General features: G+C 49.6%; 5 protein-coding genes and 1 pseudogene across 8 annotated transcripts in view; 3 read left to right on the top strand and 3 right to left on the bottom strand.

Moving 5' to 3' along the window:
• Gas6 (growth arrest specific 6) overlaps nt 1-8735 on the top strand; it is a 30999-nt gene extending 22264 nt beyond the window's left edge. Inside the window, exons 11-15 of the mRNA XM_036209463.1 lie at nt 2543-2707; nt 4017-4185; nt 5910-6082; nt 7339-7567; nt 8198-8735. Of these exons, the coding sequence (XP_036065356.1) occupies nt 2543-2707; nt 4017-4185; nt 5910-6082; nt 7339-7567; nt 8198-8352 (891 nt within the window). The 3' untranslated portion in view covers nt 8353-8735. The remainder of the gene's footprint in view (nt 1-2542; nt 2708-4016; nt 4186-5909; nt 6083-7338; nt 7568-8197) is intronic.
• Nucleotides 8736-12173: 3438 nt separating this feature from the next.
• Nucleotides 12174-43753, bottom strand: Tmem255b (transmembrane protein 255B). Its single transcript, XM_036166437.1, has 9 exons — nt 43526-43753; nt 37323-37465; nt 34375-34437; nt 27476-27565; nt 23828-23908; nt 22932-23017; nt 18476-18635; nt 17506-17649; nt 12174-13364 (listed from the first exon to the last, which is right to left on the bottom strand). The coding sequence occupies exons 1-9, from the start codon at nt 43578-43580 to the stop codon at nt 13197-13199; spliced, it is 990 nt and encodes a 329-aa protein (XP_036022330.1). The 5' UTR covers nt 43581-43753; the 3' UTR covers nt 12174-13196.
• Nucleotides 43754-62032: 18279 nt separating this feature from the next.
• On the bottom strand, nt 62033-72888 carry Grk1 (G protein-coupled receptor kinase 1). The gene is made up of 7 exons (XM_036166856.1): nt 72190-72888; nt 70760-70887; nt 69288-69445; nt 68828-68911; nt 65256-65380; nt 64003-64204; nt 62033-62365 (listed from the first exon to the last, which is right to left on the bottom strand). Exons 1-7 carry the CDS (start codon nt 72886-72888, stop codon nt 62067-62069), a joined length of 1695 nt encoding a protein of 564 aa, XP_036022749.1. The 3' UTR covers nt 62033-62066.
• Nucleotides 72889-77039: 4151 nt separating this feature from the next.
• LOC118597625 lies at nt 77040-77762 on the top strand (annotated as a pseudogene).
• Nucleotides 77763-81675: 3913 nt separating this feature from the next.
• Atp4b (ATPase H+/K+ transporting subunit beta) lies at nt 81676-90345 on the top strand. The gene is made up of 7 exons (XM_036209287.1): nt 81676-81806; nt 85069-85197; nt 87052-87165; nt 87280-87479; nt 88406-88462; nt 89613-89723; nt 90184-90345. The coding sequence occupies exons 1-7, from the start codon at nt 81695-81697 to the stop codon at nt 90343-90345; spliced, it is 885 nt and encodes a 294-aa protein (XP_036065180.1). The 5' UTR covers nt 81676-81694.
• An 8592-nt stretch (nt 90346-98937) lies between these two features.
• Nucleotides 98938-142653, bottom strand: Tfdp1 (transcription factor Dp-1). Of its 4 annotated transcripts, none has more exons than XM_036166353.1 (12): nt 142598-142653; nt 141706-141780; nt 121768-121834; nt 113195-113301; nt 108617-108738; nt 107473-107638; nt 107106-107249; nt 106471-106539; nt 105062-105213; nt 104539-104705; nt 103651-103729; nt 98938-100231 (listed from the first exon to the last, which is right to left on the bottom strand). In XM_036166353.1, the coding sequence occupies exons 2-12, from the start codon at nt 141715-141717 to the stop codon at nt 100084-100086; spliced, it is 1233 nt and encodes a 410-aa protein (XP_036022246.1). In that variant the 5' UTR covers nt 141718-141780; nt 142598-142653; the 3' UTR covers nt 98938-100083. The 4 variants fall into 4 exon arrangements, with proteins under 4 accessions (XP_036022246.1, XP_036022245.1, XP_036022248.1 ...); XM_036166352.1 differs by having other exon boundaries at nt 142484-142607; XM_036166355.1 differs by lacking the exon at nt 121768-121834.
• Between the last annotated feature and the right edge of the window lie 314 nt (nt 142654-142967).

Here is a 142967-nt window from a genome sequence, read left to right as displayed (position 1 = left end):
GGTAGAAAAACAGAAAGACATGGTTTTTCCCCTTGCAGTGAAGACAAAATGAAAAATCCATGTTCTGCTTTGAAGACAGACATGGACCCCTGCCATCTCTCCAGCTACAGACGACTGTCTGTCCTTCTTCCTGGCTCTGAGCAGTCAGAGTGTCTGTAGCAGAACAGGGGAGGGTTTAAGGAAAGAAGAAGCCTTGGGAGAGGGTACCCTCTACACAGCCGCGGGGGCAAGCCTGGACTAGGACCCAGGCGGGACTGCTGGCTGGGAGCAGTGACTATGACTTGGTACTGTCTAGGTGGCAGCTTACGTACCCTGAACTCACAGCTCAGTAAGAGAGCATCCCAGGAGGCCAAGTTCTGCCCCTCAGTGTTCTCTGCGCAGTCGTTCATAACTCTGCTCTTCTGACAGATGCAGGAAGACACTAAGTGTGCCTCCACATCAGCTAAAAAGGATACTGATGTTCTGGAAGACAGGGAACCGTATATCTAATATACATTCCTACACAGGCTTCAGGGCGTTCCTATGTGCCAAGTTTCTGAGGAATTTGCTTGATCATTCAACCTCACTCCACCCTAGACAGTAAATTAACTGTTAGGGGGTTAGAAAATTTCGGAACATGTCTGTTCTTCCAACTACAGCACCAGCCTAGGGAAAGCTCACCGGCTGATGGGATACTTCAGGGCTGGGGATGAGCGAAGTAAGCGGGCATTAGGACCTGGAGCCCCTTGTGAGTAGCAGAGAGATTGTATAGGTTGAAGAGGCAAGGGTTCGCATGGGCCACAGAGGTGGGGTGGTTGTGGGGTCTTTTTTAGGCTGCAGAGGCAGGAAGTTGAGTAGACACCCCAATGGGAGACCTAGAGTGAAGTGATGTTCAGGCCTAGGCTGCACTGAGGAAATATTGGGTTTCTTCTGTAGAAACCTGGAAGCCAGTGAAGGAAGTAATGGCTTCTTCTCCCATCCCCCTTGGACCATTTTGGGAACCTAGCCACAGTTAGCTGTGCTGGCCAGCTGGGCTGCCAGGTCCCCAGACAGGCTGGGCTCAGTCCTGGATGTCAGACCACCTGACGATTCAGTAGTGGACGAGTTCATCACCCACTCAGTCCCTTCTCACACAGAGGAGATCACACCTTTAGCGAATGCATTTTTGTATGCCCAGCCCAGCGTCTGCCACTGTGGCCACTTTGGGCATAGCCGAAAGTGTGTCACCCACTTCGGGGATGAGTGTCTTCCAGAGTGGGGGTCTGCTATGAGAGGTGGTTTCATGGATTCCAGAGTCAGCTGTGGTACTGCTGGACAGAAACTCATCATCTGCATGACACTGGGTAAGGGACATCCAGGAGCTGCATTTTCTGCTCCTGGTCCTCTAGAGCCTAGACAGCAGAAGACCCATTGTGATATCAGATGAGATCTGCCCAGGGCTTGCAACACTGATGTAGGTCATACAAGCCCACGCTGATAACCCTCCCGCCCACAGTAACCATACTTGCTGGGGTCAGAACTGAGAGACTGAACTTGTTTAACTGTAGAACTTTAGCTTGTTAACAAATCTATACAGAAGCCAAGGTCATGCCACCCTTCACAGTACAGTCTGTGGTACAGGGCCCGGGGCCTGGGGTGCAGCTGTCGGCTCTACAGAGCTCCCCTGGGCTGTTATATGACACTGTGTTTGTGTCACATGTGAGAAGAGTTGAAACATGGAGCTCACGTTAGGCTTCAGTTTGGCTCTGAGCCAGCATTTGGCTGGATTCAGATTCCGCCCTGTAGCCTGGAAGTTCCTCACACAGACATGCAAGCCACTGAGGGCAGCACTCCATGCCAGTTCATTGCCCAGGGTCTCAGGCCAGAAGAACATCTGAGGATACGCGAACAGATGTCATCTCACCTTACCCAAGACAACGTGCTACGCTTGTCCTAGAGCAGGCACCATAGATGGCCAGGCTGCAGTTTCTCCAGAGGCCTGTGCCACATCAGACATGGCTCTCTAGTTCTTTTAAACTGGAATAAGCCATCAGTAAGACGACCTTTCTGTGACTGACTTCTGGAGTACACTAGGTGGTGTTCTGTTTTGATTTTAATCCCAAATGTGTGGGAGAGGCTAGCCCTCTTGACATGAACCCTGACCTGTGAACTCACACGAGGAGCCACAGTAGTGACTCTGAGCAAGGAAGGGTGTAGGGAGAACCCACAGAGGTGAGAGTGAGCATGGGCACAGGTGGTATGGGTGTGGTCTTGTGAGGTCAGACTCTTCCTGGACCAGATAAACTTGGGTGTTGTTTCCCCTGAGGTCTGATGTCCTTGGCCCAGGTGACATGGGCATGGACTCATGGGTCAAGCTCCTAAACACAGGTGCCATGGCATGCCCCCACTGAGGTCAGGTGTCTCTGGCCCAGGTGACATGGGTGTAGTCTCGTAAGTAGGGCCGTTAGACACAACTAACATGGCATGTCTATCCTGAGGTGTGGTGCAGTTGTCCCAGGTGATGCATTGTGGGGGCCCTCCGGAAATGACCATCTACTTGCCCTCCCTGCCTGACCCCCTTCAGATCTCTGTGGAGGAGCTAGAACGCAACCTTGTAATCAAGGTCAACAAAGATGCTGTGATGAAGATTGCCGTCGCTGGTGAGCTGTTCCAGCTGGAGAGAGGCCTGTATCACCTGAATCTCACCGTCGGTGGCATTCCCTTCAAGGAGCATGACCTCATCCAGCCCGTAAGTCCAGCCCTGACCATGGAGGAGAATGCAGCAGGCTCAGGCTTAGCTGTATGCCTTGAGGGGTTAGCCCTCTACTGAGCCCATCTTACAACTCGAGGGGCCCCAGGCTGGCAGCTAGTCACTGTACATAATAACTAGCCATTTCCACTCATGATTCTTGTTTAAGTGTTCCTCTGACTTGAGGACAAAAAAAAGTCTATTTTGCAGTAAAGATAAAACACCTCATTTCTTTTAACAAAAAGAAAAAACTTTTTGGACGTGTCTCAAGAACATCTTGGGTTGTTAGCCATACCTAGATTTCCTGTGGGCGAAGTTCTAAATGGGAGGCTTTGGATCACTTTTCAAAGTCCTATTTTTTTTTTCTGTCCTATGCCACACCTGGCCTTTGTACCTCATCTGCCTCTAGCCCAGTACTCAGAACCCTTGTTTTGGGGATGGCAACATCTACCACAGATGGAAAACTTGTTTGGTAGGTGATTGACCCAGTCACCACAATTCAGGAGAGTCCCAAGGGGATGATAACATCCAACACACCATTGCAGATCCTCAACACATAAGATGAGGGTGACCCGATTGGATTATGTCACAGCCTTGCACACAGTGTATGGTCATGAGGTGACCCGATTGGATTATGTAACAGCCTTGCACACAGTGTGTGGTCATGAGGGTGACCCGATTGGATTATGTCACAGCCTTGCACACAGTGTGTGGTCATGAGGTGACCCGATTGGATTATATAACAGCCTTGCACACAGTGTGTGGTCACGAGGTGACCCGATTGGATTATATAACAGCCTTGCACACAGTGTGTGGTCACGAGGGTGACCTGACTAGATTATAAAACAGCTTTGCACATAGTAAGGTGACCTGATTTAATTATATAACAGTCTGCACACAGTGTATGGGCAAGCTGGGACTGGCATCCCTGGCCTGGTTTTTCAGCTTTGCTTTGTAGGCCCGAGGCAGAAGAAAGCACAGCACAGTAAAACACCTGACCTGAGCAGTCAGGGGTCAAGTACCTGTCCCTGCACCCACAATGAGGAGACCCAGCAGACAGAGCAGGTGGCTGCCTCACTGACACATGTGTTCTCATCCTGCATGGATAGAGGTGTCCTGAAATGCTTTGAAAAGTGAAGAGTTTGTTTGTGAAGGAAAAAAAACTCCCTATATTGTTTGTACACTATAGATTTACATACACACAAGCCAGAGGGCCCTGCCAGCAGGTTAAATGGTGCCAGACTCATGACCTCTCCTGCCATTATGGTGTCCTGGCTCAAGAAGCCACTGGAGTTATGTGTTTTTCCAGATTAACCCTCGCCTGGACGGGTGCATGAGGAGCTGGAACTGGCTGAATGGGGAAGACAGCGCCATCCAGGAAACAGTAAAGGCAAATACAAAAATGCAGTGCTTCTCTGTGACCGAGAGGGGCTCCTTCTTCCCTGGGAATGCATTCGCCTTCTACAGCCTCAACTACAGTAAGTGGGTGTCGCCCTACCTGGAGTAGGACCATCTGTGTGGGACTTCCAGGTAGCTATATGCTAAAGTGTGAGCATCCATCTGAATGATTCCTACCTCAGTGACAAGCTGGGGCAGGGCTCGGCAGGGAAGGCAAGGCCCAGCTCCCAGGACAACTCATTGGACATCATATAGAGTTAGCCATGGTCCATTGGCTAGAAAACGGTAGAATGGGCAGGCCTGTGGGGAGGGGGCTAGCTGGAAGCAAATCTAGACGGTCAATATTGGACATGTCTGAAAACACGTGACAGTTTTCAGAAGCTTACCAGGCCTTCACTGGCCAGTGACTTCATGAGGCTTAGCAATCAGAGGCGATTTAGAGATGGAAAGAACATGAATTCAGGAAGTCTGTGTCACCCTTGGAAGGGGCCCTGTAGCAGGTCCTCAGGCCCGTATGGAGAGAAAGCAGGAGGGGGCCTGGCAAAAGTGTGTTCTGCTTCTCAAAAAACGTGATCGGGGATGGAGGATGCATGAGATCTGCATCTCTTTGGTTCATGGACATGCCAGTGCTGGAACCTAGAGTCACCAGTCCCCTGGGGATGTCCCAGGGGACAGAAGGGTGGACACTCAGGTCCTTTAAAGCAGAACCCATAACTTCTTAAACTATAACAGGCATTGAGGGTCATTTTGGGGCCCTTCAATCTCAAGTTCTGAGAAAGAGTAAAGACATCTGAGAGTCACCATGCTGAGGAAACCTGGCACACAGGCAAGGTCTGGTGTCTTTGCTGGGCACCTGCCAGCTAAGGTACACTTGGTGTTTTTATTATCTTTTACAATCTATGTTCCTATACTCAATGAACTTGAGAATTCACCACTGTAGATGTCATCTAGGAGAGGGTAGAGGACTTCATTTGACCGATGGTGGGTGGGGAGGGAAGAACAGGCCAGCTCCAGAGCCTCCCACACACCATAGAGAGCAGGGAGGCTGACCCAGTGTGTGCCAACCTTGATTCACTCATAGCAGCTCTCTCTAGTCTGTGCCGTTCATGAGGGGCAGATTTAAATATCAAGACTGATGGTTTCTTCTGGCCTCCCAGTTAGGGAGGGACTCCCCTCTGGTGAGGAATACAAGCTGTTTACCCTGGAAGAAACAGACTCCACCTGTCCACTTTAGTGCATAACCTTAGATACAGATGACAGGAAGTGTCACCTAGCTGCATCTTAGACACAAGGCCCCCGTGTGTATGGTGTGGGAATGAGTTCATGCCACCCAGAGCACAGACACACATAGGGCTTGCTGGAGCGGGTGTCTCACAACATCTGTTTGCGGGCATGGGCTCGTAAGTTCCTGCCAACATGTAAGCGTTGGTGTCGCCTGGAGCTTCAGAGGTGCTTTGTGAACTCTGCAGGGGGAGATGTGAAAGCAGGGCAGTGGATGGCCCTTGGGGCTGGCCTTGTGGCTCCCCGAGTAGGTCTTTGTTACCTGGAGGGCACCAGCCATCCCCCCGCGCCCAAGCGTCGATAGTCTGGACTCTGGAGATCTTCTCACTCTCTTCCTGCATGCTGGCTGTTGAGGTCTTAGAGGTCTGGCCATGGTGCATACATCCCCCGCTCGCCTTTTCACCAAGAGGCCCCTCCCGGGGTGTGCAGAGCGCTGTTCCTTGTGGCACTCCAGTCTGAGTTGCTACTCACTGTCGCCTCTCGGCCCCTTGTATGGCCTCATAATGTGCCGCTTTCATTGCAGCCCGAACATCACTGGATGTCGGCACGGAGACCACCTGGGAAGTACAAGTTGTGGCTCGGATTCGCCCTGCCACGGACACGGGGGTGCTGCTCGCACTGGTGGGTGACAACCATGTCGTCCCCCTCTCTGTGGCCCTGGTCGACTACCACTCTACAAAGAAGCTCAAGAAACAGGTAGAATTGAATGGCACACAGAAGCAGCTAGATATGGGGCCGGCTTTGACGAGGCTACCCTGTTTGACCCCCACCCTTCCCCTTCAAGGAAAAGTCCTGAGGCTCTGCCCACGCTCTGGGCTATTGACTTGTTGAACCTTTCCCTGCCCTGGAGACTCCTTCCCAGACCCGGATCTCTCCCCCGGTCTGCGTACACAGAGCTAGGTGGTGCTCTCCGGCTCTGGTGCCATGGCTACAGTACCAACACACAGGCAGGACCGGGAAGCCACACTACTGCTGGTCCAGGGGGCTGGTGGTGCAGCCAGGGTCTGCATCCTCCATGGAAGCTACTGCTGGACCAGGGTGTAGGGTGTCCCACACATGGAGCAGCGGACAGGGACAGTTCCAGACCCACTAACCTCACCCTCAACTCTGATAACTTATGCTCATGGTGGGTGAGGCCCTGGGTTCCACTGTCCTTCAGGCAGAGCCCTCCCTCACTGAAGACTCTGCTGCCTCCCACTGGTCTCTTCTAGAACATGAAGCTACTGAAAGGAAGTCTGTCTTCCTCTCTCATGTCCCAAAGCAAAATGTGGGTCAAACAGGAGGGTTTCTATCCCCCACCTGCCCAGGCCATAGAGCCATGCTGGCTACTTACACTGACTAGTCATAATTAGCATCATATCCACACTACATACCACCAAGGGGACCATACCTCATGCTGCTGGGCATCTTGACCCACCCCTAGCATATGATGAACCACCAAAGCCTACTGGCCGAGAGAGGCCAGAGTGTACTCTCTCCCATGCTGGAACCACAACTACAGATGTGGCCTTTCACACCCTTTTGAGAAGTCAGCTCGGGCTGGGTGACCCAAGTCCCCACAGTTTCCCAGGGACTTTAAAAGGTTTTATGTGTACGTATACTATGTGCCTGTGGAGACCAGGAGAGAGCCGCAAATCTCCTGGAACTGGAGTTAGAGATGGTTGTGAGCTATATGGATGCTGGGGAGAAAATCCAAGGAAGTACACTCTTAACCACAGAGGCATCCCCCTCTATCACCTCTCAGTTGCTCCCCGCTTTACATGCAAAGAAACTGAACCCCTGGATAGGAAAGTACCAGGGTTCCTAGACATCCTCGTTCCCAGGGTTACCATACACCCAAGGGGCTAGTGTTGAGGTGGCCAGCCTATGAAGACCAGAGGTTAGTAGGACAGAAAGGGGGTGTAGCTCCTATGCTTCTGCATCTCCTGAACACTGTACTGCGTCCCCTGCAGCTGGTGGTCCTGGCCGTGGAGGACGTTGCCCTGGCATTGATGGAGATCAAAGTGTGCGACAGCCAGGAACACATAGTCACCGTCTCCCTTCGGGACGGTGAGGCCACCCTGGAAGTGGACGGTACCAAGGGCCAGAGTGAAGTGAGTGCTGCCCAGCTGCAGGAGAGACTAGACACACTAGAGCACCATCTGCAAGGCACTGTGCTCACCTTTGTTGGAGGCCTGCCAGGTAGGAGCACTCTGTCTAGCCCCCATGGTGGGCATCACCTGAACCAGAATGGCCGACGATAATGACAGAGATGGGGTTCCAGTTATGGGAGATAAAAATGCAGGCGGACTTAGTCACTGGCTTCTGTGCTGGGGTTGGAGTAAGGGCCATTAGTAGTACAGTCCTTTCTCTGGGTCACCCATTGGGAAGTGTTGTCTGGGAGCACAGAAGCCCAAACACAGAGGGGGGATTAGCAGGTGCTACAAGAGTCAGGTACCTTTGACTGCCAGGGTCAGCCAGCTTCCACAGGCCTAGGCCTGGAACACGGGTAGGGTAGGAGCTATGGAGAGCCCGAGTCCTTTTAGCAGACAGACTTTTTTTTTTAACCAATAAGGCTTCAAATGAAGTAAGGGCCCGTAGTCCCTGAAGCATGGGAACTCATAAGGCAGAGAGATCATACGCATGCCTAGGTGGTTGAGGGGTAAAGATGCATTGTACCTGTACAGATCTGTATCCCCATGGGATGGTACCCTGAAGAGCAAACGCCCTGCAGAGAGAATGCAGTCAGGGCTGGCCATACGCAACAGAGAGGGCGGTAAGCAGTGCTCCCGGGCTTTAGCTGTGCTCAGTGTTTGGTCTCCTACTGCTCAGATGTTCCAGTAACTTCTGCACCGGTCACGGCATTCTACCGTGGATGCATGACCCTGGAGGTAAACCAGAAGACCCTGGACCTGGACGAGGCCTCCTACAAGCACAGTGACATCACCTCACACTCCTGCCCCCCTGTGGAACACGCCACTCTCTAGATCAAGCTGCTCTAGCACCCATGCACAAGAGGCCTTTGCACCTTCCTGCAGACAAAGGGGAGCAGAGGTATGGACACCCAGCACTGGCTCCTCTTGAGCACGTCCTCCAACACTGGAGTGGGTGGGCTGCCCTCAGGGCTGTTTTTTCTTGAGATATTTCCTTGCCTTGTAACATATCTGTACATAATGGGACTGGTTTCAGGTCAGCGGCTGCTCATAGAGCCCCTTGACCTGGTGGGAGCTGGCTGGCGAGGGTTGGGCTAGAGGGCCGGCAATTTGCAGCTGTGTGGATTTGAAGAAAATAATTCTGTTATTTTTATTACCACATGCTTCTTTCTGATTCTGAACTATGGAAAATAAAATATTTACAGAAACCTTTTTAACCCTGGGTTGGTCTCTGTCTGTCCTGGAGGTGTCTCAGAACCGAGCTGCCTTCAGGGTAAACGGGCTTTGAGGCCCTTATGACACAGGCCCACAGCTGGATGGGCCTTTTCTGGGACCCCTGTGTCCTAGGCCAGGCAGCTGTGGACTACCCCAGGAGCCTCTCCTCACAAGAATGGTAGCAAGGGCTGGAGCCTATTTATTCTGCAAAGGCACAGTCCTATGGGGCTCTGCCATCAGCCCCACACATAGAACCCTTCTTAAAACTCCCCTGGCACCCAGTATGAGTGTTGGTACCTGTACATAGTCTCTAATCTCTCCCCCTACTGGCCATTTGCCTCTCTTGGCTGCCTCTGTTCCGTTTAAAAGAAAAGGTAGTTGGGGATTTAGCTCAGTGGTAGAGTGCTTGCCTAGCAAACGCAAGGCCCTGGGTTTGATCCTCAGCTCCAAAAAAAGAAAAAAAGAAAAAAAGGTCTGGTTTTCTGTTTCAAAGCTACGAGCAGAGCTGAGGGAGCCGCACCCTCCCTGGGCAGCAGGAGACACAAGAAACAGCAGTTTGCTCAGTGTCTCCAGGCTGCCATTTGTTAATAAGGGAAGAAGTTGGGAGCCACTGATTTGAACCCCAGCATCCTGGAAACTCTGGTGAAGACAGAACAGGGACAGCACTGTTGAGCACAGCTCCGACAAGGTATGGAGTACAGTCCTGCCCAGGATTCCTCGCTGCCTCTGTCCTCAGGAGCCTCAGAAGCCCACAGCCTCCCAGAGGCCGGATATGTCTTCAGCTGGTGAGGCAGCATCCCTAGACCTTCAGTGGTTTTTCCTTGTGTTGGAGGCAACTCTGGAATGTTCTCATGGAATGTTCCCAGGAGTGCCCTCCAACCAGCCCCAATTCTCTCCAGAAGGTCATGAGGCCAAGAACAGAGTAGGATAAATGCTGGTTTGGAGCTCAACCACACAGACGGGGGGGGGGGGGGGGGGGGCACATATTCGGCATTCCTTATCTGCCTTAGGGAGGCAACACCACTGTGTGGGAAGAACACAGACACCTCTCTCTCTTCCCTGAGGTTGCATCTGCAGCCTTGGCTGGCACCAAGCCTCGTACCATCTCCTGCCAAACAAAACAAGGCATCTGCCAGCTGCCTACCATGGGCTCCTTGCTCCCCTGGGTCCAGGTGGCCAAACTAGAGAGCACCAAGGGAAGCACCAGGAGCCTTTGGAGGGATCGTGCGGACTGTTGGGAGGAAGAAGTGGGATGGGTTGTACGGTCTTTATCGTCTGAGTTGATTGCAAAATTCCTTTTCTGGGGAAGGACTTTACCCTTTCTTTTTCATTGTCATTGAGTCCTTGAGGCTGTTCCTTGAGCCTGGGTCCCTCGCATGCATTCAGAATTGGCAGCGTCCCACCCTCCCTCTTGCAGACACATACTCTGGTAAAGAAATGTGTCTCCAGATTTTTCCAAATGAACCTAGGGCAAAGTCACCTTTTAGAAACCACTGTTTCAGGGCAGGAGACCCTTTCACTGTATTTCTCAACACAAAGCCTGCAGATCATGCATTTAAACATAAAGGAATGCTGTGTGCTCTGACTGAAGGTATTAGAGACACCCAGGATCGCAGGGTCCCTGTCCAGAACAGACCATGACTTCCTACATACCTGACAGGTAGAGTGACCACCGGAGAGAGAAGCAAGGAGATGACCCAAGCAGGCCCAATAGAGCATCCTCTGCTGATCAACAAGGATGTGCACATAGAGGCGTATCTGTGGACCCATGCCATCCATTACCAAGCTATTGATACTGGGTCTTGTGAAGTAGAGCCCTAAGGGCTCTGTGACCCATAGAGGAGAGGGTGCAAGTGGAACCCTGACTCAGGCAAGCTGATCTGGTAAAGCAGAAGAGCTTAGCTCAGTGTCTCTCACCAGTGGGGCATGGCCTACCACATACATGAGCCATACACACTCATGCGAGTCATCAGCTGGTACCATACCACAGATTCAGGACAACCCCATCTCCCATCAATCCAAAAGCAGATGCAAGTGACAGATTCAGTGACAAAATGGGTGGCCAAGAGCAAATCTCACCAACCAGAGCAGAAACCAAGCATAGAGCAGACATTTAGGTGACATTCCAAGAGGCAAGGCCGTCAAGGGCTGGGCCAAAAGCCACTGAGCATTCAGGCTCCAGCTGGCTTCCCAGCCTTGTCCACACAAAGGCAAGGGCACTCAAGAGCATCTGCCCACACTATAGATTAATTAGAGTGACTTGTGGGGGCAGTCTGGAGACTAGGGTACCTAACCTTACATTCTCCAGCTGAGACGAGAAAGACATTTTTGTGGCAATTAGCAAAACCATTGACTTTGGTGTGCAATGTTTCTCAATAATTCTTGGCTCCAACGGGCATGGGGCTTTATACCCAGACATGTGGTTCTGTTGGTCTTCAGAGACCTGGGGGCCAGCTTCAGGAAGTTCAGAAGTTGAGCCCATTGGGCACAGGACTATTGAATGCAAAACTGGGGTGCTGTGGGGTTGGGGATTTAGCTCAGTGGTAGAGCGCTTGCCTAGCAAGATCAAGGCCCTGGGTTCAGTCCTCTGCTCTGGAAAAAAAACTGGGGTGCTGTATTACTATGTAATATCAAAGTAAATAGGGAAGTGTGGAACCCTGTACCAAAGAGGCTCCAGTGCCAAGGAAACCCTCCTCCCAGCAGCCTCTAGAACTTGGCCCTTCTCTGTGCTGTCATTACATGGATGAGGTGTTCTTTGGCCCAGTCCTGTTTAAAAAAGGAAAAAAAAAAAAAAAAAGCAGCCCACTACGTGGCTCCTTGCATCTCTGTGCCTCTGGTCATCCTTGTCATCCTGAACCTCACCCAAGTGACAGAAATCTTGTCATTGCTGTGCAGGATGCTTCTTCCACAGCCAGCATGGTGGTATGTCCAAGCCCCTTGTGAGAGCTGCTTGATTTTGCACACTGGGTAGATGCAAGGCAGGGACCAGAGCCAACTTGCCCCTGACCCCATCAAGGAGCAGTGCCCAAGGCCCCCTCCAAATAGAGAGAGGATTTTTGCCCTGTTACCTCCAGGTTCAATTATAAGGAGCCGGTCACAATTGCCTCTGAAACTGGGGTCCTAAGAGGTGTTAAAAGTTCTAGTATATACATTGGTGTAAATATAAATAGGCAGAATATTGTTTGATATTGGTCCAAGGTGATAGAGAGGCTGAGGCCAAGCTCCTGGATGTTGTAGGGAAGCAAGACTGTGCTAGATCCAAGGTCAGTCAGCATCAAATAGAAACCAAGAGCCAGGCAGTGGTGGTGCACGCCTTTAATCCCAGCACTCGGGAGGCAGAGCCAGGCGGATCTCTGTGAGTTCAAGGCCAGCCTGGGCTACCAAGTGAGATCCAGGAAAGGCGCAAAGCTACACAGAGAAAGCCTGTCTCGGAAAAAAAAAAAAAAATAGAAACCAAGATGCTTTCTCAATAAAGTGAAGAGTGCACAGTGACCAGTCCTTAGAAACCGGTGGCTATCTCAGCCCTTCAGGGATCGGTGAGCAGCTGCAGCACATCTTCTCCACGAGCAGACCTGTCACCTTCCTACACGGACCTGTGTTGTGGGCCTTTGTGGGAAACCCTGTTTAGAAAACCTCTCTAGCCCGCCCTGGTGAGATCTACTGGACAGAGTGGCCTTGACCAGCAGGGGGCGCAGGAGCTGCATCTCCACTGGTCCTCCATCCCCATCTGCTAGTTCTGAACCTCACAGAGAGGGGGAGAAAGGCCCCAGTGTCCACGCAACAGCTAATTAATGAATGAACCAGTGGCCACAAATCAACAGAGCACCACAGGGAAAAATAAGTGTGAGATCTGAAGTCCACCGAAAGATGGATCTTACACAGAGGCAGAACTCAAAGGCCTCCAGAAGTAGCATTAGGTGTCTGCTCAAAGCTTGTTTTCCTTCAAATCAGAAAAGCAGAGCTCAGGGGTTCAGTCTGTTCCTTCTTGGGGACATGCTCAGAGAAGTGGATTGGTCTGTTCCTTCTCGGGGACATGCTCATAGAAGCCTGTCAACCTGCAATGCATTTCCTGAAGGAACAATCTTCACCAAAAGAGATGCCCGGCTCCCTTGATAACAGCAATTGATAGCCAAGGAGACTAGAAATGAGGCAGCTTGAGTGGCAGCAGGTGCAGAGAAGCCCTTCTGGACGATGAGCCTGGGGTCTAGTAGGATTTGCTGCTGTCTTTGTGTGGGGGAGGGGTACAGCAGAGGTGCCATTGGGTCAGCCAGCCGGCTCTGCTTCCGCCTCTGGTCCTGGCCTGTGCTGGCGGAGGCTGTGTCCAAGAGAAGTGCACATCTTCGAGATACTTTCTGAACCCTCTACGAGGCTGGCTACAGAAGCAGGCTTCCTATAGATGGCTTTATTATTTTTATTTCTGGCAACCCCCAAACCAAGTTACTTTTTAATCTACTATCTCCGTGTCAGGGTGCATAGGGGGGAGGCTTCTCCCCCGGGAGGAAGTAGGTTGGTGTGCAGAGTGAAGGAGCATTAGGAGAATGCCCATGGCTGCAGTTGCACTGGGAGAGAGACTCTGTGTCCTCAGGCCGAGAGAGGTCAGCAGAGGACGAGGCCGGCAGGGCACTGGAGGGCTGCAATTAAACAGAGAGGCGTCCTTGATCAGCAGGTGGGGGACTCAGCTACACCATCCAGAATATCTGCCAGTATCGCCTCGGCCCAGCACCTTACCAGACCAGGAGCCACCAGCTCACCAGGACCCCCAGGAAGCCTCCCAGGCCTAGGAACAGCTAAGAGAGGTCAAGTGTCGGCCTGTCTGGTGCCTGGGTGACACAAAGTTGACTTCTAAAGCTGCCAGGGACCCCCAGGGAAGCTTTCCCAAGCTCCAGACTTCCTGGCCTGCTTAGCCCTGTCAACTTTCACCAGCACTGACTAGAAGAGGCAGGGACAGCCTAGAGCCAGATCCTTAGCACTCACTGGAGAGAGCAAGATCATTAACATTCCCAACACAGCATGGTGGTTAATAGGTCAGTGACCAAATGTGGTCAGCCATAGTCTAGAAGTTTAAGGAAGGCATTTTTCAGAGGCAGTTAACATTTAAATAACTCCCTACTGTTGGAGAGTCTGGTCCAATCAGTTGCAGACCTTAAGAAAAAAAGGCAGCGACCCTCAAGGAGAAAGGAATCCTGCCTGAGTGTGACCATGGGCTACAGTTCCAACAGTATTTCCCTGGTCCTGGGCATGGTGGACCAGCCTCGAATACACTCATGAGAACCAGTCACTAAACAAGTCTCTCTCCCATGTATATACACCTTTTGGTATTGTGTCTCTGAGGAACCTCAACAGACACCCCCAAAATCAAGGGTGAGTTCATGTGAGAGGAGAAATTTGGGGGACAGCATGGATCTGAAGTAAATCTTTCTGTCTTTTTATTTTTCTTTTCCCCTCTTAAGTACTAGAAGTTTGAAACTTAAAATTGGTATTTAAAAAAAAATAAAGCAAATTCTGAAGTGATATTTTAAAAGTGACTCCTGTGTGATTCAACTGCTAGCTCGGGAATTTTCTCTTGTTTCTCTTTCCAATCTGTGTGTGCATCCTTCTGACCACAGGGGCCAGTGCATGTCTAAAGATCATCCTTTTAGGTCTACCAGGATGGGCTTCTCACCCTGTCCATTCTGCTCTTTTCTGAAAAAAGAAAAAAAAAAAGCAGATACATAAGCCATGAAGCAAGCCCTTAGGAACCAGAGAGCAAGCTCCTAAGAACCACAGGATAAACCACCAGAAACCATAGGATAAGCCACCAAGAACCACAGGATAAACCACCAAGAACCACAGGATAAACCACCAAGAACCACAGGATAAACCACCAGGAACCACAGGATAAACCACCAGGAACCACAGGATAAACCACCAAGAACCACAGGATAAACCACCAGGAACCACAGGAAAAAACACCAGAGACCACAGGAGAAACCACCAAGAATCATAGATCAGGCCATCAGGAGCCATGGAACAAGCCGCTAGGAAACTTGGGTGAAACTGCCTCCCTAAACAAGGCCTCGTGAAGGCAGGCCCTGCCCACATGGAGAGGACCACCCCGGCAATACCATTCAGGCTAAACTCAAGTGTCACACTGGGCAAACTGCTGGGTGTTGGGACAGGCCCCTCGAAAGGTTTCCTTTTGACTAACTCCACAAAACACCCCCACACAGCCACCTCACTCCCTCCTATTATTCAGGGATGTTTGCTGGCTGCTAATGACTTCAACAGGACACTTAGAGTATCTCCTTCCGTCTGTTGACCAGTGGAGACGGCATCCATTCTGTTGTTCTTAGGAAGCACACGGGCTCATCCGATATGCCTGTTCCACAGAAATCTGATTACTAAGCATATGTGGCAATTATACTCCCACACATGCCGCTGTGATAGCTGCTCAGTCCAGAGCACAGGGCCCCCAGGCCTCCTCTGGGAGGAAGGGAGGCATCCACTCTCTGCAACAGAGGTCCCAGAAGGTAGGAGAAGAAAAGAGTACCCATGGGACTTGGCAGGTCATCTTCCAGGTTCCCAAAGTGTGTCCATGGTGAAAGACCGCCTCTTGTATACCACCACAAGGGGCATTTGTCCTTTCCCATGTGGAACAGGGATGAGCACTTCATGGGGAGCCTCACACTCTTCGAGAGCAGGCTGGTAGGCCCTCCACAGCAGTTCCTTCTTCCTCAGGCCAGGCCTTCAAGACAGAGGGGTAGGCAGGCACCAGGGCTGGCCCAAACACTCTAGACATCAGGCAGGAAGAAATGGAACCCCACATCATCATCATCATCCTCCTCTGTGGAGCATCACGTGTTCTGAAAGAAGACAGCCTGTGCTCTGGAGTCCTGTTCTTGGCATCTATGTGATTTAGTGGCTCTGTGTGTCCAAAGGCAGCCAGGCTAGCTAAGGGAGCCCCATTGAGTCTATCCAGAGACAGCCCTAAGTGTCTCACATGAGGATCTGACAAAAGACCAGGAGAGCAGAGTGGGTCCCAGGATGAGCCATGGCCTGAGATGAGCGTGGTTCCTTGTATGGAGACCAGGGAGATCCTTCTTGAGGCCAACGCAGGACGTTCCATGGAAAGGCAGAGGCCGTGGAGCTGCAGCTGCTCCTGCTGATGGCCTTGAACCATCTTACTTCCCGACCCTAGACATAGTTGCTTCCAGAGAGCGCAGATGGTCCTGAGGCAGGCTTTACCCATGGGGTCTTTCGTTCCTTGATTTAGGGTGTCTGTGACTCCAGTGGGTGAGAGCCCAGTTCCCTTTGGGAAGTCCCACTAGCACAGCCTGGGGTGCCATACTGAGGGTCCAGACCCACTCCCCAACACTGCAGTGGACCACGGCAGCATCCTTCCTCCAGACCCAAAGGCCCCAAGAAATCCAGGGATTACGGCCCTAGCTAGCTCCTTTTGCAGAGAAGCAGAGGAAGTTGCAGTACAGAGAAAAGGGACCTTGAGTGGGTAGGTACAATGACCTCACCTTTCTGAGTCCAGGGCACCAGTGAGCCCCAGAAAATGGAAGGAAGCTGTACTTTTGTACCTAGACACTTGGGTGCCCATGCCTTCTTCCAGCTGTACATGCTATCAGCCCCCACACGTCACAAATGTGGAACCCAGATGATCAAAAGACTGCTCCCACCTGGACACTATGCTGGGCCGCCAGTCAAGATGGTCAGAGCTTGACACTCAAGCTCTGCCCCCAAACAGTCTGTTGGCTTGGCAAGGCCTCACTTTCCTTTTGTGTGACTCACTAGGTGCAGGTCTCCTGGGGGTGGGGGAGTACCTGAGGACAGGTGACTTCAAAACAAATGACTTCACTCCATTCACCAGGCCCCACAGGTCAAAGAAACTCATTTCAGCAGAGTGTGATGACAGAGAGATACTCAACACCGCTCTGTGAGTCTCACAACTGCTTCTGTTAGTGCCGTAAGACAAGCCATTGAGCACCCAGGCCGCATGAGCAGGCATCACCCCATCTAGAAAGGTTTGTCTAGACCTGTTCTCAATCTCCCCGCAGGAGACACTGGACAACGTCTACAGATGGTTTGGTTGCCGTGACTGGGGGTTTCTGCACAGGTAGGTAGAGGACAGGGCCTGCCTGACACCTCACAGTGCTAAGAAGCAAGCCAGGAGAACCACACGTCCACAGTGCAAAGTCCAAGTCCATATCATTGGACAGCCAGGGCCCTTTCATTCATGACCACCAGAGCTTCAGAGGACATAAACAAGCCAAGCGTGGAACAGAGGCAAAGCCCTGTTCAAACAAGATCTTATCCCAGACCTCCTCCCCTGATGGCCTCAAGGTCCACAGCACAGGACACGTGAGCCTTACAGGGTTGGTAGCTTTGTAGATAAATTTCAGTGGATGTTGGCATGCACCTGGCTCCACTTAGAACACTCTTGTGTCGTGTAAGAGTTCAGAACCCAGGCAGCCAGTGGCATCCTCAGTTCCCCTGCCTGTGTAAGGCCAGTTCATGCTAAGCTAGACAGTATATAAAGCAGCTAAAAACAGTATCTGAAATAAATGGTTCTTCCAGTAGGAAGAACACTCTCATGGCTTACTAGGGCCATGAGCAGCAATGCACCTTGAAAATGATATGGCCCACCCCATAATGATCCCAGGCCCCATCATCTAGATCAAAGCACATCCTTCTCAACTCACAGCCATACCCTGTCTACTAAGGAGCCCACAGAAACAACCACTGACTCCACAGCATGCCCAACCCCAGAAGGTAACACTTGCCTACCTGAAGTGGCAAAGGGTAGGAGGAACAAGTTGGCACAGTCATAGATGGAGGGCACAAGCCAGTGTAGGCGAGGATCTGCTGGGCAGGGTTGTAGAGGATCTGAGGTGGTGGAGATGGGCCATAGGCCAGCTGAGACAGAGGGACCTGTGAGGAAAGAGGAGGTGAGTATCCAACCCAAGACACCCTCAAACCCATTCAAGGCGGTACTACAGCGTGGTCCTCTGGGGAGCCCTAAGCCAAGCCACAAAAAAGGCCAACCCTCTCTTTATGACTTCACAGAAAGTTTATGGTCTCTGGGTTGGAGTCACCACCTGGAGCTGCCACCTGAAGAGGTAGCCTACTAGAGCCCAAGAACTAGACTGTGGGAATTCAGGTCCTGAGGAGACATTCCTAAAACTCCCTGGCAACCAGAAACCTGAGAAAAAACAGCTAAGCAGCAACTCTGGGCTGCAACAAACAGGCTGAGCACAAGAAGAACTGCCCTTGTTCTGCAGCCCTGTGAATCTGGAAGAACCCCTAAAAGGTTTGCCATGGACCCCCAAAAGGACACAAGGACAATTCTACACAGTGATGATAGGGTAGCAGGCCAGAGCTTAAGGGCAGGTTCAGCAGGGCTGGCTCAGCAGGAAGTAGGCATGGGTGAATTTCAGTTCTCTCATCCAGCTTGTTCAAATGAGGTCCAAGCCTGCACAGAACCATTACCAGCCCAGGCAATCATGAACCTCACAGTTGACAGAGTAGCTTTGCAGGTGAGTTCCATTCTTAGATGACAACAAGCTCTGCCTGCCTAAGAGAATGGGAGAAGATTCAACCAGAGGTGATCAAGTGCTGTTTCCAGAGCAACTGATTGGTAACCCTAGTTACCATCTGACATGCAAATCACTGGAGAGTTTAGGTCTATTGTCAAGGGAGCCACTGAGCTCTGGACTATGACCACCTGGCTGGAAACACGTAGGATGATACTACTCACCATGTCCTTGAAGGCTCCTAGGACTGCGGCTGTGATAATGCCAAGGCACAGGCCCAGGACATTCAGCACTGTGGACACCCAGAGCAGCCGGTACAGGTGGATCACATCCTGGCAGCTCCGTACACCCACAAATTCATAGTAGATAGGCGAGGGCTCTGTGCTATAAGAGGGAGAACAAAGTCACTGCCCTCATTGCTAGAACGTGGCCAGGTTACCCCCAAGAATTAGATCTGTGGTTAGATGGCCACCATCGAGTGCCAGATCCATGGCCAGTACACCAACCTATGCATAGGAACTGTTGTCAGGCAACAGCCCAGGACATCATGCCATGGTTGGGGGACCATTCTGTGAGTTAAAGCTGTGTCTAGTCAATGAGCCCTCATAGCTTAGAGCCACAGTCATGAACATCACCCCTGGGGCAGTACGGGCTGGTGGGTAGTTAGTAAAGGAACCATGTAAGCTCTCAGCTTCCAAACCAGAGAAGCCCAGCAGACTTTGGGCCACTCTCTTGAAGAGAAAGAATAGAGTGGGTCTTTAGGCAGCCTTACCACTGACCCTAAGCCTAACCATAATCCCCAACGATAATCTTAAAGCTAGAAGTAGTCTTGACCCCCCCAAAAAAACAACCCAAACCCCCAAATCATATATAACTCTAGTCATAAAAATAGCTATAACAAAACACTTTCCCTGAAGAAAAGCTAACCCCCAACAACAAGGCTAAGACAGCTCTAGAGACAGTCATGGCTATAAAAACAACACAGACCCCAAACTTACCCAATCAAATGTCCAACCAAATGATTATCCATAGCCTTAAAACTACAATTCCAAACACAACCTAAACCCAAAGCCTAAATATATCACTACACTTAATCCTAAGTCTTTCAGGTCCCCATTCCAAACCAAAACTTAACCCTAACCCTGGTCCTAAGACCAACACCAAATCTAAACCAAACCACAGTCCTACCCATATCCAAATTCTACCATTAAACCAATCCCTAAACTTAAGCATAAACTGGCCCTAGTCTCTAACCCAAGCCCTATCTCAAGTCAAAATCCTAACACTAACCCCAAACCCCTAGCATTAACATTAACCCTAACCCCAGCTCAACATCACCCCTAACCTTTCACATGACCTACACCCTCAAACCAAGCACAACCACAAGGCTGTGGTCTTAACTGTAATTGCAAGCATATCCAACCCTAAGCTAGCCCCAATTCTAGATTTAACTTTGAATCTAACTTTAACCATAGACCTAAGACTAAATTCAACTCAATACCAACACCAAACATAACCAAACACCAGCCCTAGTCATAGCCTTATCCTTAGCATTAGCCATAATCTGAATGTCCAACCACATGCTAACCCTCCAATAACTAGCCTTCTAATAACCCTAAACCAAAGTCCAATCCTAATTCTAACACTGAACCAAATTCCAACACTAATCCTGACTACAACACCAATAACAACCTAAACCAAGCCATAGTCCTGGGTCTGAGCCTTAAGTCTAACCCCAGACCTAGCTGTAAACCTAAGCTTAACCTTAACATTTACTGTATCTTAATAAACAGTAAACAATTCTCTAACAACCACCCTAACTCTTAAACATAGCTCTAATACTAACCCTCAAACTCCAATACTAGCCCTAACCCTAAACCCCAACCAGAGAGTCATTCCTAACCCTAACTCCACACCAAGCCTACATCTAACATAACCTTAAACTAAACCTAACCCTCATCACACCCAGGATCCCAACACCACCCCAAGCTAAATCTATGCTAGCGTTGCCCTAATAATAACCCCTAACCCTACAATTAAGCTTAAATTCAATGTCAAACCTAACACCAACCCTAAACAAGAATTCAGAAACCAACACAATTCTAAAGCTAATCCCAAAGCCAATCCTAATCCTAAACCATAACTGTGACCATAGCTATAGATAACTACTAGCCAAAGCCAGCCCCAGACCTAAACCTAGGGCAGGTCCTGGGCCTATCCCTTAAACAAACTTCAACCTTAACTCTAGCCCCAAAATTATAACTAGCCCTTCTAGGCCCTGATGTCTACCCCTAACCTTAACCCTAACACCAAACACATTGTCACCCCAACATTAATCCTAAACCTCAACTCCAATATCAACCCTAAACTTTCATAGAACCCTAAGGTCCCAAACCAAGTATGACCACAGTCTTAATTACAAGCATAACCACAACCCTGTAACCAACCCTAACCCATATCCTAGCCCTAAAACTGACTCTAACCCTTGCCCTAGCCCTAAACTTAGCATAGCCATAACCCTAACCCTAAGGCCAAACGCCAATGCCATCTAACTCTAGGATTAACCTAAACCAAAAACTAACCATAGCTCTAAATCACAACCTGAACACCAAACCACAGTTTTAACCTAGTCTTAGCACTACACTGAGCACTCTGTTGTTTTTCAAGACACTGTGTAGCCCTGGCTGTCCTAGAACTATCTCTGTAGACCAATATGGCCTTGAACTCAGGGATCCACTTGCCTCTTCCTCCCTAGTGCAGGGATTAAAGGCATGCACTACCATGCCCATCTTGAATTTAACTTTAATCAAAAACCTAATCCTAACTCAAATACCAACACCAATTCTCTATTTAAACTAGCCCTGGCCCAAGGCCTAGTACTAACCCTAATCCTAACCTAAACACTAACCCTAACTGTAACCATAACCCAACCACAAATTTAACCCTAAACTTGAACCTCAACTTCAAAACAGAACAGCAGCCCTAAGCCTACCTGTATTTCGAACCAAATGCTAACACTTCACCTTACTATAGCCCCAACCCTAATGTAACACTATAGCCAGCAAAAACCCTAAATAATCATCTAATCATAACCCCAACACAGGCCCTAACCGCAGCCATTGAACTAGCCCTACCATTAACTCTAACTAACACTCTAACATCTGTGTCAACCTTACCCTAACACAAAGCCTGCCCTAGCTCGAGCCTTAACATTACTGCACCCAAACCCTCACCTAGAGCCAGCTCTAACCCTAACTAGACCCCAATAATTGTCATAACTAACTCCAAACCCAAAACGAATGACCCTAACCTGAACCCTAGAAATGACCCTGGTCCAAACCCTGACTAAACACAACCCAAAGGACAACAACCACCCTAAACCTAACCACAATGGTAACTCTAGAATAATCCTAACTGACCCCATCCTAGCCCTGGCCTTTGACATATACCCCAACGCCAACACTAACTTAAACCAGCCTAACCCAATCTCTAAACATCAAATGCAAACCCAACACTAAACATAATTCCACCCCCCCAAAAAAGAAACTTAGCTCTTGCCTTAGTGCTAACCATGACATAAACCCTAAACCATGATCCTAACCCTAATGTTAGCCTTAGCCATACCCTAACTCTAACCGTAATACCAAACCCAACTCCACTACCAGCCAGAATTCTACTTCCAGCCCTAACTCTAACTGTACCTCCAACTCCATCACTTTAACTCTCACCTCACAGATCTAGAAAGTCAGTTAAAGGGGACCATTTAAACAATGACACTTCTAATCACCAAGACATCATTCAGACATGGACACTCTACAAGAAGCACACTAGAGTGGTCCTGGCCACCACTGAAGAGCAGCAGAGGGTAATCAGGCCTGGCATAAAGCACCAAGGTTCCTCCAGAGCCCTGGGGAGATGTTTCCAGTGGGAAGGAAATGCATGTGAGGTGTGGCAAAGGCCTGGAGCCCCATAGATAGACCCTGAGAAGCAGGCTACACCAGAATCCCTGGGGCTCCCGGTGCCTGGGGCCTCTGGCTCCTCTAATGCACTTATTTTCTTATCTCCTCCCACCCAGGTGAAAACTTCTCAAACAAGTTAGAGACCTCTCAGCTTCTCTGGGGATTCATTTGGTGGGACTAGCCAGGGAGGCTCCAGCAGGCTCACCGTGGGGTGGAAAGTGGACAGAGGATGTCCCAACTTACTACACCCTGGGCCCTTAATGACCAGAGCTAGCATGGTGGCTGAGCTACCTTCCATGCCAGAATAAGCAAGCATTTTGTGTTCTCATTTTCCATGTATATGGTAACAGGAAGCTGCAGGTGGATCTCAACCCCAAGAGGGAGCAGAGCAAAACTGAGATGTGTTGGTGGCTCACTGGTGGCCAGCTGCCTCAAGGTATGCGACAAACAAGGGCCAGGCCACGTTTAAGTACTTCCACATTCTGTGTGTGCTCTTGGGTGGAGACCCAACCACTCTGAGAATCCACTTTTCCACTGCTGAAACTACATCCAGAGGAAGAAACAGAACATGCAAGTAGATATAGGGAGAGAGAAATGGGGGTCTCTCTTATGGACAGATATCTGTGCAAGGTTTTGCTTCTGTGCATATGAGTATGTGTGTGTGTGTTTACATGCTGAGTATGTTTACATGTGTGTGCACAGACTCCTGATGCAGCCTTACCTCCCACAAGCATACAGGTCACAGCAGTAACATGTGTTGCTCCTCACTTTCAGCTGGCACCTTCCACTCAGAGAGTAGCAGGTGACCTGGGGTAGAGACAGGCAGGTTCATACTTTATCCTACACAGACAGCAGGCAGCCTAGGTCTAAGACCTTCCCCATCCAAGAGCAGGGCTGCATTACCAGGACCCTCCCTGATTCATGGCAGGGTGGGGTGGGGCGTGGTTGGGCAGGGCAGGACACAGGATAGGATTAGATGGGGCAGGACAGGGCGGAGCAGGACAAGATGGGGCTGGACAGGACAGCACTAGGTAGATCAGAGCAGGCCTGGGTGAGGCAGGGCTGTCAGAATCCCCACCCACATCCCCCAACCATCTATTGTTGACATCTTTTTTCTGGAATGTCCAGCGCATGCATTTTCAACCTTCTACAGGTCTGGAATCCCCACAGCACTGGTGTAGACAGCCCAACTGAGCCATGTGTCAGTGCCCACCTGGGCCGGTCTCATAGGTTAGCTGCTGTGCATGCTTGTTCTTCCTGGCATCTCATTCAGCTTAAGAGTGAGGTCACACTACAGCTGTCCCCAGCCCAGGGAGAGCCAGAGAGTCCCTTGAACACTGCACATGTGTGATCCCAGTGTTTCATGGCAGTGATTAAGTCAGTGAAAATGCTCATTGGAATGCTAATTGACCACACAGAACTGGACAGATGAATCCTAACACTGTGTCAAAGAGGAAAGGGTGCAGCTGTGATTCCAAAGAGAGTGCCAGCATGCATTGAACTGTCACGGATAGCTCCTGGCTTTCAATGCCTTGATATGCACACAGCAGGAAGCCATTTTAACCAGACCCAGAAGACTTGGGGGATATGGAAGCCACGCGGGCCAAAGGGGCTCACCTCTGTCTGATAGACATCATATAAGTACCCAGTCCCACTGGGGTAGAACTGGCACCTTCCTGCGCTGAGAGGTCTTGGTTCCTAGAGAAATAAATGTAAAAGGGATGGACTGGTCATCCCCAACCAGGAGTGGTCATTTCAGGCTTGCCTTCCATGGACTGGAGCAGGACCAAGGCCACACACTATTGCCTGCCATAGCAATTGTGTGTGTAGCCCAGAAGGCTGTAGAGGGGAGAATTACAGACACCCTCCATCTACCTGCTGGGCACACACATCAGCACAGGGACAAGGGGAATGCTGCTGAACGGGACAAGGGGTGGTCTACATCTCACCAGGGGCACTTGGCTTCTCTCTCCCTAAAAGAAAACTGGGTTTCTTCTACTAGGAAGGGAATAAAAGATTTGGGACTGATTCACTCGTCCATCCAAATCACCCATCTATTCACTTAGGCATCGATCATCCATCCATCCTTCCTTTCATATGTCATGCCCCACTGCTTGACATAAGCTCATCCATTCCCAGCTCACCACGTCCCCACTCTGTGTCTCCAACATTCATGGATCCAACACAGCATTGAATCATAAGGAAGCCAAGGTAAGCTAGAGCTGTAGGTGAGCGCAGCAGGGCAGAGCAACAAGGAGGCAATTTCTACAACTGCTAAGGCAGAAGACAGCTGGGGCCTGGGACTTAAAGTGCCACAAAGCCATATAACCCATAAATGCTTCTTCAGGTTCATTTCTCTGTATCAATGGCACTACTCCTGACCTAAGTGGGGTCTAGAAACCATGAGTAATTCTGGCAGCAAAGAGTCATTCACGAGTGGCAGGCAGTAGCTACGGTGGGGCATAACAGCTGTGTGCCAGGCTGGGTGTGGACAGATTCAGACTGGAGGCAGACCTATTGGCCCCAGGTGATACATGAAGGAAGCAGGTGTGACAGGGGTGACAGGTGAAGACAGGTGGCTGCAGTTGGGACTGGAGAGCTGGCTTCAGGGTTCTCAGACTTACATGGCCTTCATCACAATATGGCAAGACTCAGATCCTTCCCCAGTGGACTTTCCAGGGAGAGATAGATGATGGTGTGAAGTGGAATGGAGTCTTCACACTGTCTTCCCAAGTGGTGGCAGCTTAGCGTGTATTCGCAGGATACCAGTGGCCTCCGAAGCGGACCCCAATGAGTCACCAACAGTCTGGCTACCCACCCCACAGAACTGTAACCGACCACAGGACACCAGGGGTCTAGACTTTAGGGTGACTAGATGATACTGTGCATCAGGGCCCAGCCAGTGCTGCTCGTGTGGACCCTGCTGGACTCTCAATTATAATGACCACTCCTCAGAGGTCCTGTCCTATCTGCACACAAAGGCAGGTACACAGGGATGGGTACAAACAGATGGGCATGCTCAGGCGGTTGCATGCAGCAGGTACACGGACAGATATGCAGACAGACAGACTACCTTCTAGACTCTTCTTATCAGTAAAGCAAGGAAGGGTAAATAGAGTCCTTTCACACCTATGGCTGCAGCCAGGAGACTTCCCTTACCTGGAGACAGAAGTCTTTGGAAGGTGACTTCTCCCAGACAGGCGCTGAAGAGCTGAGAGGACATGGGACTGAGGAAACCTTACCCTACACAGGGACCGAATCTCAAGGCAGGACTGGCACATTCTTTTGGGAGCACTGTAGTCTATATGCCTGTCCAGGGAAGGCAAGGGCCAGATGCCTGAACACCAAACTGCAGGTGCTGGGGGAGTTACATACTCCTGTACATACACACATACAGAGGTGTACAAACGTGCAAATGCACATGCACAGAATTCCTACCTGGTTGGTACATACCAAGCCATCATTATCATCATGTCCCTTACACCTCATATCATGCCATGCACATTATATGAGCCCATCACACCATATGATGCTACTCATCACCACCTGTGTCACAACACATTGTACCACACCACATTGTGTCATAGTACATATCATTCAGATCACAGCCTACCATGTTGCCACTCCACATCACAGCATGTTTATATCACATGACATCATGCTGTCACCTCCTCCTTCATCACAGTCTATTTATTCTCTCACACCATAGTCTGTACCACATCACATCATGTTCTACTGTGCCTTTTATATTGTGCCATATTATTCATGCTACAGCACACATCACAGCAGAGCATGTCATATGACATACTTGTGGGGCGTTTACCCATCAACCCCACAGCTCCCCAGAGTTTTCTTGAGTGTGAGCAGCAGGAAATATTAGATAGAAGGATTTATATTGTGGAGATAAACAGATAGAAAATAAAGGATAGCCTCGAGAGGGCCGGGAACCTATTCCAACGGGCCCTGACTGTCTCTGTATTTATAGAGATGCCAAGGGGTGGAGCAAATGACCTCCCCCACAGCACAGCCAAGTGCAAACCATCTCAGACACCTGCACTCAGGCCCGTGGTCCTAATCATCCTCTATGGGGACCTGCTGGGTAAAGCCACGAGAAACCTGAAAACGGCTCCCACACATACTCTATGTACTTATTCCTTAATTTGCTCTCCTGCATTCGGCAGGGAGCCTGGTGGCTCATCATTTGCCTATGGCACCTGGGAACCTGCCTGACCCCATAGCTGCTAAACAGGCGAGAAAGCACACCTGTTCCCTGTGGGGGCAAAGTTCAGATTAGCTACAGTTCAAACAGATACAAGCAGTGCTCCCTTCCATGGTCCCTAACTGTGCCACCAGCAGGACTCTACATCCTCTTAAAGTCCGTTTCCTATAGATAAAAAGGTTTTTCATATATGTAGTCCCACGTTAGCAACAATCTTCAAAGAGAGAACATGGAAGTGTAAGCACACGCAAGAGCAAAGTCCGAGATTTCACAGTGCATTTGGCTTTAAGTGTGGTGAGTGCACTGTGGACAGTCACCTGGACACAGAGCTCCAGAACCAAGGGGCTGGAGACAAGAGTTCCCTAGTGGTTGGGGAGGATTGGGTGGGGGCAGAGGGTGACTGAAATAATGAGGGATGTTTGCGTCTGCTGTGTGATGCATATGTTTGTACCTGTTGTATGTTTGTGTCTGCTGTGTGTGTGTGCACACACACATGTGCATGCACACCTACTGGGTGTGGTTGTTTATGCTTACTGTATATGGTTGTATTTGTGCCTTCTGTGTGGTAGTGTTTATGTCTGCTGTGTGTGGCATGTGTGTGTGTGCATATGTGTGCACGCACGCCTACTAAGTGTGGTTGTTTATGGTTACTGTATATGGTTGTGTGTATTTGTGTCTGCTGTATATGGAGTGTGTTTGTGCCTGCTGGATATGGTGTGTGTTTGTGCCTTCTGTGTGGTAGTGTTTATGTCTTCTGTGTGTGGCATGTGTGTTTGTGCCTGCTTGTGTGGTGGGTATTTGTATTTGCTGTGTGTGGTTGTATTTGTGCCTTCTGTGTGTGGTATGTGTTTGTGTGTGTGTGACCTGTGGGAGGCAGAGGATTTGAGTTGCTGGAGCCAGACTCCAGAAAAGGAAGGACAACCATGGCAGCTGAGCTGAAGCTCGTGTGAAGATGTCGGAGTCGGGCTCTGTAACTGAAATTTTGTTTCCCACATGGGCATTGAGCCCTAGAGATAGACTGTGCACCAGTCAAAGGCAGTACTCACAATGTGCCGTGCTGCGAACACACCATCCACTATGGCACAGCAGAATGCTGCCACAACACCAAAACTGATGAACACGATGGCCGCCACCAGCTAGGAAGAGAAGATAGAGGAGTGTGGGGTCTCAACCTCAAAACAGCCTTGGACACAATCAGAGTTCTAGCGGACGTTTGTGGCACCCTGGCCAGACCAACACCACTTTACTTCCACCCACCAGTGACTCAGCCACATACTCACCCACTGGTCCACTCTGTGGGTTCCATTGACACAGGGGCAACCACTGCATGAGGTATACTCTCTGCCCTCACCTCTGCACGCCCAACTGCACTGTGTCCCATTTTCAGACACATGAGTACTTGCCCTGGGCTTCCAACAACTAGATTCATTCTGGCCACTGGTGACCGAGTGCCTGTCCATGGTACTTAAACTGTCTGCTGTAGATTCCATATATATAAATATACAATATATACAAGTGTATGGGTTCACAAAGGGGTGTTTCTGTAGGATAAATTCCTTGAACATACCTGGTACTTGGACATGCAACGTATTTAGGTTCTTTGCACTTTAAAATTTTAATAAGGAATGCTACACTGTCCTATAAACACACTTAGCCATAGAATGTCCACTTCCTCGAGTCCAGAATGACATTAAATTGGTGCTAAAAAAGATATTTGCCTCAATTTACATTTCTCTGACCATGAGGCTGAAAACCTCCTTATAGTTGTTGACCACATTTATCTTCAGTTTTTCTTGTGACACAGTTCCAGATTAACCAAACAAACAGGAAAACGAACTCGGAAGATTCCTGGACCCAGGTGTGGTAGTGCACTCATAACCCCAGTGCTCAGGAGGATGAGGCAGAAGGGTCGTGAGTTCAAGGCCTCCACTACTCAGTGAGATCCTATCTCATAAGAAATCAACCTGCATTTTATTTCATCCTGGGTATTTTTTTTGTTTATTTATTTATTTATTTATTTATTTATTTATTTATTTGGTTGGTTGGTTGGTTGGTTGGTTGGTTGGTTGGTTTGGTTTTTCGAGACAAAGTTTCTTTGTGTAGTTTTGGAGCCTGTCCTGAAACTCCCTTTGTAGACCAGGCTGGCCTCAAACTCACAGAGATCCACCTGGCTCTGCCTCCCGAGTGCATGACCAACACAACTCCACACAAACAGTCTGTCACTTCCACATCCTCCATCCATGTGAATTACACACTCGTGAAGCTCCCTTTCCATCCTCCACACTGCCACCCACCCAGTCACAGCCATCAGTCACATGGTTTCACAGCCAACCCTGCCAGCTGGGGACACAAAATACACCTCACAGGGACAACTTGGAGCCTATCCTAATGAGAACATGTCATCCTGAAGCCTCTGGGGCTACCATGTCACCCTTGACCAATGCTGGCTGCTCTCCACAGTTCTTGCCAACCAACCAGGTGAGGCTATCCCAACCAGCACTCTGTCCTCTTCATCCTCCACGTCTCCAGTCATCCCAGAACCTGAGGGCAGGTTCATGGTAGCAGGATGAAGTGTCAGCGTCAAAGAGACTAAGCTTGAGTACTAGACAAGAGAGGCAAGCGGGCAGCGCACCACAGGGCTGAGGGCAGGTGGGTTACCCACACACCGGGGATGGAAGCACCGCCCTCTGATGAACAAGGACCACCAGACAGTTAGGTGTTGGGTCTCTAACCCCATCAGTCCCCACCACAGGCATGGTCACCCTGCAGCACTGGAACTGTGGTGGGAGCTGTTCCAGGTGCTGAAAAAAGTGACTGAGCAAAGGCTGCCAGCTTTCTGAAGTAAGGTCTGGAGAACCCAGCCCTTCCAAAAACAGAGCCACCACTGGGCACCCCTGTGTCTCATGGACAGGAAGCCAGCATTTCTGTTCTGGCCATCGTGATGCCTGGCCATCCCCCAGCCATCTGAAACAGAGTGACCACACAGCGGTGATGACTGAGCTGGGTCCAAGTCAAAGTGCACACAAGAGAAAAAGACAGCCCGAGTTCCCCTCCCCTGAGCCCAGGGGCATGTGTGAAGAAACAGAAAGTAAAGAAACCCTCCAGTGTGCCAGTTCGAGAGAGAGAGAGAGAGAGAGAGAGAGAGAGAGAGAGAAACAGAAACAGAGGGAAAGAGAGAGAAAGAGAGAGAAAGAGAGGAAGAGAGAGAAGAACAGAAAACACAAAGAAAGAGACAGAAAGACAAGGAGAGAGAGGGAAAGAAAGGAAAAGAGAGGGAGGGGAGGGGAAGGAGGGGAGGGAGAGGGAGGGAGAGAGATGGAGGGGGAGGGAGAAAGAGGGAGAAAGAGGGAGAGAGAGAGGGAGAGAGGGAGAGAGGGAGTGAGGGAGAGAGAGAGAGAGAGAGAGAGAGAGAGAGAGAGAGAGAGACTGGCTGCAGACCATCTTGACAGCATGCAGCTCCTTCCTCAGCCCCTGTGAGGAAGAAGGAAGGGCCTGTGACCCACAGCTCCAGTGTGGCCCTAAAAGGTTCAGGAAGGACATGCAGGCCACACCTGCCTCAAGAGGGGGAACGGAGGTACCACCGACAGGGGAGAGACCCAGTTGCTGCACTTCCTGTGACAAATTGCCACAAGAATTTCCTGTTTCAGAGTGATGGTGCTGTACCTCCCAGTCACAGAAGTGTCATCTTGAGTCAGTTGGATGCTGAGAACCACTGAGTGAAGGGAACGCAGGAAGGGAGGGGATGGTGCTCAGAGGAGGCTCAGCAGGCGCGGAAGCCCTCTCCAGGGAATGCTGCTTGTTCTCCCTCCCTCTGAGTCTGTCTTTGGTTTCCACTGGAGATTGTCATGATAATAGGCAGAGATAATGGTGAAATCATTTCTAATTAGATTCCACCCTCAGAGTGGACATAGTGGAGCAAGGACAAATGTAGTGAGTGTCTGGGACTTGCCTCAGCCTCCCACGGGAAGCACAGAAGGAACCAGAGATGAGGTCTGAACTGGCTGAGAGGTGATGGGTATACCTGGGGTATTGCGCCAGTCTGCTCTTACATATGCTTACATTTTTTTCTACAGCACAATTTTAAAATAGAGAGAAACCAAAAGAAAATTGTTTTGCACAGATAAACATAGCTATCCTCTCTTTGGCTGAAACTGCCCGCCTGCTGCCCTTCCTTGGAACAACCTAAATGCCTGCCCCCCTGGAGATACAAAACAGTGGCCCCCATTTCTGAATGCTCACTGCCCTAGACAGCACGGAAGTCCAGAGTGGCTCAGTTCCCTAGTACTACAGCACTTATGGTGGGCTCAGATGTAAGGTATCCAATACCATTTTTTAATTTCCTTAGTAGGCTTCCTACAGGCCCATGGCCTATTCAGTCTCAGGTTCTCAGACAGTTGATCAGTGTCAGGTATAGACTCTATCTCATGGAGTGGACTTTAAATTTTTTTAACAATTGGTTACCCCCATGACATGTGTGTCACTATTACACCAGTATATCTCACAGGCAGATCACTGTTGCAGGTCACAGGGTTTATCGCTAGGTGGTACCAATGATTACTTTCCTCATCCAGGACCATGCAGAGGACGTTCTAGCACCATGAAGGCCAGTCAGCAGGGGTGAAGCTTCCAGATGTGCACAAGTAAGGAACCCAATCATAAATGTGTGTTCTATTGAAATGTGTGCTTGTCATACAAGGGCAGAAGCAAGAGTATGCAGGAGCCACACACAGCTCATCAGGAGAATCTAAGGATGCAGGGACCAACTCCACTTGTCCACTGGGGGACCTACCTGCTGCCCTCACCACTACATCATCTCTGAGTCTTTACACTCAAACTGCCAGGCCCAGAGGAGCCACGGCCAGGGTTTCTGGACTCCACCAGGAGAGGTGACACAATCTTGCAGACACAATCCCAAGGGATCCCCTGAAAAGCTGTCAGAAACAAAAGTGAGCTCTATGCCTTGCAGGCTGGGAATGAACTTAGCAAAAGCCACACAGTACCCTTTAATGAATAAAACTAGAAATAAAGTTAATAAAAACAAAACTCATACTCAGAAAACCAAAAGCATTTGTGAAAGAAGTTTTAAAAAAAAAAACTTGCCAGTCAAATGGGGAACAGTTGTATTCCTGGGATTGAGCCCTCTGCCTTCTGCCTTAGTACCGCACATTTAGCACGGTCCCTACCAGAGATCTTACTGTGGAGGTTCAACATATGATAATTACAAGGGATCTCGCTTAAGCCAAACAACCTGGAAATGCACAACAAAACTGGAAGACTCATATCCTGATTGCAGAGAGTATGGCAAAGTTGAAGAAAACAAAATGGTGTGGCTCATAGGCAGACCCATAGACCAGTGGGGCAGAACTGAGAGCCACATATTTATGGTCAGACAGTTGACATAGGCACCAGGCTCATTTGATGGAGAAAGAACAGATTCCAATCTCTTTGCACCACATCCAAGCTATCAGCCCAGCTAGGTCCTACACATCTTGCACAAGAGCCAAGCCAGATAGCTAGCTCTCAGCCCTCAAAGAAACTTGTCTTTGCAACAGATGGACAACTGGTCAAAATGCAGAGAACAAGAGGTCATGAGGTTACCGGCCCTAATTGATATTTCTACAGCACAACTCCTGTGCCTAAGGCTCAGAGATCATGGGAGAGGGAGCAGATAGATTGTAAGAGCCAGAGGGCCAGGAAAGCTACTGAGAGACAGTGTTTCCTCAAAATGACAGGGGAGCTTCACCCATGGTACCACAATAATGTGGCTGCTTAGACAAGACCCAAAAAAGTATACCAACTTATTCTTACAGCAATAATCCACAACAGTTCACCAACAAATAGAGTCTATAGTCCCCTGTACTACACATGGCTATTAATACTCTATGAACTTGGACAATCATCATCTAAATGCCTACTATTGTGTTTGTCTGAATAAGAATGGCCTCCCCTATGCTCATATATTTGAACGCTCAGTCTGCAGTTGGTAAAACTACTTGGGAAGGATTAGAGGTGTGACCTTGTTGGAGGTGGTGTGTCACTGAAAGTGAACTTTCAGGTTTCAAGATTCCACACCACCCCCAGTCAGCTCTACCACCATCACTACCACCACCACCACCGGGTGTTTGAGGATCAGATGTAAGCTCTCAGCTACTTCTCCAGCACCATGTCTTCCTGGGTCTGCTGCCATGCACCCCACCATGATGATCATGGACTCAATCTTTGAAACTGTAAGCAAGGCACCAAATAGCAGTGGCCATGTCAGAGGAGCTGCAGTCAGGAATGGAGCTCATGGAGTACAGCTCACCAGAAGCAAAGCTATGATGGGTGCAGCCTGGAGAGGCTTTGCTCCAGGAATGGTCTCCAGAATGCCCCTTGCTTCTCCGACTTGCTGCTGTCCTGTTCCTACTGGCAAGGTGTGATTGCTATGTGAGAGAATCCCACTGTATCAAGTATAGTATGATTATTTTATGGGAAAATCCCACAGCTCACTGGGCCTTTTTTTTTTTTTTTTTTTTTTTTTTTGTAGAGCAGAGGATCGAACCCAGGGCCTTGCACTTGCTAGGTAAGTGCTCTACCACTGAGCTAACTGAGCTAAATCCCCAACCCCAAACATGATTTTTATAGAGCAATGACACTTAGATCAATGATTTAAAGATACAGGTGGTTAGTGCAGTTAGTAAAGATGATTAGGGAAATGGTCTAGGTTATTCTGCCAATTGTTCCAATAAGAGATACAAGAAAAATAAAAATAAGCCTAGAAGTCACCTTCCTTTTTTCCTAGACGTAAGACTTGCTGAGCATAGAAAATAAGAACAAGGAAGTTTCATGTATTATAGACCCATGAATTCTGCCTGTGGAAAAACAGGAAGATGATCCAAGAAAGCAATTATGTCCCTACACCCAAGGTTAGGTCTGAGTTCCTTGGCCATGTATCTTACAGAATTAATCACTGGCTTCAGTATACACCTTCAAAAACAAAGTTATGAAAGAAAATCAGATGACTCTATTGTGTGTAAAGTAAAGACAGATGGTTAGCTAGACCACTTGAGTAAAGTTTTGTAGAGCAGAAATAGGACAGGAATCTGCTACAACGAAACCACAGACCGCTGCCTGCCAGTGCAAAGGAACTGGCCGAGATAGACACGGCTTGCTTAAAACGATGCTAATCGATAATAAAAGGATCATTGCTTGGGGGTGAAGATGTTATGGTTGGAGAAATAATACAAAGGAAAATGATTAACTACTGTGGGCTTTTAAGAAAAACATGTAGCATATGATCACAATTCAATTTCTTCCTTGTAAAGATTTTACTTTGTTTCAGGGAAACATGTAATGTGTGGTTGTGATGTAATTTCTTGCATGGAAGTTTTTGTCTTAAGTGGTATAATAGGGATAAGAGAAAAATGAAGAGACATGAGGAGAAAGAGAAAAATAAAATGAAGAATTAAGCTTTGCCCCCCCCAGGTAAGTCTGTGTTTAATAGCCCAGGCTCCACCACCTCAGGTAAGTCTGTGTGTTTAATAGCCCAGGCTCCACCATCTCAGGTAAGTCTGTGTGTTTAATAGCCCAGGCTCCACCATCTCCTCTCCAGGTTCTTCTACCTGCTGAAGCTTAACTTCAGCAGCCAAGTTAATGTTTTCTTCTGTAAGTTGCCTTAGTTACGGTGTCTTTTCACAGGATAGAACAGTAATTTTGTTTCTAAGATCTGACCCCCGCATCCCTTGCTCTGGTTTTCTCTCTGCTTCCCTGTGTTCCTCAGTGGGGTATGCTCATTTAGAGCAAGCTGTGGCGTAGCACCACCTAGGCCCTGAGTCTTGGGTTGTATAGTATATGGAATCCAGGGGTTTCGGATGAATGTGGAGAGGAAACCCCAGCCATAACTGAAGCATCCTGTATTGAAGGACCAACACTCCCACAACCCCATGTTGAAAGAGACGTTTCTTACCATTTGCCTTCTGTTCTCCACCAGGTGGATGCCAATGATTCCTAAGAAGGACCCAAAGCCCAGCTGAGGTGAAAGGAAGAACGAGAAAGAGACGTTTGGTTAGCATCATCCTGCCCATCACAGTTAACAATGTCCCTGAGCGGGCGTGATAGCTTGGCATGTGAAGGCACTTGCTTGCAAGCCTGATGACCTGAGTTCAATCCCCAAGACCCACGTGACAGAAGGCAAAGGACCAATCCTCTGACCTCCACACATGTACCGTAGCATACATTCCACCCTCCCAAGCTAAGTAAATATAAATTTTAAATATTTACTAATTCCCCTTAATTTACTAATAACCCCTTAAATGTTTTTTGTCCACTTGGGTATGTTAACTTATAGCCTATATCCTAGCACTTGGGAAGCTGAGGCAGGAGAATGGCCAACTTTAGGTAACAAATGACAATGTCTTAATTAAAATTAAATACTTTGTCAGGAAAAGAGTGTGGCCACTTCCACTGTAGGAAGCACCACATGACATGGAGTGGCTTTCCCTAGAAAGGGACAGCACACCCACCAAAGCCTGCTTGGTGGGACAGACGGAAGCTGATATTTCCATGAGATCAGTCCAACTTTTGGTCATCTTTTGGTCATCTTGGTACACCTTTGTAGGGATCTCACGCTGAGCTTCTGACACTCTCTCCCCAGCCAGCCCAGGAAAGGTGGAGAGGAATTTGGCAGCTTGGACACCTATGGTGTTTCAGCAGAAGAGTTGTTAAGACCAAGACCCTGCCCACACCCTGTCTTCAGATTGGGTGTGGAGAAAGGCAGGATGGAGGTTTGGAGTCCAGGAGCTCTCCTAGACAGAGGCACAGTTGGGTGTTAGGGTCATATGCTTACACCTGTCCTCATCTTAAAGCTGGGGCATCGGGGGCTGGAGAGATGGCTCAGAGGTTAAGAGCACTGACTGCTCTTCTAGAGGTCCTGAGTTCAATTCCCAGCAACCGCATGGTGGCTCACAACTATCTGTAATGAGATCTGGTACCCTCTTCTGGCCTGCAGTCATACATGCTGTATACATAATAAATAAATAAATATCTTAAAAAAAAAAAAAAAGCTAGGGCATGAGGCCCAAGTTCCAGCCATGCTCTGTACACACTGCTCTGAGCCTGTAATGTTCTGAGGAGTCAGTTGCTAGCCCAGGAGGCCTTGCCCATCTAGTCTCTGAAGAATGGTATCTCTCCAAGTACTGAGCTTCTGAAGGCCACACTCCTTGCCCACAGTTCACAAATGTCAGACTTATACTAAATTTAATATCTTTGGATGTGAATTTTTGCCAAAAGGATTTTTTTTTCGTTCTCAGGCTGTTCTTCCCCTGAGGTGGCCGGTACCCCTCAGCTTTGCTGTATGGAGTGTCTCTCTGACCTTCTACTCAAATTTCTCTAATTTCATTACTGTCTCCATGACAATAAAAAGTCGGAGACAAAGCTAATTCTGGTTAACATAGTGTTAGTTCATCTCCCAGGAAAACATCTCCTTGTGTATTACCCTCAGAAATACTGTTATGTTGGAATGTAGTCGTGTGGCGATTAGCTTTATCGGCTTGTCACAACCTAAAGACACCTGGGGAAAGAGTCTCAGTGAAGGGTTGTCTACATCGGGCTGATGTGGTCGTTGTCTTTAGGAGACTGACTTAAGATAGCTAATGTGGGAAGACTCAGCCCACTGAGGGCAGCACTATTCCCTAGGAAGGAGGTCCTGAACTATGAGAACGGAGGAAGCAAGCTGAACGTAAACAAGCAATCATCATGTGCTTATTTCTCTCTGCTCTTGGCTGTGAATGTGATACGACCAGCTGCTTCATGCTCCTGTTACTGTGACCTCCCAGAGACAATGGACTATAACCTGAAATTGTGAGCTAAAAATAAACCCTTTCTCCCTAAGTTGTATTTTGCCAGGGTGTTTTCTCACAGCAACAAAGAATGAAAACTAGGACTTCCTGGGGTGAAAATCTCAACAAATATAGCTGGAGGAAAATGACCAACTACCACACAAAGGCAATCTTCATATTTTTCAGAGTGTGAGATGCTGCACCTTCATATCCTCTAGCTCCTGAATTTCAGGACTCCCTCTTTGCCCAGGGAGTGTGGCAGAAGAAGCTTATGTAAGGCTAGCATCTCTGGAATGCACTTCATACAATGTTACAGGAACACTTTTCCTGCACAGACACTTTTTACAGAGTCACCTGTGGATTACACCCAGGTAGATAACATGACTCACAAGGTGTGTAAATACAGAGCAATCTAAACATAAAATAGACAGTAAATCATGTTTAGATCCTGAGGGCGGAGAGACCTGCCTTGCTGACATCACTGATCCTGTCACTGGATTCATTTGCCCTTTTGTGGGAAGTGAGAAGTTGGCACACTTCTTGTTCTCATGGTGGCATCATGAACAACAGCTTCAATCTGTGACCTCCTCACAGGGCTCTCAAAACCACAAGCCCATCTTCCAGGAATTAGGCTGGGGTTGCTGCATGTGTTAATGTCCAGGGGCAGCAGTGCTGGACCTCCAGGGATCTGACAGTGTGTTGTCATCTCTTCAGACTTCCACAGGCTCTGGCCATCCTCAGCCTCAGACCCCTCCCCACTTCACCATGGAAACTTATGTGGCCCGGAATCCACCCTACCTTCACCAAGTCACACTCTTCTCCTGCCCCCTCTATTTCCAAGGCCCTGTGATGACACTGGCCTGCCAGCATGGCGCAAGACAATGGCCTAGCTTAGGACCCTCTGACCAGCAACCCTCAGGCCTTCCTCTTTGCTAAACGCTCTCCGATACTAAGCATTAGGCTGGGGTCATTTTTCCCAGGACTCTGGCCCCCTCCCACCATAGACCAGCAGAGAATGTGTCTCTCTACATGGAGCACTAAACATCCTGACCAGCCCCCCCATAGGTCCTGGACTCACAATGATCCCTGGGTAGTAGCCGCCCACGGTCACATTCTCTGTCCTGGTGGTGGCAGCAAGACCGATGGTCAGGATGAGTGTGGACACCAGCAGCAGAGAGCCCACAAACCACAGAGAGATCTTCTTCCTCCTTCCAAAGCCCTCTGTGAGGAGGAAAAGGGGGGGAGGTAGTGAGCCGGGTGCTGATTACCCACTCTGTTCCAGGCCCAGTTATTAGGAATCATGTGAGCTCCACACCTGACCTCTATCAACAAGGTGAAACCTGGCCCCAGCTGTGCCAGACAGGTGAGCAGCCTGTCCACTCCCCCCTCCTCGATGGCCCTGAGCATAGTCAGGGGTCACGGCCTGAGACTGCAGAGTGGCTTGTCTTCATCCACCTCAAGTTCAAGAAGAGAATGACTTCATGGGGAATGGAGGGGGTGCCATGAGTGTCAGAGGTAGCCATGCCCCAGATGCGGCCACGGGGGCTCCTGGGTGTGGACCGACCCACCCGACCAGAAGGTCGCATCTGCAGCCGCAGGCTGTGAGACTGAGCCCTGCCCACGCTATAGCTCAGCAGAGGTTGTTGGACTCAAGGAGAATTTCAAAGGCACTGCTGCTGGGCCTTTGTCCTGCCTCCTGCCTGAGATACAAGTGCAATGGCCAGGCCCTGCAGCCACTTTGGAGTGAAGTCACAGGCAGAGAACATCAGAGAGGAAACACCACTGAGTATCCATCTCCAGCCTTCCGCAGACAAGCCTGAGCACCGTCAAGTGCTCCTCTGAACCGCCTGCTCTGACTCCAAGTACTGCACAGCTCTCAGGAAAGGGCTCCACCTCCACTGTACCTCTGGGAGCCTGACTCTTCCCTAACAGCTTTTCCGATGGCTGCCAGACACACCTGCCTCCCCTAATGGCTTCCCAGCCACACACCTGGACCACAGGCTATGGCTAAAACCAAGTGGGAAGAAAACCACGTTCCGCTCTGATCCAGCCAGGCATTTGACCAAGTCGCTGCACACAGAAGTGGGGTGGAAGACAAGTCTGATGGACCTCGTGACTCCAGAGTCCTAGCAGGTCAACATTTTGAGTGTGGACGCACCTGTGAGTATGTGTACTCCTGTGTGCCTATATGTGTGTACACACAGCACAGTGCCAGCTTCATCAGGAAGTGGCTTGCCTGCCCAAGCACAGCCCCCCTTTCAAATGGCCACTGCGTCTGAACGGGCACCTCTTCAGGCTCTGAGAAGTTCCCATTTGAGGATTTCACACATCTTTGATCCGACCAGTGAAGCTTAACACAAGTCAAGGTTATGACCCCCAAGAAAGGGATTGTTACAAACTCGAGACATAAATTCTCCAAGAACTTCAGATGACTTCTCACACTCCTGATGACTCAGCTGACTGGAGAAGGACATTTTTATCTGGCGGACCCAGCAAGGGCACTTCTCCAGGAGTAAGACCCCACTCCAGGGGTTCTGTTCATCCCTATTTAGCCTTCTCATCCTACTCCAGACCAGAGTGTGACAGGTGTCTTCTCAGAATCTATCCTAAACCACCCTTCAGTCCCAGAGGGACCAGACCTACCATTCTCCAACACAGTAATCACTGGCTCCCCGGGGCTGGCAAGCATTTCCAAGGTCCCCAAGGGGTCATAGAGGATGGAACTCCTGTTGACCAGGCTCTTTTAGTCCTGGCCTCAAATATGGGTCAGTTTCCCCCTCCCACTCCCATTCTGGTTTTTGTTTTGTTTTGTTTTGTTTGTTTGTTTGTTTTGCCTCTTAGAGGAAGGTTTATGTTCAGAGTCCATGGGCCCCTTGTATCTGCCTCAGCTCACTCTATGGGCTTACTTGAATATCACCTGCAGAAACACCACACATGTTCACTCACCCCTATGCTGTTTCCTACTCATCCTCACACTCATTCCCCAAATTCCCCATACCCCACTTAACTGAGCATTCATTATGTACAAATGTTTCCAAATCCCAGACACACTGCCATGAACACGAGGTGAATCCTGCCCCCGTTGGGAGCTTTTGGCCTTGGGAGAGAAGACCCACAGATATAAGATAAGCCACAGTACATATAGGATTTATAAAGTGCCTAATTCAGTAGAGAATTGAATCAGAGCTGGGAGACAAGAATTCAGGAAGGAGTGTGGAAACACCTCCCAGGAAATGAGGCCTGAGGTGTTTGGGAGCAGGTCCAGCAGTGGGTCCAGATGGCCCTGAGAAAGCCCTGAAGTTGGAGGGTGGCAAGTGGGCAGCCTGGGAGCTGAAGGAACAGGATCTGGAGAGGCTACTGTAGTCAGGTGAGCAGGAAAGAGAAACTCTTAATTCCACTTTCTCCTACATCCACAACCTCTGAGTAAAATTAGAAGAAGCAAGGCAGGCTGAATGGAATCCACCCTAGGTGGCTCAGGCCTGTGAAGGTGTGAGGGTGGGGCCAGCAGGGGACAAAAGGAACACCCTTCTTTGAAAGCACCAGGAAGAGGGCAGAGCACCCTTGGCAGAACATGGGAGAAGCATGCTTTGAAGCAGAAAGCAGCTCCTGGCTTCTCCACAGTGCCCATGGCCCTACCAAGAGCTGTCCAGCATCTGCACACACTCAGCCTTAGGAGCAAGCTGCCTGAGGTAGTTTGGGCCTAGCTACCACCTAGTCATACATACCTGGTGCTCGGTCCTACCTAGTAAGCAAGTGCTAATGAAATAACAGGTATGTGGTGAACCATGTAGGAGCTTTCTCACCTAAAGGGCTTTACTTTCCCCTTTCTTTCCTAAGTACATCACACACCAATTGTATTCCAAACAACTAAAGAATGACCCAGAATGGCTGAGATCTGGGTGGACCCTTCTGCAGAAACATCTTTCACCTGAGGTGGCACCAGCCCACCGCCCCCTGGATCATGTCCTCCTCTATGTTGGGTCATTAGCATGACATCCTAGGCTGGTGGCACTTAGCAATGTTGAGCTAACCGTTTCTGACTAAAGGTCAGGCTCTTCAGATCATACTCTCACCCGTTCATATCCTTGAATCAATCTGCCTTCTTACCAGTCCCTTCCTGAGTCTTACTTCCCCCGAGGTTCTCAACCTCCCTAAAGCTGCAACCTTTTAATACAGTTCCCCATGTTATGATAACCCCCAATCATGAAATTATTTTTGTTACTACTCCATGACTGTAATTTTGCTGTTATGAATCATAATGTAAATATCTGATATGCTGGATATCTGAGATGGTGAAGGGGTCACCCAAAGGGGGTCGCAATCTACAGGTTAAAAACCACCACTGTCATAGAGTATTCCATATTAAAACAAAAACAGAAACAAAAAACAGCGACAGGAGCTAGGCCAGTCCTCCAGCATTTCTGTCCACAGCTCCCAGGTATAACAAGGTCTGGAAAGTTGCATGGTGCTGGACAGGGCAGTTGAGCATCACTTTCCAACTACTTGGCCAGGAATTAATGGATTCCCCACAAGACAGGCAGGGGAATCGATTGTCCTGCTCAAAGTGCCTTTTATAAATACATCTGAAGACACAGTATGGCATAAACACAAGTTAAAACAAAAAAAACCATGACCATAAGGTGAAGGGATCTTTGACATCCCCAGATGCAAGCATTTCTACGTCAGGTTTTGGAGACAAAAGGCTTTTCACGCATGACAGACATCCAGACAGTTACTGCACCATCTCCCTCCATCCCTTATCCCATCAACAAAGTGCTGTTGTCCTGTGCCTAGACAGTGCTGATTAAACCACTGCTACCTAGTTACTGTGGGTGATGACTGAACTCAAGCCCATGAAGAGAAGGCAGCCAAGCAGGGCCATGCCTCTCACTCTTGGGGTGCCAGTGTCCAGTTCAGAGTGGGAGAAGGAGGTGCCACCCGGTGTGAATCAGTGAAAGACTTCCCTTGGGTGGAGACAGAATTGGTAACAACCCAGTAGGCTGAGTCTATGAGAAGGTCCTCAGAGCCTGTCTGTGAAAGCTGTCCTACTCATTTTTAAAGCACAGGGGATGCTCTGCGGGTGCCACTGGGCCAGCGGGCAGATACTTTCTCAACTGTTTAGAGCTTCTGTCTCCTTAGCTGCAGGGATGCCCTACACACACACCTCAGCATACCATCTAGCCATTTCCTACCCACCCATTCCTAACCCATCCCCACCTCACCCCTGTAGCATGAATCTTAAATGGTCTTATTAAGGAAATCAAACCTGAGGCCAGGTATTGGGGTGAATGCTGGAAGATCAGAGACACAGAACAAGCCACAGCTACCTCACCTTGCTAATTCCTCAGCTGATCCTGTTTCCTCGGACTGGAAGCCTCTGAGTCCTCATCCGAATGGATCTCAGCTGAACTGTGCTGCTCAAAGCCTAAAAGCTTAACCAGCTCTAGTTCCTGGTCCTCACACCTTATATACCTTTCTGCTTTCTGCCATCACTTCCTGGGATTAAAGGCGTGAGAGCCACCATTTTCTAGTCTCTGTATCTAGTGGCTATTCTGTTCTCTGACCCCAGATAAGTTTATTAGGGTACACAATATTTTGGGGAACACAATACCACCACACCCCCCTCATCTCCAATGCTGTCCTCTTTTGCAGGCTTCTGCCTGTCTGGCCTGAACTGCTGACTCAAGCACTCATAGCTCCACTTGGTCTGCCCAGAAGGTTCAGGCACTGACGGACAGCAGACTGTACCCTTACTGGACCATGTTCCCCACTTAACTGAGACAGGAAGAGATACCCAGCCTGGAGAACAAGACTCGGCAGGGCTCTTCACCATGACCTTGATGTCTATAGGACCTGAACCTCCAGAATGAGGTTCATCCCCCGGGCCTCATGTGATGGCCTGGGTCAGTGGTCTCAGGTACTGGGGATGCTGAAGTAAAAAGGATCATCTGAGCCTGGGGGGTTGAGACCAGCCTAGGAGATAGCTCCCGCGAGGACATATCCTATAGCAGAGGCAAAGTGTCCCCAAGTAGCACAGAGCTGGCCACTGCTCAGTCACCAGGTTCTGATTTTATATCTAACACTGCTCCAAGCTGTAAACAAAGAAGCCTCACTATGTAACAGTCACAGCCCGGAGCCACCGGGCCATTAGTTGCTTTTAAGACTGTCTCTGTAAAAAGACTGCCACAGAGCACTTGCAAGTCTGGAGCTGCTTATCAGAAGAAAAGGGTAAGCCAGAAGCTGCTGCTGTTAATCACTAAGTCACCCTAACATGACGGCGGTGGCGGCTGGTAACAGAACCGCTGTCAGTCAGCACTAACTAGAGACTAGGCTGGAGAATGGATGACCACAGAGCGGCTGGCCTTAGAGAGGAGCGTGCACAGAAGTCTCTTCAAAGCCAGATTCCTTCATTATTATTTAACAGCACTACCAATCTAGTTTTGAAGGCTCCCCTAAAGTGTCTCAGTGAAGGGTGGAGGCTATTATCTGAGTTCTTAATGATGGGTCGGCTCTGAAAGCATCCTTCAGAGTCCCCCATCCCCCTTGAATCCTGCAGCAGAGGGTCACCCAGGGTAGAAAGTCTTTTAAGTCTCTCCCACCCTCTGCCCTCCTGGAACAATGCCTGGCACCCCTCCGAGGCCTGGCTACTTCCCAGAGGAGCACCTAAGCCCAAGTGGCCGGAGCCAGAGCCTGCAACAGGTTTCCTGGTTTCCCAGAAGGACCTGGCTTCAGCTGCTTCGGGGGGGGGGGGGGGGGGGGGCTCGATGTGGGAAAACGAACAATTAGAGATGCAGTGGCTGGGTAGTGATGTGGGTGGAAGCCCTCGCTGCCACCAACAATACTAAAACGCCCTGAGCACCGTTCTCCCAGTCAGGCAGGAAGCCCTCCCTGGTTCTTTCAAACAAACCTTTCCAAGAAAAGTTTACAAAGTGAAATAAATACAGCGGGACTGGAAAGGTGTCGGTCCGGGACGGCACCACTTATAAGTACCCGGGTACGTTAATACAAAGGTAGAGTAGCGGACAGAAACAGAGTGGTGCGCAGCATAGACTGACGTGCAGCAGAAAGATGACGCGCCTGTGCCTAGGTGGCCCTCCACACGAACTCGAAGTTCAAGAAACCAGCCCTGAATCCCCAGCCCCAACCCCAAGCGAGTCCTGCACCCAGAGCCGAGAGCTATGCCTGTAGTTCCCCTATTAGAGGAGCTAGAGACTTTTAACCCAGCTCCTGGGCCCCCAAATTGCCCGTCGGTGGTAGATACCAGCGATGCCATCTGCTAACCTGTGGTATCCAGCAGAGCCAGAGGGCCGGGCACCGGCGGCGGGAGCGGCTGCATTCCCCAAGTGCCCTCCGCTGGGAGGGCAGCGCTCGGAGGCGGCCACTGCTCCCCCGGTCTGGTGAGGTTTCAGGAGGCCCAGGAGCAGCCCCAAGAAGCGCAGCCTGTATCCGCTGTCCTCTACTCCTTCCTACCTCTCCTTCTGTCTTCCAATCTCCTTTGGTCATTTCCCCTCTCCCTCCACCGCCTCCCCTCTGCCCCCTCCATCTCCTACACCTCCCTTCCTCCCTCCTAGGTCCTGGTGCCTGTGGCTCCTCCTCCGTTTTCTCTTCTCCTCCCTCCCCCTCCCCTTGCTCCTCCCCTCCCCTCCCTCTCCCCTCCATTCTCCAGCCCCTGGAAATCGGAGTCTAGGAAAGGACCCTGAGCTTCCGCTGCCAGAGATGGAAGACAGAGCCACTGAGGAGGAAGGTACCTAGAGAAATACTGTGGGGTGCTGGCCTGAGCCCAGCCCTCCAACAGAGGTGGCCATGGACCAAGAACTGCATGGCCCAGATGGAGAGAAACAGAGCAACTCAGCAGGTGCAGACCAGGGATTCTACACAGGTGCTGGAGAGGACTCAGCTCCTGGCTCCTTCAGACCCCCCGTGAGCTGAGCCCTCCCACATCCATCATTAAGAAAATGCTCTGCAGATGTGCCCATGAGGGATAGGATAGAGGTATTTTCTCAGTGGAGGTTTTTTTCCAGGTTACTGTAGCTCTGTATCTTGTGTCAAGTTGAAAAATAATAATAATAATAATAAAATAAAAACAAGACTGGGTACCATGCATAGCAGCAGTAGGGGAAAGGAAGTCTTTTAGAGAATATGAATGTATTGTTAAAAAATATTTTGAGAATCAGGAGTATAGCGCTCCATGGTAGAGTGTTTACATAGCTTGATGGTAGAGAGTGCTTACATGGCACGTATGCTATGCAGAAGGCCACGGGCTTGATTCTCTAACTGCAAAAAAATAAAGACAAGGGAAGGAAGAAAGAAGGGTGCTTGAGAGAGTGATGTGTAGCAGGAATCTTAAAAGATCTTATTAATAAAATCAAACCTGGAGCCAGGTATTGGGGTGAACGCTGGAAGATCAGAGGAGCAGAACAAGCCACAGCCACCTCACCTTGCTAGTTCCTCAAGTGATCCTGTTTCCACAGGCTGGAAGCCTGTCAGTCCTCATCCAGAATGGGTCTCTCAACTGCTGCTCAAAAGCCTAAAAGCTTAACCAGCCAAATGCTTCTAGTTTCTGATCTTCACGCCTTATATATCTTTCTCTTTCTGCTGTCACTCCCTGGGATTAAAGGCTCACTTCTTGGGATTAAAGGCTCACTTCTTGGGATTAAAGTCAAGTGTCACCGTGCCTGCCTGTTTCCAATGTGGCCTTGAACTCACAGAGATCCAGAGGGATTTCTGTCTCTGGAATGCTAGGATTAAAGGCGTGAGTGCCACCACTTTCTAGCCTCTGTATCTAGTGGCTGTCTGTTCTCTGACCCCAGATAAATTTATTAGGGTGCACAATATTTGAGGGAACACAGTACCACCACAGTGATGGAAATCAACCTCTCCTCCCCAAGGAAGGCACTTGAATGCTGTTTCCTTAATGAGACACAGTTGAGGACGATTAGGTCATTTGGGGCAGGCTGAGTGAGGCTGCTGTGGGAAGGAGGGAGGGGCTGCAAGAACCAAGAGAGGAGGCAGGGTGTACCTCAGTTAGGTTTCTATCACTTCACTACAGAGGCCATGACCAAAAGCAGCTCGGCGAGGAAAGGGCTTCTTGGGCTGCCGTGTCCGATCACAGTCCATCATTGGAAGAGGCCGTGGCAGGAACTGAAGCAGAGCCCATGGAGGAACTCTGCTTGCTAGCCTGCTAACAGTGGAGAGAACTTAGTGCATCCACAGTGAGGGGGTGGGTTGCCTGTACAACCACTCAGCAAGCAACATTTAGGTGCACAGATGACAGTCCCACAAACCAGCAGGCTTTAAGAGCAGCCCAAGAACAGACCCTTAGCAAGTCCTTGGTTTGAGGCAGCGCACCCCAGGGAGTGCAGCCTCTGCTGGGGATCCCCCCCCCCGCTGTCCTCATAGATACCCACTGAGACACAGAGAAACGGGTGCCCACAAATGCTTTTCACAGGCTGTGACAGGCACACAGATGGTCCCAACAGAATGTCCATCATCAGGGAAGAAAGAAGTCGAGCCAGCCAGGGAAATCACAGGGCACCCAAAGTGCAGGAGCCGTACAGCTCAATCTGCATAGACATCAGAGAGAGACCCGGGGAGAGTGAAATCTCCTACAACCACAGTGACTGCTGAGCAGTGGTGGACCTCTCAGTACTCTCCAGAGCCTCCGCCTTGCTCTAAACACTCTCCAGTGACAGGAGGCATAGCCATGAACAAAGCAGATGAAGATGCTGGTGTATGGAGATAAGGTGTGTCTCCAAGGGCTCGGACACTGGCAGCTAGGAGAAGGTCAGCGTGCCAGAGAGTGCACAACTAGAAGGTAAGAAACTAAAAGGTCTCGGACCCTTTTCTAAGGAATGTGGGGGACTTGGGGGGGGTTTCTTTAAGCTACTGAGAAGCCACTGTAGGAGCCAAGGCCTGTGTTAGGTCATGAGCCAATGCACCTTGACAGTGGCCTGACCAAGATAGAAATACACAGAGGAGGAAACATGGCTAGGTCAGAGACACACCATGCTGGTCCTTGACTTCAAAGGATGCTGTAACCAGCATGGGACTTACAGGGACACTGACATTGGTACATAACCACCAGGGATGCTGAGGCTGGTAAATGACCACCTGTGCACTGAGGCCGGTTTGTACCAGCCAGAAACACTGAGGCCAGCACAGAACCAGCAGCAGGGACTCTGCAGTCAGTCTTATAGAACCTTAGTTGCTGGAGCCAGTACATAAATGCCATTGAGTATGCCTCTAGATACAAATATCGTGAATTAAGTTGAGAATAATGTCTCATACCTGTAATCCCAGTACTCTGAAGGCTGAGGAAAGAATAGTTCCATGAATTTGAGGCTTGGCTGAGCTACAGAAAACTTACCTAGTGTTTGTGTCAGCATACAGAGAAGTCTGTGGTACCTATGCATCAACACACTCATGCTATTTGGAAGGTTTCTGTGAGGTGTTTTTAGTTTGTTTTTTGAGGCACAGCACAGTGCAGAGCAATTTCTAATCCCTAAAACAATTAAAAATAAGAACAGTTCGGGAACTCCTACAGAGCCTCTTCCCAGATCACCAATCGTTCACAGGATGTGGAGGGAGGAGGCTTATTTTGTCCTGGAGAGCCGGGCCCTGGGTGCTGTCCCCTCCCAACATCAGACCCATAGCAGCTGTTCTGTGTGCCAGTTTCCACAGAGCCAGCCAAAGCCTTTGCAGGAAGAGAGAAATTTTCCTGGTGAACGTGAGGAGGTTGAAAGGGAATTCCAACTGTGTGCATGGGTCAAGCCAGGCCATACCCTTCCCAGCAGCCCAGACTTCCTTCATCTGCTACCCATGGGCATCATCTGGCGAACTCTCCAAGGACCCCTGGTGTCTAAGTCACCTGGGATGTAGGGGGATGAGGAGCTCCCTCCCTATGGAAGAAATCAAGGCGGCAGCAGCAGACAGGCAAGGTGGACACCTTTGTTCTGAGTGCTGGTTGCTCAGACCTGGCTAGGAGCTAGTTGCTGCAGGCAGAGAGATGACCCTGCTTGGCCCTGAAGGATCCCAGACCCTGGTAGGGATGCAGATGTGGGGACAGATGGCCTCTAAAGAGATACCGGGCATGTTTCCAGCTCAGCCAACAGAGGACAGGGAACAGGCAGGTGCCACACGCAGCTGCAGGAACCAGGCAGGCTCTGGCAGGGGCCTGGGGCTGGTGCTAACAGGAGCTTGCCCAGGGGAGTCTGTGAGCACCAGATGCCTGGTTGCCCTGGTCCAAACTACAGGAAATGGGATACATGCCAAGTATTTTACAAAATTGGCCACACTCTGACTGTTTTGAGTCTAAAGGGTTGTGTATACACATTAGCAACACAGCTCGGTATAACTAAGTTTGAGGATGTCTGTTGCAGGCCAGTGGCTGAGTTCCTTAGTAGGTCCTAGGTCTTAGGAGTCCTTCTTTTGAAGACTGCAATGAGGTGTATGTCTGAGCACTTCTAAAAGCTTCTTTTGGGGAGAGGTGATTGGTATACAACAAACTGTACTTTTTTGAAATGGAAAAGAGATATTTTTAAAATACATCTATTATATGTGTGTATACATGCATCTATACATGCACATGCATGCTTGTACATGTGCCATGTCATGAGTGTGGTGGTCATAGGATGGCTTGTGGGGGTGTTGATCCTCTCTTTCCACCATCCGGGGATTTGAACTCAGATCTTCAGGTTTGGTGACAAGCACCTTCACCTGCTGAGCCATGTCCCTGGCCCCATGCCACAGACTTTGACATATACATCCACAAAATCACCAGCACAGTCATGGTGGGGAACACATCTGTTTAGCACTCTGGAGGCAGTGTGAACCTGAAGAGTGGGACCTGAAAACCAAGGCTGACCAAAGACTCATGCAATAGCCAACTTGATTCGGAGCATGGGACAATTTGTACTCTGAGGGTTAAGAGTCACTTGAGTAAAGTGTACAGTCCCAAGAACAAGAAACACATGGCAAAACCATGTTTTTCTATAGAGGCCTATGAATACCAACAGCTGAAGTCAATCCCCTCCTGTCCACTGCACCTGGGTGGGGCATGCAAACACAGTCCAAGAACAATTCTGTGTTCGGAAGACACAGAGACCACAAGACTCACGTCTTATTTTCTTGGAGTTTTCCCACGAGCACTCAGAAATCTCACAAGACTCCGTTCTTGGACCATGTTCTGACACACATCCATTGTAGTTGTCTTGGTAAGAAGGGAGATAGCTCAAAAAATAAGTTCTTGTGCTATCAGAGTGTTAAATCAATGCACCCCACACGTTAAATTTTCCCTGAGAATCTAGTGTGGAGGGAAGGTAAAGGAGGGGGCCCTGAAGCCAGCCAGAGAAGGAATTTTCCCCCCAGGGAGAGACCTCATGCCGTTCTGAAAACTTAACAGACCATCTCTCGGGACAGACTAGAGCTGAGACCATGATGGGCCAATGATGAATGTTGGACCAGGGCTACTGAGTGATTCACCTCATACCCTCTCGATAACCCAAAACCTCATAGCAGTACCCAGAAGACAGACTTGAGGTCATTGGACACATTGTTTCTTTTCCTGCTGTGGCCACATTGAATAAACCCTTTCTGCTTTTCACATTGCTTAGTTCTGTAATTGCTATGCTGGAGACAGGAGCCAAACCATGCTGGTTAGGACTGCCAGAGCCCAGGTTTGCACCCTATCAACTCTCCATGTTTCCCTAGCTTTCTTTTGAAACCCCTACACAGCCCCTCCCTCCCTGGTAAGGTCAGGCTGTTCAACGCATCGTGTGGATGTGTGCTCTCCCTTCTCTCGGTGGGTGGACTTGGTTGGTTGGAATATGTAGAGATAATCTAACCTCACACAACTATATAGCTGGACAATGAAGGGACATTTTAAGAACTTTTTCTCAGTATGGTGGATGTTGATGACAGTGTGATAAACATGTTTCAGATGTCAGTTTGACTGAACTGAGGGATACCATCATAGCTCCAAGGATGTATTCATGGGTGTGGCTGGGAGGGTGTCCTCAGAGAAATTAGAGTAGAGGGGGAGAGACCTCTACCACTGGTCATGGTGTACAGTGTTCAAGACTTGCTGCTAAAGGGCTATGCTGTTTTTATGTGTTTATGTGGTGATGTATTGTATATCAAATAAAGCTTGCCTGAGGATCAGAGGACAGAGCCAGCCACTAGATTAAACACAGAGGCCAGGCAGTGGTGGCATACACCCTTAATCCCAGTACTTGGGAGTCACATGCCTTTAATCCCAGCACTTGAGATCTCATGCCTTTGCTACCTGTATTTGGGAAGGAAGCACACATGCCATTAATCCCAGCACTAGGAAGGAAGTGAAATGACTGGGCAGAGAAAGACATATGAGGTGTGAGGAGACAGGAACTAGAGCCCTTTCAGCTGAGGACTCAGGCTTGCAGTCAGAGGATCATGGAGACAGGATCTCGCCTTCCATTCAGCCTGAGGATTTGGTAGTGGTGAGAAGTTTCTCTAGTGTCTTGTTCCTTTGTCTCTCTAATCTTTCAGCAATTACCCCAATATCTGGCTCTGAGTTTTTTATTATAAGACCTTTTAGAATTCATGCAACATGTTTATCACACAACTTGCTATTGTAGAACATGTCCTTGTACCTATATGAAAAAGTTAACTGTACAGAAAACCATCACATGCTGCAGCAGCATCTCATCCATCTCCTTCATGCCGACCTGCTGCTCAAGGCCCAGGCCTGGCTGTAGCAGGCTTAACTCCGTGGGGAGCAATAGTCTGGAATCTGGGTATTTTTAAAATATAATCTAATTTCGATTCTCCAGCAAGCAATTGTGAGAGATGACGAAATCTGCCTTCTGCTGGCCTGAAGACCATCAGAGAGACCTGTAAATTGCTTTGACATTTGGGAGGTAACTAAGCAGTTATAACAGGCACACGCTTCCTCGCCAGCCCCAGATTCCTTCCTGTTTGCAGCAAAGTATTTACCACCACCTCAGGTTTCCTGCCTGGACTTCCTTTCTGTGCTCTTGGGCTCAAATGTTGGCTCAAGAACAAGCCTCCCAGCAGCTCCCACACCCAGGAGCTTTCATTAAACCAACCCTGCCTTCAGAAGGCTCTAGGAACCATAGAGTCAGAAGCAGACAGAGATGGCCCTGGTTGAGTACCTATTATGCGCCTCACAGTGTGACTATACTTTCCACATACTGCCCATTTAATCCTCATTGATGCCAGGGGCTATTCACAGATGGGGAAACTGAGGCATTGAATAAACTTTCCCAAGGCAAATGGTTAGTCAGTGGGAGAAACAATACACACCTCAGGTAGGTGGATTTCAAAACGTAACTGTGTCTTCTGAGAGGGAAAGCATGAACTCACTTGAATAGCGATCTTTAATCCAACTTTGACTCAGTCACCCAACCGAGTATTTATTGATTTCATCTCTGTGCAACAGAGTAGGGGGCAACGAAAAGCCACACAGAACTGCCCTTTAAGAACTTATCAGTGGTGGCACATGCCTTTACTCCCAGCAGTCGGGAGGCAGAGGCAGCCGGATCTCTGAGTTCGAGGCCAACCTGGTCTACAGAATGAGATCCAGGACAGGCACCAAAGCTACACAAAGAACTCCTGTCTCAAAAAAAAAAAAAAAAAATCTTAGCTACAGTTAAAGCAGAGCAGAGGGGACCAAAGCGGCTCATTCAGGGAGTCCCATACTTGCCACCCAATCTTGGGGTGATCAAGAGCTCAGTGGGTGACTCACCTTTTGGTTGGTCATGTGGGGCGGGCTGGTGCTCAGAACAAGGTAGAGTATATGAACGGTTCCTGGAGGGAAGTTGGACTCCGTATGCAGTCAGACCCATGGTGCCTGCTTTGCAGGCAGAAGGACCAGGGTAGAAGAAGCAGGGACTCACAAGATCAGGCTTGCATCAGGCCTGATGAGTAGAGCTGAGCCGGCAGAGCCCACAGGCAGAGAGAGCTGTGTCAGGGCACCATGCTCTCAGGCTCTGGGCTGTGGCAACACTTCCCAGGGGTCTCCTCTTGCCTTTCTTCCTCACTGCAGGGTTTTCCTAGAGGAGTATTTCCCCACTGGCTTGGGTCCTGTCTAGCATGTGAAGATGGTGGGGACTTGGGGTTTGGCATTGGCAGACAAGCTTCAGTCTGACTGTTGTGGGTCTCCCACACAGGTTCACACTGCTCACACACAGGCTCACAGGCATATCAGAATGCACACACACAGACTGCTCATACACAGGCTCACAGGCATATCAGAATGCACACACACAGGCTGCTCATACACAGGCTCACAGGCATATCAGAATGCACACACACAGGCTGCTCACACATAGGCTTACATGCATATCAGAATGCACACACTCAGATTGCTCACACACAGGCTCACATGTGTATCATAATGCACACACACAGGCTGCTCACACATAGGCTTACATGTATATCAGAATGCATAGACTCATACTACTCACACACAGACTTATGTGTGTATCAGAATGCACATGCTCAAACTGCTCACACACGGGCTCACATACATATCAGAATGCACATGTTCACACTGCTCACACATAAGTCTGGCTTTTAGTTCCAGGTCTACATAGACATGTGTCTCAGCTGCAGGAGACAGCTGGGCAGAGGCACGTCTGGCATGATCCACACATTCCTCCCTGACCTCCACCTGAGATCAAGGGGCTTTATGTGACCTCCTCCACTCCTTCTGCTGTTGTGGCTGAGCCTCTCTGTCCCTGTCCTCAGCATCTCTCCTCGACTCCAGGAGTCTCCTTCCTGGTTTTTAAAAGGCTGCTGCTGCCCCGGAATCCTTGCTGCCTTCCTTCTTTTCACTGTTCGTCTCTGCTCTGGGTTTAGACTGTGGAGAAACCACAAAAGCCAAGACTTTGAAAATGTCCCCTGTCCCCCTGCTGCAAACTCCCTTCTGATCCATAAACCTCACAGTAATGAAGTGCCCTGCGCCGTGTCTGCCTGGCCACGTAGCCTGCTCAGTGCTCACTGGCAGGTGTGTAGTGAGGTCCTCTGGCCCCATCAGGAGGAGGGGGCTGGCCGAGGTGTCCAGGAAGGCCAGAGTGCTGAGCCTCGAGGTTTATCTTTCGTCAGTAAAAGAGGGTAACAGGTATGAGCCCTATAATCAGAGATCTACTGGGAGGTACACCACCTCATCTCTTCTCTTCTTAGACGGACTCTGGATCAAGAGATACTCAATAATGTGCTGGAGAATGACCCATTAAACAAACTTCCCCCAGACTCTGGGTTAGCCTCTACCACCTGCTGGGTAAGTACATTTAGAGGCCCGCACTCTGAGTGAGCCTTCACCCAGGTGACAACAGGGCCCTAAACAAGGATACAGGCTTCACCTGCCCTCAGCATCAGCCACAAAACTTGTGGACAAGCCGGGGGTTGGTGGGGCACACCTTTAATCCCAGCACCCAGAAGGCAGAGGCAGGCGAATGTCTGTGAGTTCAAGGTCAGCCTGGTCTACAGAGTGAGTTCCAGGACAGGCTCCAAAGGTACACAGAGAAACCGTGTCTCAAAAACAAAAAACAAACAAAAACCTTGTGGTCACCTTCCCCAGCCTCGTCTACAGTTTGGCTTTCCCAGCAGCTATTTGGATGGCAATGGCTAGAGTCCTGTGTCATCTGCCAGCTCAGGGCTGAGGAACTGGGTGGTGCTGACACACACACAAACCCTCCTGAAACTAAATAGCCCATGAAATGAAGCTGAAGATGAATAATGTAGACCGAACATAGGGAGACAGAAGTGGCCACCCTTCTGCATGGACAGGTGGGAAGTGAGCTCAGAAATGAGATGTTCTCAGAGACATGAATTTTTAAAATTAATAACATTCAGAGCCCTGCTAGAAGGATTTTGCAGCTGTGATACATGATAGCATTCACTCTGGCTGAAAGTCACATGGGAGTCTCTAGTGACTCACATTTCCACGGGACACACAACACCCCACTCCCATCCCATCCCACTGAATGGGGTCTTTCCCGCAACCACTGTCTCCTGGTTTAGCCAAAAGGTCTATAAAGCATGGTGTGCAGCAGCCCTGCCCCACTACTGAAAGGAGAGAACACAGGCACCGGCCAGCCAGGAAACAAGACCCAGCTACTCACTTGGCCTGGGTGCCCAGAGCCTATCAAATATTGACCTGCCAAGGAGGACAGTCTTGGACAATGGAGGAGCAGTGGGTGCCAGTCCTGTTTATACCTGCACCATGATCCTGGTTAGGACCCCTAGCCCCCTGGTCTTGGCAACGACTAGGTAACCTTAGAAAAACATTGCTGCGTAGCTAGGGCTTTAGAGTTGGTTTTTAAAACACCAGATCAAACTTCGCCTTGAATGTCCAGGCAATCATATTTATTTTCAGCATCATGTTTTCAAGGATGTCTTCCTTCCTGCCCTTCTTCCAGGAGCTGCCACACCTGACCCCTGGTGGAGCGTGGTGCATGGGTTTGAGCAAACAAGACAGACTCTCATTTGACAGAACGGGGTACAGCATGATGGCACAGCATTCCTCGGGGACCCGTTTCAGCAGAACTCATTTCCAGGATGGTATATATCTGACAGACCCAGAGAGGATGTCAACTAAAGAAAAATCAGCAATGTGCCGCAATAGAACAATCCCAAGGAGGAGACCGACTTGCTAATACACCCATATTTGGCTCACAGGAAAGGAACCCAACCTTACCCCCAGTTCCTTCAGTGGGGACCTGGCCATGCCCCGGCTGGATACCATCCTGAGCACTTAGGCCTTTCTTCTTCGCCAGCCTTCCCCAGCAAAGTCAGGATCCCTCAGCCCAGCCATAGGGACGGGATGCCTGCTTTGCAGACTCTGCTGTCCACAGAGCCCCTGCTGACAGATCTGTCAACAGCCTTCTGCTCCTGGTGCTACCCAGGTGGGGACAGCTGCTTCAAGGCGAAGGGATGAGAGTAGCAGAAGGCAGCCCCCAAGTTTCCAAGGCCGTGTGGTCACAGGTATAGCCTCCGTTGCTCTGATGAAGTCTGTGGTGGGAGCCGTGGGCAGCCCCATCATCTATGGTTCCAGCTTGTCAGTTTTGGAACATCCACAGTGTGTTTTGTTTCTATTCGCCTTGGGGGATTTGATCAGCTGAATTCAACAGACATACTCGTGGATACATATGACAACATCTACAGAATATTGACTTTCTGTAAAAAAGATAGTGCCGGAGTGTGACATGTTCCTAGTGCTGAATATTTTCAGTGCTGTCAGTCAAATAGCTACACACCCATCCTGCCCAAATGGAGACTAATACAGCAGTTCCAAAGACACACACACAGATGGAGCACATGTGTCAACATGTCATGGATAGATGTTGAATAGGAAAGAAAAAGAAGTGAAAGGAAAGGACATGACTGCTCCTAGGTACGATGGAGGAGAAAGTTTATTATAGATATGTGGGAGAGCATAGTCAGAGTTAGGGACATCTGGGAGAGTCCAGAGTGGACAGGACCAGACTGAACTGTGTCATGTGAGGAGATGGGGAGAGACAGGGAGAGAGAAGCCGGGAACCAGGTGCAGCAGCCAGGAGGCCCCAACGTGCAGAGAGAGTGGGGAACCAAAGTGGTTGGATTATATAGAGAAGGGCAGCTGGGGAAGGGCAGCCCAGTAGGGGGTGCAGTATGCCACCCAGGAGGACCCTGTAACAGGTAGGAACTGAGGGATGCCAGGAGAACCTGGCAGTCAGGTCCACTTTGATGTGTTAAATAAGTACCTCAGCCATTTGGCCCAGGTTTGAAACCTAACAGGTTGGATGACTAGAAAAGAAAGCACAGAAGAGGGACCAGTAGTAGCTGGGTGATGCTTTTGCATTTTAGGGATTTGGTCTGGACCAACCAAATGCAGATTGTGACTCGCTAACAACAGGTGGGTTCAGTGCCAGGGCCACAGTGAAGAAATAACCGACAGCCATGAAATATCAAGTGTCCCTCATCCCTTCAGCTTCCTATGGGACATGCTGCCAGCCCCTCTCTTCCCTGGATGATTTCCAGTGGATGGGAGCTGACAGAGAAACATCCCCTGGAAGCGTTGGTAGTCTGGGCTCACTTGCATGCACTGAGGGATGGGTGTCCAATCAGCTTGTAGGATACCCAGCTCTGATCCAGCCCTTTCTGAACCACAGTCTACCTTAGAATCACTTCATGGTTGTCTTGATGACTCCTATTGCTGTGACAAAACACTATGACCAAGGCAACTTATAAAACATTTCATTTGGGGCTCACAGTTCCAGAGGATTAGCGTCCATGGCCGTCACAGAGTGGAGCATGGCGTCAAGCAGGCAGACATGGTGCTGGAGAAGTAGCTGAGAGCTTACATCTGATCCACAAACATGAGGTGGAAGAGAAAGAGAGCTAACTGGGGATGGTGTGAGCTTCTCAAAGTCCATCCCCAATGACACACCTTCTCCAACAAGGCCACACCTCCTAATCTTTCCCAAACAGCTCCAATGGGAAACCAAGCATTCAAATATATGAATCTACGGGGCCGTTCTCATTCAAAGCAACACAGTGGGGCTTTAAAAAATTCCATGTGCTCAGACCAACTGAGTCAGTCATGGGAAAGCATTGTTGTTTCTAGAACCTGACTGTGACTTCCTTGTACCAGCTGTTGAAGATCTACTGACAGACCCCTCAGATCCTTCCTAAGAAGTAGGCTTTCTATCATGGCCACCTAGCAGATTTGATCTTGGCCTCTGCCCCCATCACAAACCTCCTTCCTTGCTTCTCTCTACTTTGCTCGCCATCCCCTGACACTCTAGAGAATTTATGTGTTACTTTGATGTCAGCCGTATCCCACAGAAGCAGCCACATGAGTGGGATTTTATCTCTACTTACCCTGGGCCAGGGCCTGGGCTAGGCACTGCCTGGTGACAGGATTGGTAAGTGCTGCTGATGGAGAGTAGAAATTGGCACAGGATGATTACCCTGGCAATGAGTTCAGCAAACCTTTCTCCACCTGTCTCATGCGTGTGTGGACACCTCACCCTGAAAGTCCCCTTCCTGGGTTCCAGGGGATACCTCCATCCTTCTTCACATCCTTCTTCATGTCCCACTTATCTTGGGTTAGCAGCAAGTTCTGTTCTATTCTCTACCTTGTAAAGTATTTCCAAACTCTGGTAGCTGAAGGAAGACACACATGCAGATACTTGACATCAGTGCGCTCCCCAAACCTGACACTTACCTGAAGGGTCCAGGGCCAAGGAACAGGAAGCAGCACCAACTTTCTTTAGAGATGTCATTATTTGCCCACACCTCCTCCTCTGCACAGTCCTGTCAACTATCCTCATTCACACCACTCAGGGATTTAGCTGTACTTAGTTGAAGAAGTGCAAGAAATGTGTGTCTCAGTCAGTGTTCTATTGCTGTGAAGAGACACCATGACCATGGCAGCTTTAATAAAGGAAAACATTTAATTGAAGCTTGCTCACAATTTCAGAGGTTCAGTCCATTATCATCATGGTGGGTAGCATGGCAGCACACGGGCAGACATGGTGCTGGAGAAGGAGCTGAGAGCTCTGCATCCTGATCCACAGGCAACAGGAAGAGAGAGACACTGGGCCTGGCTTGAGCATTTGAAACCCCAAAGCCCAACCCCAGGAACACTTCCTCTAACAAGACCACACCCACTCCCAATCTCTCTCAAATAGTGCTACTGTCTAATGACCAAGCATCCAAATATTTGAACCGATGGGGGTCAAACCACCACATTCCAGTCCCTGCCCCCCAAAGGCTTGTAGCTATATTATAATACAAAAATGCACTCAGTCCAACTTCAAAAGTCCCCATAGTCTATCACAGTTTCAACACTGTTTAAAAGTCCAAAGTTCAAAGTGTCTTCTGAGACTCATGGCAATCTCTTAAGTATAAGCCCCTGTAAAATAAAAGTCAAAAAGCAGATCACATACTTCCAGCATACAATGGCACAGGATATGCATTACCATTTTAAAACATAAAGAAGGGAGCACAGTGAGGAAATACTGGACCAAAGCAAGACCGAAAATCAGCAGGTCAAACTCCAAACTCCCCATATCCATGTCTGTTGTCAGTGGGCTCTTCAGATCTCCAACTCCTTTCAGCTTTGTTGACTGCAACACACTTCTCTCTCTGGCTGGTTCTACTCCCTGTTAGCAGCTTTTCTTGGCAGATATTCCACAGCTCTGGCATCTTCATCAGCTTGGAGTTTCCAAGGCAATCCAGGCCCTTCACAGCTTCAGGCAACGGCCTCTCTGGTCCTCCATGCAGGGATATCCTCAACAGCCTGGCCTCAGCAGCTTTCCTTAGTCTCACAGGGAGGTTCCACACGCCTTTCTTCTACCCTTGACTCCAATGCCACGTGGCTTAAGCTGCCAAGTTCTGCTGCTTGCCAGAGCTGCAACATGGCCCTCTCTTCAGTTACATCTGCATCTGTTTTCTGTTGATTGCTTCCTTTACTACTTAAGATTTCTTTAATTCCTTTCCACAGATTGGAAGATTAACTGGGTGGAGTCTTGCTCTGAAATCACCACTCCCATTATTCCATTTAGCATCAGGCTTTTCTTAAATCTGTTTATCTCCTAGAGCACATTAGCTCCATTCCACTTCCTGGTGCCCCTTTCTCCTCAAACTGTACGTTTTGTATTTTTCCTTTCTCAACTTGCTCTTTTTCATTATAGAGTTGTGGAAGAGTGGCCACTAGCACCACATGACATACTCAATAATAGGCTGTTTTAAAATCTCCTCTGCCAATGTCATTAACCCAAAACTCCTATATTTAGCCTCAGGCAGCCACATTCTTCACCAAAATATCCCAAGAACAGCCTCTAGGCCACTTACTAATATTCTTCTCCTCTGAAACCTTTTGAGCCAGGCCATCATAATCTACATTGCTCTCAGCACCACTGTCTTCCACACTCCTCCTAGCATGGCCCATTAAACCTCAAAAGCATTCAAAAGGCTTTCCTAATCCAAAATCCCAAAGTCCACATTCTGCCAACAAGCAGTATGGTCAGGCCTATCATACCCAGCTCCCTAATAACAACTTCTTAGTCAGTGTTCTCTTGCTGGGAAGAGACACCAAGACCATGGCAACTCTTATAAAGCAAAACATTTAATTGGAGTTTGCTTACAGTTTCAGAGGTCTAGCTGTTTATCATGACAGGAAGCATGGCAGCATGCAGGCAGACATGGTGCTAGAGAAATACATCTGGATCTGCAGGCAGCAGGAAGAGAGAGACACTGGGCCTGGCTTGAGCATTTGAATCCTTAAAGCCTACCTCTGGAGGGAAAAAACACTCCCTCTAACAAGGCCACACCTACTCCAACAAGGCCACACCTACTCCAACAAGGCCACACTTCCTAATTCCTGCCAAGTAACTCCACTCCCATAGCATTCATATCTATGAGCCTATGGGGCCATTCCTATTCAAACCATCACGGTATATGTATACCATCTTGTCTGGAACTGAAAGTCTACATTGTTTGGATGTAAAGTTCTTATATTTTTGGTTGTGAGCCTAGCCTTTAATGGCTGAGCCATCTCTCCAGCCCAAGGATGTAAAATTCTAAGTTGACAGTCCACTTTCTATTGCTATAACAAACCACAGACAGGGTAATTTGTGAAGAGGTTTATGTAACCCACAGTTTTGGAAGCTGGAAAGCCAAGCTGAGTGAGTGGCCCCATTTGTTTGGCCTCTGGTGATGGCACAGTGCACTCATGAAGAGTACACTCAGCTGTGAAAGAGAATGTAGACACACAGGAAGCCAGGGAGCTCAGGGTGAGACTCATGCCTGTAGAGGAATTCTCTCTCTTACAGCCCAGATAGAACCCCACAGAAATAGAACTTTCCAAAGACTCCCCCACCAGATCATTTCCTCTACCTTTGAAAGGCCCCACTACTACCCACATTACCTCACAGGAGATACAGACCTTGGGACATGCACAAAACCTTCATCAAACTATACCCCGGGACTCGGGTGCTTGGCCTCCCAGACCACTTGTGACATGACTTTGGGTTGGAGAAGAGTTCCAGGTCCTGCTGGAGAATTTCATCATCATTGATAATTATCCCTATAATTATCAATAAAAATCCAAAAAAAAAAAAAAAAAAAGGAAAGGAATGAAGTCCAAATCCAGTTTGAATACGCCACAAAAGCTGGCCCGGCCCTACTGTTCATAGTGAGTTCATGCCTTTCACTAGATGACCTTCAACTCCCAGAGTCCTCTCTGTCTCGTCTAAAGTGCCTCCTCTACCAGGTCTCTTCTGAGGGTGAAGAATTATTAGAGCCATTGCAGAAATAAATCTCACTGCAGCTGTATATCTCTGAGTGGTCAAATGTGAAACAGTTCACAGCATGCTGGTGACCTGGGTACAAGACAGCCTGTATCTCACAGGGCTCCCAGATGGGCTTCTAATCCGAGAGATGTCTCCTCATCTTGAGGATGAAAAAGGTCCTTTCCTGTAGAGTCCCTAGCACAGGCCTGTGTAGCAGCATCCATGACATCTTTCAACTGGTGATGGTCCTCTGCTATCTCTCTTCCTGGGAGATTATAACCAGGATGGCCAGCAACTGTCAGAATCGAAGTGGGTAAGTTGCAGCTCCCTGGGGTCAGCGTCCAGGCAAGACCTGAGCTCTAGGACCTAGAAGTTTATAAACTTTTGGGGTGAGGAGGGACCGTGGGAATGAGGGAAAGTCTTTAGGCCAAAAGGTCACTATCCCTGAGAGAACACCTACAGTGGAGGTCCCCTAAAACAGTCAAAGACACCTTTAGGACAGGAGTTGGCTAAAACCTCCACCCAGAGAGCACAGAGCAAGCAATTCATCTTCACTCAGCACCACCCCTCTGATGAAGCTAGCAGTGCCCTGCATGGACAACCAAGAACATGGCTGCTGGGTGTCTGTGCTCACTAACTGAGCCTTAGAATGTACCTCTTTGAGTGATACTCAAGTTTATGTATGTGAGTGGGCCCAAGTGAGAAGAGACCTTCCTGATTAGACCCTAAGAGACACAGAAAAGCAAAGCAGCATTGCTCCCAGTTCCATCCCTCTTCGTTGATGGGTCTGCAACAGGCTGGATGGATTTAGATTTTTGAAAAGACTTGCAGAGCAACCAGTTAAATCTGAATTTCAGACAAACAATGAATAGTTTTAGTGTAAGTGTGTCCCAAATATTGCTGAGACACACTCACAGGGAAAGTGTTCACTATTCATCTGAAATTTAAACTGGACTGCATGTCTTGCTCTTTAGTCTATAGCACAGGGTCGGGGAGAGGGCTGGCACTGAGCTTATGCAGCCACACAGGTTCCACCATCAGCTCCATGAGCACTGGCCAGGGCAAACATGAATGATGACTAGTGTAATAAGGACCAGCCCCCCCCAAACCTTCTGTGGCTGCTAAAACCCACCTTTTCACACTCCTCTGCCCTAGTGAAGACCAGGATGAGACAGCCAAACTGCCAGTGTCTTCAACCCAGAGCATATTAAAATCAGCTCCAGAATATAATAAAATAAAATATGCATCCAGGACTTGATACATGTATGATGCTCTGCAGGATAGAGTGAACATGAAGGGATGATGGGAGATTTGCCTTATCTACACCACTCAGCACTAATCAGCCACAGGACTACTGGGTCCCAAGGGGTCCCAGGCCATGGTCCAGTAGGTATGGACACTGCCTAAAGGCCCCTCCAGAGCACCCCACAATTCCACAGTGTCAGATTCTCCAAGAAGAGCAGAATCTTGGCATGGACTTCTCTAACATCCAATATCGGTCCTCAGGATACCACGTGTGCAAGGCACCTCTATAGCAACATCTGAACTGCTCCACAGTGCAGCTGGCCTGGGGTTGATCAGTGACATGCTCTTGACAGATGCTTGTACCCCACACAACTTGGGGGACACCGGTCCAGTGTTGCAGTCCAGGGCTGGCTTCATCCAGCAATCTTCCAAAATTACAGGGTACATATCAGTCACCTTTCCTCACAAATGAGGAGAGGCTGTGTGGCACAAAGATGGCCTGAGAACACAGACACCCACCACAGGTGTAATGGCTGTGTGAGGATTCTGGCCTACACCACATATGGCATGTCTTTGCTCAAGCATCCGCCACACACGACATTAGCATGTAAAGACTTGGGTCCCCACCACATGTGGCATGACTGTGACGATTTGAGTATATACTACATGTGGTGTTGGCCGAGGACAGAGACCGTAGGTGTCTGAGGTAGCTGTCTCCATTCTCGAGAGGAGGCAGTGACTCTCAGCTAAGACCAGGCCAGTCTATCCTTTCCACTCCCTGAAGACTCAGTAGCTCCAAATTGGGGTCCATGGAGCAGGTGGTGACCAGTAAAGGCAGCTGAGGAGGCAGGAAGCAGGCAAGGAGGGGTCTGGGATGGACCCCCAGGTACAGCCCTCTTTTGGGGTACATGAGTGCCTGCAATCCTGAATTGACCAGGAGCAAAGAGGTCTGCCCTGAAATATTAACTCAAAGTACCAGGAGATCCATGCTGAATGTGGGGTTCTGGCCATCCAAGCTCCTGGCCACACATCTATACACAGAGGTTCGTTGAGTATTTGTATCTTACTATTCAACCTGAGACCTTTTTGTCTCTTTTGAATGAAATGGGACAAAAGAAGTGGACTGCCATGTCTGTAGGGTCTAGACCAAAAGTCCCGCTTGCTCCACAAGAAGCCACAGTTGCATGGTGACCTGGGTGGAGTGAGTACGGGCTGACACCAGGGTCGCATTTTTCCCACGAGCTCAGTACACTTTCCTCTCTTTACACACCATCTCCATGTTTCTCTCAGATACTTGGCTAGGAGATGAGACACATTCCTGACTTGGATGTAGGGGCTGCCTCCTCCACGGTGATTCCCTTCATGTCATCTGGCATTTGACCATCTGGGCGCCACACGTTCAGGTCCCCAAAGATACCCGTCTCAATCATCTCCTCCTGCCAGGGAATGGGGCAGTTGCCAGAGGCAAATTCTTGGAAGAACTCCGTGTCCGCTTTGTCAAAAACCACACCCTTGACTGTGGAAAAGGCACCCACGTCCTGTATGTTCTTGGCATAGACAGTCCTAGAGTCTGGGATGAATGGAGGGATCAGCATCCCTGTGAAGAAACAGAGATACCCCTGGTGAGGACACTGCTGGGCCCAAGGGTCCCCACAGACATACAAAAGACCGGCTGTTCTTCCTAATTCCAACATAAAAAGCCAGCATCCTGAAGCAGGTCCATCCCTCATGCTCAGTGCTCACAGACTGGATGATGGACAGGGTGGAGGATGCCCAGATCTGGTTAGAAAGGTGTGTGTGTGTGTGTGTGTGTGTGTGTGTGTGTGTGTGTGTGTGTTTCTCAGGCTGCCCTGAAGTCACAATCCTCCTGCCTCAGCCTCCCCAGTGCTGGAATTACAGGTCTGATTCACTGTGCCAGCTAAGAAGCCTTTTGAAATAAATTCCAGAACTTGGCTCCTCTGTCTCCCCCAGACCCTGTCCCCGAGGTCTCCTTATGAGCCAAGCATCTTGAAAACAGGGCCCTCAGTCCCTCACATGGAGACCACACCTTCTCTGCAGCCCCAGGCTCAGAGCTCTTGCCCAGCCCCAGGTTGGCATCACAGGGGCAGATGTCAGACTGAACTCTGCATCCTCCTTCCCAGCCAGCTTCACTTCTTGACCCAAGCTACAAGATGCAGAATGTTGTTCTTATAGAGCCCAGGTGTCGCTGACCTAGCCTCTGGCCCTGACTTCCTCTGAACATTTGACCCTACCCTGCAACTCTGCAGTACGTAAGCCACTGACTCCAGCTTCCCAACAGGCCTGTGCTGGTCCAGGCTGGCTGCTGGCACCCAAGTATGAGCTCTTCACCTGGCTTTCTCCTACATGCCTGACTCAAACCTCCTGGGTCCCACCACTCCCTTGCCCCTCAGAAAACAGTCCTTGGCCCTCCTGAGCCAGGACCCTTGCATTCCTTGTGGCCTCATCGTGAAAGCTCTGCCAGAGCAGCCTGGCTTTGGGAGAGTTCCTTAGCTCTTCAACTTCTTTTGGGATAATCTTCTACTCCTGTCTATGGAGCCTAGCTTGCCCTGTAGGTGATCACAGTTATGTTGAAAACGCCACCTGGAGGGCAAGGCTATGCCTTATATTCACCCTTGAAATGCACATGCACAGAAACATGCAAGGGCGCACACACACACACACACACACACACACACACACACACACACACACCATGCATACCACACCACCACACATATAGACATTAGATGTACATATAGACATGCACAGGCAAGTACATGTGCACACAGGCACATGAGCATGTGTGCATGCATGGGCTCACACACAAGCAGCTATACACACATGGATACACAGATACATGTACACACACGACACACACCGTATCCTATGACAAACAATGTGGAGTCAATGAACGTCTCACAGCCAGACAAACTGCCTCACTTGAATCCTCGGATCTCTAGAATACAGGCTGAGGCAGGGAAAGGCCAGGAAACAGACCTAGCTCTTTAACGCTGGCTTGCCCACATTTCCCACCTGACTTCAACCTGCCTCACCCCAGTGCCCCGTCCTGGGATCCTGGAGACGAATGGAGGACTAGATGAGTTGTCGGAGGCTAGCTGGGGTCCCACAAGTCCTCAGCTCAGTCCACGGCTGACCCCATGGATGAGGTGGACCTCAAGGGTCACACAGCACCAACCCCCTTAAACCCTCTCAGGCTTATGGTGCCAACCATACCGGCTTCCAGCTGCCTCCAGCTGATGTCTTTGAAGAGGTTGTTTGCCCTCAGAACATCACAGGTCCCATCCCGGAAGCCCAGGCGCTTCTCCGGGTCCTTCTCCAACAGTTCCTCACAGAAGTCCTTGCTGGCCTGGCTGAACTTGTCTGGGTACTGCACGGGCTCCGAGATGATGCGCTGCTTGAGTTCCTTGTTTTCTACCTGCACGGTGGCAAACATACCACTTCACTCCAGCCCGGGCCAAGCCGCAAGCCTTGGGGCTTGGTGCTCACCCTCCCTGGGGTGGGGGTGGCTGATGGGCCCCTCCCAGGTGGCTTGGTGTTGAAAGGCTCAGATCTCAGGACAAAGAGACAAAAGTCCCAAGGTGAAGCCCCCAGGCACCTTATGCACACGCTTACACAGCTAGTCCACTGAACAGAAGGTGACCAGCAGTGGAAGTTGCTGCTGAAACACTCGGCTGGGTGGAGATCTCTCTCAACCATCTGAGAGAAACTGGAGAGCTTGCCTTACTCCCGACCAGCCTTGTTGTAGTCTCCCAAACAAAGCTTCCCTGACTCGAAGTGTATGATGTACACAGTGTGGCTCACTCCCCAACATCCCTCCCTGTAAAGCTGACACCTCTCTTTGCTGGCGTGGTCAGAACAAACACAGCCTGTGGAACCTGAGCGAGCAGTGCCCTTAGAACTCGCCCTAATTCCCATCACTGCGGAGGGCCATGACACTGAGACACTTCTCTGTGCGATCACATGACAGCATAGAGCTGTCAGCTCAGGCAGTGACAAGCAGGTGAACACTGTCTCTACTGAGACACTGGAGACAGTACCTGACTTCTGGACCAGACCAACCTTTATGTAAACAGAAAAGGACTGGGAGAGTGTCTGGGTTGGTTGTCCAAAGTCCTAAGAGCAGTGGCCTAGTGGCCAGTTAGCTAGGGACCCACCAGGGGCCTTCTGTGCGGTGTCTACCCCAGAAGGACCTAATAACCAAAGCCGGCTGTCTTACGAGGGAGAACCGCCCAGTCTCAGCTAGTGTGTGTTTGCTCTGCCACCTGCTGGCTCTGATGTAAAAGGACCAATTTAGAATCCGTCAATGGCGCCACCTACAGATTTCAAGAGCAGGCAGGCCTTGGGATGGAACACACAGGAGCAGGACCCCAGAGCCTGCACGGGGTATGCAGTCCTTGGCACAACCCACCCATCCATGTCTGCCCCAGAATGGACCCCTGCAGGGCTTCTTGCCAGGCGGCACCTACCTTCTCTCCTCGGGCTCGGAAGGGTCCCCTGGCTGCAATCATCTCATACAATGTGACCCCCAGGGCAAAGTAGTCTACAGAGAAGTCATATTCTTCACCACGGAGGAGCTCAGGGGCCATGAAACCTGCCGTCGGGAACACATGTAGATTTAGAGATGCATCTTTTCCCATAGCATGGTCCCCACCCAGTCGTCACAGAACAACTGAAGCTCTCGTGATTACCCACCCCCCTGGAAGGGGCGGCGGCGGGGGGGGGGGGGTGTCTCACCACAGTGATTTTCAGGACTGAAACCTCTTTGCTGTCATTGAAGGGCATTGAACATAACCCCGGCTGCTACCCACTGGATGCCCACAGTTGTAACAACCAAAAATGTGTCCCTAGGGGCAGAATTTCCTGGGGCAGGAATCTTGTTCCTCGATGTGGTACCTCATTCCCATTGTGTGATATGAAGCTTCCTTTCTCCTCCACTCAGACTCAGAACAACGCAAAGCAGGACAGCGCAGTGTGTGACTCGTGAGGCAGACAGATGCAAACAGACCTTCTGTGACTTTCTGGCCCCTTTCCTCTTCAAGGACATAGACGTGAGATCTGTGCCCTATAATCTAAGGGGGCCAGTGACCCAGGTGCTGTGGCCAAAGCCCGAGGAACATGTGAGGTCACAGTCTTCTGCCTTCCCTGGATGCTTTGTCTCCGGCAACATGAACCTCCTTTTAGCTCCTACGGTGAAGCTGCAACTGAACTCCCTCGTGGCCCTGCCACGTGCAGGACACACCTATCATACTCAGCTTTCAGTGTTGAGAAGTAAGGCGGGGAGCAGCCTAATAATGAGGAGGGGACTTGCTCAGGACAACGCAGACATGAGGAAACAGTGCCGCAACTCCAGCTTCACAGAAGAGCACCTGATCGAACAGCCGCTGTGTGGCCTTCAAGACAGACATGCCCTGCCTAGTCCCTCTAGATGTCCAGTCACAACATGGCCATTTGCACGGAAATCTCAACCCCTGTCACCCACCACACATGCCTAAGGTCTACAACACAGTGTCTAAACCGTCTGCTCCTACTCATCTTTGGAATTGCTCCTGGGCCCTAGATGATTATTGGTTCTGGAAGGTGAGCCGCCACCGCCGATCCCTTCCAGAGCCATGCATGGCATGCTCCACTCCAGTACACCACTAATGTTTACCCAGTGCCTCTTGCAGCTGTGCCAAGCTAAACCCTGATCCTGTCACCCTTTGTCTTCACATGGTGAGTTTTTGTAAATAATGTTGTTGCTGCAGAGCCGACACCCATGAGTTATTGGACGAGAGAGCAAGTGGATTTCTGCTTCTTCTGTAACGAACTCATCCCCTCGTGGCAGGAAGCAGAAGTCAGAGACGCGCCTTTCCTATGTCCAGACGAAGAACCTCCCCCATGCACAACCTACAGCTGTGGCCTGAGCTGGGAGGCTGCAGAGTGGGGAGAAATCTCTAGAACGGTGTTCTTTAGTTCCTGGAATACCAGCTTCCGGCTTGCTTCCTAACTCAGCATTTCCAGAGCCTTATTGGAGGACCAGCCAAAGGATTCACATGTGGGTAGAGATGCCGCCCATGCACCTGAAGAGTCAGCGCAAGCTCAGGAAGGTGGTGATTGGGCAGGCAAGAGTGCCCTCTTGTGGCCAGCTGGGCCTCCTACTCAGTCCTGAGCAGGACCAGTTTCTGGTCTTGAAGTGAGGTCTTCTAATCTTCAGGGGATCTGGGACGTGCCGTGGACTGGAGAGATCCAAGTGGAGTTTGTCTAGTTCATGAAAGCAGGTGCAGCCACGTCTTCACGAGGCTGTGTGATGGCTCCAGGCCAAGCTGTTTCCAGAATCCTCTTCTCAGACCTCCTTCACCCTGTGTCTGCCCAGAGCCCTCAGCACCCACCAGTGACCAAGATGCAGACTAAACAGCCATCATGCCTCCTGAGGACCAGATGGGTCTGTCCTACCCCAGAATGCAGGGGGAAAGCTCCTCTCCCTTTACCCACCATGGCATCAGAGATGATCTCAGATGGGACCTGAAGCAGAGGGTCCTTACGCACATGTACAAAGCAAGATCCTATCTCCACTCTGTATACGTCCCAACTTAGGTTCTGTCTGCAGCCAGACAGCAGGGAAGAAGGAAGACATCGAAGAAATGCTGTCAGAAATCAGCCTGAACATGACAACCCAGAATGTGGAGACCGGAAGGACGTCAATGCAGGTGTGTCTACTACATGCAAGTGCCGGTACAGAGCGGTCACTGAACAGACTCACAAGCCTATGTGGTGTTAGCACCGAAGGCTGTGACAGGTGAGCATGCCAGGAGGTCACCTATCCACTAAGCATGGGCCTGGACCATGCATCTGCTCCACCTGACTCGGTCTCTCCTCTCCTCTGCACAAGGAGGATGAAGGCAGACCTGTGAGGAAGGAAGCAAACACAAATGGCCTCGTGTGTGTGTGTGTGTGTGTGTGTGTGTGTGTGTGTGCGCGCGCACGCGCGCGCACATAAACACAGATACATATATACATACATTTATGCAAGTGTACATGTAAACAAAACATATACAGATGCAGAGATGCATGCCTGTACATGCACAGATACAGGTACTGAGCATACACCCAGAGAAGCTGATACACATTCACATATGAATACACTCATATGTCCACAAATTCATGCATGAAATATGTACATATACAGAGGTGCACAAAGACATGAGCATGCACAAAGACACATTCATAAAGATGCACACATATACATGTCTGCATATGTGCACACAGAGACTATCATGAGTGCATGCATACACAGAGGTGCCTTCATACACATGCATGCATGTATGCACACAGAGGGAGTTGTATGCTTACATACATGTAAGGTATGCATAGATGTTCACAGATGCACATGCATGTACAGGCTCATGGCCATCCACACATGTACTTACACATGAAGGTGTCCATGTGCACACACAGTCACACCTACAAGACTATATATACCACATGAGAGCAAGCATACATATGGGAATGTGTGTACACACAGGTATGCATGTACGCACATAGAGACATACATGTGCATACCCTGAATATTGGTGGATACCTACCAGGGTTTTCCTGAAACCTAACAAGGGCTGCCTAAGGCAAGTTCCTACCCCAGGTGCTCTGTGATGTGACCCACATGGTGACCCCAAGGCCCCAGCTCTTCCATGACACCCCCTGGACAAACTCACTCTGTCAATACCCGGAAGCCACTGAGTGTGGGAGCCCTGTGCTCTCTCTGCCCATCCAGGTACCGGAGGGGCAGCTTTGCCACAGAGGGTGAGGCAGGAAGCCAGTGAGGCTGCCAAGGCAGGGTAGGGCTGTCTCTGCAGGGAACACACAGTTCTTGAGCTGCTGAGCAAAACCTGATTGTCGCTGTTTGCCTAGGAGATAAGGGAGCCGCACTCCACAGCCCCCACTCTCTGTCATCACCTTAGGAATTGGGGACCCTGCTGCCTCTGGCTCTGGGGGAGAGGAGGACCCGGGCCTCTTCCTGGATGCCAAGCTTCTCCGGGCCCCTCCCCCAGTGCTCAAGTCTTACCTGGGGTCCCTGCGTAGCCCTTGGTCTTATTCTGCCCTTCCTTCAGCTCCACAGCCAACCCAAGGTCAGAAATCCGGATATTGCCTGAAAGCAAATATAAGCCGAGGTCACGCACATTCCGCAGAATAGAGGTGCCAGGTGAGCCCAGGGCTCAGCAGGGCTCCCCTGCACAGTAGAAAAACATACTACACATGTTCTGTGTACACATATACCACACTCTATACACACATATCCACTCCCCACAAAGATACAACATACACATAATAGACAAACCACACATATCTTCCACACAAACATATAACACCTGCCACATGCATATGTACAGACAGACACACACACATACACCACACAGCTCACACCACTGTCCTGTATACCCTAATACCCACTAGGCCTCTCTGCAGTGACTTTCAAAGAGACTGAAGAAGCCATGCTTTGGGCCCCTCCATCTCTGGGGGCTCACCATCATTGTCCAGCAGCACATTCTCCGGCTTGAGGTCCCGGTACACAATGCGTCTCTGATGCAGGTGCTCCAGACCACTGATAATCTGAGCCGTGTAGTAGATTGCTCGTGGTTCCGGGAAGCCAGGGTTCTCTTCATCCACATTGTAGATGTGGTACCTGGGGACAGAACACCACGGGAGCTACCCACACAGGGCTTAAGGGCAGTAAAGTGCAGAAACAGCACCAGGGTCTTAGGGCATACACATATCAACACAGCGTGGTCACCTGGGGGCCAAGCATCAGTGTTCTCCTGGAGAAACCCAAGGCTAGAGGCCTCAGATACCTCACACCTTACCCACAACTGTTAGAGGGACATACAAGCTTGTTACTTAACACCCCCTTCCTTCCGACCCCAGCGTAGCGACTCCCAGGACAGGGCCAAGGGAGGTGAGTCAGCCCCACTTTCTTAAAACACAAGCAACCCCAAGTCTCTTAGTAGACTCGTGGTCTGCTCCAGCAGACCTTGAACCCTTTGGTGGAGTTGACACCAACACTTCCCTCACAGCCCCCTCTCCGCAGGCCCCTCAAGTGAGCCCCTTTTTTGTACTCTTTCTTACACATGCCATCTCAACACTTTACAGGGAAGCAAAGCTCAGAGCCGGAAGATATAATGACCTAAGCCGCAGGGAGAGTGGGTGAAGACCAGGGGCCTTGGAGATAACCAGAGGCCCCTGGGTATGGGGACAGAAGAGCCTGCCATGTTAGAATCACCCAGCATCCCTTGCAGCCCTCTTCTTCTTCTATGGGATTCTCACAGACTGGTTGTCTAGACCTCCTATGACTCATCTGCTCAAGCAGTGATGTAAATAAAAGCAAGGAAGGGAGAGACACGGGCTTTTGCAAGTTATAGTTCCCTTCAGTGGCACCCTACATCCCCAGGGCACCCCAGTGTCTCACTGTGTTAGCCTCGTGCACGAGGTACCTAAGAATCTCGTCATTTTAACTCTGTGTTCCAGTTATCCCAGGGTCTCACCACTTACTTCATCCTCCTGACACTGGCTTGGTCTTTATTATCTGTATTTTACAGAACAGGAAACTGAGGCAAAGAGTGGTGAAGTCACCAAGCCAGTGAAAGCCGGTGACCTGACCTCCCCAAGGATGCAAGAACCACCTCAGAGCACCATCAGGCTCGGCCAACCCAGGCACCATCAGGGATGGCACTCTCCTATGTAAGCAATAGGCAAGCTGGCTGGAGCTGGTCCCTACAGGACTGGCCACTGATGGAATCGTTCATTTTAATTTCTTAGCCCTCTCAACCCATGGTACCCCATCACAGCCATCCACAGCATCACATGCCCCATGCCACCTGTCCCCAACAATCATGGAGATACTCGAGAATGTGCAATGACAGATACAGCCTAAGTCCTGGGCCCCACAGGACGTGAACTAGGTACCCTCATTGAAACCAACCCCAGGTTTGGACGCCATTACCTTATGTCACCTCCATTCATGATGGTCATCACCAGACAGAGATCGGTCTTGGTCTCAAATGCATAGGCCAGAGACACAATGAACCTGCTATGTACTTTGGCCAGAATCCTCTTCTCAACCATGGCACCCTAGAAGCAGAGTTGTGATGCTCAGTCCTTGGGAATGCACTGTGGGGAGCAGCCTGCATGCCGGGCACAGCACAGGGCAGGCTTGCAATGTGTGAAATCCGGCATGCATTCATCCAGGAGTATAGGCTTAGTGCTCACCAGGACATCTCTATCACTGCCCTGTCCACCTTCTCCCTGCACCTGCTCACTCCACCATCCAGTCCTCGCTAGCTCCCAAAGCAGCCCAGGTTTCCCGTAGATCCTGTTTTACTGTTCACCTTTATTCTAAACATCCGAACGTGTGAAAGGGACGTTCATTCTGCATACATCCCACCAGTACACTGAAGTCAGAAAAGATTCGATGTTGTATTGGGTTGCATGTAAATGTGGGTGGCCCAGAACTTGAGTAACAGTTCCATAAAGCTGGAGTTATTCGTTTGTTTGCTATTTTGAGACATGGTCTCACTATGTAGCCCTGGCTCTCCCGAGCTCTCCATGTAGACCATTGAACTCACAGAGAACCACCTGCCTCTGCCTCCTGAGTGCTGGAATTAAAGGCGTGTGCCACCACCACACCTGAGCATAAAGCCCTTTTTTAAAGATTAACATCAGACCAGTATGAGGTGCCGTCCCCAAGGCCCCTGGTAAAGGTGCCTGGATTTGTGTGACACCCCCACTTGCTGTTTGCACCTAATGTTTGACCTTTCACTGAAGGCTCAGGGACCTGCTGGGGGGCTGGTGTCGTCCCTAAGAGTTTCACAGCATTATCTGTACTGTACAGCAGGGCTGTGCGGGGCTGTGTCCCTGGGACAATAAGCTGCTTTCGCTGATCCTGCCTTAAGTAGGCACTGACGCCAACAAAGAAGGAAATAAAATGCTGGCAGCTTGCCTATGTCCTCCAGTCATTCTTGTCCCCCGGAAACCTGTCTTCACAAAAACTAGTCCTGCACTCCAGCATCACAGATGGGCTCTGCCTCATGTCAACAGCGTCTGCCAAAGTGATGTTCAGCTGAGTCCTGTCTCACTGTGAGTGTATATATGTAATCACAACAGGAGACACACTGAGGAAAGGTTTCTAGCCAGACACATGCTCCAGACAGCAACTGCCTGCAATGACTCTCCCCCTGAACTGCTCCTGAGTGTGGTACATACAGATGGTCAACAGCCTGCCAATGGCTGCCTGAGCAGGGGGAAGGGGGTGTCCAAAGGGCAGGATACGCGCACAGTAGCCGAGGCCTGTGTAGAGCTCCACAGGTGGGTGGCTGCCATTCTACCGTCCCTCCATCCCACGAGCACCTTCTGCTCGCGGGGCTCCCGCCCTACCTGGTAGCCCTTCCTCTTCTTCAGACGCTTCTTGTTGAGTTTCTTGCAGGCATACATTTTGCCAGTAGCCTTCATTTGGCAGGCTGACACCTCCCCAAAGCCCCCTTTCCCCAGAACCCTGAAGTCCAAGAACCAGTCTTCGCCTATGGGCTGGCCCTCCAGCCACTTCCACTGGAGGAACCGCAGGAAATACAGGCTTCCCAGGTACTCCTGGAAGGGGACCTGGCTCAAGTGATCCAGCGTGGCCTGCAGCAGCGGCTGGAAGAGGCCATCCTGGCTCCCCATCGGCCCTTCCTTCACCTTTGCCACCATGCCCTGGTCCAGAAAATTGCAGAAGAGTGTGGCCTGTGGGTCCAGGTACTCAGCCAGGATGGCCTGTGTCTTCTGCGGCCGCAGATCATCATCGGCTGTGTCATAGTCCTCGATGTCCTTCCAGAGCTCCAGGGCTGGCACATGCCTCTCCTCTGTCTTCAGGAACTGCTGGAAGAGCCTCTTGCCAATGGGCTGCTCTGAGCACAGGCTCTCGAACTCCAGGCTGAGGCTGTCACGGAGACCCTCGCACTTGGACAGCGGGGGCAACCGGAGCTTGGCCAGATACTTCTTGTCCCGGGAAGACGGGGTGCTGCTTCCATCAAAGCTGCCGCGGGCAGCAATGAAGGCAGAGTTGGCCACGACAGTCTCCAAGGACCCGAAATCCATCCTGATGATGCCTCGTGTCCACCTCAAGTGTTAGGAGCCATAGGCTGGAGGGCAGCTCAAGGCACCTGCAGCCAAAGCAGGCCTGACCCTATGCCCTTGGCCTATGGCCTCTTCCTGCCCTTGTGGGACGAGGGAGGCACGCAGCCGTGGCTGGGATGCTTGGAGAACCACTAAGAAGCCCTGGGAGAGCAGGACTGACAAGCATCTTGATAAATCCCAGCCCTGGGGTCACCAAGGACACCTTAGGGGTGACCAAGCAGGTACCAGAAAAAGACAATCCCCTAAGCTGTTGCAAATCGGCTTAGAGTGCAGCTCGGCTCTCTCCCCCTGGGTGCTGCCTTCCTGCTCCCAAGGGAAGGGCACACCACAGACTCCTGGAAGCCCCTAGGGGAGCAGTTCTGTCTTTCCCCAGCCTTAGCAGGTGCACAGGACCTGTCTGTGTCCCGCTGGGAGGTGGGTCTGCGGTAGGCAGTCCCAGGAGCAACCTCCATTTATAAAGATGGTTTTCTTCCATACTGTTTCATTTTTATCCTTAAGGGAGTAGCAGGTGAGACGCCTCCTGAAAACAGGAACGTACGTACATATGTACGTACGTAGAGGGGAGAGCCCTCAGAGACCAGTTTCTCTGTCTGTAGGTGAGAGCATGGATACATGATGGTGGCCAACTAGTCTCCTCCGTTAAGAAGAATTGCCACAGAAAGTTTAGAGGACAGATAGGCTGTAGGAGAACCACAGACCATCACATTGAGGCCCCTGTCGAGCCAGAAGACTCATGAGACATGGGCCTGGGATGCACCTAGGACACAGCTGGATTCAGGTGGGCATACCTGAGACAGACTTGAAACACCAGGGACACATCTGGGGCACACGCAGGACCCGGCTTAGAGAGTAATCACACCCAGGACACACCCAGGAATGGTAGAATCTATGGGCATGTCACCATCCCCTGGGGACCACATCTGTCATGTCTGCAGGTGCTCCTGACAGTTTGGGGAGGAGCCACAGGGAGTGAGCACTTACAGGGAGGAGGGGAAGGCTTGCAGAATGAACGGAAGCCCAAGTCAGGAGGCTAAAGGAGTGTTTAGCCCACCCGCCTTCTCTGGGGGGGCGGTAGGGTGCTTCAGGTGGGGACAGGGTCTTCCATTGTGACCACAAAAGTGGAAAGAGAACTTCTGGTGAATGCCAGCTCCCTTCCCCACCTCCCACCTCCTAGCAAGGGCTTGTGACAGGAAGACTGGCAAGTAAATATTTGAGGTAAACAGTATCTCATTGTCCCCGAGTGACCTGGGCTAGTCCCAGCCCTGCCACTTAGAAGCTGGTGACCTTGGACAGACCATTATCTGATTCTTACACCAATCAGGACCAAAGGGGACATGGTTCTCAGTCATGGGGTACCTTGCCAGCAGAGCCACCCGGAGCACTGAAATCCACATTCCACCTGCCTCAGAGGGCCTGGAGGAGCTCAGGCTTCCATCTCTGACAGGCTCCTGGGTGAATTACATGGAAGCTGTGGGACAGGACCATGAATGGGTTAGAGCTGAAGAATTCCAGAGTGCCTTCACACTGGGAAGGCCCTTTGCAGAAGGGACCAAGGATGATTTGGTGACCAAAGTTGGACAAGTTTGGTTCCGGTCCAGAATATTCAGACAGAGGAGTGGAGTATATAGTTTCTCCCAAACTCATCTCTGGGTGTCCTTGTTCAGTTAAACTTTTGAGGTAATGGCAGAGCACATACAGCTGCGGGGGGAGTGAGAGATGGAGGGGGAATAAGGAGAGTGATCCCTCAACAGTAATATTCCCCCCAAATTTCATCACAGCATCCTAGCAAATATCTGACGTGGCAGCATTAGACTCAGGGTACCTATGGCACCAGGACCCTTGGGGTGCCCTTTGTAGACAAAGCCTTTCCCACACCCTCAGCCCCCAGGGGCCCACAAGCCCACTCTCTGTGGTTACATTGTGCCACTCAAAGGGTGCTGTGTGAGTCTGGGCCCTTTGGGGGACTAGCATTCCCCTCTCAGGGAATTCTCTAGAAGTGGATGGCAGGTACCCAGAGCCTCTTTCTTCTTGTGGCTGAATACTGTTCCGTGTTCCATGGAGATGCTCCACGGTCTAACCAGGCATCCAGAGAAGGACCTTTGGAATTCTTTCCAGGTTTGGGCTATTATACACAAAACTATTGTAAGCATTATTGTATTTTTGTGTGTAAACTTCTACTTCTTTGGGATAAATGTCCAAGAGTGTAATTCTGGGTAGCTATGTGTTTGCTCTAAAAACAACTGACAAGCTGATTTCCAGATGTGCCTTTCATTCCCACCAGCAGCCACTGAAGCCAGACACTCACATCCTCCACGGGACTGCGATTTCCAGATGTGCCTTTCATTCCCACCAGCAGCCACTGAAGCCAGACACTCACATCCTCCACGGGACTGCGATTTCCAGATGTGCCTTTCATTCCCACCAGCAGCCACCGTGACATTTTCATGCATGTACAATGGACCCCGAACATATTCACCACTATTACTCTCTGATCTCCCTCCTCTTCCCACTCATTTCCTTCCCAAATAGCCCCCTTCTATTTTCGCGTCTCTGGGAATATGTGTTTCTATTTTTATCTAGTTTCTGTATATGTCAGAAAGCAATGTGACACTTCTCTTTCTGAGTCTGTCTTATTTCACTCAACATGATACTATCCAGCTCCACCTATTTTCCTGAAAATGAAATTATTTCTTTGTTCTTTGCCGGTTTCTTAAATTTTATTTATTTCTGTATTGTTTAATGCGTGAGTGCTCTGCCTGCATGTACACCTGCAGGCCAGAAGAGGGCACCAGATCTCATTATAGATGGTTGTGAGCCGCCATGGGGGTGCTGGGACTCGAACTCAAGACCTCTGGAAGAGCAACCAGTGCTCTTAACCACTGAACCAGTTTTAATTTACCTTTCCCCAGGGGTTAACCACAGAGATTACTTTCCTAGAGGCCAGTGTGCCAGCCATGCCTCCACTTTAGGTAGCATTTTCTAGTATCTTCCTACCATATTCTAATTGTGGGGCTGTTTTTTATCATTGGATCTGAAGCATCCTTTGCATGTTGGTCCTTCGCCTGGTCCTGGATCACACGGGTCCTTTTCAAATGTCTTCTCCAGGTGGCAACATGTCTTTTCATTTATACCTGGGCTTTCACAGGCAGAAGTTGTTCTATCCAATTTACAGATTTCTTTTTATAGATTCCTTTCTTGGTGTTGGGTGTAAGGGCTCTTTGACTAGCCCTAGGTTCAAAGATGTTGGTTCACGTCTTTTCCTGAAGGTTATGATTTCCTCTTTACATGCAAGTTCATGATCCGCTTTGAGTTCATTTGTAAAAGGCGTGAGATTTAGTTGAGGCATTTCGTTTCCTAATGAAAGTCCAACTACTTCAGCAGCATTTGTTGAAATATAAGGATGGAAGAAGGGAGCCAACGCCACAAAGTTGCACACTCACACACACACACTATAAACACACATGCATAACAAATACACATACACTCACACACACTATAAACACACATATACTCACACTATAAATGCACATACACAGTAAATACACATGCATTCACACACATAAACACACACACTATAATCACACATATACTCACACACACATACACAATAAATACACATACACTCACACACAGTTATAAACACACACATTTTAAACACACACACACTATAAACACAGATACACTCACACTAATGATAAATATTGAAGTTTTAAATGAAAAAAGGGAGGAGAGTTTGCAATAATTTGGGTCAGCAATATGGCTCAATGGGCAGAGGTGTCTGCTGCCAAGCCTGACAACCTGAGCTTGATCCTTGGGACCCACATAGTGGAAGGAGAGAACCCCCTCCCTCAAGTTGCCCTCTGCCACACACATGCCGCAGCACATGTGTGACCCCTTCCCTGATAAACAAATAAAAATGCAAGAAAGGGGCTTGGCCGCAGCCATAGCAACCCCACATTCCTGTCTCGGCTGATGACGAGCCCTTGGGCTGTGTCTCCTTGAGTTATTTGCAGACAGTTTCAAAGACAGCAGAAAACTTCCATGCTCTGAGCACTGAGAGAAAAAAAAATTAGATATAAGGTTCCTCCTTTCACAGAATCATTCCAGGATTCATGTGCCAGGGAGGTGACTTCACACGTCATAATGGCACTGGAGGTGGGTCCATCTACAGGGAGAAATTTGAGGATGAGAACTTCATCCTGAAGCATACAGGTCCTGGCATCTTGTCCATGGCAGATGCTGGATCACACACAAATGGTTCCCAGTTTTTTGTTGTTGTTGGTGGTGGTGGTGGTGGTGTTTTGGTTTTTTGGTGTTTTTTGTTTGTTTGTTTGTTTTGAGACAGGGTTTCTCTGTGTAGTTTTGGTGCCTGCCCTGGATCTTGCTTTGTAGACCAGGCTGGCCTCGAACTCACAGAGATTCACCTGGCTCTGCCTCCCGAGTGCTGGGATTAAAGGTTTGCGCCGCCGCCACCACCCAACTGATTCCCAGTTTTTCATCTGCACCGCCAAGACTGAGTGGTCAGACGGCGAACACGTGGTCTTGGGAAGGTGAAGGAAGGCATGAATGTCATGGAAGCCACAGAGCATTTGGGGTCCAGGAATGCCAAGACCAGCAAGAAGACCACCATTTCCTCTGTGGACAACTCTAACTCTTTCGACTTGTGGGCTTCTGACCCACCAGACCATTCCTTCTGTAGCTCAGGAGAGCCCCCCACCCCATCTGCTCAAAATTCCCTGTACTGAAGTTCTCTAGGTTCCGTATTCTCCTTACTCCCCTCCAAGTCTAGCTGGATTGCAGAGTTAAGTTTATGATTATGAATAAAAACTAAGTAAGACAAAAAAAAATGTAAGAAAAGATGATCAGAAGAAGGCACCAGTCTCTGCAAATTCCACATTTTCTCTTTCTTTGAAGATACCATCATGTATACAAACACTAATGGGCTTTGGGATTTGCTAGCAGAGGAGATGGGTTGAATCTAAATTCACAAGTGTAATGAGTCGTACAGGGGAACACAAGGCAGGATAGTGTCCTCTGAAGCAGACATTCACTTCTGACAAGGTGTAATAAATCGTCTACAACAAAGCAGTTCTTAAGAATCATGGAACCATAAACCTTGTGAACAAATAATCTTCAATTTTACTTTATTAATGGAAAACATCATCAAAATAGCACCAGGAAAGCCTAATGTGTTCATGTTTTGTTTTGCATGAGATCTCAGGGTGAAAAGCTTTTAGCACACTTTGCTCCAAACCCCACCATGGCCAGATCCAGGGCCACACCACGCACGGGGCAGACTCTCTTTTTGGAAGAAATTTGTGTTGTGTTGTCAGGGACTTGTGTGTGTGTGTGTGTGTGTGTGTGTGTGTGTGTGTGTGTGAGAGAGAGAGAGAGAGAGAGAGAGAGAGAGAGAGAGAGAGAGACTATTAATTCACTTGATTATCTTGTTACATCTCTTTTCTTGCAAATGACATCATTTGTGTGTGTGTGTGTGTGTGTGTGTGCACGTGTGTGAAAAAAAAAACCCACATCGCTTATATTCTTTGATCATTCCTCTGCTGTCGAACCCTTACACTGCTCCTGTAACTCAGCTGTTGCAAATACAGCTGAAATAAACATTGACATGCGAGCATCCCTGGGATGTGCTGCCTTAGGGTCCTGTGGGTGAATAAGCAGTGGGGTATAGCTGGGTCATATGGCCGACCTGCTTTAAGATACCCTTGTAATTTCCTGTGTTCTCTCCGTGGTGCCCACTCCTGATTAACGGAAGGAGTTGGTGGAGGCAGGTGCTTTCTTGGGTCCTTCCCTCCATATCAAAGTCCAGTGGAAATGAATTCATGGAGTTACTAGAGGGCACATGTCATCGTCCCTGAGCCTCCCTTCCCAGAGCCTGCGTCGCTGAGTACACTGCTGACAGTCATCTGTGGATGTTCTGTGCCTCGTTTGGAAATACGGCTTTGCTGTCATCCACGGTCTTTGTCCCACTGTCCATCTGGTTCCCATGGGTCTGAAGCTGACAAAGGGAGTTCCTCTGTCTTCAGTTTGAGAAGGTCCCAGATCTGCCCTAAAATCTTCCTGCTTCTCTCCAACAGCCAAAGGCCCGGAGCCCGGGAGCCTATCCTCACACAAAGCCAGAGCTGGAGCTTATGAGGAAGAGGAGAACAAAGATCCCGTTTGCTATGGCTCAGGACAAAGCAGAGCTTGGGTGGCTTCCCCCCTCGCCTACTTTACTCCAGCCTGTCTAGATTGCCTCCCAGACGCAGTGGCATCAGCCCTGAGGCCCCTAGTCACCACTCTCTAATTTTCCTTCCTTTGACGACGTCTAGACTTTCCCTTTAGCCCTAAAGATTTTTTTTTCTAGACTTGGGATTCTGGCTTGATCATTCTTTTCTTTCTGCACTTTCTGTTTGTTTTTGGTTTTGTTTTTCGAGACAGGGTTTCTCTGTGTAGCTTTGCACCTTTCCTGGAACTCATTCTATAGCCCAGGCTGGCCTCGAACTCACAGAGATCTGCCTGGCTCTGCCTCCCGAGTGCTGGGGTTAAAGGTGTGCCTACCACCACCCCGCTTCTTTCTGCACTTTTAGAAGATTTATTTTTCTTTCATATGTATGAGTATCTTGCCAGCATGTATATAAGTGCACTACATGTACCCAAGGAGGTCAGAAGAGGGAACTGGACCCCCTGGAACTGGAGTTAGGGATGGTTGTGAGCTGCCATGTAGATGCTGAGAACAGAGCCCAGGACCTCTGTAAGAGCAGCCAATGCTCTTAACCACTGAGCCATGTCTTCAGCCCTCTCTTTCAGCACCGTAAAATCATTGTGAGATTTTTATTCTGGCCTCTAACATCATGTGGAGGAGATGGGAGTTACACACCGCCAGGCGGGGTCAAAGTCTAGGGCTCCTTTTTCTGGAGCTGTTTTGTGGGGCACCAAGTTCCATGTTCTCAGAGCACACTGTGGGAAAACTGCCCTCTACCAAGATCTCAGCTACTGCTCCCCCAATTGTCGGTCACTTTGACAATCCGTGTGTGGTCCGGAAACTCAGAGGTGGAAAGATGGAGCTCAATGGGATTCAGAAATAACTCACATTTTGTTCACACATAGAGCATTTCCATGCTCACTAACAGACCATGGCTATGGCGCATAGATCCCTTCAGGGCCCTGTTTGCCAATCCCCATGCTTGGGTCTACACATGTCAGCTCTAGCCCCACAGATATCTTCAAGTGCCCACACATCTGGCTCCAGGACTATAAGCAATTTCCAGACCCTGCACATCTGTATCCAAGTCCATGTGGCACTCTTAGGCACATATAAGATGGGCCCTAGGTTGACAGGCACTGTTGTGTCCCTACACATAGACCCCAGACCCACAGGCTATAAGCAACTAGATCTCAGCCACTGCCATTCACTTGCTTTTAAAATCCTAACATCATAAGTGGGTCTGTGCCAAAAAGAATGTGCAGGATTGGTCCACTGAGCAGTTATAAGCATCCAAGCTACAAGGATGTAAACCCATTTAAATTTTAGAGTGTCTGTTTGCAGATGACTAAACCATATTGGGAGGTGCAAACTAAAAGCTACATGGTTTTTCAGTGGTTGTTCTTCTTCACAAAGAAGCCAGTTTGGTTATGTGGTCACTAAGAGGGAAAGCCTGTGTAGATGTGACAACAATGAGCTCCTGGTGGTGACGGTTCACATGGCCAGGTTTGTCTTAGGTACATTTGAAAAGGTGCAGGGCACATCCTGCTGATCCTTGGCTGATCCTCCCTTTCAGGAGGGAGTAGACACCTGGCCAGTAGACACTGCTTTCAACTTGAGTTGGTGGCACATTCAGAGCATTTAGGGAGCTCTTCCCATCTGGCGCACCGACAGTGGCAGAGGAACACGTCTAGAGTTCCAGGTGGGGACAGGCATCCAGCATTTGAAGCCCTTGTGTGTTTTCCACTTATGCTCTTGAGCTGGACCTTCGCGCAACTGCCAGCAGCCCCTCAGGCTCTGAGAAACACTCCGCCCAGTAGCTCCAAATCAGAACCTCATCAGCAGAAGCTGGGACAGAACTAACAAAACCCAGGAGCACCTGCGGACCCCATGAGTGGGATTCTCTCCAGACACAAGGAATCTTAAAGGCACGCTCGCCGGTCCTACTTCCAGCAAAGAGAAGGGGGCATTAGCCTCACAGCAGAGAGTGGAAGACAGGAGCCCTCCCTGACAGCGCCTCCATCTTGGCTCACCGCTCTCCTTTACCCGTCCCCTCTGTGACTCTGGCCCGACCACCACCAGCAGGTAAAAACTCTTGAGAAAGGCGGGGCTGTAAGGCCACTCCAGGCAGTTGTGGGCACGTTTCAGGCAAATTCTCTACCATCCTAATGAGAAGGGGAGCCTTAAGGAAACAGTTCAAGGCCCCAGGGACCTGAACGGCAGGGTGACAGGTCTCAGGCCTGTGGCCTTTGGCCTGGAAGGTACCAGTTTGTGTTTCCCCTCCTGAAAGAGAGATGAGGCACAACCTGGAAAGCTGGTCATACCGGAAACACTTCTCTTCAGTTACTATCAGGGCAGATTAAGTTGTCGGCCAAGGGCATCCCAAGGACCAACTGACTTCTGAGACAGTAGAGGGCAGATATCAGGTGAGCCCCAACCCTCCCTTGTGTTTGTAGAGGTGATAGTGGGGAGCTGATAGCTGGCTCTGATGCCTTTGGCCTCATGCAGAGGAGACTATAAGCCTCAGAGGACGCTTCCTGGGCCCAGTCCAGGCAAGCGGGAGAGGACATGGCAGCCCTGCAAGAGAAGAAGTCATGCAGTCAGCGCATGGCCGAATTCCGGCACTACTGTTGGAACCCGGACACTGGGCAGATGCTGGGCCGCACCCCAGCCCGGTGGGGTAGGTGTGGGCCATGTGAAGGGGGCACGGGGTGAAGCAGGGGGCTAGCAGACAGCAGGATCCAGGCCCTGAGGGGGCACCTGGGACCACACTGCAAGCCATGCCTCACCTCCCAGCAGGAAGCCAGGGTCCCCCAGGTGGCCCTGAGGATCAGACTCCGCAGCACCTGCAATGCAGGTCCAAGACTGACCCCAACTTTTCATCCATAATTTTGAAACATCATTTTAAAGCTCTTTCTGAAACTAATACTTTTTAAAGTTATAGCAAGCAATGGTAGCTTCTTGTTCAGATAATTTGGGAGGCAGGGATTTACTTCAATGGGTTTGTTCTGTTGTAAGAATTGCCGTGATGCTAACATGCTGGCATATTTGGAGACCTCCCTGATTCCCAGGCTGCCTCTGAAGTGCCCTGTGCCACTATCATCCTCAAGTGTGGAATAGGTGAGCTCGGTAGATATATCCACAGAGTCCCTTCCTTACGGCTGGCCTGTGGTAACCTGGGGGACCCTTTCTTCTGGGGCCACTGTAGGAACAGAAAAGTCCTCACAGACTAGCAGGCTGAGCACCTGTTCAGGACGTCCCCTCACAGAGTATGTCTTCCACAAACAGGAAGTACTGCTGAGGCCCCAAAGAGTGAAAGTCTCCCAGGCTTTCCAGGACCCATGACATGGGAGTTACAGACAGAGCTTGGAGGGGTGCAGTGAGGGCTTTGCAAGGCTACATCACTGGGGAATACAGGGTCTGTGCCACCTTGCTCCTTAGAAGGCATCCCCAGGCCTGTTCCTTTGGGTCCCCACAGCAGTCATATGGGGATACAGTCCAAGGTCCTTAAGGTCTGTGCACACATTAAAGGCTATTTTGGCTGGCCTTTTACCACCCATCTCGGGGGCCTTGAGAATCGAGATGAGCGTACACTCACAGAGGGTGATACCTCATCCTCAACTCTGCGACAACTCAGCCAGCCTCAGCCCAGCTTGGATGTGCTACCACATGAAAAGCATACACTGTTCATGGAGAAGGAGACAGGGCACTCCCTCCTCAAGACCCTGAGGCCCCCCAGCAGCAGAGAGCACCCCTGAGTCTCTGCCAACTTAGGGAAAATACAATAAATTCCAGAGCAGAGAGGAAACGGGAAGTCACCGAGCACCAGTGGGAAACAGAAGCAGCGCTGGTCCTGGGACCATTCCAGGAAGTGGGTCACCAGCAGATGGGATCCTGGGGCAGATGACGGGGCTGCCAGCTAGCCCCTCAGGAACCTTGTGTGGTGGGCTGTTCTAGCTGCCAAGCTTCCTGCAAGTCTCCTTGATGGCTTCAGTGTCACTCAGAACTTTCTGGAATGTTTCACAGCCTGACCCGAGGACTTGGCCTCGGTGTCTGGGGATGACAGTCTCAAGGGAGATGGCAGAAACAAAGGAGTGGAGCAAGTCACTCTTAGGGGAAGAGGCGCACGCGGTGCTCAGAGGAAATGGGGGCTGGAGACCACAGGCTGAGAACAGCAGGGGTCACAGTGACTTGGGGCACACCGTGTTACCGGGGCCACACTCTTTCTCTGTGTGACATGGAACTCTGACCACCAGTAGTTCCTAAGCTGTGAGGGTCCATGGCATTGCCCACTTGGGGGAGCCAAGCCTGATGGTAGCAAAGTTGGGATCCTTCATCTGCACCTGGGAGATGCTGAGCTCTGGCCCACACCCATGAGCTGAATAGTCAGGAAGAGAGCTTGTGAGGCAAGATAGACAAGCAGCACAGCTCAGAGTCTACCCGTGGGCGCTCAGGTCCCGGGAAGGTAGATGAGTTAGACAGAAGCCACATCAGGTAGGAACCTGTAGTGACCATGTCAGCCCTGCAATGGGAGATCTCCCTCTGCTGGGCACCCACCCCGTAGACCATGACGCTAGGTGGGTGTACAGCCCTGACAATCCTATAAGCACAGGGCAGGCCAGCCATCGGCCACTACAACATTCAAACCCAAGTAGAGTACAAGGTCTCCACAGAACCACAGTTCTGAAATAGACAACTGCTATGTTGACCCCAATCCCATAGCTGGTCTCCAGCTTGTGACCCCCCACCATCTCTGTCCCCACTGACTTCGTCCTGCTTGTTTTTATTGGTTTTTTTTTTGTTGTTGTTGTTGTTGTTGTTTTTTTTTTTAGTTTTTTTGAGACAGGGTTTCTCTGTGTAGCTTTGCGCCTTTTTCCTGGAACTCACTTGGTAGCCCAGGTTGGCCTCGAACTCACAGAGATCCACCTGGTTCTGCCTCCCAAGTGCTAGGATTAAAGGCGTGCGTCACCACTGCCCAGCTCATCCTGCTCTTTAGTCACTTTTTGGATCACTGAAGAAACACTTATTGGGAGAAAGCCACACCCACATCGTGCATTTGGAAGGAGCATCCCATGTTCTTAGGGACCTTCCCAGGAAGACCAAAACCATGCAGCACAAAGACCCCCTTCTGACAACATGTTTCTTAGCAGTGGCTCCCATGGCTAGAAATCATTCAAACACAACTGTGGGGACTTCAGAGTAGCCCAAGTCTAAGGCCATACCCCAGATGGGTGTAGTCACCCTGACTCAAAAGGAACATCATCAAAGGGGTCTTCATGAGCCCAGGGATCCTGGCTCACACTGCGGTTGGAACATCTCCTTCCACTGATGCTTAAACCACAGTGCTGGGAGCCACAGGAGCTGGGCCTGCCCAGCATGCCTACTAACCTTCTTCTCTGCAGGACACAGGGCAAGTACCCGCCAGGTCCTCAGAGCACAATCGAGATATACTCAGCCATAGCCCTTCCCAGCCATACCATGCACTGGCGGTCACTGTGGCCAGCAGCTACCTTTCTCTGCCTTTCCCTTCCTGTAGTGTGGGAAGCAACAGGAACTCCAGGGAGCAGAACAGGCTCTGGGATCCTGCCATGATGGCTGTAGATATAGTGATCAGCAAACCAAGCACACGTAGTTGCCACTAATGCGACAGGAGCCCACATAAGGCTATGAACATACCCTGTAGTTGTGTTTGGTGGGGGGGGGGGGGATCAGAGATGGTGTAGGGTGATGAGTTCCAGAACTAGAGAGCAAGGGTAAGAGGGTGCCAAAGAACTCACTTGGATGAGGAAGTTGTGGAACTCAGGAGACGTGCTGATGGTACAGCATCGTGAGTGCATTGCATGCCACCAGCTGCGCTCTGTGCTGGAGATGGCGGACACAGTGGGCCTGTGCCGAGTACATCGCCACAGCTGAGGCTGCTGCTTCCACCCCTCTCTTCGCAGTGTGGATCAGCCTCTACTATGCAGCTTTCTATGTGGTCATGACGGGGCTCTTTGCCTTGTGCATCTATGTGCTGATGCAGACCATCGACCCCTATACCCCAGACTACCAGGACCAGTTAAAGTCACCAGGTAAGCATCGGGGGGGGGGGGGGGGGGGCTTTGGCAACGCTCTTGGGGAACACAAAACAGGGCACAGCACTGAGTCCCTTCCCCCCCAATACACACCCAGGACGGGGGTCCCACAGCTTCCCAATAGGGACAATGACCCTAAATTGCAAAGTCTGACTTTGGCTTTAGTTTTAGGAGGGAGGGTCACTGGGACAAAAAGCCTGTGCACTAGCATTTTATGCTTATGCACACACGGGGGAGTGTCTGCAGAATACACAAGAGATTGCTGGCAGGGAGTAGGTCTGGGGTTCCTAGGAGAAAGATCTGGGGTGGAAACACCCACTTGCTCACTAATCCCCGGGATGGATGAGTCTCGAGATGAGACCCAGTCATCTGAGGCTGAGAAACATGAAAAACAAGTCCTTTCCCTTTAAATCTTTAACAGCTGTTCTCTTCATAACACCCATAAAAACAGCAAAGCCCTGGCTCACATAAACAGAAAGCCAGCCACATGAATGAGCCAGGCTGAGCACATTGTGGATTATTCCCCACCAAAGGCCACATAGTGTTTGTGGAAAGAATGAGTGATGTCACGTAAAAGGGGTCAGGGAGTAGTGCATCAGCACTAGAGAAAGACAGAGATGGGCAGGGTGGCTCCAGGCCACTTGTGCATGAGTCTGCACCATGAACTCATATCCCTACATCCCATCTGTTAGCAGAACCAAGACCACACGCAGCGGATGTACAGCAGACTGCAAGTCACTCGGTGACATCTCTCTCTCTTTTACACCTAACCTATTAAAAATGGTTTTGCACCCAATTAGAATCAGTGCGGTATTTTAAAAGTGTTTTTTACAATTGTTCATTTATTCATGTGTGGGGGGGTAGGTATGTAGGCACGCACGCCACAGCACATGTGCAAAGAGAAGACAACCCTCAGGAGTTGGTTCTCTCTTTCCACTATGTGGTTCCAGGCATCACATTCAGGTCACCAAGACTGGGTGGCAAGCACCTTTACCTGCTGAGCTTTCTTGTAGCACAAGTGTTTAAAAGGTATTTTTACATTTGTTTGTTTGTTTTTATGAGCATAGGTGTTTTGCCTGCATGTCTCTCTGTGCACCTGTACATGTGTGCCTAGTGGCTACAGAAGCTGGCAAAAGGTATCAGATGTCCTGGAACTTGAGTTACAGATGGTTGTGAGTTGCAATGTGGATGCTAGGAATCTAACCCGCCTGGGTCCTTTGGAAGAGCACCCTGTGCTCTTAACCACTGAGCCCCAAGTGAATTTTTTTTTCTTTTTTCCTTTGAGACAACCCTGGCTGTCCTGGAACTCTCTCTATGTAGACCAGGCTGGTCTCAAATAGAGATCTGCCTGCCTCTATCTTTTGAGTGCTGGGATTAAAGGTGTGTGCCACAACGCTGCCTCCCCAAGTGAAACACTTGATGTGTTCAGATTCCTTTTCCCTGGAGACCTACCTGCAGACTATGTGGAGCACTCCCCAGAGGCTAGCATCCACTGCACCAATCTTGCTCATGACTCCCCCAGGCCCAGAGTCCCCTGTGGAGCATGCATCACTATTGCTGGGGCCTGGGCACCCAGAGTCTCAGGGACAGAACAGGCTCTCATTCCTGCATTCTGCAGAGGGCAGGGGCCCCAGGACCTGCGTTCTCAGAGTTCTTGGGCCCTTCTTTAGAGTGTTACTGCCTTGGCTAGAGGGTGCCTGTCCTGCAGCTCCCTCCTAGGAGGGTGAGGAACTGATTCTACCTCAGATGCTGTGGTTGGGGCTTGTGTGAGACTGGACAACCTTGGGGCCCAGGGCTCAGTATAAGTGAGTGCTTGGAGAAACCGATCAATGAGGTGTTCTTTCTTTCCAGGTGTGACCTTGAGACCTGATGTGTATGGGGAAAGAGGACTGCAGATTTCCTACAATGTCTCTGAAAACAGCTCCTGGGCTGGCCTTACACACGCCCTCCACAACTTCTTAGCAGGTGGGTGAACACCAATGCAGCCATGTGCCTGTCTCCTGAGAGAATCCCTGGGGACTCAGGACCTCCTCCATGGGCTGTGTGGGTCTGGCTGATGAGAAGGTGTATGTTCCACAGGCTACACACCGGCATCCCAGCAGGGCAGCATCAACTGTACCTCTGAAAAGTACTTCTTCCAGGAGAGCTTTGCAGCTCCAAACCACACCAAGTTCTCCTGCAAATTCACTGCAGACATGCTGCAAAACTGCTCAGGCCTGGTGGACCCCAGCTTCGGCTTCGAGGAGGGGAAGCCCTGCTTCATTATTAAAATGAACAGAGTGAGTATCAAGGGCCCCACTTTAGAGGGGATCCTGGAGTGGTAGGAGCCCTCTCCTCACACTTAACGATGGGGCCTGGGTCCTTTACCATGCCCCACCCTGACTCCATACACATCCATCATGTTCAGCTCTTAAAATATCAATCTAGAATTTTCTGCTCAGACAGTGTCTTACAAATACAACACAGGGCTAATAAAGGAGAGATCTTTGCGAGCAGGGGATTCAGGCTGGGGAAAGCTGGGGGCATTCTATGTGGTCTCCTTCTGTACCAGAATCAGGGGTCTTTCAGGGTTGGTCCTGCAGGAATCGCTGGGGCTTCAGAGGGATCTAAAGCCAAGTGGCAGCAAGTCCCATCAATGTCCTAAGAACAAAGACACAATAAGCAAGTGGCAGAAATGCAGTAGAGCTGAGGGGCTCAGGGTCACCCTGTTTGAGAGACCGAGTGGCAGGTGAAGGCCCAATAGGCCTCACTGATTATTTCCATTTTACAAGGTCTTAGCCAACCACACACTCATGCACCAAACCCAACATGAAGTCCTATAGCTGGGAAGCTCTCCCCAGAGCTGCCTGGCAAGTGGTCTGTGATCAGGGCTGCACTGGTCCACATAGCATCTGACACTCCTGCCAAAGGCAGGTCCTGCTCAGACAGAGCTCAGGGCACAATGACTGGGGCTCAAGAAGTCTAGGGAAGGAATGTGAGGCTCTGGGGACCCCACTGACAGCAGTAGGTAGACCCATCCTGCAGCAAGAAACGCTGCTGCACATCACCACAGCAGACCAGAACATTGTGCCAGTGACCAGGGCCCCTCTATCCCACCTCCACCATTGCCAACCCCCCTCCTACACCACAGTGGGGGGGGGGTGGCTCAGAAGCATGTGTGAGTATCCACCTGCATATCAGGGGTACATCACAGCCTTTCTTCTAGATTGTCAAGTTCCTTCCCAGCAACAACACAGCCCCCCGAGTGGACTGCACATTCCAGGTGAGCACAGCTGGGGTTGGGAAGGGTGGGACCCGAGGTAACCCTGGGCATATGCCATATGTGAGCCATTGCCTGGAGTGACGGCACAGAGAAATAATGTCGTGGCTATGGATTCCCCTTCACCAGGTCTGTGCAGTTACTTACATTTCAGAAAGCCTGACATCCAGGTGGGTGGCCCACCATTTCTGCTACCACATGGTCTGTATTTTTTATTTACAAAAAGTATTCCAGCCGGGCGGTGGTGGCGCACGCCTGTAATCCCAGCACTCGGGAGGCAGAGGCATGTGGATCTCTATGAGTTCGAGGCCAGCCTGGTCTACAGAGCGAGTCCAGGACAGGCTCCAAAGCTACAGAAAAACCCTGTCTCGGAAAAAAAAAAAAAAAAAAAAAGTATTCCAGATCACCAACAGTATTGTTGCTTAATAGGGCTTAGCATGTCTACTTAGGTGGCATTGATCGCAGAGAAGCCCTCTTACAAAATGACTAGGTACAATATCAAATACTAAACTTTCCTTCTCTAAACGTTTTCCAAGGCTTGTTTTCAATGCCAATCCCTAACCAGCACATCAAACGGGCACACCCATGAGTGACCCAAGGAGCTTCTGTCCCCTCGGAGCTCTGTCCCTAGGGCTCAGGCGTTGGCTTGCTCTTCGCTGTTTGAATTATTTTGGTCACACACAAGCTGACCTTAGAGGTCACTGTTCCTTGATGAACGTAAGCCACCCTTTGGGCAGGTCTGACTCCAACAATGAGAGGAAATAGATCCCAGGAACCTGTGTTTACACTTAATCCAGAAAACCGCACAAACCCTGCACCTGGTTTTGGCAAAGGAGCCCTTGGTCTTGTCCACTTTATCTCACGTGCTAATAAGCAAACACCAGCTTCCCCAGTTCCAACGCTCACCCAAGACACTAAGACAGAATAAGTGGGGTGGGAAGCACCGCAGGTTTGGCATTTTGAGAAGGCACCAGGGTCTAAGGCCTGACTAGGAACGCTGGCCAGGTGCAAGCACCAACAAAGTTTTGATGTGATCGCAGGCATTGGCACCAGTGTTTGCCACACAGTACGTGCATAACTCACATGTGCACTTGCACACAAGTGAACATGTGCCCAGAGCTTACTAGACTCAGCTGTGCTCTCTCCTCCCCAGGATGATCCCCGAAACCCCCAGAAGGACACTGAACCCCTGCAGGTCGAGTACTACCCACCCAATGGTACTTTCAGTCTCCACTACTTCCCCTACTATGGCAAGAAAGCCCAGGTAGGTCTGCTTCACTGCCCCGGTGCACGTGCTAAGTTCCCCCAGACCTGGCAACGGAAAAGCCATCTTCTATAAAAGCAGGACGAAGGCAGAGCAAAATGGCACACACCTGTAGTCCTAGCACTTGGGAGCGGGAGGCAAGAGGATCGGGAGCTCAGAGTCGTTTTGGCTATGAAGCAAGTTCAAGGCCAGTCTGGGCTGCAAGGAGATCTTTATCTTGAAAACACAAATAAGAAACCCGTCTGCAGCCCCTAGAATCACTGCTCTTATCTGGCCTGCTCTGCGGCAGAAGCCAGTCTCTCTGTGACCCAAGGGTCATTGGACCAAACAGGCCTTACCTCAAGATAGACCCGAAGAAGAGTCCTTTATGCCTACCCCCCCTTCTTCAGTTAGTCTTGTTTTTCTTAACATCCAGGGTCTTTATTTCCAAGCATCTCATCCCCCTCTTCTTCCACTTCAGCCCCATTACAGTAACCCTCTGGTGGCAGCAAAGCTTCTCAACATCCCCAAGAATACAGAAGTCATCATCGTGTGCAAGATCCTGGCAGACCACGTGACCTTTGACAATCCCCATGACCCATATGAAGGGAAAGTGGAGTTCAAACTTACAATACAGAAGTAAGAAGCTGGAGTGGTCATCCACACCTACAGATGCCCAGCCGGCCACTCCCCCTTGACTGCACACCCTCTGCTGGCCAGCGTGCACAGCCACTTCAAACAAGATTCAGAGCTGATACCACACTGCCCATCTGTTGACACCAGGAAGTGCTCCCACCCAGCACTCCCCTGAACACTAAATCCAATCCAAGTGTAGCTGTGGGGTTAACACAAGAACCCAGAGTCCTGTCATCACTGAAGAAACCCCAGAGTGACCCATCTGTCGGTACTACCGCCCTGTGGTCACCTGTCTTTCCTGAACTTCAATATGAACTCAGTGTAACACTGGTCACACAGCATGACACATTCCCAATTTGTGCTTCTGAGACTACAACACCTATAGGATGCCACAAAAACAAACTATATTAAAGTTATTCTTATCCTGTGTGGAAAAGGCATGTCTTTCCTGACCCGGGAGAAAATTTTACCGAGAACCAAATGCTCTTCTCTTTAAAGCCTTTCTATGATCTCAACCACAATACAGGTGGCACCTCAGCCACTGAGGCAGGTATCCCAGAGATGGATTAAGGTGCAGGGATGTTCAGAGAGCTCCACACAAACAGCCTGCCACTTGGTGCACAAAGTTGCCACCTCCAGTCTCAGCCTCCAAGGTCTTAGACTCTTTCCTTCAAGATACTCACACTTCCTAATGCCTCCTTCCCATCAAAAGAGCCTGCATTTGTCTTTTCCAAACTGAGACAAAACACAGCCCAGGAGGATGCATATGCACACCACGGTGCAACAGGTACAAGGCTTCCTGGGGTGTAAGACCTAGACACCTATCTACATACACCATTCTGTGTACCCTTTTCATGGTCCACACCTTGTAGAATATTTTAAAGAAACTCAAGAGTTGGGGGAAAGGGTCATTTTCATTTCCATTAGCAAGCAAGCAGCTGTTTTCCAAAATATCAACTGATTTGACCAAGCCAAGTAAAACATCTAGCCCTCTGTCTTAATTAGGGTTATTACTGCTGTGATGAAACACTGTGACCCAACTGGGGAGTGAAGGGTTTATTTGGCTTACACATCCACATCGCTGTTCATCATCAAAGGAAGTCAGGACCGAAACTCAAACAGGGCAGGATCCTGGAGGCAGGAGCTGATGCAGAGGCCATGGAGGGATGCTGCTTACTGGTTTAACCCTCATGGCTTGCTCAGCCTGCTTTCTTATAGAACCCAGGGATGACTCTACCCACAGTGAGTCAAATACCCACAATGGGATGGCCCCTCCCACATCAATGAATAATTAAGAAAATCACCCCAGGCTTGCCGACAGCCCAATCTTATGGAAGCATTTTCTCAATTGAGGTTCCCTCCTCTAAGATGACTCTAGCTTGTGTCAAGATGACATAAAAACCAGCCAGTACAATTGATCCCTTGTCACTTGACACACAAACACATCGCTGTTAAAAGTTTATCCCGTTAAAATATCCAGTCTCTCTAAAAATCCAAAAATCTCTTTTAAAAGTTCAAAATGGGGCGGTGGGGGGGCGGGGCTGAAGAGATGGCTCAGAAGTTGAGAGCACTGGCTGCTCTTCCAGAGGTCCTGAGTTCAATTCCCAGTCAACCACATGGTGGCACACAGCCATCTGTGATGAGATCTGGCACCCTCTTCTGTGTACATAATAAATAAATCTTTAAAAAAAAAAAAAAGTTCAAAATCGGGGCTGGAGAGATGAACACCAACTGTACTTCCAGAGGTCCTGAGTTCAATTCCCAGCAACCACATGGTGGCTCACAACCATCTGTAATGAGATCTGGCGCCCTCTTCTGTATACATAATACATAAATAAATCTTAAAGAAAAAAAAAGTTCAAAATCTGCCGGGCAGTGGTGGCGCACGCCTTTAATCCCAGCACTCAGGAGGCAGAGCCAGGCAGATGGATCTCTGTGAGTTTGAGGCCAGCCTGGTCTCCAAAGCAAGTTCCAGGAAAGGTGCAAAGCTACACAGAGAAACCCTGTCTCGAAAAACCAGGAAAAAAAAAAAAAGTTCAAAATCTCTCAACTGTGGGTGCTTCTGTGTGTGGACTCTGAGGAAACACTTCCCAGATTTTACCTCAATGATGCTGGTCTCTTCTTAATCACCAATAATTACTGAGCTCCAGCTGACCAGCATCAATTGTCCTAGTAAAACATGGGTTTTACTTCAGTGGTTCTGGTCTCTTGTTAATTACAGCTGGTTCTTCAGCCCCAGCTGACCAGAACCTCAGATTCTTAACTCAAAAGTCCTGGTAGAGTCTTTCCTTCCCTCTGAGCCTTCACAAGCCAGGCCTCCATTGTCTATACTCCATTGTCTATCTTCCAAGCTCCTACAGAACAGCTTACTGAGCTCTCAACATTCGATGGCTTTTCCAGCCCAAAGTTTCAAAGCCCTTCCATAATCCTCCCCCAAACTAACATGGTCAGGTCATCACAATACCCCACTCCTGGTACCAACTTGTCCTAGTTAGGGTTACTCTTGCTGTGATGAAACATCATGACCAAGGCAACTTGAAGAAGAAAGGGTTTATTTGGCTCACACTTCCACACTGTCGTCCATCACTGAAGGAATCCAGGGCAGGAACTCAAGCAGGGCAGGGACCTGGAGACAAGAGTTGATGCAGAGACCATGGAGGGGTGCTGCTTACTGATTTGTTCCTCATGGCTTGCTCAGTCTGCTTTCTTATGGAACCCTCAATGTGCTGGGCTCTCCCACATCAATCACTAAGAAAATACCCTACAAGCTTGCCTTCAGCCTGATCTTATGGAGACGTTTCCTCAGTTGGGGTTCCTCCTCTCAGATGGCTCTAGCTTGTGTCAGGTGACACAAAACTATCTGGCACACTGTCTTTCTTTGCCAACTTGACTCACACAGCTTCACATCCATTGTCCCCATCTGTCTACAGTGCTCCCCACCTCCCCACACAGACACTGTGCCCAACAAGCACTAACTACCCACCCCAAGCCCTGACAACCACTCTTCCTTCTATCTCTGAGTCTAACTTTGGGGCCTCATATCAGTGGGACCATACAGTAATTTTTCTGACTGGCTGATGTTGAGACTCTCTCAGGTTTCATCACGTAGCAGAATTCCCTTCTCAGTCAAGACTAAAGTTTTACTGTGTGTATAGACCACATCTTATCCTTTATGTAATCGCTGGGCACTTGAGTTGCTTGTACCTTTTTGTTATTGGTGACCAATGGTGCTGTGACCACATGTGTACAACTGTGTCTTCAAGACCTGCTTCCAAGGCTTTGCACATATACCAAATTCTTGTTTTTAATTCTTTAAGAGCTAGACCTCCTGCTTTCCACTGAGGTGACTGCATTTCCTATCTCCACCAGCAGAAATTCATTTTCTTATATCCTAATCAGCATGTGAGCTGCTATAGCAAATGCTTGAGATAAGTCACTTAGTAAAGAACAAAGGTTCATTTTGGCTCATGGTTGTGAACTTCAGGTTGACCAGCTTTAAGTGTCTGGTAGGGGCACCATATCATGGCAAGGCATAGTGAATGAATCTGCTCACATCACAGTCAGAAAGCAGAAAAAATACAACTTCTAGGATTCCTCTTAAGGGCAGGTTCCCCTAGATGGCTTGAAGACTTCTCACTAGGCCTCACCTCCTAAAACTCCCCAACTTCCCCAAGTGCTAAACGAAGAAGTAGCCTGTATGGGCCTTGGGCTGGGAACAGGACTCAAGAAGTAGCATCTACCTAGCTTGCACAAAGCCCCAAGTTAGAACAAAGACCTGAGTTAGAACCCCAGCATATATAAACCAGGTGTGGTGACACGTGCTTGTAATCCTAACACTTGGGGAGTCCAAAAGTAGAACAGAAAGAAGTTCATGCTCACCTTCAGCTATATAGCAAATTTAAGGCCAAATTGGGATACTGGAGACCATGTCTTAAAACAACAACAAAAAAAAGCAAAAAACATGATCTAGGCAAAAGCTTTGAGGAGCCATTATAGACCAAGCCATAGTGACTTGCCATTTACTCTATTCCTGCATCACGTCTTCATCTTTGAAGTGACATGGCATCTCTCTGTGGTTCTAATTTCCATTTCTCAATTCTTGCTGCTATCAAGCACTCTCTCGAGTTCTCAGACCACTGCCCTCCTTCATGGAGAGGCACCTAACCACAGCCTTGCCCATTTTTCACCAAGCACTCTGCTTGCTCTTGTTCCGTTTTCAGGGTTCTCTCCATCTTACATTTACTTCTCTATCAGCATTTGTGAATATCTCTTTCATTCTGCGGTATAATGATTAATCTCACTGTCAATTTGACCAGACTCAGAATCACTATAGAAACACTTTCAGGATATCTATAAGCTGTTTCCAGAAAAGTTTAACTGGACAGAGAAGATTCACCCTTAATATGAGGGACACCATCCCTTAGACTGGCGTCCAGACCTGAATAAAAGGAGAAAAGGAGCTGAGGACGGGTATTCATCTCTCTGCTTTCTGATCGCAGATGCAGCGTGGCCAGCTGTTGCATGTTCCTGCTGCCAGGCCTTCCCCACCACAATGAACTGCACCCGCCCAAGCGATGAGCAGAAATTAGCCCTTTCTTCTTTGAGTTGACCTTTCTCAGGTGTTTCACCACTGCGAAGAGAAAAGTAACAAATACGTGTGAGTTAGCACTTCTCTGTTGAGTGTCTTCCAATGATTTACTATTTCTTTCCTGAGGCTTACAGTGTCATTTTTCATGTCTTTGGTGTCACAGAAATTATTGCCGAGTTGGGGATTTAGCTCAGTGGTAGAGTGCAGGGCCCTGGGTTCGATCCTCAGCTCAAAAAAAAAAAATTCTTGCCAAATTCAACACTGTAAGGTTTTGCCTTGGTTCCTTCAGTTTCATAGTTTCAGGTTTTACATTTAGGGCAGAGGTCCATCTTAGCTTTAATTTTTCTTCATTATTTTACTTAATGTGTGGGTGTTTTGACTGCATGTATATCTGTGTACCATGTGGAAGTCAGAAGGCATGAGATCTGCTGGAACTGTAGTTACAGATTGTTGTGAGTTACCACGTGGGTGCTGGGAATCAAATCTGGGTCCTCTGCCAGAGCAGCCAGTGCTCTTAACCACTGAGCCATCTCTCTAGTCCCCTTTTAGCTTTTTAGATGGCATTCCATCAATCCAACTTCATTCACTGGCATGTAGGTACTCAGTTCTCCCCAACATCATTTGTTGGAAAAGTCTATGCTCCCCCACTGGGCAGTCTTGATCAAATGTGTGGCTTTTCCCTGCTTTGCTAGTCCAGTCGACTGTCTGGCCTCCTGCCCACCCGTGTTTGATGACTGCAATCTTGCAGTAGTCTTTGAAATTAGGAAGCCTGAGGACTCAAGAGTTTTATTCACTTTCAGGATTGTTTTGGAAACTCAGAGTGACTTGAATTTCCTGGTCTGCAAAACCCATTATTAGGGTTTGGGAAAAGATCCCTGAGTGATATTCTAACAGCATTATCTTCTAGACCACATGGAATGCGTTTTCACTGCTGTCTTTTGAAATTTCTCAGTTCTGTAGATTTCACTTTCATTTCCTTGGCCAAGTCATTTACGAAGAAGTCTACTCTTTCTCATGCTAATGTAACTTATTTTCATTTCCTTTTCAGATGTTTCTGTCACTTTACCTTATTGTTTGAATGTGACATGTCCTCCTCAGGTTTATGGATGGTTAGGTCTGCAGCTGGTAAAACTATTTGGGAAAGTGTAAGTTTGGAGGTGGAGTCTAGCTGGAGGAAGTACATCACTGGGAGTGTGCCTTTGAAAGCTGCCCGATAGATGGATCGGCAATCCCACCTACGTGCTAACTTCCTGTCTGCCATGAGGTAGGCAGGCTCCCCCTCCGCACTGTGTCTGCCATGATGCTCTGCTTTACCAAGGCCCCGGGATCAATGGAACCAAGAATTATGGATCGAAATCTCAGAAACCAAGTCAAAATAATCTACCTCTATGTTATTCTGATATTTTGGCCAGTTTGATGGTTAATCTTGCTCATCAATTTTAATGGCTCTGGGGATTAACTGAGAGACACGATTCTGGGCAGGTCTGTGAACACATTTCTAAGAAAGATGGATTGAATGGGGAAGCGCCCCCCCCCTGCCCCGCCCAGGGTGGGCAGCACCTTCTGTGGCAGCCCAGATAGCGAGATCAAAGGCAGTGCTACAAATTTTGCATCCTTCCCATTGTGAGTGCATCTACACTGTATTATCCTTAACTGACTGCAGAACCCAGTTCCTCAGCCTTTGAACAGGAAGACCAGTGGCTCTCCAGAAATCCCGTACACCTCCAACACCAGAGGGGGACTGCCAAGGCATCTAGCAGTCGCTTATGAACTAAGCAGCTACTGGGTTCTTGGCCCCCCAGCACTCAGGTAGCCACTGTTGGGAATTACCCATACACACTGTATAAATCAACCTAGTAAATCCTTTTTTACATTATGTTCTATGGGTTCTGTTCCTCTCGAACCCTGAACAGTGTGCAACTGTGTGCACAGGAGTTACTCTTCCCAATCACCAGTCTCTTCAGTTATGAAAACAAACCGCGGAGTTGCAATGCTTTTGTTCCTGCGTTTACCCTTTGGTTTCTGGTCGCTGCTTAGTACCCTTCACCTTACCTGATGGACTCTCGTGAGTCTGCCTACAGGACAGGGGCAGTGGGAGGAATTCCCTCAGCTATATGGGAAGAACTTTATTTCTCTGCTTAAAGAGAATTCTTAGGGGAGGAGTCTAAGTTGAAGCAGGGTCTTGCTCCGTAGCCTATTCAGTGACAGACTACGAAATTGAAGTCCAAGGACTGCAGGGCCAGTGCTTCATAGGCTGAGGTGTCTCAGCAGCCTGAGAGGACTCTTGACAGATGCCCTATTTTACTTACTCTTTCTAGCCTTCTCAATGTGTTGGTCTATTGCATTGTGGCCAACAGATGACAAATCTCTGGATGTTACTGAGGAATGAACATGTGTGATGAGCAACGTTCCTCTAGCTGCTTTCTTACGGTTTCTATTGCTGTGAAGAGATACCATGATCATGGCAACTCTTATAAGGAAAACATTTAATTGGGGTGGCTCACTTAAGAGTTTCAGAGATTGAGTCCATGATCATTGTGTTGGGACATGGTGGCGTGCAGGCAGACATGGTGCTGGAGTAGTAATTGACAGTCATATATCTTGTAGGCAACAGGAAATGGTCAGAGACACTGGGCAGTATCCTGTGCATAGGAAACCTCAGAGCCGGGTCCCATAGTGGCACACTTCCTCCAACAAGGCCATACCCACTCCACCAAAGCCACATCTCCTAATAGTGCCTCTTCCTATGATATTATGGAGGCCAATTACATTCAAGCTACCACACTGCTTTCAACATTATCGTTTGGAAACTAATGAGAATGTGTCCTATGAGTACAGAGCCTCACTTTACTTGGAGTTTGTTTCTTGGATGCTGCATCAGGTGGTCTTTCAGGGATTGGGGAGTCTTCAGTCACTGCCTTCCCATGTTCAAATGTACCCGCTGATGCTGTGCTCCTCATATCTTTAACATCTTCTCTCATTCCTCAGACTTGGGAACCAACCGGACTGTCAAGTTTGCCAGTTCTACTTCCAAAGCTATCTAGTGAATTCTTCTTTCGGTCCATTTCTGCAGGATTTTTTATTACTCTTCCATCGCTCATGAATCACTTTCCTGGCTCTCATCTCCCCTCAGTTCTTTGAGCATCTCTGCGATGACTGCTTGAAGTGTCGTGCAGGATGTCTATTATCATCCTCAGGGACAGTGTCTCATTCACCTCTTCCTCCAAGTGACTACGATTTCTGTTGTCTTCATGCCTTCTTTCTGTTGAAGACAAGATATTGAAATCTACTCAGAGTGGCCAGAAAGTGAATTCTATTTCCCAAGGTTTGTTGCTCCATATTCTGATAGTTGTAGTCTATCTGCATTTGGGGTGGATCTGCCTGAAATGCCACCTGCAGGCCATTTCAAGTTAACTCTGTGCATTTCCCAGGGCATGCCCAGTCACCTTCCCAAACAGAAGGCTGATTTTTAATGTCTGAGTCTTCAGTGTCTGGATTCCCAAAGGGGAAGAGAAAAATGGAGGGAAGAGGTGGAAAAGAAGGTACCAACCTTTAAATCCCTGGAAATCTAGTCAGCCAAGAGGTAGAGCTTGAAACTGTGGTACAGCTCCAGTGTCAAGAAGCTCTTGTCTGTACCTATTTCAAATCTCTAAGTAGTTGTATCCGGCAGATTCTACCAGTGCAACTGGCAAGGCACAAAGAAACTACTGGGATACCCACTCCTCATCTTTCCAGAATGCTCGGTCTTACAGTTTTTCTCAAAGTCAAACCTACAAAGTACACCTCAGCTTTCTGGATAAAGGAAAAGGACTCGGGCACATAGGGAAGGTAATCATGACCCCACGCCTACTTCATCTGCTTCCCACTTCCTGCCCCAAGCATGCCTGACAGTGGAGGGGCTGCGAGGCCACGAGACACACCAGGACTCTGCTACTGGGCTGTCACCCACCTATCCACTTACGACAATCCAGAGTAACTTTAGAGTTGTCCTGAGTTACAGAAACACAGAGCTTGTTTAAAATGCCCATGCACATTTTATTAATAAAAACTAACAGTGCCGAGTTAAACAAGTCAAACAATTAAAGTCTCTTTATATTCCATAAAATATTACAGAAAAGTTTATTTGTGTTTCAATAAAAAGACTATCATTTTAGAACAGGCAGCTAAGAGCAACTGTGCAGTTAACGAGTTTTTGTGAATAAATTTTAAGAGACTATTGCCTGTCCTTAAATTCCTTTTTCTTTTTATAAAAAAAGAACTATTAAAAATGATTGACAAATTTTGAGTTAAAAAACTGTTAAAACATTCTCTATGTTTAATTTCAACTTTATAATAGATTACAGGAAGATGCTTATGAAACAAATACAACATTTGTTTCAGTACACGTCTTTAAATGATAGACTTATAAGTATGTAAACAACTATATAATAAAAAGTTTCCAAACGTAGCCTGTAAGAAATCAGGCAAATTTACCATAAGCAAACTTTCTAGACAATTTCCATAGCTGCACCAGCGTGGCAGTAAACTTCTTCCAAACAAAACGAAAACAAACAAACAAGAAAAACTACTTTGCAATTTGTTGCTGCAATAGAGAAAAAGTGTAGAAACGTGATGGAATTACAACAGTCAGTATAATTTAAGGGAAACAAAGTCATAGTAGACGTATGGCGCTTATGTTTGAAAAGTAGAGCTTTGCTATTGGCTTGGTTCTTTGGACACTGCATGATTTAACAAATGAAAGAAAATTCATCCTGAAGCCCGGTCAGCTATCCACCAGCGGGTGCTGGATGTCGAGACAGGGTAGCATTTTATTATTGTCACTGGTCTGGGTGCAGTGCAGTTTCCTCAGCAAACCCAGCAACTGTTGAGGGGTAAAATAAACTTCAAACTTAAAGAGAGAGAGAGAGAAAGAGAGAGAGAGAAATCCTAAAAAGTAAATACAGGCTCTGCAGCAGCACGCTGGCTTCAAAACACATCTGCGACGCGGCTCACACCGCGGGTACAGCCCTCACTGGAGGCGCACATCTAACTCCACAACTCACGGGTATCTTCTTGGGAGTAGGCCAAAAAGAACCAAGTCCCACTTTAAGTTTCTCTTCTCTAGGCGGTTTTTCCTGAAGCTGATATGAAGGGAGAGGGAGTCTACAGGTTGAGCAATCAATCCTCCTCGTCGTTCTCATTAAAGTCATCATCATCATCATCATCCTCCCCGACGTACGAAACAGGGGTCTCTACCCTGGAGCCGCTGTACTGAGACCCATTGGAGCTTGTGGCCAGCATCCCATCTGCACCATTGCTCAAATCACTGCAAAGACAGACCAGTCAGTGAGGAGAAGCCTGCTCTGTCCAGCCTAAGAAAGGCTGGATGTGACCCTAAGTGGTGGCTTTTTGTTGTTGTTACTTTTAAATTACAAGGCAGAAAAGCAAAGTTGTCACCATCTGCAATATTAGAACCCTAACCTGACCGGGTGGTGGTGGTGTATGCCTTTAATCCCAGTACTCAGGAGGCAGAGGCAGATAGATGGATCTCTGTGAGTTCGAGGCCAGCCTGGGCTACAAAGCAAGTTCTAGGAGAGCTGTTACACAGAGAAACCCTATCTTGAAAAAACAACAACAACAACAACAACAAAAACAAAACACCTAACCTGTAATGAGCTTCACTCTGCTAGGACTATTCCCTAGCCTGTCCTCTTTAAACAATGTAAAAGCACAGTGCCTGGTCATTAGAACTCACATAATAGCCCTGAGATAAAGACAGGGGTAGTGGACCAGGAAAAAGAATGGATTAGCATCAAACACCAAACAAGGAACATCACCTTTTATAAGGCATAGGGTTCAATCCCTAATATCTACCTATCTCTGTCTCTCTAGCATACACTCAGTCTCTAATGTCTGTCTGTCTCTCTCTCTCTCTCTTACACACACACACACACACACACACACACACACACACACACACACACGGAACAGAATTGGGCATCACCAGGCAACATCACCAGTTAGCACAGGCCGAGCTAATGGTATGCTCCCAGCATCCCGGGCCTGTTAATCAATGTAAAGCCACAGTCAGTATCCTAGTGCCTTCTCTGCACCTGTCAGTGTGTACAGGAAACACTTCTCCTGGGGTAACTACATCGACAACATCCGCTGAGGCAGAACTACTCCAAGGTCGTGAAGAATACAGTCAGAGCCTCAGCTGCCCTTTGGGCCGTTCCAGTAACTGTAATGACAGACATACCACGTGCTAGACGACACTGGCACTCCTCATGACAGGGCAAGGGCCTCATTCTCACTGTGAGAAGTGGGAAGCCAGGAAGGTTAGTCCATAAGAAGAACCAACTGTGAGCAGCCGGATGGCTCAATGGGTAAAGACACTTGCCTCTCAAACCTGGCAATCTCTGATACCCAGAAGCCACATAAAAGTGGAAGGGGAACAAACTCCATGAAGCTGTCCTCTGCCCTCCACATGCTCATCACACACACAATGTAAAAACTAACAACTAAAGAGAACTATTTTAAAAAACACTCTACTTCAAAAAGTAACTGTTGGTAAGCACATTCACACTCAGCTCAAACCTGATCAACTCTGAGAGCTGGCACACTATAACACGGGAAGCCTCAAGGGCACGAATGACTCACACTGTCACACCAACAACCCCTGGGATAACATGAGGGTGTTCACTTACACTGTGGCCTCAACTGACTCCAGCAACATCTGTAGCTATTAACTTCAAACAATTCTAAAAAAATTAAACTTACATCTTAACTCTTAACCTAGACTACAACTACAACATAATAGAATAGGCAATGCCCATTATTTCACTGTTCATACTCACTGTAAAGGCCATATTAAGGCCTTTACACCACTCACCTCTGAGCTTGCTAGGCCAGATGACAGCTGATATGTTTATTTAAATAGTGAAGGTCCTTCAATAACACAGAAAATAAAGAGATGCAATACAATGGAAAGTGTTAGGCTGTCATGTATGCACAAGGATCTGAATTCAGATCACCAACGCCCATATAAAGTCAGGCTTGGTCACGCTAGAAAGCCGGCTCAGAGGTTAAGAGCACTGGCTGCTCTTGCAGAGGAGCTGGGTTCAGTTCCCAGCACCCACGTGGCATCTCACAACTGTCTTCAACTCCAGTTCCAGAGGACCCATCACCCTTCTATGGCCTCCACAGGTACCTGGCACACATGTCCACAAACATGTGTGGACAAAACACCTATACATCATAGAAATTTAAATAATCTTAAAAAAAAAAAAAAACAACAACCACCCATACTTGGCAGTAACCCTAGAACTAGGGGCCCAGAGGGCAGAGAAGGCAGATCTTTGGAGCTCACTCAACCACTTTAACCAATCCGTGAGCTCTGGGTTCAGTGAGTTTGAAAAAAAACTACTAAGAGAAGATACCCTCCATGTGCACACGTACCTATACATGTGTGCACACTGGCACACACATGGAACAGACACCCCCCCCCCCCAGGAAAACAGAGGGGGAAGAGTCAGTTGTGTTCAGGGATGTGGTCCAACACCCATGCACATACTGGCAACACTAAACAGATTATGTTTAGTGTGGTGAGTTTGAGCGAGGGGGAAGGGGAGAGAGTCAGAGCATGCAAGCGATTGATCCTATGCAGGAGATGAAGTCAGGAAAGGTTGGAGGGAGAGAACGGGGTGGATTTGATCAGAATACATCACATGCACGTATGACTATAAATAAAACACTTTTAAAAAGGAAACAAAACCAGCAGTCAAGTTCTGACCCAGGTATGGTGCAGAGACTTGTAATTCCAGCACTGGGGGAGTGAGACAAGATGGTAAGGTCAAGGCCAAGCCTGGCTGCATTGTCAAACTGTCTTAATTTTCAAAAAAAAGGGGAGTGGGGTGGGCGCTGCCAAGCTATGACAGTAAGGAAACAGCACTTGCTATGAAAACCTAATGGCCTGAGTTTGATCCCAGGATCCCACAATCAAAGGGGTATACTAACTCCTAAAAGCTGTCCTCTGACCTCCACACATGTACCATGACGTGTATACTCACACTCACATACACACAATAGCAGATTTTAAAAAATGGGCCAAAAGCACTTGCCACACAAGCCTGGAGAAACAAAGTTTGTCCCTTAGAACCATGAGAGAATTGATTCCACTCAAAAAAAAAAAAAAAAAAAAAAAAATTGACCTCCACACATGCTCACATACATACATCATACACACAAACACACAAATAACAATAAATGAAAAATAGTATACAGAAGCAGGAAATAAAACTGTACCATCAGATACATTTTAAGGAAACAACCAAAAAGCTATTTAAAAAAAAAAAAAAAAAACACCAGTCAGGTGGTGGCGCAGGCCAGTAATTCCAGTACTCGGAAGGCAGAAGCAGGTGGATCTCTGAGTTCTAGGCCAGCCTGGTTTACAAAGCGAGTTCCAGGACAGCCAGGGCTATACAGAGAGACCCTGTCTCAAAAACAAACCCCCAAAGAAAACAAAACCTTTGACACTTTCCCTGCCAAGGAAAGTGGGACATCAGTGGGTCAGTAAATTCGTCCCCACCTCACTATGTGATACTTTAAAGAAAGTAAAAACCACGAACTACTTTTTTCATGGGGGAGGCCTCACTCTACAGGGGATAAGCGCTGTGTGCCCTTGCCTGGGCCCAGCCCAGATGATCTGCAACACAGCAGGGCTGCCCCACCCCCAGCCATTGTCACCTGGCAGAAAGCCTTGTGCCATTGGATGTAGAACCTGTTGTCGTGACGAATACTCCACCAATGGATCCCTGAGCCATTTCTGAAAAGAGAGAGAAGCAAATGGAAATAAAACTGAGAAGCCAGGCGTGGTGGCATCTGCCTTTAACCCCAGCACTTGGAGGAATCTCTGAGCTCCGGGACAGCCAGAGCTACACAACGACTCAGCATGGCTTCCCCTCAGGGAAGGCTCCCAGTGCAGTCCCGTGCGCCAGCACAGCAGAGAGCAGAGACGGGACCTAACAGCAGGAATACACAGCATCCCCTTCCACCTGAGACCCCAGAGCTCTACAGGAGCAGGACAGGGAGGCAGGAACTAATCTCCCCATGCCTCAGACAGGACAGGACAGATGAGCATGTGATCTGGACATTGTTCTTGGGACCCAAGGAGTCCCTGGCAGTCTCAGAAAGCAAATACACACCATGCATTTTTGACTATTGAACATGATTTTTTTTTTTAAATGAATTATCACTAGGCCATCACAAGGGTGTCACGACCTGATGAAGCCCAGGAAACTGACAGCCCTGCAGCATCCTATCCTGACTGATGGAACCCCAGAGCTCACGAGGTCATTCTTGCCACTGGTTATAAGGAACAACAATGGCCTTAGGAGTGGGTCTGGTCCATCACCTCCTACACCCCCAGGTGGTCCATCACCTCCCATCCCCCCCCAGGAGACACTCTCACTCCTTAACACATTCATCATGAAAACCACACAACTGCCGCTCACGGGACCCGACAACCATGCGTCCAGCAGGTATCATACCAAGGGGACTGATGTTCAGCCCAGCCTCAGCAGACATCCAGGTACTAGCAGGTCATAGCATGGTCAGCTACAGGGCACAACTGACCTGTCACATATGGTTCTAGAGCTTTTGGTACCAAACTTCTCGCCACCTTGAGGTCTTCCGCAGAGCAGTTCCCCGATTCTAGTCCGCATGCCATGCCCATGCGCTTGAGCACCTCAATATCATCATGGATTTCAAATGTGTTGTCAAAGTTAAACAGATACTCAAATCTGCGGGGGGAAAGGCACTGTGAGAATTATAGGGCTACTAAGGGATGGGCAGGACTGTGGATGGGGACAGGCAGCAGTCCCTCCCCCACCACCCTCCTCACACTCCACTCCAAAACTGTCTGAACGAGGAAATGAAAGACAAGCCATTGCATGATTCTGCAAACTGCTGTCTTGCTCTAGGTATGCACTGGGCCTGAACACCACACTGCCTGCACCCACACATGCTCTTGCTGCTGAGTTATAAGGTCCACCAGAGACCACACGTGCTGTTACTATGCAGCCTTAAGGCTGACAGCAATGTATCCCAGAGTTTCTTCCCCAGGAGGCTACACTTGGAGGACCCGTTGAGGACCAACTTGTCATTGGAGATGCTGCAGTCAATGACGGTCTTCCTGCTGGTGTTGACAATGATGAAGGGCAAATGGATGACAGAGTTGGGAGGAGGTGGCCTGCGGGCCTGCTGCTCGGCTTGGCGGTTCCTCTGCACCAAGTTCTTGAAGGCAATTTGCTAAAAAAGACCAACAGGACCCCCGGTAGATGTCAATACCAGTAACATGATGGCTATGCTTCCTGCAGACAGTGGGAACCAGGGTGGTGAGAGATCAGCCTGTAGCAGCCCTGACATTTACTGACAGCCTAGGGCGACAAGGAGCCGGGGGAACAGTCCCGTCGACACTGCCCACATTGGTCATGGCGGTGGGGTGGGGGAACAGTCCTGTCACACTGCCCACATTGGTCATGGCGGTGGGGTGGAGTGACCTGCTAGAGGACGAGTCCTAAGCTAACAGTTCTCCTGGTTGAGCACAAGGGACCTCTCTCTGAATCCTGCATGGATGCACTGCAGCACCTGAAGACTAACCCTGCCAACCCCTCTCCTCCTCCCGACAGCGGAGATGCTGTCATAAAGACAAGTACAGCTACATAGATGGGAGGGCCTGACCTCCACATGGTGAATCAGGCTACAGACAGTGAAAACCTCAACCTTGCAAGTGAGGGCCCTCTGGGGCCAGAATCCCTGATTTCCCAGATCTTCTTGGTCCCCTAAACTGGCCCCCACCATGCCCCTTAGGCTGACCACACAGGAAGAGCTATGTCACCAAGCATCACTCCCTGATTAGTGACATCGTATTTTAGACAGTTAAGACGGCCTTGTGAAGCTAGTCAGTCGCTCGCCTTTAATCCCAGCACTCAGGAGGCAAAGGCAGGCAAATCTCTAATTTCGAGGCCAGATTGGTCTACAAAGTTGAGTTCCCGGACAGCCAAGGCTACACAAAGAAACCCTGTCTCAAAAAATCAAAAAGAAGAAAAAGAGATGGCTTTATGAGGGGCTAGGATCATGTTGGGATCCCCAACTCTGACTACTAGGTCCCTGGATATCTATGGTATCCCAGGCTGGTGACCAATGACCCCCATGGCCAGTACCATCACTATGTCTCCTGGAGGGTCCTGGAGCACCTCAGTCAAGAGACCAGCCTGCCCAGTCCTGAGGTCCGCACACACCATCTGCACTAGATCCCCAGGTCCCTACACCTCCCAGGGCTACTTCACATGAACATACAGCCTCAACTACCATGCCTTCCCTGTCCAGCAGCTGTCAAGAACAACATCTACCGAGTTCACAACATGCCCAGTACAGTGTCTGGTGCCCAGCGCAGGCTGAAAATCCCCCTGGACGTCATGCTCAGTCAACCTCTCTGAGAATAAGGCCTGTGTGACCAACAGCCTGCTCCCAGAGGGTAGGTGGGTTGCTCAGATGGGCTGCTACCTGCAGGATGAGCTCCTGGAGCTGTGACTGCTTCTGCTTGATCCTCTCCAGCCTCCGCTGCCTCTCCACCTGCAGACAGAACAGTGACAAGGGTGCACATCAGTACACAGACTGACAAACTGCATCTGCCAGGCAACGCCACCACTATACCACTACACCCCCCCACACCACCACAACCACACCCCCCCACACCCCCACCAACAACCACCACACCACCACACCCCCCACCAAGCACCCCCACTACTATACCACTACACTACCACACCCCCCACCATACCCCCCCCCACCACCCCCAACACTACACCCCCACCTCCTCTACCACCATATCCCACCCCCACCACACCCACTACACCATCACCACCCCCACCACCCCCACACCACACCCCCACCATCCCCACCACTACACCACACCATCACTACCCCCTCCACACCATCACCACCACCACCACCAACAACAACAACAAAACCCATGAACAAGGATTGAGAATTAAGCTCTCTGCCCCAAAACCATATGTAAAAACCGCCTGCCAATGGTGGCTAAGAAATGAAAAGGGACCCCATGACATCAACTCAGCCACCTGGTATAGCCCTCTCAAGTGAGCAAGGACAAAGGATGCCCACTTTAGGCAACACACCTCTAAGTTCTGGCACTCCTGGGCTGAGTTGGTGGGCAGGCCAATCCACTTGATCTCCTTCTTCTCCTTGGAAATGATGTTCATGGCCATCAGCACATTTAAGGCATCGTAGACACGCCGCCGGATGTTTTTCTGGTCATAAGCCTAGATGACAACAGCCTTCTGGTGACTGGACTGCTTGGAAATGAACACTCGAGGTTCAGATCACAAGCATGTCCTAAGGGGACACTCCTGAGCCATCCTTTGAGACAATGGTCTTGCGGACAACCCAGGTCACTTCTACCGAACCAGGAGTTGTCTAGCATTTACCACTGCTTCAACCAGAAAGGCTGAGCCACCCAAGCCCACGGACTTGCAGAACACTTACTGACTCATTTGGTAGGATGTGGTTGTCAGCAGCGCTGAACTCTGCCACCAGCTCGTCAGCCACCTCATTGTAGGAGGTGGTCCCTTTCCTCTGCACCTTCTCACACACCTTCATAGAGAAATGCCGTAGGCCCTTGCCATTCTTCTCACCTTTCCTGTTCCGCTTCCTTTCAAACAGCAGAAAAACAGACACTGTTAGCAGTCATGGGAGCATGGAGAGAATCAGGACACTTTCAGAGAAGGCCCATTTTTCCCACAGCCCCAAGGCAGGTGGCAGGGGCTCCACCCTAATGTAGCAGGACATTGGTAAGTATCAGTTTCTCAAGTCAGAAAAAGAACACACACAAGACCAGTTCACACACCCGTGCCTGTAATGTCAGGGCAGATGGACAGACAACTGGAGGGCAGAAGTCAGCACAGGTCTGACCCGGACCATACACTAGGCACCGCTGTTCTAAAGACATCTGCTGGCATTAGATTATGGCATTACATTTTAGTGTAAACTCAGGAAGTTTCGGGGCTCATACCGTGACCTAAGGCAAGTGCTTAGATTGATGGCCATGTGGTAACAGGAGGGTAACCATGACGTGAACTTCCAGTCACGGAGCACACCGTATGTGTGCCCTCACTAAATCACAACCGGAACAAGAGCCGCCAAGTTCCTCTAGAGTTCGGGGCACAGATGATTTTGAAGCAAGAGATGTGGTTTCACAGCTGTGTGTTTTTGAGGAAAAACACACTGTGACCTTGAAAGATGCTCACTTTACTTCTATGTCTGCTACGATCTCAGTGACAGTACAGCCCTGGAGGGACCATCCACAGGATAGAGCCCTGAAGTGGTACCCAGTAGAAGTCACACCCTGTGGCAGCAGGTACAATCTGCACACTTATGCCCGGCCGGCGGGGAAAAGTTTCAAAGTGGTCGTGTCATAGAAAGAGGCCGCTGTGTCTTCTTTGTGGCCCAGAGCTCCAAATCCCCCACAGTTGCTGGCACGAGCTAGGCTTGCACCTCGCTCTCTGGCCCCGACGGAGATGAGATGGGAGCACTGAACTCCACGTACTCAGGCGTGTCCATTACAGACCATGTGACACGTGGCCAGGAGAGGGGTTTCTAGGCAGTTGCTGCCCTAGGGCGGGGCGCTCACCCAGCAGACCAAGGCGAGGAGTCCGACGGCTGGTTCTGGGCCACAAAGTGAGCGTTGGGAGTGTGCGGGCTTCCCACCACAACAGTGCTGGATGCTGCGGGCCTCTGAGGCGTGCCAATCACCTACAGTCAAGAGAATTCAGAACAATCAGACACCTCCACATCATGGCACTGCCGTTTCTGTCATCTGCTGACACGGGCAGCCACGGCAGCACCTCATCATGAGCCTGGCCGGCGAGAAGGCAGCAGATGCCCCACAGCAGCAACAGCAGCAGCAGTGACCACTACCGCCACCGCCGCTCTGCACCTGGCACTATGCCCACTTAGCTCAGACTTAGGAGAAGCACCAGGAGGTCTCAGCCAGGTGAGCAAGCTTGAGAAGACAGAAGACCAGAGCGCTAGACACTGGAGAGGACAAGGCAGGCCTCCCCTGGCAAAGAGCACTGAGTAACACCCACACCAAGCAGGCAACTTACTGATGGCTAGGTTTGATAACAGGACATTAACACATTTCTGGCTTTACTCTTAGTGAGACAGACAAGGATAAAAATGTTGTCTAAAGTATTCAGTAAACAAAAGAGTAGCCAGATCAAGTGCAAACTTGGGACAGACAGTGGGTCCCTCCTCCAGCCCCAAAGTGGCACCAGCCTCTGTCCAAGTGCCTGTGACACTTCTCTGCAGTCTCTGGGATCCAAAACGGACAGGTGGATCCCTGGGCCACACACAGCTAACAGTCTACCTGCTCAGAGGTGACGGCTCTTGCGGGTCAAGGTAACCAGTTCTACCATGGGTGGATGTGCGGCCCACTCTTAGTGCACCCCACTGAGGACTCAGCAACGCCTCTCTCTGTGTCTGGTACAGGTCTGCTGTTTTGGTTCCCTTAGTTAACACACAAGCCTGTCTTAGTTAACACACAAGACACTGTCTTATACAGACAGCTAATATCTCACTATGTCAAAAAATCTTGCTACACACATAACTCTAAGTCAAAAAGACCTCTGTAAATCCCAAACTACAAAGTCCCTCGTGACCAAATTCTATGGGGATAACTGAGATGCCTGGATCCCAAATACCCTCCTTTGCCCAGTGAAGATGTGGGGACACTTTGGGAACACTGGGTCACAGTGCTGGAAATGCTGAGCACACAGGAAGGATGTGCATTTTGGCTCGCTCTCTCAGGTGGGACTAGGGAAGCCCTCCCCACCCTCACAAACCACAAGGGCAGTTACAGGAGTAGCTTCTTGCCCTGCCAGAGGTAGTGCTCGATAGTCACGGTCTCACATCCCACACAAGCATGACAGCTGTGTAGAAGGTCCTGGAGCTCCCGGCTGTGAGGGCCTTCAGTCTCCTGTGCAGCAGGAGGAACAACACCCCGACTCAAGCGTAGCTGGATCACCTGCCTGCAGCTACAGCTGTGCTTGTGCAAGAGGGCACTCGTGTCTGGCTTACCCACTGCCCACAAAGAAGTTGCCAAATGACTGGGTCTGAAGAAAACTTACTCCCAGCTTCAACTGCTCCACACAGCACTTCTTGAATTGCTATGCCGAGGAAGGTCAGGTGGCCCCCTCCACAGGCAGCCTCGCTTCTCACTGAGACCTACGTCCATCAGGACACACAGACACAGCTTGCTCAGAGGCCCTGTGCATATCCTAGGTATAGCACACAGTGAGCTCCCCTCAGGCCCACACATCTGTGGATCTGACAACAGAAAGAGAGCAGGCTGTGCATACAGGTGGAGCTATCTACCTCGGCATGCACACGTTCCAGCCTCTCTAAGTTTATGCTCCACCATCATGCACAGAAATGCTCGGCAAATGCTCAACCCTGTGTGCCCGTGGCTCTCTGCACATGTGCACACACTGCTTAGAACAAGCTCTGGTTCTGTGTGCACATGCTGCTGGCATCAGGATCAGCAGAAATAAAGTTCAGCTGCAGCAGTGGGAGGCCATGCAGGCAAGAGAAAATGGGAAGCAGACCAAGGAAATGTCAGCAAGTGGGATGGGAAAGACTGAAAGACAAGAGGAGAGCCAGATGCCTGGGCATTAAAGGCCCAGCCATTCCGACAGGAAGTGGGTCCCATTCCATCTGCACCCGGACCCTTGGCTGCAGGATGGAGGAAACAGAAGCTCCCAGGAACACTGGCCCTTCCGACACTATAGCCACTCTGCAAAGATGCTCTGGTCCTACCTTCAGAACAATCTCTGCTTCTCATGGAGAAACAGAGGTCTGGTCCCAGAGCTTCTGGCCCCTGGTGGGCAAGCGCCAGAGACACAGCAGCGGCGGCCCTGGTCACACTTCCCATGTACATATGAGGTTAAATATCATCTCCTACATTAGAATCAACCTAACTATTTCTCCCAAACCTTTGACGTATGACAGTTTTTTTTCTTTTTTTCTTTTTCGGTTTTTCGAGACAGGGTTTCTCTGTTTGGAGCCTGTCCTGGATCTCGCTCTGTAGACCAGGCTGGCCTGGAACTCACAGAGATCTACCTGCCTCTGCTTCCCGAGTGCTGGGATTAAAGATGTGTGCCAGCGCCACCCAGCGACATATATGACAGTTTAAGGGTCACTTGGAACATGCCAGGCTGAGGATACAGCTTAGCAATATGCTGCTTACCTAGAACGCATGAGGTCCAGGTTCAATCCCTAGCACCACCAAAACCCAAAACGAAACAAAAGGACCCACTTGCAGCGTGTAAGCCCTCACCAGTACTATAGTGCAAAGCATAGAACAGCAATCACCACACTCTTCCAATGAAGCTCAGTTCAAATCAGACGTTGATTTCCAGATCAATAAAAGTTTAAATCACCTCATATTAACTTCCTCCCCACCTCCTGGGGCACAAATTTTGCAAAACAACTTGCTCAAACTCTCCGTGCAGTGTTCATGGTGGGAAGGACATTTTCTTCATTGCCCCAGGAGAACCAGATCCATACCACAGGGTTGTAGGGTTCTTAGAGGCCAGGGCTCTCCCCACAGCCACGACACTTAAGACCCCAATGCTTGCAGGTGTGGTGGCACTCACCCTCAACCCAGGCACTAAGGAGGAAGAGGCAGAAGAAGATAAGGCTCCAGGAATTCGACACCAGCCTAGTCTACACGAAATGATTTTCTAAGCCAGCCAGTGGTACATAATGATACCGTATCTCAAACAAAACAAAGCAAACAATAAACAACAAAAAAGGGCTTGAAAGACGACGGCTCAGTGGTTAAGAGCCAAGTTATGCTCTTGCCAAGGACCCAGGTTTGATTCCCAGCACCCACACGATGGCTCAGAAGCATCTCTAACTCCAGTTCCAGGAGATATGATGCCCTCTTCTGAACCCCAAGGGCACCAGGCACACATGTGGTATGTGTGTTACATATAGACAAAGCAGGCAACACACTCACAAAAGCCCCGAACACTCAGCATCCACTGAGGAGACTAGAGGACACCAGAGAGTGTAAATACGGCACATTCCAAGCCGAAGCACAGAAAACCCGACTGCCGCAGAGGGGCCCCAACAACAGCTGCAAAAATCCTAGCCCAGAATCTCTTTGGGGGCGAGGGCCGTGTGGCTGGAAAGCCACAGCATGGAGGGACAGCTAGGCCCAAGTGAAAGGCTGAGGAGGGTTTGGTGAGAAGGCTCGGTTGACAAAGGCACTTGTCACCAATCCCCAGGACCCACAGTGGAGGAAAAGAAACAACTCCTGCAAGCTGTCCCCTCACCTCCACACATGCTCACCTAACACACATAGAAACACAACAAAAATCATACATTTTTAAAAATTAAGCTAGGGAGTCCTAAGGCCCCAGGATTACTTGAGGGACAGCACCCAGTCCCAACCAGGGCGGGTGCTACGCCCTCCCCAGAAGATTTGAGGCTGGTGGGTGTAAGACACTGGGAGAGAAAGCAGTATATGGGCAAGGACAGAGGCATGCATGTCACTAAGGCCCAGGTTTCCCAGAATATCTAGAGGCTAGGGAAAAATCCAGAGCCAGGAAGAAGGTAGGTCCCTGGATGAAAGATAGGAATCTAAAACATCCTGCGTGAGCTCCAGCTACAGGTAAGCCCACCCCACAGACCGGAGGCCAAATCACACCGAGGGAAGCTGCAAGGCCCTCCAGGGGCTCCACATCTTTGACTGTTACTCAATGAAGGAAGGGGATGGTGCCGGTCCCTTCCTGTGGCCATAGCCACACAGCCACACCCTTCCTCCATCCCTTCTCAGCGAGGAGACAGTGGCTACAGAGGAAGGCCACAGAACTTGCTGTACCATAGAGGGAACACTCTAAGCTCGGAGCTCTGGCAACGGAAGCCATGGAGCAGGAAGCTTGCTCAGGCCTTGGTCAGTCCACCTACATCCACTAGGTTACTGCCATACTCCCTGACATAGGGGCACACTGAAGACTCTAAGATTGAGCATTATGTACAACAAAAAGCAGTGCACACTTTCAGGAATCAGAATGCACCCCTGAGAGAGGAGAGTCAACTCCTACAAGCAACCTCCACCACGCAGGAACACTGTGGCCACAGCAACACCACCCACATCTAGCCCATGCCATAGGACCCAACATTCATGTGTCTTACCACTTACCACTTGCTGTGTGATATTGACATTGGACTGTCCAAAGGTTTTTGGCAAAAGCTGCTTTCCAAGTGTGTTCACTGTGGATGGGTGGACAGCTACAAGAGATACCACACCTGGAACACAAGGGCACAGGGTAAGACTCAAACTGCTTCTCTGAGCAGAGGCTAAAAGGGGCAGCTCCAGGAAGATGGTGTTTCTATCAAGAACCCGACCTCCCTAGTTTTGACACTGCAGACCTACAGCTCAGTCACAATTGTCCCAAATTTGGTCCTGAGCATTGGCTAAGGAAGTTCTGGGCCTGGGGACTAGCAGGGTTCATTCTCCAGCAGCCATCGGACTTGCCACAACACCTCCCCAGAGGCTGATCCAGTCATCAACAGCCCAGCCCTGCCCCGATTCTCATGTCTTGGGGATAAAATGGCCACCTCTTTGCTTTAATGTGGCAAAATGCAGAAGAACAGCTAAGGTGTTTTCCTAACACGAAGACTGATACACAGAATCACCAAAGGCGGCTGACTTCTCAGCTGTAACAGAACAACCAGAACACAAACTAGAGCTAACTCTAACACAAAGTGTCTACATGAAAAATAAAAAGGTTTTTAAAGGAACCAAATGCTTTTAAATATCACTATATGGACAGTGTCACTGCCAGAATTCAGAAAAAAATCCTAAAACATTACATTCACATTTTTGTAATTGGTCCTTCCTATCTTCAGATTTAATTATCAAAGTATAAGACCTAGTGTCCCCCTACCTGACCTAACAAGAAACTGACAAGTCAGAGTTCCCCAACCAACAAGAAACTGACAAGTCAGAGTTCCCCAACCTGACCTTAGCCAAAAGGTCGACAAGTGAGCTTTCCCAAGTTTTTTTTTTTTTTTTTTTTTTTTAGTTTTTCGAGACAGGGCTTCTCTGTAGCTTTGGAGGCTGTCCTGGAACTCGCTTTGTAGACTAGGCTGGCCTCGAACTCACAGAGATCCACCTGCCTCTGCCTGCCGAGTGCTGGGATTATAGGCATGTGTCACCACTGCCCGGCTCTTTCCCAAGTTTTTTGTTTGATTTTCCTTTTAGTGCATGTCTAGGAATTGAACCCAGAGCCTCACACGTGCCACAAAAGCACTTCATCTAAATCCCAGCATAAAAATGATTGTAAGTAAACAGCCCTATTACCAAAGCAATGCATGGGTTCAATGCAGTCCCCATCAAAACACTAACGCTCTTTACAGAGCTGGAGGAAGCAGTCTACAATCAGGAGGCTTAAGAAACCCTAAACAGCCAGAATAGCCACAAGCACAAAGAGCCCTGCTGGAGGTATGGCAATACCTGATCTTAGATTGGAGCCACAGTAACCAAGCAGATCCACAGGTCAATGCGTTAAAACAGAAGATCCAGAAACAAAGCCAAGGGGCTACAGACACTTGATTTTCAACAAAAATGCCAAAGAAAAAACAGTCTCTTCTTCGCTGGATGGTGGTGATGCACACCTTTAACCCCAGCACTCAGGAGGCAGAGGCAGGCAGATCTCTGTGAATCCAATGTCAGCCTGGGCTACAGAGTGAGTTCCAGGACAGGCTCCAAAAAAAAAAAAAAACCCACAAAGAAACCCTGTCTCAAAAAGCCAAAAATCAAACAAACAAACCCACAAAACCAAAAAAAAAAAAAACAAAACAAAACCCCAGTCTCTTTGAATGGTGTTGTGAAAACTGGATTTCCATGTGCAAAAGAATTAATCTACATAATCCTGCACAAAAATTAATTCAAAATGTATCAAAGACCTTAAAGGAGGACCTCAAACTCTGACACCACCAGATGAAGACAGGACAAACACTTGACACTACACATGCAGACAAGGACTTTCTAGGACGGGCTCCAACGCACAGAAAACCACTCCAAGAACCGACACACAGGACTACATGAAGTGGAAAAGCTCCTTCAGAACAGAGCCGTCACCACTGTTGAGAGAGCTTACCAAATAGGAGAAAAACTTTTGCCAGTTACTCATCTAACAGGGGACTGATGTCAAAATAAAAAGAAATAAAAAATTCAACACCAAAGGAAGAAATAAACCAGTCAATAACTGAGCAAATGAGACACACAATTTTCAAAAGTATAAAAATAGTTAACAGTAACTGTTCAGCAGCTTTAGCCAGGGAAAGTGATCATCGCAACTACACCGAGAGTCCACCTGACCTACCAGACTACTGCCAAGAAGCCGAGTAACAAGTGCTGAGGATACAGGGAGGCGAACTCTTGGCACTGCCGATGAGGATGCAGGCTCATATAGTCACAGGGGAATCAGTGCCGGAGTTCTTTGGGTACCACACTCGAGTGTATACCCACACACATACGCATGCATACATATGATTGAAATAAGTCTGGAAAAACAAAACTAGGCTAAGCAGGCGGCTCGGTGGTTGAGAGCACTTGCTGCTCTTGAAGAAGACTGGATTTGGTTGTCAGCACCCACAGAGTGGCTCACAACTGTCTGTAACTCCAGGGCATCCAAGGCCTCTTCCGGCCTCTAGGGGCACCAGGCGCACAGGTAGTACATATACACACATGCAAGCAAACACCCATACTCATGAAATTTAAAAATTAATGATGGGAATGTATTCCAGGGCCTTGGAAACACCAGCTAGGTGTTCTACCACTCAGCTTATTTTGTATATATTTAATCACACACATATTAAGAGATACATGTGATGTCATGAGACACACTCAAATGGTAGAAAGTTACCAGTGTAATATGGGTCAACATACCCATCACCTCTCGTAGCCAAGTTGCCTATTGCTTTAGGGGGCAAGAGCAGCTAACTCAGGGGTGGGAGAGATGGGTCAGAGGTTCCCAGCACCCACACGGTGACTCACAACCATCCGAAGTTCTAGTTCCAAGGGGTCTGACGTCCTCTTCTGGGCATCCCTGAGCACCTGGCAGGCACGTGGTGCACAGACATACATGCAGGCAAGACACCAATACACATAATAAAAAATAATTAAAAAAATAAAAATAAAAAAGAGCAGGAAGCAAGCACATCTCAACAGAAACAAGGCCTTATGCTGCACACCAACAGAGGGGACCCTACCTCCCCACTCCACCCACGTCCCTCCTTCCTCTCCCCTAATCCAACCCCAGGTCAACGGCTGTGTTTCCTATGTAAGTGAGACCACACAGTGATGGTGTTTCTGGGTTACTGTCTTAGCACAATATCCTTCCTGCTCACCTCCACTGTGGCAAATGGCAAATCTCCACTTCCTTAAAACATATAATTCCCCTAATTTCTTCGTCATTTAGCCACTGACTACTCCAGTGGGCAGTGTCTTCACAACAGTGACGTCACCTCCCTTGAGAAGAGCCCCAAGAGGGGTGGCTGGGGCTACGGCAGCACCACTTTGGTCCCCCAGGGACACGCTGGTCTTCCTAACATGCATGAGGGGTTGGTGTGCATGCTCGTTAGCAGTGTGCGGGGATCTCAGCTGCCCCACTCCTCTAACAAGACCTTTACAGTTTCTTCTAAACTTTGTCTTAAATCGTCTCTTTATGCACACAGGTGTTTTGCTTGTGTATGTCTGTGCACCACATGGATGCAGTGCCTGACAAGGCCAGAAGAGGGCATCCAGGCACCTGGAAGTGGAGTTAGAGATTGAAGGGAGCTGCTGTGTGGGTGCTAGGAACAGCGTACTTCCAGAAGAGCAGTTTCCCAACCGCTGAGCCAGGCATCTCAGAGGTTATGATGCGCTCTGTTCCGGTCAGTAACAAAAGTGCACATGCCTCCTGGCCGTCTGCCGCCTTTAAAGCCTACAGTGAGCTATCCCCACTGTGCTCTAGCACTATTTGCTGATCTTGTAAGGACCACAGAACGCTGCCGGTTTGTAAGACCCTGAAGGACCTACCTACAGTGGCTGCTGGTGGGTACATAAACATCTATAATACAGCTTTCTTCCTTCAGGGAGACTCCAGGGGACGCCATCCCCACACTGACAGGTCTGCTAGACAATAACCCCACCTCTGAGGCTGAGGAAAGCGGGCTCTGAGCCAATGCCTGCTTTAGCTTAGGACGATGTGGCCACAGTCCACAGTATCAGGACCCTCCATCACCACTCACATACCAAGTATCACTTGGGCACACAGAATAGGGGCACTACGCCCTCCAGGTGACCCCACACACACACAGGATTTGGCTTCCAGAGCAGCACTTCACACCAGGCTTAAATCTCCAGAAATGTCACTGTGGTACTAAAAATGGAAAATGAAGTCAGAAAAAAGGCCAAGAACACAAAATGAGAGGCCTCTCATGATGCCTGTGCCCCTCCACCTGGAGAGGCACAAATAAACCTGACCCATGTTTGGGGCGCAGTCCACCATGGTAGCTAACATGTCCAAGAACACACAGACCACACTAGGCTCTGGCACATACTATCATTAAAATTTTCTCTCGCCTTTGAGACTCATTGAGGCCAAAGACACAATCCTGAGGCAGAAAGGAAATGCAGACACACTGTGGGTGCAAAGTGATCCTATCAGCTAGAGGATGCTAAGGAGCACAGTACAGGCCGCATGTGGAGCACCCAGAGAAAAAGCAGTCTAACACAGTACCCGGAGAGGCAGGAAGCCAGGCTGCTCGCACTACAATAACCCACAGCAGGCAAGGAGCTGGAGATGCCACTTTGTACCTTAGAACTTCTGGAAAGGGGGATCAGACTACTGTCCAAACGAGAGACAGAGCTCTAGATAAATGGTGGCTAATGAAAGGCAGGAAATGGCATTGCACAACTCTCAGAAACTGTGGCAAAAGGACCAAGCGCCCAGAAACTGAAATCACAGTACAGACAGTGACTGTCATCCCAAAGACGTTCCCAGCACACACACTAGGTTTGGGAAGGGCCCCAAAGCTTAGCACATGTGGACATATTCACATGCACACATGGACAGGGTGGTGGCTCTCCCAGGAGCGTGTAATCCCTTAGTTACTAGACTAGAGGAAGATGTGCATTTGCTGAAACCCCTGGGGAAAGAAACTCAAGAGATGAGAAGCATTAGACATGTTAGGAAGTCCAATGGCAGAACCCAAGGCCAGGTGTCCAGGAAGGAGCCTCTGACAGGTCCTCAGGGCAGAGCGCTGTGGGCAATTCAGAGTCACAGAGGTAAGAGGGCGGTCACAGGCAGCAGAGAAATCTGAAAACACAGTACTACCCTATGTTGGTTAGGATGTGAGCAGCTGGAACCAACGTGGCACTGGCAGGAAGGAAGTGTAGAGATGCCGTAGACGGTGGCCCCAGGACCCAAAGCCAAGTCACCATCCAGGAGCAGTGAACCCATACAGTGACACCATGGCATGACAGAGTCCACCAAACACTGTGCTGTGGTAAGTCAGAAGCAGCCAAGAGGGCTGTGCCAGAAAGCCTGCTGTATCACATTTACTGTCCAAACAGTTTGGAAATGTATACTGTTATGGGTTTAATATATTTTTAGGGACCAAGGGGCTCTGAGTCTCAAAGACTTGAAAAGTCAGGTCCATGTATCTGTCTGCTGAGGCTGAATTGCCCACTTCTCTCTGTAGAGACTCGTAAGACAGTCTCTGTGTTGGTGGGCCACATCTGACCAGGTGAAGGTGTTACCAGCAAGCCAGAGGCTTCCTGTAGAGTTCTCCCTAAGACCTTAGCATCCACACCTGTCATGCAGCCTCTGGACCTGCTGCCCCACAACCAAAACCTCTCTGTGCACACAAGACAATTTCCATCACGGTTTCTCTGGAGGACACCGACAGTGTGACTGAAACAGGCCCCTCTGCAGCACTAGAAAAGGGCAGGGGGAGATGACACAGGGAGCCCTAGGCCTCTCACAGGGCTGGGAGGCCACAGTGTGAATGAACAGGTTTAGGAGGAGGGCCTGGCAGATTACAGTCACCCAGGCTCAGCAGCACCAAAGCAATAATGAAGCAGGACCCCATCTCATCAGGGAGGTACCCCTTCTCTGAGACAGGCCACAGCACCGCCAGCCAGGTCACCCATGCCCAGAACTCTGTGCAGCAACTTCCCCTGGTGAATTCATTAGGTACGTGTAAACTAAGCACAGGCACCAGATGAGAGAACGGGCGGCGGGACGTGGGTGAGTCCTGCCTCCATACGCCCCAGCTTCTTGCTGCCTCCTGGGTAAAATGCTGTGATTACTCTGGCCACAAGGTACAAGTGAGGGTTGGAGTCCTGCTGTCCACACATAACAGGCATTGCAGGCTGTTCCAAGACCAGGGTACGGTACAGCGGAAGATCACCTGCCTAATGACTGCCATGGCCCCTGGCTCTAGAATGCACTCGCGTGTACACACACACACACACACACACACACACACACACACACACACATACACACACGAGAGAGAGAGAGAGAAAGAGAGAGAGAGAGAGAGAGAGAGAGATCCAATGTAGTGACAAGAATTGATTTGATAGGCATTTTACACCAACAACCAAGAAAACTCATGAGCAGTTTAGAGGCAGCACAACACTCATCATTGGCACTCCTGGGCTGAAAAGCAAAGGCAAAGGAACTCACTAGTGAAGAGTTATTTCAGCCCTCAATTGGATGGAAACCTACTGCTACTCCATCAGCAAAGGGACAGAAGGCCCAGCATGCATTAAAGGGTAGTGTCTGGATGGCACAGGGACAAGAATTCACATGTACTAGAAGGACCTGGGCTCCCGAGCCTCACGGCACTACCTCTATGCAAGTACGTCCACTCAGGCCTCTCTGAAACCTCCACTTTCACTGCCCAAGACATCTGTCAGGAGCAAGGGAAGCAAATCCCACAGACAGACAGTTCTACCTAGGCAGATTCTCTAGAAACTAACAGCAATGCTCACCCTTTGGGGAGGGAAGAAGGTCTGGAGTGAAGAGAGACATCACCGTGCATTTCCCAAACATCAGAACTCCCAAACCAGAATCAATGTACAGCATCCATGAGAGTAAGTTCAAGCCACTGCTTGTGAAGTGACGCGATCCTGAGTACTGGCGGAGCACTGGTCCACACAGGGTGTCAGCCAATCCAGTGAGCAGCACCAACCTGCCCCAAAGCTCGTGCAAGGGCAGAAGCTGTGTGTCACAGCTGACTACAGAAGCCAGGAGTAAACAGAGGCAGAAGTGAACTGACACGCACAGCATCTTAAACATGTGCCATGTACATGTCTATATCCTAACCCTCCTTACGGGTCAACTGCAGCTCAAGGTTAGACCTGTGTGCATCTAATCACACACGTGTGAAAAGCATGGCTTGGCAGGCCACAGCAGAGTTCAAAGCAAACACCAGAGGAGGGAGCATCATTCCAGGGAACAGGTCGCTCCCTCCAGTTACTTCAGCTCCGTCTCCTAGATGGAAAATGCTGTGCCCGAAACTCCGGCCGAAGGCGCACTGTCCTGTGAGTGGCACGGAAGCTCCTCTCTTGTACACAGGCGAATGCCGCCAACCATGAAGATGAAAAGCACCCACACCTGCACCAGCCACTGCCCATCCCTACCAAACAAACAAGGAGACAGCCTGGGTGGACACCCAGGCCCTGTACCACCCTCGTGACTGAGGGTGCAGTGTGTCCCACTGTGAGGGGCTGGACCACACAAGTACCAAGATTGAGGCTGGGGCGGGGGTGTTGAAGACCGAGGTCAAATCCTCTCACTTCTATGCCCATACTGAGGCTTGGAGAAGTCACAGGGAGAGGACACAGCAGTGGCCCAGGACCCGGCCCCTGGGGGCCTGGGCTCCAATACATGCAGAATGTAAGTCACCAGAAACAAATGGCATGACTGGGCAAACACAGAGGCGGCCAAATAAGGGCCAGATGACTGTTCTCAAGACCTCAGAGCCTCTTCTGCAGACAGTCACTTTCCTGGACCTCACTACTAAGAAGAAAAGAGCTGGTTTTACATTTGCAAACAATTAAGAGAAACCAGAAACAAGGAACTCTTAACAGAACCTAGAACCCTGACACGCCACAGTTCTGGCTCCACACAGGCTGTATGTTCATAGGGCCCTCACCTGACCTAAAGGAAATGTTTTTAGGGACAACAGGACCTTTCCACAAGTTTGGTCTTTAGTAGTGCCACAGCACAAGGCCACAGTACTTTGTAGAAACAGCTTGGTGCTATGGGGATGTGGTGCTACAGGGACTGGACACAGAGGCAAAGCAACACACACACACAGAGACAACCCAGGGGAGTGAGCAGGATGCTGCAGCTGCTTGTGTTATAGACACCAAGGCTAAAACACACTGTGGGGTCTTGGTAAGGTGGGCAACAGCCTTCCACCTGGCACACGCAACTCCTGCCACACCAGGCTCCCTAAGAAAACAGCTCCCTTTAGGAGTCACTAAAACACAGGCATAAGCCTGCGAAGACACGCACTCCACACTGGAGCACTGGGGCACTTGGGGTGAGGCACCCATCTCTGGGCAGAGAACACACATGCCGAGTCCCCTCTTCACACTCTCCTGCATTTCCTGATGTCTCAAAGCGCTGCAGTGGGCCTTGTACTTAGAAGGCATCGCATACCACACAATCATGAGCAGACTTACATTTCCAGAACAGGCTCCCTTACCTTTCCCAGGACTAAGATTCTGGTCTATAAAGACCTTTAGTTCTCCGTTGGCTTCAATTAGACTGGCCTGCAGAAAGTAACAACAACAACAGTAAATACAACGTCTCAAGAGCCACACAGCAAAGTTGTTAACACACCAGACCTACACTGAGCATACAGCAGGCCTGTCACTCTGGGATGCATCACTCTGGTCTGGCAGTGGAGCCCCAGGGCTACAACCTTCCAGTGGCCACCACGGCTGGAACAGGATGACCTGCAAATCCAGTCCTAAGAAGCCAGGACTGATGGCAGAGGGACATGGTCATCAGGTGATAGGTGAGAGACAGCACGGTGTCTGACGGTCAGCACGAACACCAGGAAGGATCTTACCAGACTGCCATTCTCCAGGAAACTGTGGAAAACATTTATTCCCGCCTTCACCAAACAGGTCAAGCCTGGAAGGGACATCACGGCTAGGCCCCTCCCAGGGGGGAAAGCCTGGGTTACAACAAGGTCAACTGCACACGGCCACTGGCCGGAGCTGAGGACAAGCAGCAGCGCTGGAGCAAATGCTCCTCCAAATGCACTTCCACACAAGAAAGTGCTGGAACAGAGAGAGGCGAGGAGGGGACAGTGGCCAAGAAGAGCCCAGCGTGTGACACCCATCTCCTACAGAAGAGAAAAGTGAGCTGCCATAAGCTCCTGGAGACGGTGGCAGGGCCACATGCAGGCCAGGCTGGAAAGCTGGCTGAACAAAGTCATGTGGTAATACAGGTGCACAGACAGGCACACCACGTATCAGGAAGAGGCAGGTAAGAGCATCGGGCTAAATTACAGCCAGGGTGGTAAAGTTAGAGGACTAAAGCCAGGTATGTAAAGTCCAAGCTAAAGCTAGGAATAAAGACACCACCAGGTAATCTAAGATACTGGGGTCAGGTGGGGAAAGCCAGGAGGCGCAGGGAGGAATTTAATGCAAGGACGTACGGGTGAGAACAGGGGCCTACAGGAACCCAGTGGGTACGCAGGCCGAGGGGGACAGCTTGCAGCCCAAGCTGGTAGACCTGGGCCGGAGTGTCAGGCTAAGAGTGGAGGGGCTGCTTTCAGGCACACTCCGGCACCCCCAAAATGAGTCAGCAAACATTTAAAAAGTACTTTAGGTAGGAGGGCCAAATTGGGAGGACCAAGTTGGGAAGGCCAACAGAGTAAAGCCAAGAGATTAGAAAACAGCAGGTAGGTAGGTATGTCCCCTAAGCCAAAAAGGGAAAAAGCAAGGCTAGTAGGTTAAAACCTACTAGTGACCATGAAGAAGTTATAGCAGGGTGGGTGAACCCTGCTAGTAATGGCAGGAGAACCAAGCCTTGTCTACAGTCACAAGGAAAGAGCCAGGAAAGAAAGACCCGGTGGACAGCCTGAGCTGGTTAAAGTCGATGACTAAAACCAGGCAAAAGTCCAAGGGGCTGAGGCCGCAGAGGTTAGGGTCAGGAGGGGGAGGCCAGAAGGAAGGCTATGTTACCTCTGAGCAGGGAAGGCTGACTGTCAGCACAAGAAGCTGAACGCCAAAGCTGAATGCTTACACCAGCTAAACAGAGGCAGGCCAGGCTAACACCAGGTGGGCCAGGCCAGGAGGCCTCTGAGGTAAAGGCCAAGCCCCCAGGGCCAGTGAGTAAGGTATACCGAATACCAGGTCAGGCCAGGTAGGTACAGCCTGGAGATTTGGAACAGGTCTAGTGATCCTGAGTCCCAGTTTTAGCAATTATAGCTCAGAGCAGTGTTCCTTCAGGCTCCCTCAGCTCCATGGGCTTAGGAGGGGAGAGGGTGGGGCTCCTGGTACAGCCATAACCACTGTTCCTGTCTCTGCCCCCAAGTGTCGCCAGTGTCTGGGTCTGATTGAGTAGGATAGATTCATCCTCATGCTGGACAAGCAGGCGCAGGGGCATCACCCCCTTTTGCCATTCTCTGGCACCTACCGACTGTATTGTCCAACTCCCCACACCAGCTTTGTGGGGTTCTTTGGGAGAGCCGCTCTCCAAAGTCAGCACACTACTGCTTTGTAAGTATCCTTTCCGATTACCAGCTGACTACCAAAGCAGCCTAAGGTGGACCACACTGGGGCAGCAGCTTTTGCTGTTACTGGCAGAGAAGACTCCCTGGGCTATGGTGATGCAGACAGGACCACCTCTTTCCTTGCCCACTAAAGAGTCTACCTCAATGGAACTCAAGTCTACCACACAGGAACACAACCTAGTGCAGGGACATAGCACTGTGCTGTGTTTGTGTTTCCAAGTTTTATTAGGTTACTTACCACTCACAGAAACCACAGTATAGATCACTCCCTGAGGTAAATGCAGCCAGCATGGACAGGCTACCTAGGAAGTTCCTCAGCTATGCTGCTCCTGCTTCTGGGGTCACACTCAGCCTTGATGTGAACCCACCATCCCAACTCTGGACGCTGCATCACTGCAGGGAGACAGCCCAGAGACTCAGGTGGTCTGCGCAGCCGTCCATCTGGCCCAGCAGGATCCCTCCTTCACCTCAGCCCCTGCTTCCTGCAGCACGCCCCAGAGAGCTCACTGGCCAGGAATGGCCAGCAGGACTCTTGAGCGTCAGATATGTAGTGAACAGGCACACTTTTTCCACAAGACTCAGTTTGGGGCCATCAAGCTCAAAAGGAATCAGGAAGCAATGGCCCAAGACAGGAAAGAGAGACATGAAGCCCCAGAGGACTGCCAAGTTTAGTCTGTCACCCACCGTTCCAGCCATGCCTGCAAACAAGAGTCATTGTATTCCCCCAAATCCCAAGTCAATCCCTTGCTGACGCCCTGGTGTTTTGTCACTGCTCAGAAAGCTGCCATAGGAACTGAATGGAAACCTAAGCCTCGGCCTACCAGTTCACTGACCACCCACCCCAGCGTCTGGCTGGACTCTTGATTCACACCTGTAACCCTCAGGGTGCCTGGAGAGCTCCCAGGAGGGGGTTAGCCTTCATTACAGTGTGTTCAGCAACATCCCCCAACTCCTCCTCACTACGTGCCAGTCATACCTCCCAGAATGACAAACAAAATTACCTCTAGATTGCAAAATTGACCTCAGCTGAGAACCACTGGCTTTGGGCATGATTCACGACAATGCTCCTGACAGATCTGTTTCCCAGAGCCAGCAGTAAATACACAGCTTTATCCTCGGTCCCTTTTCAAGTAGAGGCCTGAGATCAGTAGAGAAAATCTACCCAAAAGACCCAGCAGAAGGCTCCTGGCCGCCTGAGGCCCACCACAGATTGCCCCAGTGCATCATGGCAGAGGCACTCTTTCATAACACACTGGTGTCAACATCACAAAGAAAATGCAAGCTCCCCTTTCCACAGAGGACACTAGAAAACAAAGCCACTGAGGGATCTCCTCAGAGCCCTGAAAATCAGCAACCCAATCTCTAACTGACACTGGTGGCCAGCAGCCTTCTTACAGAGACCTGACCATGCCAGAGAACTTCCTACCCTCCATCAGTACCTCAGACCACAGTTTGCAGTAGAAGACAACCCCTAGAAGGTCCGCTACAGTCTAACATCTGCCTCCCACATGCACCTGCTGAATGCAACCTTCAAGAAGAGGTAGGACATTCGGGAAACCATGAGGCCAGAGGATAGAGCCCTTGTGAAGATTGGGGCGCTAACAAGAGGAACCCCAGAGAGCTGCCTGTCCTTTCACCACAAAGGGACACAGCAAGAAGAAACCAGAAGAATATACTCCCTTGGAGCCTCCCTTTCTCAATTTTCCTTAATAAATCTACCTTCAATCTCCTTAAAAAAAAAAAAAAAAAAAAAAAAAAAGGCGGCCACAGCCATTACTGAGCAAATCAAATCTGCCTTTGATCTTGGACCTACAAAGACCAGCCCTGTAAGAAGTAGATTTCCCTGTATCTTCATCACAGAAGTCAAAGGGACGGAGACAGACTGCTAGCCTGGCTGAACTGGACTCTATAGCACAGGCAGCTGGAATGCCAGTTCAACCTTTGCAGTCAGCATGTTCTCTACCCTCTCAGTTCTCTCTGGGAAACAGGCAGACTGGTCACAAGAATGCTTGAGCAGCCTGTGCGGGCAGGGGAGACTGTCCCAGAGGTAGACGTGTCTCCAGACAGCCTCAGATCTGCACAGAGTTCAATTCCAAGGAGGGAGTTCCTAGTTAAGCCGCTCACTGCACAAGCCTGACCCAGAGGCAGGAGGACCACAAATGTATGTACACTGTCACCTGAAGCCACTCGGTTCTGAGGATGCTTGTCGCATAGCACCAGGTGACTAACAGGGGCACATTCTGAAAGGACCCGAATAAGTCCAGCTTTACATAGGGAGGACGCTGAACCACCACAGCTCTGGGACTCTGACAGCAATGCACACACTCCAGCTGCACCTACCCTGCCTGGAGGCAATTACGAAGGACGGTGGGACCAGATGGCCAATGGTAAGGACAAGAACCCACAGAGAGCAGAAAACATCCTCAGCCTGCCCTGGAAAAGAGTCACTGATGCAGACTCAGCTCCATCCTGTGGACCGTGACACTGCCACACAGCACCCCAGCAGCAGGATTGGCTGCTGTGTGAGCCACACCCTCCTCTCCTTGTCCTTCCTGGCTCTGGGGGAAGAGCAGCGTAGAAAAGACCTGCTGCAGTTCTCCCCCCCACCCCAAACTAGGGCCACAGAACATAACTGAGTAGAGGCCAAAGGCTACTGTGGCAGAATGTGGCAAAGAATAGCAATGTCACCCAGGAGCACCAACCACTTACTCTACAGGAATTGTGACCTGATCACCATATTTCCAGGGTCACACCAGGTACATCCAAGGCTATAAAGTCCCAACTGGCCAGTGGCAATCATGACAGCAGCATATCTAAGGGTGGTTAACTGACCCCAGTAGCCACATAATTCACAAGGTTCCCAGCAACACCCCTACCCCCTGCCCATTTTCCATTAGTACATCAGACATCGAGTAAGCGGTCTGGACTTTGCTCTCCTGCAACACCTTTAAGCTGGAGAACCCAGCCAACTTCCAGGGAGACAACATAAACTATTCTCAAAAAAGAAAAGAATATCTGCTGACATTGGCTGATCTCTTCCATCCTGCTGCAGGCAGCACTGTACTGTAAGAAACAGCAGCAGATGACAATGGCCATGATGACCACGACAACCACCCCCTTCCAGAGAACAAGAATGACAGTCAACTCATCAACCGCAAACACCAGAGACTACAGGCATTCTGTTCATTTAGCAAGTCTTGTTGGAGCTTGCCAATGGCCATCTTTCATAAACATGACAGTACCGGCCTCAATGACAGCTCAGAATGGTCACCAGCACCATTCCTTTATAAACGCATCGGTGACCACAATCATAGCCCTGCAGCTATGCTATCAGATGCTGACCAAAAGCAGACTTAAAATAGCACAGGTGGAGCCGGCCGAGGCACAGGCACTACCTCCAGCTGCGCCAGGGGCTCGTCCAAGGTGGTTCTCCCCAGGCATAATCCCAGGGGACTGCCTTGCATGACTCTTCCCTAAGTCCTTCCCAGTTTACAACTGATTTATTTGTCTACTGCCCATCTCTCTTCTCTGCAAGACACCTGTGTGATGGGTATGGGCACTGCCGGGCAGTCTGAACACTGACCTCTAGCCAGGAACAATGTTGACTATGAGGTTGGGATACACGAGACAATAGTCCTACCATGAAGGCCAGGCAGTGAGGGCCTGCAAGGGAAACCTTCTGCTGGAATCCTTTGCTGAGGCTTTCCTGTTCTGATATTTCTAAGCCCCTCTGTGTTCTTTTATTTTCACATGAGTGCATAGGGACATGAGGTCATGAATACATGCCCTCATAAAAACCGCTAGGAAAGTATTATCTCAGCAGCTTCCTGTTTCACCAGCCAAAACCTGAGAGAAGAGTTAAGAATTAAACCCTTCTACAACAGCCACGAGAACATAACAACCTCTTTAGGAAACAGAGGCAGGCAGAGCCCTCTTGCCATCTTTTGGGGATACAGATAACAAATAAATGAATGAAGTAACACACAGATATTAAAAACCTATCGTGTCAGAAATACATTCTCATCAGCACTCAATGTGTGGGTGGCCTAAGGGGTCTAGGAGCCAGCTGAGGACACCTGGAAAGGAGGCCCCTAGGCAGCCTAAGAGGGAACCTGCAGCAGCACACTGGATTCTACTGGGAAATCTACTCACTTATCTGGCAGCTGAGAGGTTACTTTCCCTCAGATGTCGGGGCAGACAGACCAACACACTAGCCCCTTCCAACACAGGTGCCAGGCTGGGTATCCCAAAGCCTTGAGAGGACTGTACATGTGCATGGCCTAATTGTGGGCATCCCTCTCTTGAGTGATGCCTCTGTAGACCCCACAGGTGAGGGAGGACTCAAGTAATTACATACCCTAGGGAAGGTGGGCCACTGACCTCACTAGACACAAAATACATGTAAACTTCAGAGCTTGCTGGAGAGATGAGTCCTAGAAAGATTGGGCCTGCTCATGCTAATCTCCACTCACGGTGTCAACATGGCCACCACCTTCCAGCACTCTTACGAGTCCGGACGTGACAGCTACAGCGGTCAGTCGGCTTCCCCAAGTCTATAGAAAGCTGCACCTCCAGCTTCGGTCAGGTGGTACTGTTTAAGAGCAGCTTTCACCCAGAGCACCTAGACTCCAGCAACTGGGAACACACCACTACTGGTCAGCATTCCTCTCAGGGAATGTCCCACAATCCTCCTCTCTATGTGTTATTAACCTGAAAGACATTCCCTCCAACAGCGCTGAACAGCGTTAATTCCTGAAACCATACTTCAGCATTCTCCTGACCCCTGCATGCTGCAAAACAGGCCAGGCTGGCTGGAACTGTGCAGCCCTGAGGCGCCTGAGTCGAGTCTGGCACAGCCCCTATCTGGGAAGCCAGCCTCCTGGGAGCCACTGTCACCTCTGGAGGCCATCTGGGCCTGCAGCATGGGCTGATCTACCTACTGGCTTCTGACCAAGAGACCTGGCATAGGGGAGCTCTGAGCTCTGCCTCCATGTCCTTCACTCTGAGAAGTTGCCTGATTCCATGCCTTAGAAGAAACCGAGAGTGTCCCCCTGACAGTCTGAGGGACAGAACCCCACAAGGAAGTAGGCCACCCCACCCCAGCCACACTCCTGAGGCAAGGGATGCTGCAGATTCTGGGTGACCACAGGGCCCAGCCTTCTGAAACACCTCGGTCTTCATCAGGGTTGTGCCAGAGCGGCAAGCCACAGCCATTATTAATACAAAGGCCACCATATCTGGAGCAGATTGCACGTTCATCTACCAAGCATCACAAAGCTGCTTCCAGTGGACAAGAGCAAGTGGAAGTACAGGGCTGAGCAAGGCCAACAGCAGGTTGCTAAAGAGCATCAAATCCACATGCTGGGGTCAAAGGGAGGAAGCCAACCTGAACACCCAAATGGCACTGAGGCCCCAAGGCCTCAAAGAAGCTGTCTTTCGTGGGGACTCCCCAGACTAAACTTTGCAGACACCTGAAAACTACATGAAAAACCAAGACCCCAGGACACAAGGCTCTGCTACCAAGGCCATAACCACCTGCTGGGAAACAAAGACATGGCCTCTACAAATGTGCCTAACAAAATTTGGCTGGGGTGCTGTGAGATGTGTTGCTATGATTGGTTAATAAAGAAGCTACTCTGGTCTATGGTGAGTCAGGTTATAGCCAGGCAGGAAATCCAAGACAGAGACAGGAAGAAAGGCAGAGACAGAGGAGACACCAGCCTGCCACCCAGGAGCAACATGCCAGCAGACCGGTACAGCCAAGGAACATGTGGCAAAACACAGATTAATAGAAATGGGTTAATTTAAGATGTAAGAGCTAGCTAGCAAGAGGCCTGCCATAGGCCATACAGTCTGTAAATCATATTAAGCCTCTGAGTGATTATTTTATAAACGGCTATGGGACCGTGGGGCTAGGCGGAGGCTAGGCGGGAACGAAGAAAACTTTTACAGCTGCATGGTGGCAGTGCACACCTTTAATACCAGCACTCAGGAGGCAGTAGCAGGTGGATGTCTGTGAGTTTGAGGCCAGTCAGGTCAACAGAGTGAGTTCTAGGACACCCAAGGAAGGCCAAACAGAGAAACCCTGACTCACAAAAACAAAGAGGCATGTAAATGCTTGTCCAACTCCTAATCCCCAGCACTACAAAAAGAACCATTAAAAAATATAGAAGCCAGGCACAGTGGCATAGACCTAAAGTCCTCACTATTCCAGAAGTGAGAGGATGATCTGAGGCCAGGAGTTCAAGGCCAGCCTTGGCAACATGGAAGAGATGATCTCAAAAAAGAAATGGAGAAAGAAAGCAAGCTCTAATCCAGGACCACGTCAGACAACAACCACTCCAGCTGCTTCGCCTGAAAGACAAGTGAGTGGGCACGTAACAGAGGCCAACCTGAGTACCTCCAGCAAACGATGCATGCTAACATCTCAGCCACCAAGAGACATAAACTAAAGCCAGTGTTACCAACATACACCCAACAATGTGGAGATACCTGCCAAGAAGCCGGACAATATGCAGGCATTATCCTCACAAACATGGCAGGAGGCACCATTGCAAGGGCTCATGGGCCACCATCTTGCCGTGGCCCACCAACACCAATCAGTATACAGCAGCCCCGTGTGAAACGCTGAAAGCTATGCACAGGACTGAGGTATAGCTCAACAGCAGAGTGTTCATCTACTGTGTATGAGGTCCACACTTAGTATCTGGAGGGGGGAAAGTCATTTATATTTTAGCCACAGGGAAAAAGAAAAGACAGCTAAATGATGGCCAAATAGCTCTCACAAGTCTGGGGAGGTGGCTCAGTGGGTAAAAGGTTTGCCATGCAAGCCAGATGACTTGAGTTTGAATTTGCAGAACACACCTAAAAGCCAGGCTTGGGAGTACAAACGTGTAATCCTAGCAGTGAGAGGTAAAGACAGGAGGGCCCTTTGTGCCTAATGGCCAGGCAGTGAACTCCAGCTTAGTGAAGACTGTCTAAGAAATAAGGCAGTAAGCCAGCAGGCACCGTCACACATGCCTTTAACCACAGAACTCATGAGGCAGAGAGAAGTGGGTCTCTGTGAATTCAGGGCTAGCCTAGTCTACACAGTAAATTCCAAGGCTACATAGTGAGTATCTGTCTGAAATAAATAAATAAATAAAAATAGGGTGCAGAGTAGTAGAAGAGGATATCCAACGTCGACCACCGGCCTCTGCCCAGGTGAGGCGTAGACGTGTGTGTACGTACGTGTACACACACACACACACACACACACACACACACACACACATACAGCCTGTATGAAAGTCTTTTAAGATTCAGGGCTGCTGACAGATGGTGATGGCGCACACCTTTAATCCTAGCACTTGGGAGGCAGAGGCAGGCGGATCTGAGTTCGAGGTCAGCCTGGTCTACAAAACAGTTCCAGGACAGCCAGCTGTTACAAAGAAAAACCTTGTCTCAAAACAAAACGATTCAGAGCTACCTTTTACAGCACATTTTACTCAGACAAAATACTTTTACAAACAACATAATCAATAAAAACATGAAGGGAAAGTCATTAATAGCAGCAATTTCTAAAAAGAGCTAATCACATACAATCAGACTACATGCAAGGACTCTACTAGCAAAACCAAAACCTACCTGGAGGTCAGAAGCTTAAAAATAAAGACCAACTTGATTCAAACAACAGGCAAACCTTGTTCACAAACAAGAACCATCACTGAATAAAAGGCACGTATCTGATGGGAAAATGCAGACAAGCCGTCCTCCTCACCATCACTGGAGGAATTCTAACTGGTGTGCCCCTGGGCATCCCCTCTCTCCACCCTTGATCCTTAACCTGGAAATGGTGCTTCCAAGAATCCACAAGAAGCCAAGCACCATTCTACGAGGACAGCCATCAAAACTTGCTTAAATCAAGGCACACTACAGCAGACGTTTGTGTCACCCCCTTGGCAGATGACCCTGGCCACCTTAGGAGCAAGTGCTTCTTCACATTCTGGGATCAGGACCTGGGTCAGGTATGCAGGCTCTGCCTTGTGGCTGGGCCTAGCTATGGAACCCATTCAGAAAGACGAGCCCATGCCTCATAACTTCACTCAATACCTTCCCAACTCCCATCTTTGGGAGTAAGTTCTAGAACAGGAGAAACAAACAGCCCAGTGAGAGTGGAATCAGTAAGGATATCTACAAAGAACAGGCAGTTGTGAAAAATGATCTAGATACAGATCCACCTAAATGTCAAACCTGGGAAACCAGGGGGAGTCCCAGAGCTGCCATGTGATGATAATGAATGGCTACTAATTGCCTTGGGTTGTATTAGCCAGGTTTTGTTTGGGGCTTTTTGGAGAGGAAAGGATGAGATAATGGAACCCAAGTAGTTTCCACCAAGCCACACCTGGCCACACCTGGCCACACCTGAGCCATGCATGCCTTGGATATTTTAAAGTTATCCCAAAACATACAGCTACTTGATGGCTACTCTAAGACAACAGGAATCCAGGCCACCAGCACAATCTCTCAACTTCTATCTATAAGCAGTTTTAAACCTCTTGGAGAAAGCTAGAAAGAGAGCTCATTCAGTAATGCTTGCAGAGAAGCACGAGGACCTGAGTTCAAGCCCCAGAACCCACAAAAAAGACAGGTGCAAAACCTCAGCACCGAGAAAGCAGGCAGGTGGACCCCTACTCTAAAATATAAACTCTAGGCCAGTGAGTCTTCACCTCAAAAGACAAGGTAGATGCCACCCAACAGTGACCTCTCCACACATGTGCACAAATGTTCAGAAGGACACAAACACAGAGGTGTACACACGCACTATAGAGCCAATAGTGAGAGTACACATTGGTAATCTCAGAATCAGGACATCAGGGAAGCTGAGACAGGTGAACCCTGAGCTCAAACCTACATAACAAGACCCTAACTCAAAAACAAAACAAAAATAAGATAGAAAGTTCCATAGAAAGTACTAACCACCTGTTTATATTTGCTGCTATGAAAAAGCCTAGGTCAAAATGCTGGCTAGTCCAGCAAGAAACAAAGTGTGAAGCACTGAGGTAAAAGCACTCACCACACAGGCGTATCTGAACACACCTCTGGGGGTGGCCACATTCCTGCCTGTGGAAGAGTTGGGGCCGTCACTTGCCGCTCTTGCAGGGGCCGACATTTGGTTCCCAGCACCCACAAGGTGACTCACAACTACCTGTAACTCTGGTTGCAGGGCATCCAATGACCTCTTCTGGTCTACACAGGCACCAGGCGTGCACATGGTGCACATATATACATGCAAGCAAAGCACTCATACACATTAAAATTAAAAATCTTTGTAAAAAGCATTAAAAAAAAAAAAAAAAAAACAAGACCAAACGGCTGGCATTGATACCGTAACAACCTCAGCAATGACTCCAGATGCCCCAACACTGGCCTTTCCGGCCCCTTCCTGCAGCATTTGAATGCTGAGTAAGTGGATGAAACACTTAGGCTGTTTCTCTTCCTAAGCAAGAGCAGGAATCCCAGCACAGCAAGATCTGGTAGGGTGTGGATACACAAGGAAGAAGCTAAGCCATCCACTGGTGACCACAGGGTCCATGGAAACAGAGGCTCACCTCCTAGAAAGCAGGCAGAAATGTCTGGAGGGGTGCGGGAGGGGTGTAGGCTTACAGAGAGCAAGTCAGCATGTCCAGTGAGTAGTAAGAACTGGACAGGCCAGAAAGACTTGGAGGGCTCTGAGGAAACGCCCAAATGGGCAGCAAAAATCCAAGTTCTCAGGGAAGAATCTAAAACCTTTAAGTGAAGATTAGCTGACAGCTACAAGATAAACTTAAACAGTATTTATGAAGATCTGAACTCTCCAGAGTCTGGAGAAGGGAGGGGAATGGGCTGGCATATCAAGAGCAGGATGACACACATGCATTCGGAAGGGGTTAAGATGCAGAGGATGCCAGGACCAGGGACAAGCGAGGCGGTCAGCAATGTACAAAGGAGAGCCCGTGAGAACAGAAGAGGGCTGGAGCTATAGTACGGTGATAGAGCACCCGACCAGCATGTCTGAGGTCCTAGACTCAATTCCTAGTTCTACCAAAAGAAAAACATCAAGTAGGGGGTGGTGGGAACAGCCACGCATCATCCCTCACAAGCACGTCTCTGCCGTCTCCTCCCACACTCAGACCCAACGCCAGATCAAGAGAGCCTGGTCAGTTTCCTTAACAGGACATGGCCCCTTCAGCACTGTGGAGCTCACCTATAGAACAGCAGTGCTCACATCTTCTTCCTCCCACGGGCCCACCAAGCCCGATGTCCCTAATCACCTTCAGTTCTGCTGCCCATGTATAGCTGGGTTCAGGGCCCCCTCCCAGCCTTGGCCCTTCCTGACTCTTAAGATTAGGTGCATTCAGGGTGCTGTGACTGTAGATTTGGTCTTCCTAGAGAGGCAGAGAGGCCAGAGAGTCTGCGAGGGCCTCAAATCAAGCAATTTCCTGCAGGCTCCTAACTCCTGCCGGAAGACACCCAGTGATACTTCGTCACCCAGCAGACTCAAAGGCACAACTACCTGGGAGAGCTGCCAGGCGCCTAACTGTCCAGGTTTGTTACGTCCCACTTCCTGGTGCCACAGGGCAGCTCTGGAAAGGGAGAATGAGTCCTACCAACGGTGGATGACTAGGACACAGAGAGTGATTACCACAGGAACAGCTAGGACAGGTGGGGCTTCCCTGAGCAGGAAGGGACTGCCCCACAGCACACAACTTCACTTTCTTGCCCAACTACAACAGCTGCCTTGGACCCTGGCACTTTCCTAAAACAGGCAGGCACTGCATTCTGAAAGCAGCACCCTGGAGATGCAGAACCCAAGACTTCAGTCCCACACCTGCAGGCTGTGGTTCTGCATGGAGGGATACACCAAGTACCACAAATGGAGGCAGTCAACCAACCTATAAGCCTCAGCACTTGGGCCATCTATGTGACGTTGAGGCAAATGTCTGTCTTCCAGGCCATACTGTTTCCAACAAGTGACTGAAGTAAGAATAGCAAGGTTGCTGAAAGATCTAAAGCAATATCATCTTCAGTACTGGACCAGAGATAGGTGTAACTTTAAAGCTGACCCCAAACTCAGCCACGAAGACATATGCAGAGACTAAAGAAAAACTCCCAGTTTCTCCTTTCTCGTCGTCTTCTTCCATGCACAGTAAGATATCTTAATTCAAATCCCAGGTGCTGAGAGAGCTGCTCAGAGTTACAGCACATTCCCAGCATGCCTGAGACCCTGGTTTCAATACCTAATACCAAAAATAAAAAAATAAAAACCCGAAAAACAAAAACTGCCCCCAAACAACACTGGAGGCTGAGCCTAGGCTTCCCCCCACAACACTTAAAAGGCAAAACAAACAACAGAGTCTGTAAATAAGACCTCCAAGGACTCAGAAGTGATGCAGCAGCTGAAATGGTTTGATAGGCCACCACCCTACATCATACGCAACCACTAGAGTGAACCTAGGCCTTCGAGAACCGTTTTGATTTTTTTAAGGTTTATTTTTGTGCTAGGTGTTGCCACACCTTTAAAGCCAGCACTTGGGAGGCAAAGGCAGAAGGATCTGAGTTCAAGGCCAGCCTGGTCTATATAAGCGAGTTCTAGGATAGCCAGAGCTAGAGAGAGACCTTTTCTCAAAGAGAAAGAAAGATTTATTTATTTTTATGTACGAGTGTTTTGCCTGCATGTATATGTGCATCACATGCTTGTGTGGTGCCTTTGGAGGTCAGAAGGTGTCAGACCCCTAGAACTGGAGTTAACAGATGGTTGTGAGCCACCATGTGGTTGCTGAGAATTAAACCCATGTCCTCTGCAAGAGCAGCAAGTAGTCTTAACCACAAAGCCATCTCTCCAGCTCCAGCCTCAGAAAATCTTGAGGGTCACGCACGCCAAAAGAACAACTACAGCCAGGCATCATAACAGGCCTGTAATCTCAGTACTCAGGCTGAAACAGAAGGATTGTGAGTTCAAGGCCAGAGAGACTACAGAATGAATTCAAGAACAGGAAGGGCAACTTACTTAGACTACACCTCAAATAAAATGAAAAGAGGGCTGTCAATGTAGCTCAGCGACAAACTCTAGCATCAACCAAGCACTCAATTCAACCTCTAGACTTGTGAAAAGGAAACAAAACAAAAACCCAACTCCCTACAAACCATCAGTATTGGACGTTAAAACTCAAGGCCTGGGCTAGTAAGGTGACTCCGTGGGTAAAAAGGTACCTGCCACCAAGACTAGTGGCCTGAGTTCAATACCTAGGAACCACACGGTTGGACAGAGAACTACTTCCTGAAAGTTGCCCTCTGATCTCCACATGTATGACATGGTATATATGCACACACATACCCACTTGCACACATCATTTTTTTTTATGTTTTAAATCCAAAGTATGTTCTCTTTAGGTTTATAAACATGCAAAAAAACAAAAAAACAAAAAAAAAAGTGGGAGATCCAAAAAAAGAGGAAAATATTAATTTCTAAATTATTTTTATTTTTTGAGACTAGAGTCCTTCTATGTAGCCCTAGTTGACCTAGAACTTGATATGGAGAACAGGCTGGCCTTGAACTCACAGGGATCTGCCTGCCTATGTTTTCCAGGCAATGGAATTAAAGATACATGTCAACATGCCTAGCTCATTTCTAAAATTTTTTGACAAGATACAATTTATTATTTCTATTTTATCAGGCTAAGCAAGTTTTGCAACTTTTAAAGAATTGTTGCTGAAGTCTATGCTGGAGAGGGAAAGTTAAAATAGGCTCCTTCCAACAGCCTGACAACACCTACAGGGGTCACCTGGCATCGTCTTTCTAGAACAAATCTGACAACTCAGAGACACTACATGTGTACAGGTGTGTGCACACACCTCACAATCACCCTCCAAGGATTCAGCCTCAGGGTCACAATGGATCTGTAACCATTTAAGACTGATCCTGAAAGCCACAGAACCCCCAGCAATGTACATGTGCACAGCAAGAGGGCCAGGTGCTCTTCCACCTCCAGATTCCAACCTCCCCCTTCCCAGAATGCTAATGCCAACAGGCCCTCCTCAACAACCTCTGCACTCCGGGCCTGAGCAGCTAAAACCTGGCCCTATCCACCCAACACCAACTCCCTTCGCTATGAAGAGCCTGGACACTTGAAATCTAGGAGATCGCAACACCCAAGTGTCTTCGTCTCTATCCATCCACAAGGTCAGAACTGGATATTCTAGGGGCAGTACACACAGGAAAATGAACCAAGTGGATTTGTTCTCCAAAAAGCAGCTCTCTGCCTGTGGATAAAAGCTGTGGCAGCTACCACTGGTCTGAACTACATTGTAGATTACTTCCCATATTAATTCACCTCTTCAGTAGCAACTGTGTACAATGCTACCACATGTCAAACAACCGCTAAAAAGACCAAACTGGTAGAGATGACAGTTGTATGAAAACAAGCCTAGAATGAGGAGATGTCTCTGCAGGACAACTGAAACGGTTCATCTTCACCCTCGGGTTGACTGCATTTGGAATGGCGTAGGAGTACTCCTCTGGGTATCTGTTTCCAGGGAGGTTTCACTGGAGGACCCACCCTGAATGCGAGTGACACCATCCCGTGGACGGGGCCTCACACTAAATAAAGAAGGCAAGCAGCTGGCGCCTGCATTCATCTTCCTGCTTTCTGACCGCCATGATGGTCCAGCAAAACTACAGGCCAAATAAACTTTTGTTTAAGTTGCTTTTGTCACAATGATAGAAAAGTAACTAATATGGAAAACTGATTCGGAGGAACAGGCCATCGCTGTGACAAACCTGGTCCACGGCGTGCAGGCCTGTGGTGTGAAGAATGCCTGGAATGCTTTAAGCAAAACTTACTAGGCCATCCATTCGGGTGGGCATTCAAAAAGACCAGAATGTCGACAGACATGTGGCCATGACGGCCAGGCTCATGGAGTCCAGAGGGGAGCAAGGATTCCATTGGGAGCTGAGCTAGAGGCCACTTGTGTTAACTTCTGGCAAACAATCTGGCCATGCCCTTAACATCGGAGGCCAAATTCAAAAGTAGTGGGCTAAGTTGTCTGGTGGAGTAGATTTCAAGACAGCAAGGCATCCGGGCTGCGGCATGGTCACCGCTCACTGCTCTTAGTCAGACGGTGAGAAGGAGCATGAAGAGAGAGGGCCAGGAAGATGTGGACAAAACATCTGTAACTGAGGGGAAACCTCACGCTCTGCACTGAAAAAATAGGAAAAGCATCCTTAGGGCAACACTCAGTCACAGAAAGGTCCAACTGGTAAAAATGCCAACTCCAGATGGTTCAGAAGGGAAAAGCAAGTCTGGCAACCTGAGTTCAGTCCCCACATAAAGAGGCAAGGAGAGAAATAATTCTATCTATGCACAACATGGCATGCGTGTACACATGAACAAATACACACTCACCCACACAATAATAATAGTGTTTTTTTAAGAAAATGCTGCCTTTAATCCCAGCACTCGGGAGGCAGAGCCAGGCGGATCTCTGTGAGTTCGAGGCCAGCCTGGGCTACAGAGTGAGATCCAGGAAAGGCGCAAAGCTACACAGAGAAACCCTGTCTCAAAAAACAAAACAAAAAAGGAAGGAAGGAAGGAAGGAAGGAAGGAGGGAGGGAGGGAGGGAGGGAGGGAGGGAGGGAGGGAAGGAAGGAAAGAAAGAAAGGAAGGAAGGAAGGAAGGAAGGAAGGAAGGAAGGAAGGAAGGAAGGAAGGAAGAAAGGAAGAAAGAAAGAAAGAAAGAAAGAAAGAAAGAGGAAACTTATTTCAAACAAAGAGCTTGGACTGAGAATGCCATCAAGTGAAAACAACCACTTAGGGAAGTATTTTCCCAAGTTTAGCTGGCAAGACACAGAAGGTCACTACAGCCATAGTGGAAGGGGCCATCTACCTCAAGCTGGCAGCGGAACTTGAGACTGTCCACAGGACGGTTTTTGCAGGCATGCAAATTACAAGAGGGAGCAGGGTTGAAGTCCTTGCAAAGAGGCTGAGAGGCCACTGATGAAGCCGCAAAGGTAAAGCCTCAGTTGCAATGGAGCTCTCAAGACACAGGATCTATCAAGACTAGACCAAGGAGCATCTGCCAAGAGAAGCTGCAAGCACAGGCTGGAGCAGACCCTAGAAAGAAGCCTCAGGTGCTACAGGCAGTGGTACTAAGGGGCAAGGCCACCCATGTTTGCCACAGCCCAAGGGATTGCATCCCAAGCCCAAGATAGCAGACATGGAGTTGCACGGTTTGGTGTTTGCCCTACACAATTTTGGGCCTAGTTCAGTCTTTGCTCCTGGAGTGTGCAGAGGATACGTAGCAATCAGAGGACAACTTGTGGGAGTCAGTCCTCTCTTCCCATCACGTAGGTCCCAGGGACAAACTCAAGTGGTCAGGTCTGGCAAGCGAGGCATCTTGTGCCAGGGTTTTTGGTTTTTAGGGTTTTGAACAATGTTAGAAATGTGTTAAGATTTGAGGCTCATGTCAATGAACTATAAAACCACCTTGCCTTAGGAGATGAGCCTCTAAGGTCCAGGGATGGAACGCTCAGATTTAAAATGTGTTTGGTGTCGGGTTGGACTTGTGATAGTTAATCTGCATTGTTGATATGACCGAATTTATAATCACCTAGGAAACACCCCTCAGGACATGTCTGTGAGGGTGAAATTTTCTGATGGGCATGTCTAAGAATGCAATCTTCCCAGTAAGCAGCACAACTCCCCAGGCAGCATTAGGTTGACCTTGGGAGAAGACATTCACATTCTAAGACAAACCCCCCTTACCAAGCCTCGCCAGCCTCTACAGCAGGGTCATCGTGGCTCATCTCTCACACACACACACACACACACACACACACACACACACACACACAGCTTTCCACCAGGAGGTGGGCATCCCAGAGTTCCTGCAGACACTCACCGTCCCTAACGCCATCGCTCCTTACTCTCCTGACCACTCCCACATCTCCCCAGATCAGCTTTCTTGTCCTTCATGGAAGAAATCCTTTGCCAAGTCAACATAATCAGCTCCTGCCATCCCCATCCTGTCTATGGGTAACGGCTCACAGTTCATAGGGAACAGACTCACCCGCTCATCGGCCTGGGCATCTGCTGGAGCAGAAACCCTAAGCTATTCCTGTCTTCTCTCTGCCCTCCCTGGTCCTCTTCCACAGTGACCTAGAACTTGACTTCTGCCCCTCCTCTCTCACGGGTGCCGGGTCTACTGACTGTACTTTATAACTAGATTTCATCCTAAGCATCAAGTGCTTAGGAAACTTCAGTGGTGCCTCTTTCCTTCCCTTCCGCACAGGCTACAAAGTCCCTTTATGAAATGCAAAACATCACATCCTGCGTAAAAACATGGTCAGCTACAGAAAAGGCCCACCCCTCGACTGTCCACAACCTCTGCTTCTAGCTTGGAAACAGAGAGGGCCACTTCACCTCTGCCTGGGTACTTGTGGCCTATGAGTATGTGTGGTGGGACTCAGCTTCAGCACCCTGTTACTCGGTCACAGCACCAGCCCAGCCACACAATGGAGAACCCCAAACCAGCTGGCTTCACACTCTCGGTGTGACGGGAGATCCTGACCACCTGTCATCAGAGTGAACTGTCCCCCTTCCCCAGGGACACAACACATGGAAAGGGGAGTGAATAATGCAAATCTAAGAGGACAAGACTCCAAGCACGCTGAGTCACTAAACATGTACTGCTCCCTGAAATTATACCATGCCAGTAATATGGCCTCACAAAGGCACGGGGACCAGTACCCCATTTACAAACCATTTACCAAACCTGATTACTCTGTGGGCATGTGCCGAGCAGTATGTCTTGTGTCAGGGCATACATATGGAGGAGAGTCGAGGCATGGGTGTGGACAATCAACTGGACACAACATAATCGAGCCAACACCATACATGGTTGTGATTTCAGGTGACCTCTGCAAGGTCTCCCAGGGTGTGACATCACTCCCAAGAGCAGGCCCAGTGCTTGGTGACAGGGAAAGAGGCACCGTCTGACCCATGGGGGTCATTCATTAAGCACAGCTGAGTCCTCAGGGCCTCAAGGCAGTGGTCAGGACTCAGCTCCTGTACCTGGCCCCACCCCAGACGCAGCTCCACTACACCTGGACACGACTCTAGCTGATTCAGCATGTCCGCCTGTATTTCTGAGGTTGCATGGGGAAAAAAATCAGAAACCTAACAGTCACAGAGCAGTGAACACTGAGAAACGCTGAAAAGGAGTTAAAATGATATTGCAAAAATGTATGTGACCAACACTACAGACAGTGTTTTTCAGACTAAGAGCCTAACTCTCCATACCTGTTTCAAAAAAAAAAAGGTTATTCAAAATATCCAGTAACCTCACGATAAATATAAAGCTAAACCAACCAGCATTTCCACCGTGTGTCATTAATCACCAAATGGCATCTTTCTGAGAAAAATGTGCCCAAACAAGTAGTTGATATTCAATCCATCAAAGCTGAATTATGGCCCTCCATACTACAAAAAAAAAAGTACTGTGTAAGTTCCATGTTGACAGCTCTCCTGTATGGAAACCCACTAACACACAATAACCCCTTCACACATTCATTTTAACTGAGAGTTGTATTCTTTTTTTTTTTTTTTAAATTAATTTAAACAGTCTAGCTAGATTAAGGGAAAATCAAAACAGCATCATCCAACCACAAATAATGTGTCAGGCTTCAGATGACAGAGATCACTTGTGCAGGGGGAGGCATCCACCTACTGGCTCTCCATCCCTCACCTCCACCCCAGTTCCTGCGTGTAAAACGTCTGAGGATAAACCACGGCCGTGCACATATGGCCACTCTGAAACAGAGAGAAAACTGCAACCACACCAGGCTCACATGTCTGCAGCGCGAAGCAACCATACTTACATCTTTTGCCATGTTACCAGATCCAGGAAATCAAGGTTGTAACTGCGTACCCTCCACAGAAGAAACCGGACTTATCTGGTAAAAAGGAAGGAGACAATTAATGAGAACGGAAAAAAAAAGAAGTTTAACAGACATCGCATTTCAAAGGAAACATCTCCCCACCAGCACGAGGCAGGGCCTCCAGGCAGCAGGGGCCTTTCTTGCACAATCCCGACAGGAGAGCTAGCCAAGCAGGTCCCACACGGGGATTTTAAGTCACCTCTCCAAATGGAAATGCTCCCTGCGGCCACCAGCAGCTCCCACTCGCAGCGGGGCCGGACCCCGACCCTTTGCAGAGCGAGGTGCAGCCGTCAGGCTCACCCCACCTGGGTGCGCGGGCCCTGTCTGACCACAGGCCCCACCGAGGCACAAGGCCCCCCACTTGGGCACACGACACTGCGTGGCTCCGCCCGGGCCCGAGCAGGCCCTCGGGCTGCCGAGACCCCAAGATGCCGCCGACCACTCTGACAGGTGGGCTCCCGGCCGCCCGCCCGCCCGCCCGCCCGCCCCACCTGTCACTAGGCCCGGCCACCAGCCCCGCGCGCTGGCGCGGAGAAAGCCGGAGGGTGGCCAGGACCCCTGCCCGCCGCCCACGCCACGCCGCTTCGAGGCCGACTCCGGGCTGAGGCTGAGCGGCGGGCGGGATGCAGCCGGACGCGGGAACCGGGCTGGGGCGGGAACGGGGCCGCGCGCCCAGCCCGCGCCCTCCCGCCGCGGCCGGCCGGCGCCCCCGCCACACCTGGCTGGCCGGCGGGGCGCGCGGGGCGGACGACGGGGGCGCGGGGGCGCCGGCCCGGAGGTCCGGCCCTGGCGGTCCCTGCCCTGAGCCAGCGGCGCCGGGACGCGGGCTCACCCTGGGCCGAGCGTCGGGCCGGCGTGACGTGCGCGCGGCGCGGTGACGTGGGCGGCGGCGGGCCCGCTCCGCGCAGCGCGCCTGCGCGCCTTTTCGCGCCTTCGGCGCCCTCCTCCTCCTCCTCCTCCCGCCGCTCATCTCCCGCGCCTCTCGCCGGTGCTACCCGCCCTGGGATAGGGGAGGGGCCTGTGTGCGCGTGCGCGTGTGGCGGGACTCGGCTGGAGACCGCACGCACTGAAAAGCGCTGCGCGCGCCTAGATGTGCGCATGGAGGCCACGTGTGTGTGCGCGCCTCTGTGTGTACACCAAGGGCCAACTGTATGCACGTCTGTGTGCATGCGCAGGGAATAGAGGGCCACGTGTCTGCCTCT

Source organism: Onychomys torridus, chromosome 17 (genome assembly GCF_903995425.1).
Source record: "Onychomys torridus chromosome 17, mOncTor1.1, whole genome shotgun sequence".
NCBI lineage: Eukaryota > Metazoa > Chordata > Mammalia > Rodentia > Cricetidae > Onychomys > Onychomys torridus.
Note: the sequence above shows the minus strand (reverse complement) of the source record. Positions and strands in the feature narration are given on the sequence as shown.

Coding starts and splice junctions, on each gene's coding strand:
- Tfdp1 (XM_036166353.1), bottom strand. Junction 113,302..121,767: donor GAATCTTAGTCCTGGGAAAG/GTAAGGGAGCCT, acceptor CTTGTGTTCCAG/GTGTGGTATCTCTTGTAGCT. Junction 108,739..113,194: donor TCAATATCACACAGCAAGTG/GTAAGTGGTAAG, acceptor TCTTGACTGTAG/GTGATTGGCACGCCTCAGAG.
- Tmem255b (XM_036166437.1), bottom strand. CDS start 43,580: ATGCAGCCGCTCCCGCCGCCGGTGCCCGGCCCTCTGGCTCTGCTGGAT. Junction 23,909..27,475: donor TGTTCGCAGCACGGCACATT/GTGAGTACTGCC, acceptor TTATTTCTCTAG/GAACCAAGACCTCTCAGCGC. Junction 23,018..23,827: donor ATGATGTCTATCAGACAGAG/GTGAGCCCCTTT, acceptor TCTCTACCCCAG/GTCACCTGCTACTCTCTGAG.
- Grk1 (XM_036166856.1), bottom strand. CDS start 72,888: ATGGATTTCGGGTCCTTGGAGACTGTCGTGGCCAACTCTGCCTTCATT. Junction 70,888..72,189: donor AGAAGAGGAAGGGCTACCAG/GTAGGGCGGGAG, acceptor CTCTGCTTCTAG/GGTGCCATGGTTGAGAAGAG. Junction 62,366..64,002: donor CTGGAGGCAGCTGGAAGCCG/GTATGGTTGGCA, acceptor GTTTCTTCACAG/GGATGCTGATCCCTCCATTC.
- Atp4b (XM_036209287.1), top strand. CDS start 81,695: ATGGCAGCCCTGCAAGAGAAGAAGTCATGCAGTCAGCGCATGGCCGAA. Junction 81,807..85,068: donor CCGCACCCCAGCCCGGTGGG/GTAGGTGTGGGC, acceptor CTCTCTTCGCAG/TGTGGATCAGCCTCTACTAT. Junction 85,198..87,051: donor GGACCAGTTAAAGTCACCAG/GTAAGCATCGGG, acceptor CTTTCTTTCCAG/GTGTGACCTTGAGACCTGAT.